Below are 132,322 nucleotides of genomic sequence, written 5' to 3' on the forward strand. Positions count from 1 at the left end.
TTCAAGAACGCTAGAATATGTACTGCCTATGCTAACGCTTTCAAGAGCACTGGTATAGGCATTTTTAATTATATTCATTGAAGACCTATTACCAACGCTTTCGAGAACGTTGGAATAGGCACTGCCTATGCTAGCGCTTTCAAAAGCGCTGGTATAGTATGCCATAATATGTTTGTTTGGCTTAGATTTAGAAGTCTCTCACTTTCTATCCCAAGTTTATTTATAGCAAAAGTAAAACATTACAACTCAATGTTAAAGCGTCCAACTAATTTTCATTTTATGAATAGAAGAATAAATTGGCATCTATTTAGGACGCACAAGACACTACACAAAAAATGTTTCTAAACCATAAAAACAAACTTACCACTAATTGACCTAAATGACTTGCCAATTGAAATAAGAAACCTGCTATACTTGATCCACACTTGATATCTTTAGGATTTGCTAGCTGTTCCTTTAGCTAGTAGCTACTAGGAACATATTTAAGTAGATACTGCCAAGCTAACAAATTATAAGTAGGATAAATGCTAGACATCTACATCAACAAAGAAAAAGTCTTGAAATAGATGGAAGCATACACGAAATTCCTGTGGATTTTCCAATTTATCAATGATTGCTCCAACCAATTTTCTTACATCAACTTCAGGACTATAGGCATATTCCTCTATAAAGTCTCCTGTGAACGCTATATAACTGAAATATTTACAAAATATTGTTAATTATATATTAGTGTATATAAGCAACAAGTTCATAATTAATCATAGTTATCTTTGAAAAAAAGAGAATAATGTTTTGCTATTAACCATCACTGGATCTTGGCTCATCAACCTCAAGTTTCGAAATCTAAATTGATTTTTTAGAAAATGTGATTCCAAGCCCTGCAATAGAAAAGAAGAAAATTAACACTCAACTAAGTTTATTTTTTGAGAAACACTCAACTAAGTTCAAATGGTAAAACATCACATTATTGATTTTGGCTCAAATCAAGACCCACATTTGAGTTTTAGACTTTCAGTAGTCAAATGAGATGAACGAACCTGAATTTTTTCTTTAAAATTGGTTAGAACGCTTGATAGGCCTTGACTCTGAGAAGCTTCAGGTATCATATAAGAACAGATCTGTAGTATCATATACCATGCAAATATTTTAATCAGTATCCAAAGAATTAATATTGAAAAAAAAAAAATTATGGATATTAATAGAGTCTACTTTTTCTTCTACTATCCATCAAATAATTTCAAACAACTAGTAAGGTGGAGATTACTCAAACAAATAATAACAAGTTTAGTCTTATTTGTTTTCTAAAAACCTTATATTTCTTTGCTCATCCTAATTTTACATTTTTCCCAATTCTAGGGGGCTATTTGGGAAAAACAAGGTTAGTATTTTTAACAGTTTTATATCTATACTAGCAATTGAAAAGAATTACAGCCATCATAATTCATAATTTTCAACAATGTTTAGGTAAATCCTTAGCATTTGATAGAATATGTTTATGAAACAATAGTTAGTAATGATTTACTTAAGCATATTTCTCACTTAAAAAAACGAAATTATGATAATTACACACTATGATAAAGAGGTGAATTTTACCAATTAAGGAGAGAATCGATCGACAAATCTCACAAAAACACTTTGTATCCCAATCGTCATTTTTGAGCTTGCTACGCTTTAGGATAAAGTGCAAACGGCTAAGGACGTCTTCTCCATATTTCTCACTAACATTTTTAAATAAAATTCTCAATTAGTAAGCACAACAATAAATGTTTTCTACTAAAGAATATTTCATTAATTTCCACTTAATTTTCTTTATGATAAACGTCGATCCCCTGATCCATCAAAAATGCACTAAGATCAAGGTTTTCTATAAAAAATTTCAAATATATATTCAAACTTACATACAAAATCAATAATAGAACATTTTAATTTCAATAAAAGAAATCATAATAGTAAAAAGAGACATGATAAGTATACAATAACTCTCTCAAAAAATTACAATAAGAAGTTCATATATTCAAGAAAGTCAGTTAAATAAGATAAATAAACGCTATGACGAACAAACATCTTTGTTGTACAAAATCGTCATGAATAAGTTAACTCATAGTAAATTTTGAAATCATTCATTGTCAATAAGATTTTCCTATCAATTTTTCAAATATCACAAGTCAAGATAAAACATCTTTAGAATTTGCAAATAATGCAATAAATCCATATAATCCATTCCCAAGAATTAAATCAAAGATGCCTGTCTTTTCCATGCTAAGAAATGCATTGACAAATATGATGCACTTTCAATTCTTCATGCGTTTTCTATAAATGATAGCTAACAATAATACACATAGTACATTTTAGGAAAATCATGAATAATGTTCCAAAATGGGTTTAACCATAAAATAATTGAGTGCAATAATGATTCTTTTTCAAAAATCCCATTAAGAAGCCACTTACCTCGAAAGGCCAACCAATTTTACCTTAACTAGGCACCACCAAATCAAGCAACCCAATCACTAGGCCCATCACCAAGAATATTAGAAGCTATAAATATTAGGATCAAGCCTATCAATAACAAGGTCTATCACAAAGTTTACCATCACACTTGTCTCCAAGATCGAAAAGGATCCCCTAAAATCAAACCAAGGGTACTAAAGCCTAACTTTACCATCCTAAGACAAGTACCCCTTCCCTAACAGGAACCAAACAAGCACACAAGAAATCCATTTGACCAAAATAAAATCTCAAAACAATTTTAATTGCTAGCTGTAAACAATGTAGATTTATAGCATAACATAAAACACATCTCTTTAATATAGAGGTAGCAAGGCATATGTATTTCATTTGATACTAAACAACAAAACCCAAGCGAGACAAAAGCAACTATCCAGAATTCCAAAAGATGTGCAAACTAGTTCATAACAAGCTTGTATAACAAAGGTGTCTATACAAAGACAAGACATTCAAAATGGAATTTAAAACCTTAAAACCTTAACATGACTAAGAATGATCTAGATTTTGGAGTAAAGCTTTCCTTATGAAAGGAGACAATTTTAGTGAAGGGTTCGTGCCCCAATTTTCAAAGAACAACAATATGTTCATTGGCGCATTTTATCAAACACATGGTATGCAAACACAATGCAAGCTCAAGGCACAATGAGTATTGAATACATCTAATGAGACATTCACATAATCTAAGTTCTTATAAGTTCAAATTTGATTATATGCCACTCAAAGGATTGTCATATAGATAGATTAAGAATTACCAATGTAACTTAGCACAACCAAAAACAAACGAACTAAATGCCCTCTTACTTAGACTTGTACAATGGAAGACTAAATCTTAGGAGGAGTAATAAGTAGAATTGTGAATAAGTTTCTTACCAAAATCCTTAATCCAAAAGCTTCCACCACAAAATGAAAAATGAAAGCACAATGGGAGCAATGGGCAACAGGTATTTGTGAGTAATGAGAGATGAGAGAGAGGGAGGTAGTTTGGCGAACCAGCAGAAAGAGAGAGACAGGGGCTGAGAAGGGGAGGGTGAGATAACGTGTGGTGGAGGTCTTGTTAGGAACAGATTTACAGAATTACCCTCACCTAAAATTCTATTGCCAAAACCCTTTTTTTTCCTTTTTTTTTTTTTTTTTTTTATTTGGGGTGTTACATCAAAACCCTTTTGGATATATACCACTATAAGTTTCTTTAAAAAACCTTCTCCCCTCTTCCCATGTGTGTGTGTGTTAAAATACTTAGTGTTCTCAAAAAAAAAATTGTAATATTTTGTTTTAAAATAGAGTAGAATTTCTATTTTGTATATTAAAAAAAAAAACATAAATGCAAAAAGTCATTGAAATTAAAATAAAATATTACAACATTAATTAACACATGATATGGTTTCTAATACAACATATTTCTAAAAGAAGTTAAGAGGACTTACACATTAATACTCATCATTTAAATGAGACCAGCTGAATTCCCGCACGGTGTGCGGTACAACTTGTTATTAGTTTTCTCCAATATTTCAATAATTTTCATAAAGAATATTGTAGCTTAACTGGTTGGCACTCAATTTCTAATAGAGACATTTATAATTCAAATCCCTCAACTATTGATGTGTAAAAAAAATTTCAATAAATTTCCTTGTTAAAATTATGATCTTTGGTTATTTTATAGACAAAATAGAAAGACACTAAGAGTAGTGTAGTGATTTGATCACACTATATATATGTGTTCACTAATTGAAAATTACATGATATAATGGTTAATATAGATAAGCATGATTCATGCTTGCTAAAAAAAATGCATATATACTTTTTTTTTGTAACATTTGTGATTGTGTGTTTCTCATTTTCCCCCTTTTTGTTGGGCATTGCATCAATTGTTGCATAATACAATGTTTCAATTGTTTCTCACATAAAAAAATAATAAATAATAAATAATAAAATTGTTTCTCATATGATTCTAAGAAAAAATGATACTTCCTTCATCCCAGTTTGTTTGTCCTCTATTCTATTTTGGAATGTCCCAAAATATGTCCAGTTTCTAAAAATAAAAGTAATTAATGTACTAAAGTTCCTATTATACCCCTACTTTATTTTCAATATTATTTGAAAAGAAAACTAACAAATATTTTAAAAAACCAATCTAATTGGGACACTTATTTAAGGATAGTTTTGGAAATACAAGACAATAAATGATATTTCCTTAAAAAATTTGACTTTTCAAATAGGACAAACAAATTGGAAGGAAGGAAGTATTAAAATTTCATTATGCTATAACAAAATAAATATATTTATTCTATTACACACACACACACACACACACACACACATATATATATATGAAAGGAGTTAGGAAGTTTAAAGGATTAGCAACTAAACATGAGTAAGAATGCCATATTCTAAATTTATTATTATTATTCCAATTAATAATTATCTATTTTTATAAAGTTTATAAAAAATAATCATATAAATTCATTTTTGCTGAAACTGAAAATTTAAAACTGAAAACTGAAAAGACTATAGTAAAATAATTTTTAAATGTGTGAATAGTACCTTGGGACCCATTTTTAATATTTTTTAATGCATGAACAGTGCTGCTACATTGCGTGAACAGTGCTGCTACAGTATGTGAACAGTGATAATTGTCTCTTGCACAGTAAATCCATGTGATTTTACTGTTTATGCGCTAAAAAAAAAAAAAAAAGGAAGGAAACGTGAAATAGAAAACGTAGACGCACAATAATCTCTATCCAAACTGGCACATAATTAATACACAACTATAGATAATTAATATATGCATTTAGATATTTTATGGAAGATGATTTTGGATAATGTTGTACATATATTATAAAAAAAAAAAAAAGTAAACTAAATTAGAGTAAATAAACATATACATTTTGAGATATTAAAAATTAATTTAGTAGTTTCACTGGATATTTGTAGCCTTCTCAAGGTAAGATTAATTTCTTTTTTTTTAATCATGAAACCAAAGACAAATGCAAAAAAGTAACGAGACCATGAAAATCAATTGATTTGTGTTGTGTTCACGTATTTCATACCATAAAATGAAAGTTTGCCCAACTCTGTCTCCGTCTTCTACTCATCGATAGTGTAACATTAAGACATGATGTGGGCAAGTGTATATGCATGTATCTTATAGATGATTTAAAATTAAATTATGGTTGAATATGACTTTACATAGCGCACCAAATATTTTCTCTCCTTATATACCCAAAGTAAAAATCATCCAACCAAATTACCCAAACCTAAATCATATTTAAGCCCCTAATTTTAAAAAGAAAAAAGAAAAAAATTATAACCATAGGGGTTTCATCGTCTTGATGGTAGTGGGTGGCCGGTATAATAGAGGTAGTGACCTTTTAGATTCCTCTTTCTCTTCCTTTCAAATATTTTGTCAGTCTCAGGTCTTTTATTTTGGTAATATATAGTGAAACAATGCATTTTATTTAACAATCCATAATATTTTTGTGTTTTGCTATCTCTTTTCAGGGCCTTATCTGGTTAGTTATTACTATTAGTCCTTAATTATTATTTTTTTTTTAAATACTAAAACAGTGGGTATGTTAAAAGACATGAAGAATAGAAAAATGTGTGGTGTAAGTTTAATCAATTAATTGATTCTCAAAAAAAAAGTTTAATCAATTAATGAGACATTAATGAGATAACAGTAAAATATGTTGATGTGGACTTTTGGATAACAGTAAAAAAAACTTAATGTAAGAGGTAAATAATAATAATAATAATAATTAAAAAAAAAAAAGCTAGATGAAAAATTAGAACTCCACTTGGCAAGACTTCATGCACTCTCGCATGAGGTCTCTGCTTATATATAAATAAATATATATATATATATATATATATATATTGATTTGAATGATGTGATAGCTTTTTGTAAATGTTTTTATTTTTTATTTTTTATTTTTGTTAATTTTGGAATAGTGCAGCAAAAAGAATTAATATATTATAAATATTTGAAGTAGTTTGCAATTGTGTGTGTGTGTATATATATATATATTGTAGTTATAGTGAGATAAATATATTATAAATATTTGGAGAGTACGTAGTTAATGTGAGTGCCTCTAACTTTGGGATAGAAAGATTTGTTTTTATTTCACATTTTGCACATCAAAATGATCCTACTTGTGGTTTGACATTCCTTTCACAAAGTACGCACAAAATATAATACCAACCCATTGTTGTATCAATGTTACTTATTGTTGCAATACCCTAGCAGTTCACATCTTGCAATGAACTTTGAAATTAATATGTATTATTTTTTTAATGTAAATAATATGATGTATTATTATTTTTTTACATAAATGATGATTATAATTTGAAATGATTAACAAATCTATCTCATAGGACCTCATTCAATACATTTTATCTTTACTATTATCTTCAAATTATTTAAAGATAAATCCTCCTGTGAAAATTGTTTTGCATGTATTTTTGGTATTTTTTTGTATAGGATCATGTTTTTTACCATTCCTATTATTGAATTTTTTAAGAAAATATTAAGTTAATAGCATTTTGTGAGATAGTATATGTTATTTATTAGACTTTTTGTTATTATAAATTTTAGAAATATGGACTTGTCAATTATTTCAACAACCTCAAGGATCTCAAGATTTATATATATTTTTGTTGCGTTGGTCAATGACAAAGAATTTATCTGCATAAATTGCATAGAACATTATTAATAGACAAAAACATATTGAATTGAAATTGGGGAAAAATGGAGACATGATTTCATGAGAATGATATTTTCTAGAAGTATCATCTATATGTGGGGGAGAAAGGAGAGATTGTAAGAGGGTAAGAGTTTTTGCTTTGATTTACTCGTGGGAAGGGTCAAACTTTGGTCATAATATGCAAGGTAATAATTGGGCTTGAGTTTTCATAAGGTTTGGTCTACTTTTAAAAGGTAGTCCATTTTGTAGTGACTAACTTTTGGTCTAATTAGTCTAATTGTGAAGAACAGCTCATATTTGATATAATAGTAAAAAGGAAGTTACTATGATCTATTGGGTAACAATAAAAAATACTCCATCCGTCCCACTTTTTTTGTCCTCTATTCCATTTTGAGATATCTCAAAATATTGTCCTGATGCTAAAAATAAAAGTCTTTAATTTACTAATGTTCCTTTTATACCCCTATTAATTTACTAATTCAATTTTTTGATAAATTTTTTGAAGGGTAGTTTTGGAAACTTATACATTTTTAAAAGGTAGACAAGACAATAAATAATATTCTCTTAAAAAGTTTGACTTTTCAAACTGTACAAAAAAAGTGAGACGAAGGGAGTACTTAATAAAAAGAAGTAAAAAAATACTAAATTTATGTAATAGTAAAAATAAGTTACTACGATCTATTGGGTAATAGTAAAAAAAATTTAATGAAAAGAGGTAAAAAATGCTAAATGCAACATTAGAGTGCTACGTGGCAAGATCTTATACACTCTCACATGAGATCTCTGCTTTTATATATATATTGATTGATTTTCTTTTGTTTTCTACTTTGTTACCGAATCTTTATTTCATATTCTTTATTTCTTTATTATTTATCTTTAAATTTAACTGATATTTACAAAATTTACATTGAACTATATACGTGTGGTTTGTTTTACAACTAGTGTGATTGACTCATTAAATCCAATAATTTTGTTTTTTAATCACATATGGGTAGTAAACTTATTTTGTTAAGAGATCAATAGCTACCTCGTATATAAAATATTTGAAAATTATTTTATTTTGTATCTTAAAATTATAAATAAAAAATGAGTTTATAGATTGAATAGTAAATAAGATTCAATTAGTATGAAACTTTAGAAAAATAAGAACTTATGATCTAATTGTGTAATTTTCAAAATATTAATCCAACAAAAATTTATTGACTAGTGTAATATGAACAAAGAGATCAACCACTGGTAGGGAGGAGATATAAGTATTTTAATAAATCTTTTTTTTTAGAGAGTTTCAACCTATGACGTTCACTTCTAATCATCACTCTTTATTATCAGACCAAAACACCAATCAGTTTTTAGTGTAGACGGGGATTGAACCTCAGATTTCTTATTCAACTATTAGAAACTTTACTAGTTAAGCTAACTGAAATCTACAAATATTTTAATAAATCTAAACATGTTAGATTGAAACAAAAGCTTGGTTTTTCAAAACAATAATGACTAATAATTCCATATCTTTTACTAAATAAATACTAAAATAGGTCCTTTCCCCTAGTTTTCATCATATCGATGGAGACATACGCTCTGTTTGTTTCAACGATAATATTTTTTAGAAAATGAGTCATTTTCCAAAAAAATATTTTCTATAAAATTATGGACACATTTGGTAGACTATAATAGACACTGTAATGTAATAGATATTCCTATAGCATAACTATTCAGTTGTTTGGTTATGTTTTTATTACAATAAATAGTTATTCCTTATAAATAGTTGTGGGGCCCGAAATCTGAGGTCCCAGCCCACTTTGTATTAAAAGCCCAAAACCCAGGCCGAGGAGCCCTATTGCTAAGAACGCGCAATGAAAGCTCCTTGAAGGTCCAAGGATGTGGCCGAGGACGACTTTACGCCCAACATCTCACAAAAAAGCCTGAAGAAAAGGACAAATTCAGTACAAGAGCAGCACAAAGGAGAAGGCTGCCAACGCCTTAATGTGGAGCCCATCGCCTGACAAACCCATACTCATACCATGCTGTCCAGCTTTTCCCAACCACTCTGACGTAAGGATTGATAAGACAAGTAACCACCCCGAATAAGGAGAAACGGACACGTAGATGAAGAATGGGAAGGAAATACTAGTCTAAAAGGGAGAGAGAGCTGAGAAAAGGGGGAGACCCATAAAAAAAGAAGAAGGACGGAGAGGAGACGCTCCTTGGACTAAGTCCGAGGAGATAAACCTTTCAAACCCCATCCGTGTAAGGCCTAGCCTTACAGGCCAAATCCACCTTCGAATGGGCTTCCATGAAAATCCTGACTAAACCGTTGCCCAACGACCAAGGTCCAGCCTTTCCAAACCCACTCTCTACAAATCATATTGTTCGGGCCCTTCATATACGAGCCCAATGTCATCCTTGGGTCGTTAAAAATTGTGTCCCTACAATTGGCGCCGTCTGTGGGAAGCTTGCACGTTGGTGCAGGTTGCGGTAGAGTCAACTCTATGGCAAGCAGAAGTTCGTGGGGTTTCCTCCATCTCCGGCGACATACAGTTGTTGCTCCGACATAAACTTCTGCTAGGGGCTATGCCTTGCAGTGCCAAGGGCGCGGGCATCTCTAGGGGCTTCTGGCCTCAAGCCAACTCTCTCTGCCCTGGTATAGGGGCTTACGGTCGAAAAATAAAAAAGTACATAAAAGAAATCTTACAAGTTTTGGACAAAACCAAGGCCTTGCATGGTCCTCGGACTCAAGCCTATGGGGAAACCAAGTACAAAAAAGAAAAATTACAAGTTTTAGACAGAACTAAGGCCTTGCATGGTCCTCGGACTCAAGCCTATGGGGAAACCAAGTACATAAAAGAAATCTTACAAGTTTTGGACAGAACCAAGGCCTTGCATGGTCCTCGGACTCAAGCCTATGGGGAAACCAAATACAAAAAAGAAAAATTACAAGTTTTGGACAGAACCAAGGCCTTGCATGGTCCTCGGACTCAAGCCTATGGGGAAACCAAGTACATAAAAGAATCTTACAAGTTTTGGATAGAACCAAGGCCTTGCATGGTCCTCGGACTCAAGCCTATGGGGAAACCAAGTACATAAAAGAAATCTTACAAGTTTTGGACAGAACCAAGGCCTTGCATGGTCCTCGGACTCAAGCCTATGGGGAACCAAGTAAAAAGAAATCTTACAAGTTTTGGACAGAACCAAGGCCTTGCATGGTCCTCGGACTCAAGCCTATGGGGAAACCAAGTACAAAAAGAAAAATTACAAGTTTTGGACAGAACCAAGGCCTTGCATGGTCCTCGGACTCAAGCCTATGGGGAAACCAAGTACAAAAAGAAAATTACAAGTTTTGGACAGAACCAAGGCCTTGCATGGTCCTCGGACTCAAGCCTATGGGAAACCAAGTACAAAAAAAAAAATTACAAGTTTTGGACAGAACCAAGGCCTTGCATGGTCCTCGGACTCAAGCCTATGGGGAAACCAAGTACATAAAAGAAATCTTACAAGTTTTGGACAAAACCAAGGCCTTGCATGGTCCTTGGACTCAAGCCTATGGGGAAACCAAGTACATAAAAGAAATCTTACAAGTTTTGGACAGAACCAAGGCCTTGCATGGTCTTCGGACTCAAGCCTATGGGGAAACCCAGTACTTAAAAGAAAAATTACGTTACATGAACCTTAGAATCTATCCGAGGAGAACTACCCATTAACAGTTGGGTTAATCCCTATACTGAATGGATTCTCCAGTCTACCCTCGGATCCTCAGTACCAAAGGGATTGATGCAACATAGAGCAATATGCTACCAAAAACACGATTGAGGTCCCTCACTGCTCGGCTACCCTCTCGGATGAATTATTTAGAAGTTTATCATTCTCGGACATTTGTCTAGCATGCATCGCACAGCGCTCAGCCATTATCCCGGTTAGTTCCAAGAGTTTAATTTATTGAGGATTACCATTGTTATACTTGATAATGTCAGTAAGTTTAAACCAGTAGGAATTTGTTTTAAGGCATTTTTCTACTCCAAGTATCATTAAAGGCAAATGTATATTTAATATTCATTCACAAAGTAATTGCTACCGAGAGGAAAAATATTTAGAAAGAAATAAACTCATCTTTTATTAAGACAAAGAAATAGTACAGTGTACAATGAAAAGCTGAAATAAGCTTATACTAAAGCTAACTACGTAAGTAAAAAGAAAAAATACAAGAGAATGAAGATAAAGTCGAAGAAGAAGCACAGAGGAGAGGTTGGCTACTGTTCCGAGGAGTTGTGTAAGAAAACCATTCCACAATACTTTTACATGCCCATAACTCAGGCAGCCAAAGAACCCAACGTGGGGTCTGCACCGTTGAAGAAAAGGTGCTGAGAGCACCTGGCTTCGGGCTAGCGCCGCTGAAGAAAAGGTGCAGGGAACCCAACTTGAGGCCTGCACCGTTGAAGAAAAGGTGCAGGGAGCCGGAAGTTGAGGAGCCCCCGCAAAAATTTGCCTACGACAAGGCAGACAGCGCTGATGACGAAAATTCCTTCTTCTGACATACCAAAAATCTAGCATGACCAGAACCTGCTTCAGATTTTGACTAAAAGAGGGAGGAATACCATCTTCCCCCTGTCAAAACGAGGGACTGGCTTGAATCTGTGCCATCCTTGTCCGTACCATATCACCTTGAGGATTCGGTGCCTCTGAAGCGTGCGGAGACCTTTCATCCCCATCCACGCCTCAAACATCTTGCTTTGAGGCAGAGTGGCACTAGAAATGGAGATCGTGAATATGAAAGAAGAAGTATGATTCTGAAGGGAACAGGAGAGTTCATATGCAGGTGGAGTGACCCCCTACCCTATTTATACACAGAAGCAAACCGGTGGCATTTAATTCATGCAAATTTCCAAGGAATGCTACGGACAAAGCAGACTCGGCTCAATTTCCAACCTCATCCTCAGCCATAGGATCTGAAGATCCTCGTGAAAGCGCGCCTCAAGTACCGAAATGTCAAAGGACCCCGCGTGAGTGAAAAATAAAGGAGTGGCCCTTATCTTGACACGCCTCCCATGTAAATGAAAAAATACAAATAATAATGGAGTACTGGATTTGAGTGAGCCATAATGTGGGCCTAACGTCACCAAAACTCTCCTCCCCAACTAAAAAGTCAGGCAGCAGGATTTTGAAGGGCTATTGTGGGAGCCCGAAATCTGAGGTCCCAGCCCACTTTGTATTAAAAGCCCAAAGCCCAGGCTGAGGAGCCCTACTACTAAGAACGCGTAATGAAAGCTCCTTGAAGGTCTAAGGATGTGGCCGAGGACGACTTTACGCCCAACATCTCACAAAAAAGCCTGAAGAAAATGACAAATTCAGTACAAGAGCAGCACAAGGGAGAAGGCTGCCAACGCCTTAATGTGGAGCCCATCGCGTGACAAACCCATACTCATACCATGCTGTCCAGCTTTTCCCAACCACTCTGACGTAAGGATTGATAAGACAAGTAACCACCCCGAACAAGGAGAAACGGACACGTAGATGAAGAATGAGAAGGAAATACTAGTATAAAAGGGAGAGAGAGCTGAGAAAAGGGGGAGACTCATAAAAAAAGAAGAAGGGCGGAGAGGAGACGCTCCTCGAACTAAGTCCGAGGAGATAAACCTTTCAAACCCCATCCGTGTAAGGCTTAGCCCTACAGGCCAAATCCACCTTCGAATGGGCTTCCATGAAAATCCTGACTAAACCGTTGCCCAACGACCAAGGTCCAGCCTTTCCAAACCCACTCTCTACAAATCATATTGTTCGGACCCTTCATATACGAGCCCAATGTCATCCTTGGGTCGTTAAAAATTGTGTCCCTACAATAGTTATTCTTCAAAATGAAGAATAACTATTCCTTATCAAAAGTACTAAATATCTATTCCTTCACCTTATGTAATAATTTTTTTTTAAAATTTCCTAAAAAGTCATTAGTTGCCATATCTTCAAAAGGAAAGAAAATAAATTTTCCTTATTTTTAATTATTAGCTCTATTTTGAACACCTTAAAATAAGTGTATTTTAGGAAATTTGACTTTAAAATGATTTAAGTACACCTTATTTTTATACTCTACTAAATTGTAGATGCATATTCAAAATTCTATTCTTAAATGGTCACCAAACTAATAAATAGTAATACTTATTACATTCCAACTTAATGTATCCTTGTAATACTTATTCCTATTCCCATGTAATAATCATTACAATGTACCATACGTGCCCTATATCATTTTCCTATATTTGGTAATAACCTTAAATGAGTTGAAAAACAATTTTCAAACTTCCCTTATTTAGCTTACTGTAAGATAGAATAGTTTTCAAAAAAAAAAATAGTGGAAAACAATCTCTAAAAATAAATCATACTTTTTATGTTGACCAAAGATAGTTTTCCATTTACTTTTTATTTTTTATGCTATTAAATACTAGAAAATACAGAAAACTATTTTTACACAAGATTTTCCATCAAAATAAATAGAGCAATAGATGCATAATTTCTTTCAAAAGTATATAGTCATTCTTGGGAAGCTTGTTATGATTCGAGCTAACGAAAGCACATTTACGTAAGCAAAAAATAAAACATTCTCATAAAACAACAATATTTAACATGGTTTGGCCAAAAAAAAACCTCAAACTACTCTTTGAAGAAACCTACCATCTTCTTCTAAGAGTGTTATCCTCTTCCTTGTGAGAAGATCCTTCAACAAAACTCACTAAACCTTCTTGCAACAGTGCTATTTCTAAGACTACAATTCTATTCCTTTATAGACAAAGAATACTCAATTACCTCTTTAATCATGAAAAAATTTTCTATAGCAAGGAAAAGTCATTTTTTTCATACTAAGGAAAATTTATTTCCTTCCACACAAAGGAAACCCAAAAACAAAACCAAATCTAAATATGAATCTGAGACAATTTCTAACAAATATTCACATTAACTCAAATTCCATTAAGCAATCTCCCTTCTCTATCATGATAACTTCACCTTAAACCAAGCAAACTTTCCTTGAAGAAGACAATTGTTGTTTCCATGATGAAAGCCAAATTTGCACATGAATCTTAAATCATTTTTGTACATGTGACAAATATTGTGTTCATACCAATATCAACCTTGAGTTTTGATACCAGTTGTTGTGATTTGGAGTTTATGGAAGCACATTAACACAAACATGAAATTAAAAATTCCATACAAAACAACAATATTTAGCGTTGCTTAGCCAACTTCAAATCTACGTCCATGGGCAATGTTGGAAAAAATCATTGTCAATGATATGAATTATAACTACACTTAATCATACCCCATAAACCAAACTCACAAACTCTCACAAACAATGTTCAAAAACCTTACAAATACCAACAAAACCTCTCACTAATACAAATCAACTCACAAGCCTCATGCACGTAGACTCATAATTCCAAAACTCCAATAGACCTAATAAGTCCCTCACACAAAAAATAAACACATGCACACTCAAACTACTCTTCAAAGAAGCTCACTCAATAATCTTCAAAGTCTTATCCCCTCTCCATGTGGGAGAACTTTTAGGAAATAGCCATTAAACTCTACAATAATGCCTATTTATAAGACACCAATTAAATTCCTCCATGGACATTGTATATCCTGTTACTTTTTTAATAAGAAACTTTCATTTCATACCAAAGAAAATTCAATTTCTTCCACATCCAAGGAAAAATTATTTCCTTTCACAACATTTGAAACTCAATAACACCAAATGCAAATAGTAATTTGAGAAAATTTCTAATAATTTTTAACAAAATAACTTGAGAAGGAAAATATCAATAGAACATTGTTAAACAAAAACACATTTATGAGTTTTTGGTCAGCATGTATGAAATAAATTAACACCTCTCGCAAATAAAAAAATCCCATAATACAACAAACAGGTAATGACAGACATTCACGCATCACAAATCCCATAAAAATAAAATCTGTGAGGGAAAAAGTATATATGGAATTTATACACATGAAGATTGTTAGGAATATAACCGAGACATTCTAATAGGATGTACGAGACCCACTGCATCTTCCAAAGAGAGCAGAAAAAGAACATCCTTGAGTCTTGTTTTCACGTCTAGAACGAGAAGCTGCTGATGATGAATCAATCTCTTTTCTCTTAAGGTCTTGGGTGTGTTTCTGTTCTCCTTTCTCGGTGTTGTACAGGACACCAGGCTTTCGCTGGAGCATCTTAAGCCGATCGTCCCAAATGAGACCGGACGAGCCTTGCCTCCGGAATGAGACATCTGATCTCTGCAATGTAATCATGGATTGATGTTAAAATCAATCCTTGTGTCTGCTGGTGTCCCCTTTTTCTTTTTCTTTTATGTCGCTCTCAGTTTCTTGATTATATTTTTTGTAAATACTCTTTTCCCTTCTAACTAACTTATTAACGGTTTCTTGTTTGAATTTTCTATGTTTTTCTTGTCTGTACGTGTGATTGGTTTAACATAGAAATTGGCTGAATTTGAGACATATTTGGTTAATTTGTCCAGCCTTCAAATGGTAAATGGTTGACAGATGGATATAAATTAGAATAACTTGTCGCTTTGAATGTTGTTAGGGCTATTATTAGGCGCTAACAACAATGGTCATGGTCGATTAATATTGTACGTTAAAACTGATGGTTATAAAAATCCTGTTGTTCAATCCCTGTAGGCCTATTTTCTAGCCATCAAATATCCCATTATAGCTAACAAAAAGAGGTTCTATTGCACTTAAAAAGTATCAGTTAATAAACTCAGTATGCAAAAGCATCATCTCAATTTGAAATTGATATTTGATATATTTCATAGTTCACATTATAAGTATTACAAATCTAAAGGTGTATTTAGTGTCACCAAATTTTAAATGATGACATGACACCATATACACTCCCATGATCTATATATCTAATGAAAACAAATTTGTAGGCTTTAGCAAAAATTTGACGTATGTAAATCTTCTTGGATGGCTCAGAAATATATTTGTGATTGCTGTTGATTGCTTAAAAAACAAAATTGCGCAGTCCAACTTGTAGAGAATTTAAAATTTTGTTCAACTAGTAATCTATTTTTTCAACAGTCAAAATAATTTTCATGAAGCTTGACTCTTCGGCTATAACACATTATTAGGATAGGAAGAAATTTAATAGTCAATGCTAATAATACTCATATCTCACAGATTGTCTATGTTTTGATACTTTCAGATAATTAAAACCTTATACTTTTTTTTTGAGAGAATTAAAACGTCATACTTATTATATAAAACTCTCACTTTTATGGGGTCCAGGAGGTGATTAATAGATACTTAAATTTTAATAGAAAATCATAAGAGCAGGTACTTAGTAATCAAAAGATTCATCTAAAATATCTGGAAATTCTGCCTGCATCTCACTATCCTTATCCAAGATAGAATTCACGAATGAACTCACAGATGATGAAACTTCCAACATATTATTGTTTGTATGGCCCCCAATGGTTGATCCAACGTCAAAATTCCCAATACCCTCCTCTTGTCCAACTTGATTTAAGCCATATTCATTGCCACTAGCAAAGTTTAATGGGGATGTTTGCGCGAAAGTTGACGGGTTAGTTGATGATGAGAAACCCGGGAAATGGCGATCTTGCTGTTGCTGAAAGCCTGGGAATGGGAGAGGGTCAGTGATGAGAAACTCGCTCCAATTGAAGGATGCATTTTGCACTTGAGACGGTTGGCAAGAATATGATTGCGGCAGTGGGCTTAATTGGGTGACATTGGAAGAAGATGATGATGAACAAGAAGAGGTAGCTTCATTAAAGAAATGTGGTTGGATGGTCTCCTGGTTAATATTGACTTGTTGAAACTGATGAGACATGAAATCCAATGAGGGAACTATGTTTTCATTATAGGGCCTATTTTGGAATTCCATAGGCATGTTGGTAATTGGGAATGATGTGAGGACTGAAGATGGTTCTGGTTTGGGTGTTGGTGCATAGTTTAAGTTTTTATTGATATTGAGAGGTCCAATCTGGTTTCCTATGTTTAGGATGCCACTAATGTTTCCATAATCAGAAAGGATCTGAGAATATGGCTTATGAGTGACTGGATCAATTCCCATTTTGGAAAGCTTTTTCCTCAGCTTGGTGTTCCAGTAGTTTTTGACATCATTGTCTGTTCTTCCAGGTAGTCGTTTTGCAATTAGAGACCACCTGCACCACATAACTAATAACTATAAGGGTTGTATGAGAGAGAGAGAGAGAGAGAGAGAGTCATTAGACTTGCACTGGTTACAGAATACAGGCTGTTTGACAGTTGTTATGATCTTCTAAGACTTAGGTGATGCATAATAGCTAGGTTTCACCTCTTATGTGCATGCACTAGTAGTTTCAGGGTTTGAGGGTGCACATTAGGGTTGTGGTTACCTCACCAATAAAATATATAAAAACTAAATTTTTTTCCTTATTTCATGGGGGATAGTTCAACGTATTATAACTTAAACCTTATATATAAAGCATTACATTTGCCGGTTAAAAAGAAAAGGAATAAAAAAGAAATGAAAAGAAAAGAAGGAATAGGGAGTAAGAAGTACTAATATCTCAAGATCTACCTGTGTTTGCATATAGTATAAGACCTAAGTCTTTCAGTTCCTGTTTTTTATAACTTATTTTCAGTTTATTCCAACTTATTTGACTTATTAAATTATTATGTACAACTTCTTAAAGTACTATGGTTTTAATTTGTTTAACAAAATTTTATCTATTTATTTATTATTTTATTTTGATAGTAGGATATAGAGAATTTAAACGGAAATATGAGAAAGTGCTAATTGAATTACAAAACTCTTTGTTTAGCTATTTTTTAAAGTCAAATAAACCAATGAAGATAAACTCTCCCTAAAAAAAAAAAAAAAAAAAATCTTCTAAGAGAAAATTCTAGTAACCCTACCCTGAAACCTGCCAAAGAAAACTTGTTATATTCAAGATATTCAACATTTGACAAAATAAACCTCTTTAGAGAGATGGGTTTCTCAAAACCATGAATTTCCTAGTGAAAAGAGATGTGAAAATCAACCATTCAAGTTTTTTCTTTTTTTTTTTGGTCAAAGTTTACAAATTAGCTCGGAGAGTTCACTAAGAACAAGTAAAAATATGAGTCACATATATACTTGAAGACCCACCTACTTCCTATAGCTTTGTGAAGGTTTATAATGAGCTCTTCTTCTTCGGGTGTGAAGCCGTCATGCTTGAGGTCAGATCTAAGGTAATTGGTCCACCTAAGCCTGCAGCTCTTCCCACATCTATTGAGTCCTGTACATAAGCTCATGCATACATATATTCAGCTTCACACAATGTAGATTAGTCTTACAAACGATGAAATATTAAAAGAAAAACCAAACGAAGAGTGCCAAATAAAACCTGCTTTCTTGGGAACCAAGGTCCAATTTCCAACCCCATGGTTGGATACGTATGCAAGTATTTTTGCATCCTCCTCGGCAGTCCAAAGGCCCCTCTTGACGTTTGATTTATCACAACAAGGTGGTCTTCCCATTGAAGGGTTAATGGTTTTGATAGAGAGAGAGAGAGAGAGATGAAGGTAACTATGTAATGGTGATGTAATTTCAAACCTTTGCAAGGTAGATTATAAATAAATAAAAGGAAAGGAAACGTTTATCAAATGAGGAGGCAAGAAAAGCATGCAATTTGGCTCCAATTAACCACATTTGCATGATTATTTTCATCTTCTTCAAAAAAAACGGTTTGAAATGACATCACAAAATAATGCAAGCTTCTCTCTCTTTCTCTAGCTCTTTCTGGCTTGGCTGCAAGAGCACTCTATTCAGGTTCAAATTGGGTGAATTATTTTGTTAAGTTTCAAGCAATTAAATATTAATTGCTTTCAATTGGTGATGTTTGACATGAAAACAAAATGGCTTCTTTAGGCAATTAGGCTAGTGAATGATGCAATTTCTATACCACTCAGTGGAAGGTAATATATTATGTAACTATTACATACAACGTTCTTCTTTTTATTTTGAAAGGAAATTATTAATATGGATATTATAAATTTTATGAAAAAATGTTACACATAGGACACTTTTAGTACACATGCAGAATCAATATCATCAAAATTGGAGCTTACTTTGTTTTTCTAGGCAGATATATAGTAGGGGATGGGAAAGGGGGTTCAAATGGTAGACATAAAATACTACAAAAGTTGATATTACCACTAAGTTATTACTTGAATTTCAAATTGAGCCTAACTTGTATTTATAATTAATAATTGAAATATTGGGTTTCAGTTAATTCAATTGGTAAAATCTTTAATGATTGAATAAGAGATCTAGGATTTAATCTCTATCTACACCAAAAACTGATTGTTGTCTTGGCCTAATTATAAAGAACTATTATCAGAAGCAGACACCATAGGTTGAAACTCTCTCAAAAAAAAAATTAATAACCGAAATTAGCCTCTCATAATATAGTACGTATTTTTAATTAAAAATGTATAAAAAATAATAGGATAAATGTTGTAAATACAAAAGAATGGTCAATAGTTTAAAAATTATTTGCTGTGAGGGCATAAAATATTTTTTTTATAAATGTAGAGCAATCAATACCATCAATTGGGTCTAGCTTGTCAATAGTGTATAACTTCTTTTTTCTAAAAGGATAATTGTTACGAGTGTGTGTAAGAGGTACATTGTAGTTAACATGCATTGTTAAATTATTGATTAATTTCAAGCTTAAGCTATTAGGATAATGGATCAAATTCAAGATCTCTTGTTCTAATACCATATTAAATTATTAATTGTGTCAAAAATTTAAACTATTAGAATATGGTAAATTTAACTGTTTAACTGTAAGTTTCTTTAAAAAACTTTATCCCCTCACCTTGTGTGTGTGTTAAAATACTTAGTATTATTAAAAAAATACTAATAAAAAAAAAAAAAAAAAAACACAATTCTAACACTCATGCACTATTCATATAAACAAATAGTTTTCCTCACATAGTCTCATATATAATTTATTATTACATGGCTTCTATCCATTGCATCAAAACACAATACAATACAATGCAAAGAGGTGCCACGAAATTTAACCCAATTTATTATTATACATTTTCAATTAAGAAAAGTCAAAAGAATAAGATAAAAGTTGTAAAGACCAAAGAATGGTCAATGGTTTGAATGATGTGACATGTACGCGGCAAAACTTAAGTCAGATAGTTAGTTGGTTTGTTTATTTTTTATTGTAGAAAGTTTTAAGCTCTATAGCTTTAGCGGTTGAGCGTTTATTATAGAGAGTTTTTTTTATAGTTAAAACTCTTTTATAATAAAAGCTCTTTAGCATTTAAAATGTTTGACAAATTATAATGATAAAAAAAAAATTATAATTGTTACACACATTTCATAACCCAATCAATAAAGAGTTTTTAGAGGTGAAAACAAAAAAACTGAAAGTGTTATATGTTTGACACTTGAATTCAATGAATTTAATTGATGATTAGTATTTATTTTATTTTTTATTATTAAGCTCTTTCTCTTTTTCAAAATGGATGAGTACTAAATATTATATTATATTAAAAAATAAGTATGTGTTCAGGCATTCCTATATGTAGTTTAACTTTAAACCTTTTTTCAACTTTAAGGGAAGGAGAAAAGCTCTTTAATAAAATTATCAATCAATGACATATTTTGCTTAAAACCTTTAAGGCGGCTATTATACTTATATGAAACTAGCCTAGGCTATTATATCTTATATAGTGAAATAGATTTTTCTTATGTACACAAGTGATATTTGTTCATACAATTGTTAAAAATAAAATACAATTAGTATTTAGTTATACCATCAAACTCCTAAAAAGAGTGAGCTTAGACACCAGGCAGTAGATACAAAGATAATCTACTAGGCATTGAACTTTTAGTGAGATTGAGATCAAGTGCAATATTTAAATATTCCACCCAATGCAATTGTTAAAAATAAAATAAAATCAGTATTTAGTTCTACTATCAAACTCTTAAAAAGAGTGAACTTAGACACCAGGTGATAGGTACAAAAATTATCTACTAGGTATTGAAATCCTAGTGGAATTGAGATCAGGTGCAATATCTAAGTATTGCACCATATGTAATTGCCTTCAATAGTTGAAATTGAGAGTTAAAAGAAACAACTTTCAATCTCAACGGTTGAATAAAATAAGTGAAAAAAAGTTAAAGTGAGAATGATAAAAATCTTTTATGAGAAAAGCATTGGATAATTGCACCCAATGGTATTGCACCAAATCCAAATCCTCCCTAATGTATTTTTCAAACAAAATTGGGTCAATTTCAGATTCTATTAAACAATTTATTCAATTAATTGTGAGCGACTAGAAATGCATGATTGAAAATCAGTGGTTAGAAAAGCATGATTGCTTCATGAAAAACCCATGATTTAATAAGTTGCACACATACCATTGAATTTTAATTACATCCTCACCCTCTATTCATTCTTGTAGGACAACAGAGCTCATTAGATACAACAGCGCTTGATAATTTTACGCAAAAATCGTTAAACAACACCCTCCCCTTCTCCATAGAATTATGCACCCAAGGTTAAAATATTTTCATGGTCAAAATTTTGTAATCAAGTACAAGTAGAATATATGAAAGTTCCTTTTTCTGGGTGCACTTATTTATAGTTTCATCTTTTTCTTTTTTTTAAGAGTACATTAAAAAGTAAAAACCAAGATGGAAAAAAAAAATTCATTCGAGGAAGAGAGGCAGGTTAGTCCAACCAACTCTGGTACAGATCCTACTAAGCCACAGCTCAATGTTATATACAACATTTAGAGGATTAAATCTCCCTCGCCCTGTATAGAACAAAGGAAAAACTAGAAATGTTCTTCCTAGGATGAGCAAACCTTGCAACTCTTCCTACATTTTCCATCATCACCAACCATGTAAAGAGGGTTCTTTTTACACTCACCAGCCTTAGCCCATACAGGGCAGTTCTCATTCTCATCCACACAATCCCCTTTGCCTCCCATGCCTTCTTGCTTGTTTGGTTTCTCGAAGGACCTTACGTGAATCCACTTGGTTGCAGACCACTTCTCTCCCTCAATAACAGGGCAACTTCCATGCAAGCTGCGTGTATCTGTAGTTGCATCGGGATTAAGACTGAAGAACAGCAAGGCATCACCCTTTTTGGGTTTCACTGCATGGTTACAAAGAGAAAATTTCAGATTGCATGATGATTATAGGGAGAAAACCTAGATTCTATACAACTGGATGACCAAAAACACTATAGAAAAAGGTTTGAACATATAAATGGATCAGCAGAACTGGTGATTACATTCACTCCTATATAGGTACCATCATATGGTGCAACTTGCAACACCAAGGAAAAAAAAAATTGGTGGGTTTTGCGCATGATAAGAATAAGTTTGCACTGGGATCTGATGATCATATATAAGTTGATTACATCTTCAAAATTTTATTGCCAACCAACAATTCAGATATGACCAGTGATCTGTTTACAAAAGCAATTAGCACACAACCTAGACCTAGTCTCCCATGCCCTAACTCAAGAAGAAAAAAAAGGGAAGACCACATATTTTCATGTACTAAATGTACTTAAGTAACTCATATCTAGTTAAGTATTTCACTGAGATTCTACTACGGAAATTTAAGGAGATACCACTCTGAATTTTTTTACCAATAAAAAGGCATATATGAGTTGAATTCATTTACCAATAAAAAGGCACAGGGATCTGACGACACATATGAGTTGATTAAATCTTCAACACTTTTATTGCCAAAAAACAATTCAGAGATGACTAGTGATCTGTTTACAAAAGCAATTAGCACACAACCTACACCTAATTTCCCATGCCCTAACTCAAGAAGAAAAAAATAAAAAAAGGAAAGACCACATATTTTCACGCACTAAATGTATTTAAGGTACTCATTTCTAGTTCGGTATTTCATTGAGATATTACCACAGAAATTTAAGGATAAACCACTCTGAATTCGCTTACCAATAAAAAGGCATGTATTAGTTGAATTCATTTACCAATAAAAAGGCATTGGCATCTGATAACATGTATGAGTTGATTCAATCTTCAACTATTTTATTGCCCAAAAAAAATTCAGAGATGACCAGTGATCTGTTTACAAAAGCAATTAGCAAACAACCAACACTTATGCTATGTTTGGAAGTTTTGAGAGAGAGGAGAGTAGAGGGGAGTAGAGGGAAGGAGAGTAGTGGAGAGGAGAGTAAAGGGGAATGATTATCCTCCACCTTGTTTGGATGTTTTTAAAATTAAGTAAGGGGAAAGGGAATAATTAGTCTTTTCATTTGTAATTTTGTTAATATAGTAAAGGTAAATTTGATAATTCATTTGGTCAAGCATATTTTTATGCTCCACTCTCCCTCCAAATCTCTCCAATTTGGGGGAACTAAAAATGAGGGGTTAGAAGTAGTTCAAACCCCTCCAAATCCCTCCCCCTCCTTCCTTAAAAAACATCCAAATAAGGTAATTAAATTACTCTCCCTCCTTGTACTCTACTCCTCCTCCTCCCCCCAACATCCAAACATAGCATTAATTTAAGGGAAGACCACGTATTTTCATTCACTAAATGTATTTAAGGTACTCATGTCTAGTTCAGTATTTTACTGAGATTCTACCACAGAAATTTAAGGAGATACCACTCTGAATTCTTTTTACCAATAAAAAGGCATATACTTAGGTGAAACAATAAAAGAGAAATTCAGGTTTGCTATAGATCAAAAACTTAATACCTGCATAGCCATTTTTAGCACAATCAGACACATCATCGTCTTTTGGTTGAGACACCTTTGACTGTAGGAGAAGATAAACAAATGCTGACTTACTTAAGTGGAAAGAGGGGAACAAAGGAAAAGTTACACGCAGAGACACGCAGCTGTGTTTGTGTAATTAGATAAAAGCTCTCCATGGAATTTATAACATATAGAAAACAGAAAAGGAAGACCATCAGATAATCAAAGTCAAAAGAAATTCTTTACCTCTGCATTGGGAAAGACTGTCTCCCCACCCTTCTCAACATTAGACAAATACATCAATACAGTGGCAACTCGGTGGCCACCCAATTTTTGATTCTCCTTGTCATGAAAATAATCAAAATGTGGTTCATATTTCTCCCCATGCAGGTAGTGCAGTACTTGCATGGCCTCCCCATTTTCTGGTTACGTGATCCAGTTAAGAAAGATGATATAAAATTTTTTATTGCAATATAAGTATAAATTATAAATCAACAAGGAGAATGTAATGATGTTACCTATTGGAAGGAACGTCCATGCAGCAACCCTGGCCTCAATATCAGCGACTACTTCATCCTTCAAGGTGAAACAAAGACACCGAGTAAGCATTCCAAGTTAAAATAATTGGAAAATGCATACTTAGCAGAATGGTTATGAACACAGATTAACTAAATAAACAAAACTTGTTTACGTGCATATCACATCCAACATAACTAACAGAGCTTCATGCCACTTCATCCAAGGCAGAAAGCAATTTTTTTGCTAAAAATGACAAACACTAAACTTAGATTGAATTAGATACAACAGAGATATCTGCATTATATTATGCATTGGGCTTGGTTCCCACCTATTAAATTATTTAAAAGAGTTGTCTATAGAATGCCATGGATGAACCTTGTTTCCTGAACCAAGGTGAACCAAGGCTATTTTATTTCCACAACTTGGAGTCACTGAAAAAGTCAGAGAGTTATGCTCTACAAAGACAAGGTGATGACTTGTTAGAAGAAATTTATGGGTGAGACAAAATAGAAGTGACCCATTGATAAACCTGAAATTGTGAGAATTCTCTAAAGGGAGTGTCCTACAAGAAGCATGCAAGGCTCAAGATATTATAGCAAAGTTGCAGAACTCATGTTTGTAGAATTATTAACAAGTTAGTTGATACATAGAAAGATTCAAATGATAATACAGCGATCCCAGCATGTTTCTAATGAGAGTGAAGTTTGGTCTTGGGGTGCCCCGTGCCCCTGTCCAAGTAGCAACAGCATGCTGCTGCAGGCTTTTATGGATTGAAGTAGGTCCTTATAACTAATGAATTTCAGACAGAAAATTCCCTATGACAAAGCAAAAGGCAGAAAAGAAATATTAAAACCAAAAATCCATCCTATATATCCCCATATTATGGCTGGTTATCAGTTAACTACTTGGCAAAGGTAACACAGATTCAAAATTATACCAATCAATGCTGAAGTGCTTGACTTAAAGCCATAAAATATTGATTCTACACAGACAAAAGGAAGCAGTTCAACCCACCATTTTCATTAAGATTTCAATACCTTACATGCGTCTTTCTAGGATACCAATTACCTATGGACTGTAAACCTTTGTTTATCTTTCACTCAATCATTAAATTGACTAGTTAAGCAAATAATGTATCTAATCACCTCTGAAACGAATTCAAAAATCATGCCAACTTACTACAAACTAAAATAGACCATACCTTCCCACCTCCAAATTAAAAATAAAACATCTGGTAATATCACTTTCTAAAAGCCCAAATTCTGCATACGATTCTCTCACAATCGGGTCACTATTCTTTTTTTCTTTTTCCTTTTTTTATAGGTACAATTAGATCGGATCTCTATTCAAGATCACCATAGATACAAGATTTCACACAGTAAGATTTACTACAACATGTTGCCAATGCATATGACTCTTTTAATTCTCAACACTAAAAAGCTATGGCAATAAGTTTCTGTCATACTGAACACAGAATTTAAAAACATAATCTCAAAAAAAAAAGAAACCATAAATATACCTGATATTTCCGCAGAAACATGCCAGAACTCGTTCGAACTTCACTCATAATACTCTTACCCGACTCATTATCTGCCACCATCGACTTCTCCAGCTTATCCCTTGCCTACTTCCACCAAAATTAACACAAACCCACATCGTATTAGGACAAGAACTACATTTTAATAAAATGAAATTCCTAATTAAGCTCATTTATTTCTATGTTTGGAAACCAAAAAAAAATAAAAATAAAAACAAAACAAAAAAAATACCAACTTGAATGAAGAATTTTAAGAATTTGTCTTACCACATTGATTAGGTGGTCACACTCTTCATCACTCAGAAATCCCTTATAAAGGAAAGCCCTTCAGATTTAAAATGCACCCAAGAAAAGTCAATACAGCCCACCAAAAAGAACTAAAATTTATTAAAATAGCAGAGAGAGAGAGACCTGGGATGCCATGAGAGCTGAGTGACACGAGAGGGATCAAAAGTAGCAGAGGAAACACCTTTCTTGAGTTTCAGCACCGATCCCTGCCTGTAAAGAAAAAAAAAAGCCGCATCAAATTCAAACAATTCTCAGTGGCATTTTGACAAACACATACACAACAAACAGAGAGAAAGAGAGAGAACCGCACATTTTGTTGTCCCCAAGCCATCCGGGCAATTGAATATTCGAATGGGACAGATCAGGAAAAAGGAATAGGAAACAGAGAGAAAGTGCGAGATATTTTCGAGAATCCATGAGAGAGATTTAACAATCTGAGAAAGACAAAAGTTTGCTTTGGTTTTGAGGTTTTATACAATTTTATTTTCTAGGGGTGAAATCAAAAACAAAAGCAGTGTTGCTGATTTAAGACAATTCTAATTGGGCGCACATTGGATTGTGACGTTATGTGGTGTTTGAGGAATTTGCAATGTGGTATGAATTGTAACTGCCGTGTTCTTCAGTTCTGGATTCTGGAAGGTTCTTATGGTAAACGCCAATGGTTTTGGTTTTTAGGACAATAATTAAAGTAACCAAGTCAAATACAATGTTCCCTCAAATAAAAACAGAGTCAAATATAATATTATAATGTCATCAGTCTTCACATGTTTCTAGTCAGAGGTTTCAATGTTTTGGAGTAATTTATTTACATGGTAAGTTGTGTGTGGTAGAGTAAAAATGATGGGTCCATAATTCACATAGGTCCATAACTTCACTACTCATGAATTACCATGGGAGCATGTTGTGGCATATATTGTGACAAAAGTTATAATCTTAATATTATTCATTATATATAGTCAATAGTCAAAATTTTGGAAACCCTATTCACACTCCATCTCATATCTTACTAATAAAAGGATAAGTTATTTTAGATAACAACCTTTCACAACATTCTTTCTCACAGCTATCTTCTTCTTTTTTTTTTTTTGACAAAACACAGCTATTTTATGTTATAAATTGTTGGTCATTTTTATCCTAATAAAAGTCGAATGTTTTGCTAGTACTTATCAAAATTATGGTTTGAAGTGTAAATTACCAAAAATATCAAAATATATATATAAATTTCTTTCATATTAATGGTTTCACCTTCTTAATAATAATTTACCATCACATTGAAAATGGCAGTTATAAAAAGTGCAATATGAAAAGAGAAATAATATATCTACAACATTTTTACAATAAACCTAAGTAGCAATTTGTTACTGATTATTATTGTTAAGGTAAAAAAATAATCTTAATGTTAGTTTTAAATTTGAACCAATAACAACTACCCACCTGTGATTTGTTGTAAAAATGTTGTAGACATAGCATCTCTCATATGAAAATTACGTTTTTGTATTTGCTAAAAATATTAAAAAGTGCTTAATTAATAAAAGTCGAGTGTTTCGCTAGTACTTATCAAAATTATGATTTGAGGTGTAAATTACCAAAAATGACAAAATATATATATTTCTCTCATATTAATGGTTTCACCTTCTTAATAATAATAATAATAATAATTTACCATCACACTGAAAATGGCAGTTATAAAAAGTGCAATATGAAAGTTACGTTTTTGTATTTGCTAAAAATATTAAAAAGTGCTTAATTAATAAAAGCTGAGTATTTTGCTAGCACTTATCAAAATTATGGTTTGAGGTGTAAATTACCAAAAATGTCAAAATATATATAGAAATTTCTTTCATATTAATGGTTTCACCTTCTTAATAATAATAATAGTTTACCATTGGACACCCTTGGTACGATGGTCACTTCACAAGTATAAATGTTTGTTAGGTATTGGAGGCCAAGGTCGGGGTTCAAGTCTCCAGAAGGGAGTTTCATACACATATACACATAGATTAAGTTATAATAAAATTTCTATCTTGTATAAAATAATAATAATAATAAAAATTATTATAATAATTGTTATTACTATTATTATTATTTTATTATTATTATTATTATAGTTTTTTACTTAATTACTTTTTCAAAGTGTCATAATTATTTATTATTACTTCTCACAATCAATTACACTAACCTCTTTAATATAAACATTCTATTGACAACATATATCTTTGATATTCTTGAAATTTTACAAACATGAAGGATAAAATAAAAACACGCAATCCAATGGTTAAATTTTTAAAATTTACATCCAATAAAAAGATATAAGAGGAATTTGAGAGGTTTCTCTCTAAATTAGTTTGGAAAGAAACATTTTCCCATGATATGGAGTTTAGGTGACCATCCCCAAGCTTTTGATTCTTGTAAGAACATTCTTTTTGTTTGATGTCACTTGAAGTCTCAATAGTCACTTATGTAATTATGCTTCTTCAACCTATAGGCAGTAGAGGGTTTTTGGACAATCAGTAATTTAACATAGCATCAGAGCAAAAGTGGAGGAAACAAGGGTGGAACAACCCAAGGTTTCTAGATAATCGATAATTTAATATGGTATCAAAGCAGGAGTGGGGAACTACCCAAGCTTTTTGCTTTCTAGACAATCGGTAATTTAACATGATATCAAAGCCGGAGTGGGGAACTACCCAAGCTTTTTGCTTTCTCGGCAGACGATACTTTTCCAAACGAAGTTCTTGACATTCTGCTATGTAATCTTTGTTAAGAGTTCAGCTTCCACCCATTTAGTGAAGTAATCGATCCCTACTACTAAAAACTTCATCTGCCTAGTTCCTATTGGAAAATGACCCAAAATATCCAATCCCCATTGTGCAAAGGGCCATAGGGCCATCATCGGGGTGAGGTACTCCGATGGTTGCCTATGGATATTGTTGAAGCGCTGACATTGATCACACACCTTAACATAAGCCTTAACATCTACTTGAATAGTCGGTCAATAATAACCTATGTACGGCCCTGTGATATCCGGACACATTCGAGCTTCAGGCTTTAACCTGACAATATGGCCTGTATTGCCCCTAGGCCCAGGCCTCAAGTCACCTTTAAGCCCATTGAACAAATGATCTTCATCAATTCGTACCACGCTACACCTCCAGGATCCCATCCGGTGATCTGCTTCCGTAACAAGAAAGTGATTGCTCGGTTGTTTTGTCTCTCGATTGCTCGGCAGTGCCGGGGATTACCACTACCGAGCATACCTACTGAAGTGGAAACCATTTCCAAAGTCACTCTCACCACATCCCACTCCCACCTAAATACCCACCTACAATCAACGATATTGGACCTCCTATTGCACTAACTCTGAAAGCAATCATAATCCCTCCACTAACGCTTGGTTATATATATGAGAAGCTAAAGGAAGAGTGGGGGGTTGTTGAAAGGTTCTGAGGGGTGCTTAGAACTGAGAGTGATAGAGCCATAAGAGTGTAGGGAAAAGAATACAAAGGTTTGAGAGTTGTTGTTGGGCCTCTAAGCAAGAATCACCCAGTGTAGGAAATCCAAAACTCACGTTACAAATAGATTGTGAGCCCAAGGTAGAGTCAGCCAGTTATTCTCATTTTGGGTGCGCACGACCTGCACGAATGACCTTATGGACGAGAGCTCTTGCTCTTGAATAGTTTCTGCATACTCCTTCATGAACCTCCCTCAATACATAGTTTGATTCGTTTGGAGCTAAACACCTTAGGTAAGGCTGAGAGAAGCTTCTTTTATACAGTACCTTGTCTATGAGAACATACTTAGCCGCTCTGATTCTTAACTTTCTGGCTTCATCCCTTTCTTCTAGAAGCCTTCCATCCTTGAGGTAAGCCACTATTAGGGTCATCCAGTTTTCTTCTCCTTCAATCTATTGCATCTCTGGAAGATCTATGCTTGGCATGTACCAGACTTCATCATACTCGTCCACTAACCCTTCTGCTGAGGCTGCCTTTTACTAAGGCATCTGTTTCCATGTTTTCCTCCCTTGGAACTTGAAGAAAACCGATTTCCTTAAACTTCTTAATAAGCTGCTTCACCTTACTAAGATACTTCTGCATCCGTTCTTCCTTAGTTTCACATGTTCCATTCACTTTACCCATGATCAACTGAGAGTCTCCTTGGACAACTATTGACTTTGCCCCTAAGGACTTGGCCAATTCCAGCCCTTTAAGGAGGGCTTCATATTCAACTTCATTGTTGGTTGTTTGGTACTATAAACGAGCCGCATATTTTAACTTATCCCTTTCCAGAGATTTCAGTATAACTCTTATACCTCCTGCACATTGTGTGGACGAACCATCTACATAGACAACCCACTTCTTAGCTTCATCCATCTTGTCTAAATCACCATGATTAAGAGTGAATTCTATAATGAAATCTGCCAAAGCTTGAGCCTTTACCGCACTTCTTGGTTGATACCTGATATCAAACTCACTAAGTTTTATAGCCCATTGGATGAGTCATCCTGTGGCTTCCAACTTGTTCATTACCTTCTTGAATAGATGATCTATTAAGACATTGATGACATAAGCCTGGAAGTAATGTCTTAACTTCCTAAAAGCTGTTATTAGTGCAAAGGCTAGCTTCTCAATCATAGGATATCGTCCTTTTGCTCCCCTTAGCGCTCGGCTTGTATAATAAACAGACTTCTATATCTTCTCTTCTTCTCTAATTAATGTCGAACTTACTAAATGTGGGGATACTGCTAAGTATAAATACAATTCCTAACCTCGTATAGACGTGCTTAGCAGAGGAGCCGTTGTAAGATAGGTCTTAAGGTCTTGGAAGGCCTTCTAACACTTGTTTGTCCATTCAAACGCCTTTTTGAGAACCTTGAAAAATGGCAAACATTTGTCAGTAGCTTTCGAAACAAACCTGTTAAGGGCTGCAACTCGTCCAGTGAGAGATTGGACTTCCTTGATGTTTCTTGGTGGCTCCATGTCTAGTATTGCTTGGATCTTATCAAGATTTGCTTTAATTCCCTCACGAGAAACCATAATCCTAGAAACTTCCTTGACAAAACCCCAAAGGCACACTTGCTTGAATTCAACTTCATGTTATATCGTCTAAGCGTATCAAAAGTCTCTTGAAAGTTGTCCAGTTGCTTCTTCTCGCCTAAACTTTTTACCAACATGTCATCCATGTACAATTCTACATTTCGTCCTATCTATGGACAAAACATATGATTGACCAACCTCTGATAGGTTGGCCCCGCGTTCTTCAAACCAAAATGCATCACTTTGTAGCAAAATAGGCCTTGACTAGTAATGAAGGATGTCTTCTTTTGATTTGCCTCGTTCATTCTTTTCTGGTTATAACCTGAGAAGGTGTCCATGAAACTTAGCAATTGATGACCCGCTGTTGAGTCTACTAGCTGGTCAATACGTGGCAATGGATAGCTCTCCTTGGGGCAAGCCTTGTTTAAATTGGTGAAATCTACACACATCCTCCATTTACCATTAGCCTTCTTGACCATCACTACATTAGCTAACTAATCTGGGTAATAAACTTCCCAAATAAACTATGTTGTGGTTAACTTTTGGACATTTTCCTTGATAGCATTATCTCGTTCAGGAGCAAAGACCTTCTTCTTCTAACGGACAAGCTTAGAGGAAGGATACATATTCAGACGATGGGTAATGACACTTAGGTCAATACCCAGCATGTCTTCATGACTACACGCGAAAACATCAATGCTCTTCCTTAAGAACTGGACGAGGTCTTGGTTCGTCTTCTCTTCCATGCTTGTTCCAATTCTAGTAAACCTTTCAGGGTTACTTTCATCCATAGGAACGTCTTCCAATACTTCAGTGGGCTCTGCAGCAACCCTTCTCTCTTCTATATTCGTTGTCTATACATGTTTGTCCATAGCCAACATGGCTAAGTGGCATTCTCTAGCTGCTAATTGATCTCCTTGCACTTATCATATTCCATAATTTGTTGGAAACTTGACAAATAGGTGGTAGGTGAATGTCACTGCCTTCCAATTATTTAGAGTTGGTCATCCAATGATGGAATTGTAAGAAGACAAACAATCTACGATGAGGAAATTCACTTCTTTATCTATTTGTTGTGGATACGCCCCTCCCACGATGGGTAAAGTAATAGTGCCCACTAGTTGTACCTTTGTTCTTCCAAATCCAACTAAAGGTGTGTTCACTAGACGAAGTTGATATCTTCCAAGCCTCATCTGCTGGAAGGCGGGATAATATAGGATATTTGCTGAACTCCCATTGTCTATCAGCACCCTTCTAGTCGTGTAGTCTACAATGAGTAAGATTATGACTATTGCATCATTATGTGGATGATGGACCCTTCCAGCATCCTCGTCCGTGAAGGTGACAACCTGCTCGTCTACCCCCTCAGTCCTTGGTGGTCGTCCAGAGAGTTGGACACTTTGCACCACCTTCAAGTAGGTCTTCCTTGACTTGGAAAATCGTCCTGTTGAAGTTCCTCCTACAATAACTCTTATTTCTCTAAGTGGGGGCTGCGATAGCTCTTCTATCTTCCCTTTCAGCTTCTTGTCCTTATGATCTCATCCAAGAAAATTCCTCAACTTTCCTTGCCTAATAAGATTCTCAATCTGCTACTTCAAATCATAGCATTCATCCGTGTCATGCCCGTGATCTCTATGGAAGTGGCAATATTTGTTCTTATAGTGCTTATTAGGACCCTTCATCTTCTCTGGCCACTTCAAGGATAGGTCATCCTTGATCTGCATCAGCACTTGATCAAGTGGAACATTCAAGGGTGTGTAATGCTGACTTCGTCCTGAAGACGAACCTGCCTTCCTGTTGTCTCTATCCTTCTTCTCTCCCGTCTAGGCATTCTTTGGACGAGGGCCTTATTCAGAATGATATGGGAGCTCCGCTTTCATTCACTCTGCTCTCTTCCTCTTCTTAGCAATGATCGCATCTTCTGCATTCATGAAATTTTGGGCTGAATGGACGAGTTCAACCATGGTCTGTGGTTCTTGATCATAGAGCTTGTGGATAAATAAATATGAACTAACTCCATTGTGGAAGGCTGCTAACAGCAACTTATCATCCATCTCATCCACCATCAAGGCTTCCTTGTTGAAGTGGGTGATCAAAGACCGCAAACTTTCATTATTTCGTTGCTCTATAGTCAGCAGGCTGGACGAGAAGCACTTATGCCTTTGACCTCCAATGAAGTTATTGATGAACAACTTACTCAACTTCTCAAAAGAATTAACGGTGTTTGGAGGTACCTTACTAAACCACACTCGTGCTGGTCCCTTAAGGGTAGTTGGGAAAACCCTACACATTATCTCATCCGGAACCTCTTGAAGGTACTGGTCGTGAAGGTAGCAATGTGATCACATGGGTCACATGTTCCATCATACGAGTCCAACGCAGGCATCTTGAACTTAGAAGCCAGGGGATGACTATTTATGGACGTTATGAAAGGAGAATCAGTCCGATGAACTAAATCATCTACATGATTCGTCCTTCTCATATTTTCCTTCATCTCGTTCATGGCTCTCCTCATTTGATCCATCTCATTTTCCAAGTGTGACACCCTACGTGAAGCGATACCCCTTAAGTGATTCTCGCGCTCAACATTTTCTCTTTCTCTAATTTCTTGTCTTTGAGCTTGCCCTTCCACACATCGTTCATGATGTTGCCTTCTTTGATTGATCTCCCGAGTTAACTCCTGATTTTGACGGGTTAGCTCTGTCATGGCGGCTGCCATAGACTGCATATATTGGACAAAAGGCAGTTGCACAATAAGTGCAAACTGGTGAGCACGATTGGGGTGGCTAGAAGTGTTTCCACTCTCCTAGTGGCTTGGACTAGTGGTCATTGACCTTGTTCGAACCATACAACCTTTTGTCAAAGAAAGATAAATTACAAAACACAAATTTAACCTTCCCACAAATGGCGCCAATTGATGATGCATAGAAAATCAGTAGGCTGAATGCTCCAGGCTTTAATAGGCTTGTGGTCGTTTGGAATGCCTGAAAAGAAAGAAGCACAAGATCAAAGGTGACCGGGGTGAATCGGTCAAGAATCCTTCAATGCTTAAGTTAGTTTTCTCTTTAGAACTCAAGAATTGGAACTTTAGGAGTGGTGAAAACTTAACTTAATTTGATAGGGCTAAGTCCTTTTACAATGAGCTTTGGAGTGGTTACTTGTTTAGTAACTTCCTCAATGTGGATGGAAGTTAGAAGGTTTAAACTTAACTTCCACAGCTACTATCAGAAGTTAAGAACTTAGTGGGAAGTTAGAGCGATAATTAAGGATTTTGCTCATACTTCAAAATAGTAGAATGTGGTCCAAATCGTAAGCTTTTGGATAGTGATTTTCTCTAAGAATTTCTAAGTGTTGGGAGGTCGTCTAGGTGATTCCATGCTGGACGACCTTCTTGTACTTGAACGACCTTCTTGTATTGGAACAACCTTTCTGATCTTGGATGATACTATAGACAAACTGGAGATAGTTCAATTTTTGGTTCACCATCAATATATATATATATATATATATATATATATATAACTGAAGCTTTTGACTTTTGGTTGCTAGCTTCACAATTTTACACATCAACACCAATTTTTTAATGCTTATTTTAAGTTGTCGATTACTTGATAATTAATTTTTCATGTTCTTTCTTCTCATCTTTGAACTTCGGTCTACTAACCTTCTTTCTCTAAGTCCTCCTCTTCTCTCACTCTCTATTTATTCCCTTCTTTTGTCGACGATGACAAAGATAATGATTCTTCCCTTAAAAAAGAAAAAATAAATTACTGCACAGTTTAACTTATCATTATTAAACTCAAATTTGGATTCGAAGTTTGATTACTTTGGGTTGCTTTGGGGGGGACTGTAGTTTTTGGCTTGCTATTTTTCATATTCAACTCTATCCATCTATAAAGATCATATCTTTTGAGTTTTGTCATTGTTTCTATTCTTCAATTTGCAATATTCTCACCAAACATGGACAATTTTCTCTGCATCACATCCACTAGGATCAAAACCCAAGACCGGCCTTCAAATCTATGCCCAATCCTTTCAATTACTCTTCTCAAAATGTAAATATAGTATGCACAAATGGTGGTAGACAGAGAACTTACAGCAAATTTAGCACTAAACAAGGGATGTAGAAAACATGAATGGTAGAAAATCTTTTTCAAAAGTTAGGAAGAATGAAAGGAAATTAGTATTTTTTGGTAGTTCTTCATTGCATGTAAAGAGCGGCCAATTTCATCACCCTCAAAATGTTTGACAAAATGCCTAAGCCAAACTGAAAAGAAGGCTTGGACTAAGACTTGAGGATTTGAGGCAAGTGTATATCACATACCATTAAATTTAAGAAACTGTTTGTTTGTTTGTTTTTTTTTTTTTTTTTTTTTTTTTAATTTTATTATTATTATAAATTTTTAAGTAATGATATTCATGAAAATAAAACATCTTTTTCAAGTGGCATTGCTCTAAGAGGCGTCCTCCAAAGTTCTACTAGGCATGATCTTAATTCTTTTGTACCTTTCTAAATAAGACATGTATCAGCACTCAAAGTTCAAAGACGACAAGAAGGACTATTTGTGGATTTTAGTGCAATGGCTGAAAGTGAATATTATAATTAAGCAAAGTCAACACACTCCACTTGAAGCACAAACATCTAGTAGGGCAATTAATGTGAAAGAATTCCAATAATTGGGTAGGGAAGTCCTTCCAAAAAAAGCATTATGATTTTTATGCTGGTGGAGCTTAGGGCAAATACAAATTTAAAGAGAATATGGAAGCATTTCATAGGATAATGTACTAGACCTTCGAATCTCAATAATAGAGCAAACTATGTGTGGCATTTTACCTATAAGTTTTTATGGCTTTCACAAGATTCAACCTAGATTTCTTATGGGTGCAACCAGAATAGAGATGTAGATCTCATCATCGATTATGATTGCTCCAAACACCTTGCATAAGTTGGCAAATCTTCTAGGAAGAGTTGTCATTTAGGATTTCCTTCCCTTTGTTAAATGCTTATGTTAGTTGCTATTTTTTAAGGAAATGTTGCCATATCCAGAGCAGCTGCTGCATGTAAAACCATAATGGTATTGAAAGTTTGAAATAATGAATTTGAGTTCATAATTACAGAGAGTGCTAAGCACTGAATTATATCATATTGTAGGTTCTATCATTAGGCATAATACAACTTCTCATATTTAATAGATTATGACATGGGTTAGTGATTAGTATCATATCATATGGAAGTCTTTCCTTACAATTAAGGTCGAGTTGCCGTATAGAAAAAAAGACTACTTTAAAAACTGACACGTATACAGCTTTAAATTAAAACACCCGCAAGATAATCTTAAAATTTTAACTTTTACTACTACAACATCGTTTGAAAGCCTCCCACTATAAATAAATAAAAAATAAACCGCTTAATTAAATTACAATCAAAAGACTAGCCTGCTGTGCGGAGAAAGAGATCAACAGAACTAAACAGAGACCAGCGAAAAGCAATTTCCTTCACTCCATGGTTTCAATTTCATCTTAGTTGCTGCACTAATCATTCTCAACCCCATCCCTTCTCTGCTCTGTTAGTTGTCTGCCCCCATCCCTTCTCTTCAACGGTGTATTCCGAAGGTACGCACTGATTTTCTTGGAACTTCTCACTAGTGCTCTTTCGTATTCGAATTTGAATTAAAACCTGGCTGTTTATTCTCTTTCTTTGGATGCTTTGGTCTCCAATTATAATCTCTATTTTACCTGTTTTAATGGTTACTAATCCTTTAAACTTAATCATTTCACTTTAATTGTTGAGTTTTGTTTTCCCTCTTACCTGTTTTGTTATTTGTAAGGGGGATTGAAATTATTGGATTTTGAAATCTGAAAGTATAATGTTCTTTAAAGAAAACGTTTTTGGATGAAGTACAATTTTTCTTCTTTTCTTGGTTTGGATGGAATTAGATTTTTGTAGTCTAAGTCTAAGATTACCTAGATTTTTTTTTTTTTTTGGTGTGGAATTACAAACTTTTTTAGGCAAAGATACATATATTTAGGGAAGTTAGCATTGTCTCCAGTTATGGCTATAACTCCTACGTTGTTGGTAGTAAACTTTGGACTGTTTTCAATTGACAAGTAGAACATTAACAAATACATTATTTGTGCTTGATGAGATGTATACGTATTGATTGTGATTTTCATGTTGCAGAACGATTAATAGATTTGAAAAGACAAAAAAAAAAAAAAAAAAAAAAAAAAAAAAAAAAAAAAAGATGAATGGGAGCCACTGAGAGGAGGAAAAAATCCTTAAAATTGCTTCAAATATTGCTGCATTTGGATGATTAAAAAGTTATATAGGCATGGATTTATGCATAAATTTGTGGTGTTTCTTTTGTTGCTTTTAAGTGTTTGACATTTGAGTTTTTTTGAGTAAATGATCTATTGGTTTTTTCTCCTGTGTATGTGTGTTTTTTATTGTGCCATGTGTGTGCCAATCTTAGGTATTATTCAATTCTTAGATGCGGACGTTGCATTCTGTTAATCTTATAGAAGTCTAACACTAATCATCTTGAATGCCATTTGATTTTCTTGCACATGTTAGTCTTTTGGTTAAATATTTTCATATTTAAGCTTCTATTGAGAGAGGATGTCTTTAGGAAATGTCTTTGAAATTCCTATCCACAATCCATCTTTTCTGAGTGAGTTATTTTCTTAAAACAATGCTTACTAGTTACTCCTAAATCAGTTTTATATATGTTCATGATTATTGTTATGCAGATTATTTACAGCTTTAAGTTAAAAGACCCGCATGATACATCGTTTCAGTAATCTTAAAATTTTAACTTTTACTGCTACAACGTTTGAAAGCCTCTCACTAAAAAATAAAAAAAAATAAAAAAAAAACTGCTTAAATTACAATCAAATGCTTGCTAAACATGGAATTTACATTTTAAACCTGTTTAGTCTTGGTCCTATGAGCATTCGACATGACAAGCTTTTTTTTTTTTTACTTCTACCCAAATTCTGCACATGCATGTTTTTGCTGCATATTTCAAAATTTTTAAAAGTGAAAGATATAGAGTTGTAGATATAAAGGGAAGGAACCAAATTATTTCAATAATGCCCCCCTGTTATAATACTAACAATTAAGTTGATGGTTTATTAAAATGTCTCATGTTATGCCACATAGGATAAATACCCACTTAAACTTATACCACATGTGAAAAAACACGTTATTCCACTTAATGTAACAGCAAGTTAGCAGGTATTTCCTATTAGCATAGGAAGCAGAGAGTATTTTCGGGAATGGTTCTTTTGAATTCGTGTCTTTTGGAAATCCAAATTCTGATCTGTGATTATTATTATTAAATCTTTTTTTTTTTTTTTTGTCAACGGGTATCTTTGATCATTTGGTTTTTGTTAAATTTCTGATTCAAAATCTTGGTTTCTTTGTTTATGCTTACCTTTTGGTAGGGCTTCCAAATTTCCATCGACATTGATTTCACATCTAACATTGAAAATTTCATTGCAATTTGGCAACTGTGGAATGACAATGGTTAAACACAAATGCAAAGGTGGATTTAGACGTTTAGATTTTTTTCTTTTTAAATGCTTGATGCAGTTATTTCCCACCCCCTTCTTTATGATGCTTTGATATTGAGTATTTTTTCCTGTTATCTATTATTAATTTTTCAATATGCCTAGATACCAAAGAGTAGATGAGGGAATCAAAACATGTCCAACAAAGGTTACTAGAAGATCTAGGAAGCAAAAAACTCATTCCAAGTTCGCTGTATTGGACAAGGGAACTAAAATCTGTTCTAATTTGAAAGAGATTGGTGACTCAAATATGTTGGCGCCACACTAGATCCGAGATAAGGTTCTAAAGGATGGCTAGAAGAAGAACGAGAAGACTATACCTAGGTAATACTAATCGTTATGCTCGCATCTGAATTGGTTATAAATAAATAGTTTAGAAGAAGCTATAATTTTCTAATATATTAATTTTTTTTTTTTTATAAACCTGAGTGGTTCCATCATCTGTTTCTTTGATTTGGAAACTTGATCCTATTGATACACTGAATACATTTGACTACATTTGTTTCTCCTAAGTGGTTCTGTTTGAAAAATCTGAAGGATTTGTCGCTTTGTTAAAACTGTGAAATTTGAAAGTATAATGTTATTTACTTTTACGTTTTGATAGAGATTTATTTCTTAAGATATTTTTAACTATTGATTTGATTGTTTACGTGCTCGGTTTTATAGTTTTTTAAAATTTATTCCATTCTTAAAATTAGATTGGCAATCTGTTTCGTGCTAAACCTGTGAAACAATTTCCTTTCATTTCACCCCCTTGTTATTTACTTTATTTTTTGTTTTCTTTTAGATTATGAGAGATTTAATATTCTATATTTAGGTTATGGTTTTATAATTGTTGGAGGATTTTTGTTTTAGTTTATTTATACCATATTTTTCATTAAATTTTCGGTTTTGTCAGAGGATATTCCGAATATCCTAAGATTTATATCAACATGAAATTCAAATGACGTAATATTTGTGATTCTAGTTTTGAACTCAGTTGTAATTTTAACCTAAATTTTTTGCTTAATTGTAGTTATGGTTAGGGGTTTTTTAGGTAGATCCTGCTTACATCTCAATATGTTAATGTCATTCTTTCCATCTTATCATTTTCTTTGCGTCTTTGTCCAATCGAAGAAAATTGGAGTGCAAAATGGTATTAGACAAATAACAACCGACTGCCATGAACAAGGAAAACATTTGAAGTTCAGATTTTTTGTGGAATGGGATTGGTGGTGAACCTAAAATTCATTTAGTTAATTGGGCCAAGGTTTGTAGGCCTTTTTAGGTTGGGGGGTTGGGTATAAGACGGTTGGGAAACTTTAATTCTACCTTGTTAGGTAAATGGTTGTGGAGGTATGGCACGGTGATTGAAGCTTTATGGAGGATGGTTATAGAGGCAAAATATGGGAACATTTGGGGTGGTTGGTGTACGAAAAAGGTGACAACTCTTTATGGGGTTAGCTTGTGGAGATACATTAGAAGTGGCTGGTTGAATTTCTCTAAACTCCTTGTTTATGATGTGGGGGATGGTACTAGAGTGAAATTTTGGAAGCATGTGTGGTGTGGGGATTGTACTCTCCAAGAGGCCTTTTCGGAGCTTTACTGTCTTAGTAGGTCAAAGGATTCCTCGGTGGCTAAAGTTATGGGTTGGTCTGTTGGGAGGTTTCACTAGAATGTGCAATTTCGTCATCCACCACAAGATTGGGAAGAAGAAGCCTTTGACTGGTTTATGGGGTTGGTCTATTCTTCATCAGTGCGGGGGTTTGGCCCAAATAAGGTTTGTTAGAAACCTGCAAGGAGTAGAGGTTTTGAGGTTAGAGGTTATTATAGCTCCTTTTACCCTCCTAATCTTGTTTGCTTTCCATGGAAAATGATATGGCAATTGAAGGTTCCTCCAAGGATAGCTTTCTTTTTTTGGTCTGCTTCCTTAGGTAAGATCTTAACAACAGACAACCTTCATAAAAAACGAGTGATAGTGCTTGACTGCTGCTATATGTGTAAGAGGTGTGGGGAGTCGGTGGATCATCTTCTACTTCATTGCTCCATAGCTTGGGAGTTGTGGTCTTTGGTTTTCTACTTGTTTGGTATTCAATGGGTTATGCCTCATACTGTTATTGAGTTGTTTGAGGCTTGGCAAGGAAAGTTTGCGCGATATCGTCACATTGATGTTTGGAAATTAGTGCCTCACTGCTTGATTTAGTGCATTTGGCGTGAAAGGAATGCTAGAAGCTTTGAGGGTTGTGAGCGCTCGTTGCTGGAGATTAAGTCTTTTTTCTTAAACACTCTCTTTGAATGGAGTGAGGTTTTTTCTCATTTATCTTGTTCTTCCTTTTCTATTTTTCTTGATCATTGTTCTTTTGTTTCTTGATTTGTGCCCCCATAGTACATCCCCAATGTACTCGGCTTGGCAATCTTTTTATTATTAATAATATTCTTACATTATTTATCAAAAAAAAAAAGAAATTCAAAATGAAAACATTTGTAAGAGATGACCAACTTTTCAAAAACTAAGGACAGCTGATAATCTGTTGTGGTTGGTCCTCACTTTTTTTCTTTTTAAAAGTCTAAGTTGTTCAAGTATTAGGAAAGTCGTTAATCTTTGAAATAAATAAAAAGGAATAGCATAATCTCAACATATATTCTTCCTTCTAATTTTATCACAGACAAATCAAATCAGTTGGTGTTTGCTTGAATTGCATCTATTATTTTGTAAATTTTACAGACTCAAAGGAGGAGGGGACCAGACCTGCAATTAGAATTCGTCTCCATCCAAATTGAACAAATATGATTACCACACAAACATTCATTTTAAACTCTCTTTTTTTCTTCTTTTCTTTTTTCTCTTTTGGTGTTTGTGTAGGTGATTTTGCAGATTTGCCTGAACCTAAGTATATCTTACATGCCCACATTACCTATCATAAACCAAGAACCCATGCTACAAATAAATAAACGCTATGAACAAAATGTTAATGTTGTTCTAGATGTAAGTAGAGCATTGTATAGATGTAAATACTTCATTCTATTTTTATTACAAATAGATCAAATTAATCGGTTGATGTTTGTTTTGTATTGTGCACATTAATGATTTTGTAATTTTTATAGACTTGAAGTAGGTGGTTAACTGCATTTAAAATTCTTCTCCATCTAAACAGAATAGTTATGATTACTACATAATGATTCATTTTAAACTCTCTCCTTTTCTGTTTTTGTGGAGGTGATTTTGTAGATTTGCATGCCAATATTGCCTATCATGGACCAAGAACCCACAATATACACTGTAGATTAGGTTTGAATCAAATACCCCTTTTCCACAAGTCTGCAGACCATACTAAGATCATTGCTTACGTTTTTTTATACGATTGTTTTTAATTTTTAATTTTAAAATTTAAAATTAATTTACTTTTAATCTTTTTTTTTTCCTTATACTGTCCATTGTTATATTGTAAATAAATAAATTAATGTTGTAAATATTATTGTTCTTTAGATGGTATAGCTATAATTGAGATACAAAATTTAATTGTTCTATAAAATGAATGGATGTACTACATTACCCCGATTAATTTTAATGCATTTTACTGTATTGCTATGTCAAGTTGATGGTATTTTAAATATGTATAATGTTTCCGTGCATTGCGCGAGTTAAATGCTAGTATATATAAAATCAAAACATTTGACTTTTAATTGATCTCTGCACAATTTACATGTTAGCATTTTTTAAAAAAAAATTTTAAATCTAATTTATTTTTTTCTATTAAATATACTAGTTTGTAACCTCATACATATGCATGAATATACTTAAAGATATACAATAAAATGCATAATATAATTTATATATATAATTTAATATTATTGGTAGTCATTTTTATATTTTGTTAACTCTTTAAAATATTTTGTAAAAATATTATTAGGTATAAAATGTAAATTGTCTATTTTTTAAAATTATTGTGAAGCATTTTTTTTTTTATGATTCATTTATTCTAGTTTCTTTGGTTTTTGAACTTATGGCATGTTTGGATGTTTAAAAGAGGAGGGGGAGTAAAGTAAAGGGAAGGAGAGTAATTCAATTACTTGTTTGGAAGTTTTTTAAGGAAGGAGGGGGAGGGTTTAGAGGGGTTTCAACTATCTCTAACCCCTCATTTTTAATTCTCCCAAATTGGAAAGATTTGGAGGGAGAGTAGGATAAATAAATTATTGACCAAATGAATTCCCAATTTATCCTTTCTAAATTAACAAAATTACAAACTATTATATAAATAACCTTTGTTTGTTTCCTGAGAAAATTTAAGGTGAATGAAAAAAAAAAAATTTGAATCTCATTTTTGTTTAGCTTTCTCAGCTTCAACTCCTCCAAACCCTTCGGTGCCGGCGGCTTCATCTCTTTGGACAACGGAGGTAGAAGAGAACACATCCACTATGAGCTCTACCACAAATTCTCCTCGCCACAACGTCGGAGGCTAGGATCGCTGGTGTTCATCACTCTCCCCATCAACTCCGTTTTATTTTGTTTTATTTTTTTTTTAATTTTATTTATGCTTCTCCCAAAAAAAAAAATTCACTAACATATTCTAAGATTTGGACGAATGATAATCAGGTTCAAGACTTTACAAAACTGATAAATTAATTATAGACCAATGTTGCAAGTTTGTTTTCAAATAGGAGTAAATTTGTCTATTTAAATCATTTCCTCACCTCTTTATCTTCATTCTAATTTTTAAAACATCCAAACAAGAGAAAGGGCTAATTACTCTCTTCCCCTTACTAATTTTAAAAACATCTCCACTACTCTTCTCCCCACTAATTTCCTTTCTTTTTAAACTTCTAAACAGGCTATTAATAACTCATTTGAATGAATATTTATGACATAGTCACACGTTTAATTCTAAAATTAAAAAATTAAACTCTTTAAAAATAAATAATTTAATACGCAAAATTGGAATTCTATTTCAATGATGTAACTCTTCCCCTCTTCGCTCTCAGTTCTCTCCACAACCCAGACCATCTTCTCCCACAACTCAACGCCTCCACCTCCTCCAGCACCACCCATCTCTCACTCACGACTGTTTATCCCCTTCTCTCACCATCAGTTCTTCTCTCTCACAACCTGTGGTTCTTCTCAGATTCTACTCTCAGTTCGCATTGCCAATGGAGTCGGCCGATCTATTTTCTTTTTTTCTCCCCGATATGGGTTTTGGTCTTAATAGCCCCCATCACCAGTCCTTTATTACCGGTCACAACTAACGTCCTTCGCCGGCACCGCTAGAAAGATTTCACCGACCGTCATCAGCTGCCATCACCACCGCCGGTAGTAACCGAAAATAAATATTTTAAAAAACCCCAACAGACCCCACTAGCCATCACCTCGTGGGTACCATGGCTGAATTCATCTTCAAAATCGATTGCAATGGTGCGGCATTGATGGATTTGTGAAACCACAAAGTGTATTTCCTTTTTTTTTTTTTTTTTTTTTTTTCTTTAATGTTGTGGTTTCTGTATATTCGTTATCAGATTTGTTTTTGGACTTTATATGCCTTTATATTCTGTTTGGTCACTGAGAAAATGTGGAAAAGAAAGAAAATTTAGTTTTATTGATGGTAAAGTTTTCGTCTTTTTTTGGGTGGTTGGGGGTGGGGGATATTGTTTAACTTAGTTGAGGAAACCAGAATACAATTGAATATGATATTAAAAGAATTTAAAATATCAATTTTTGTCTGGTTTCTTGGCATCCAAACTGTGCCTAATTAATTTCAAGTGGGTTCTGTTTGTTCTGGTTCTGGATTATGTTTGTTTGTTGTATCAGTTGTTTGTCTTTTCTATTTATATTTATATCTACTGCTGGATTGGATTTTTTGTACTCAGAGCTGTGTTTGGCTAAGAAGACAACTAGGTGTCCTCTTTAAGGCACTGTCTCAGTTTCCATTAACGGGCAACTCATGAATTGTACGGTTGACTTTGCATTAAATTCTTGCAGAAAGGACCCAATATTGCTTTGAAATAGTCTCCATCTTTGTTTTGTTTGAAGCATACTCAACAAAATGTCTCTTTTTGTTTCAATTTTTAGCTGTCATGAATTATTTTATTGTGGGAAGGTGCTGTTCTAATATGATGTAGATCTTGCTTTTGTTTGCAACTCATTGCTTGGTTGTCCTTATATGGGATCTCCATGGAAATGGCTATGTTTTTAGTTTCAGAAAGCATTTTAAGCTTAATAGTTTATCATTGGAGAGCAGGCTACTATCCCTTTGCAGAATCCTTAAAAATCATTAGGATTAGTTGTGGTGGCGGCTTCTCAAAATTTAGCACTAGATGTCAAACTTTAGTGTCAAATTTGCCAGTGTTTTCAGTTTCAAAAAGCATTTTAAGCTTAATAGTTTATGATTGGAGAGAAGGCTTCAATCCCTTTGCAGACTTAAAGCTCATTATATATTTATTTTGATCTTTCCTCTCTATTATTTTTTCTTGAACTCAGGGGGAGAACCATAGAAGATCAAATTCTACTTGAGCTTTGTCTCTTTAAAGAATGGTTAGTGATATTTTTACTTTAATTTTAGGAATTTTCCCTTACCAATATAGAATTTTCTAATGTTCTTTCACTATCAGATTTTTATTACTGCAAGGACCAGTTTCGAGTGTATGATTTTTTTGAAATTGTGTTCTAGCCCATGCATGACAGGAATTTTGATGGGTTTATAAATCTTTGATCTCAGAAATATGAATAAGAAACATTTAATATTTTTCTTTGTTTGGTTTGTTGGTGCTGAGATGTAAACATTTAAGATTTTTTGTTTGGCTGAGGAGGGTCACTTTGTCAAGAGTGTAGTAAATATGTGGTTCTAGACTTCAGCTCTGTGTTCATTGCTTTTAATTCAGACTTATAATAGTTTGAATTTGTTGGCTTTCTTTTATTTTAGATTTAGGATTGAGGTTGGAAAGTGTATTTAATTGAGTTACTGCCAATGATGGGCTATATTTTCCAGTTGCAGAAACCTAACAAAAATTGATGTTATTTGTAAATTACAATTAAATACCTAAATCTGTTAAAATAGTTGTTTTTTTTAAACCCATTACAAAAATCGTTTTTATTGAAGTTTTAGAATGGTGGATAAACTAGCTTTTGCTTTTTTAAAATCATTACAAATAACAATATGGGACTCAAATTGTTCATAGCTAAACCTGCGAATTTCATAAGATTTGTTATTGTTTCTGACCTCAACTCAAATAAACTTCAATTCTAAATATTCTGAAGTAATATGTTTGCATATGTAGATGTGGGTCATGGGTTTGCATATTAGGTCGTTCTTTCTGTTGGGTTTGTGTTTGAACAACTTTCAGTGAGTTCATTTGGGTGTTATGAACACATATTCCTAACTTTCTTTTTCATCCTTTTCTATTAATATAATATCAGTTTGTGTTTAATATATTGTAGATTAAATAGTATTCACTGATGTATCTTAGTCATTGGCAGCTTGGGGGAGGTTTGATATTGTGGGTCTTCTAAGATAGAAGTTCAATAGCAGTTTTGGGTATATGGGGACAACCAAAGATGCAATGGACATAGATTATGAATCAATCTTTTGCTATGTTGTTAACAACCACACCATTGTTCAAATGAACTCACAAAACACCGGGTATGAACTAAAGATTTTGAGCTAAATGATATGGTCTCCTTGTATCTTTTAGTTTTGTTTTTAATTTTTTCATTCCACTTATCTTTCAACCTTGCAGTGCCACGAGTACACAATTGAAGAGCTCATCACAAAGAGCTTCAACAACGTCGACATTGTCCTCTTTAGCAATCAGATTGGCCAGATGAATATGGAGAAAGGTACATCATGGACAACAGTACCTAATCTTTCTCCCTCTCTCTTTGGTATTGGAACACCAATGTTTCACTTTTTTTAAATTTTTTTTCCTTTTGGGTTTTCAATTCTGGCAGATTATTATTGGAACACCAATGTTTGAAGAAATGCTTAAACTGAACTTTGGATTGGATGTGTGGCACCCAATTGTTTATGCACGTACTATGCTATTTACAGATTTCTTTTAAATTTTGTTGTGAATTGTGATATCAATATTTGGTTAAGATTAATACTTTGAGCTAGATTCTCATGTTGTTGTTGCTTTATGGTTAGATACATAATTTGGATCTATGTAACTTTCTTCCTACCAGATAGATAGGTACTCTTTTTTTTTTTTTTTGGTAAAAATTTCCACACCCTGCTGTTGTTGATTAGTTATAAAGTTAATTAAGCTATTTGTGTCTTAGTGAGAAGAACATGTATTTTCATGTTCTATGGTTCTATCTACCAAATTACTCTCAGTTCTTGGTTTGCAAAAGTCTGATTGCAAAATTGATTAGAGCTCTTATGGAGAAGACAGTGACAATGTGCCATTTTTTCCAGGGCTTTCTGCCATGGAAGCTTATGCTGCTATGCAAAGGGTTCACCCAATGAAATTTGGATTTCATTAGCATATCAAATTTCAGTTTGAGTCCGACAAAATCTTTATTCAAAATTTCCACATTTTCCCTCCTTTCAATGAGTTCATCCTTCAATTGATTGATCTCACTTTGCAAAGCCATCTCATGGGCAACATGCAAACCTTTCAGTTCTACTTTCTCAGCCTTAGATTGCCTTATTTCTTTTTCTAATGATCCACTTCTCAATTCCCATTCTTTGAGCGTAGCATCAAACAAGGTCTGCTTTTCTGACAAACTTGAAATATCAGATTGCAATTGTGCCTTCTCCCTAGAGAATTGTTCTTGGGCATCACGCAATGAGGTGGTCAGAGTAACCTAAGAGTTTCGACAAAAATCTCTTCTTTCTAATCATTTTAGTGTCTAAAGAGAAGTTATATTTAGGATTTTGTAGAATTTTATTGTTATTTCTATAATCCTATTTGATAACAAGCCATTGATGAATTTGGGATCTAGAGTAACCTAAGAGTTTCAACTAAGGGCTAAAACTTATTGACTATTGGTCCATTAAAAAATATAATGGAGTGTTTCTTTTATTTGGTTTTAGGATTATTTGGTTTATTTTTTAATATAATTGAGATTTCGACCTAAGATTCCTAGGTTGGAGTTATCATTTGTTATACAATATGGAAAATCACTTGATGATGACCTTTTTAAGCTGGTAACAACATAGTACAATGTTGTTTTCTTCTACTTCTAACGGAGAGTAACTAGCTTAAAAATTATTATTAGTCATTGTAGAAAGGGAGTTATTAAGACCTGAAATTTCAAGGACGAAACTGAAAAACACAAGGAACTAATTTTCTATAAAATTTGGGGGAAATTACACTTTATCACTCTAAACTATGCACTAGATTACACTTTGTACCCTAAACTATCCAACTGCACACTTTGCACCCTAAACTATCACACTTATCACACTTTGCACCCCGGTGTTATTTTTGCTGTTATATTTAACAAAATCTTGTTGGATGTGACAAACACATGTTTCTTGCTCAGGTGGAACAAAGTTAAAAGACTAAAAACACCCTTCTTCAAAATCAATTAAACAAAACCCATCCTCTTCCCCAAATTCAGTTTCAAAATGTTTAAAATCAATCTTGTTGCTTGCGTTTGAAAAGGACCTTGGCGCAAAGGAATCCTTAATATTTCTTATTTTTGAAGGCTCATATCAGTGGAAAGGCTCTTTTCTTATTTTTGAAGCCACACAGACCATAATATTTCTCTTTCTTTTTATATTAATATAGCTCATTCTTCCATTTGAGGTGGGTTAAGGTCAATCTTTGAAGATTTTTTCCGTATAGTTTTTCAATATATCAATAATACATTCTGTGGCTCAGTTTTCCAATTTGGGCTTAGTTTTGAGGGTCAAAAGGAAGCATTTGTAATGTCTGTCCAATGATGAAAACAAAACAAACAATGATTCGGGGAAGGTGGATGGGGTACTGTGAATAAATTCTGCCATGGAATCAGAGAGGTAACTTTAAATATTTTGAAACTGAATCTGGGGAAGAGGATAGGTTTTGTTTTAATTGATTTTGAAGAAGGGTGTTTTTAGTGTTTTAACTTTGTTCCACCTAAGCAAGAAGCATGTGTTTATCACATGCAACAAGATTTTGTTAAATATAATAGAAAAAATAACACCGGGGTGCAAAGTGTGATAAGTGTGATAGTTTAGGGTGCAAAGTGTGCAGTTGGATAATTTAGGATGCACAGTGTAATCTAGTGCATAGTTTAGGGTGGTAAAGTGTAATTTTCCCTAAAATTTGATGTGATTCAAAGATTGTTTGTTTGGTTAAAGAATTGAAGTTTAGCACTGAACTTTGAGTGAGTTGAAATATGATGCAAGAATGAGCTTTTGGTGTGACAACATCTCTCATACTGAATCTAAACATGTAAAAAGGGTTTAAGTATTTTGTATTGTAACATAATCTATTTATGCTTTTCAATTCATGTTTACTATTTGAAGTCATGATATTCAGTCACCTGGCATAAAGGGAAAAAAAAATCAGAGGTTGAAATCCATTTTTCATTCCCTGTATTTGAAGTGTTTATGATAATAAGTAAGATATATAATTTGTTGCAGTGGGTATTTTGGCTTTGGAAATTTTTTTTCCATATTAATAAAGCATAGTCACACTCATTATGGCTTTGGGAAGCTGTAAGTGAGGGGTACCCGTACCAATGCTGAGTAGCTCCTGTTCCTGTTGCGGTTAGAATTATATTGTGCCATTGTGTGTGTGGTGCATTTGCTTTATGGGTTGTAAATTTTTTTGTTGTTTTGGCTACTTTTGTTTCAGGTGAATTTCATGTAAGATGTGGTTGAGATTTATAATAGAAATGAAATGGTATGTTTAGCTAATTTCGGGCAAACCTTGCACATCTTTCTCTTCCGCAATTGTGTTGTTTCAGATCATCACTTTCATGATCCTTTCTATTTGAGATATTTACATGATAAATAGTCTTCAAGTATGTTCTTTTAGGTTAACACTATAATAATTGAAAGCAAGAAACTCCTAATCTATAGCATCTCCCTTCTTTGATTACAAGGACTGCACTGCTCATATTGTCATTTTCCTGTGGTGCTAATGGCTAACATGAATATATTCTTTTCTTAAGTTATCAATTTGTATTTTACCATATAATTAAATATTATCAGTGTAGTTTCTTCATTTATATGGTTGGGAAAATTACAAAGAGGTAAACTGTGGTTAGAAGTGATTGGATTCATATGAGCATAAAATGTTTGGGTTGGAAGATCAAATCAAAACATTGAGAAAACAAATCAAGGAGTTGAAGAAGAGGCTGTTCGAATCAAAATAGAACTTTATCCGATGACTGTTGTAATAAACTTTTTTTTTTTTTTTTTTGCCATTTCATTCCATGCCGTGCATTTCTTTGTTGTAGAATGCTTATTATTATTTTTATGCTAAGCACATCATGGTAAGCAAAAGTGAAGAAAATTTTGCATTAAAAATGTCTAGACATGGATTCGTACGTGCTATGGAGACATGGAGTGTTTAACAGCAAAATTAGTTAGAGAACTTTATCTTATGTCTTTTATAATACTCTGCTTTTTCCTTCACCTTTTTAGTCTATACAATGTATTTCTCTGTAGTGGAATGATGCTGATTCTTCTCTCTCTCTCTCTCTCTCTCCCCCCCCCCCCTTTTTTTTTCAACCTTAATTAGGGTATGCAAAATTGGAGAACAATTTTTCACTAAAAATGTTCATCCAAAATATCAATGTCCTCACAAAAAAAAGGGGGAATAGTTCAAATATAATATAAACCTGTGCATAGTTAGCAACTAGTTATATAAAAATTACATATCTTTTATTAAAAGAATTAAAGTTCGAGGCTCTCCTCACCTTTTGTTATAACTATCAAATTATATAATTAAAAAAAAATAAAAATAAGACAATTAAGAGTTAACTTTTGTCCAAAATTTTGGGATCAGCCAAGCCACAAAGAAATCCATGACAATGTTTCAGAAAAAAGAAAAATCCATGATATATTTCAATAGAAAATTGTAGTAGTGAATGTTTCAAGCCTGACTTTTGACTGAAGGGGGTTTCACGATATTTAATACAAGACCAAATTACTTCAATTAAAGATTCAAATGGTCGGATTTCAGGTAAATCTCAATTAAATATGGTTGATCCATTCAAAATTTATTGAAATCAACAAAAAATTTGGGTGGATAAAATTTGGTTAATCTCTTTATACAAGACTTAAATTCCATTAAAATTTAAAAGCCAATAAAATATGGTATCAAGGGCACTGATATTTTGGCAACAACGGGTAAAGATCAAAGCAGTAGAACTATTGATTTTTCCCAGTGTCCTTTTGTTTTTCAATGCTATGTTAAGGATGTAATATAATTGGGTTCAGTCAGAGAGTGCCACTGTAGTAAATCTAAATGTCTATATCTTAAATAATACCTTCCGTTTAATATTAAAAAACATTAACATTAACAAAAACAACAAACATTAACATTAACAGAAACAACAAAGGGCAAACCTCATAAACAAGAAAAAACAAGAAAATATAAAAAAATAACTTTAAAAAAGGAAGATCAAATTGAGAGAGTCTAAAGACAAGCGATATAATAGATCCTAAGCTTAAGGAAAGTAGTAGGGTACATTAGCCTTTTGATAAAAGCACTTCACTCACTAAATTTTTTAAGTTAATGGATGAGGAACCAAGTGGACATGTGGCCTCTTCGGCCAATTTTTTCCACTCCATGGCCTTTTTCTTCATTTTCTTTCCCTTATCTCCTTCCAACAATTCTCTTACCATCTTCTCTACTTCTTCTCTTTTGACATCAAAGTCAATTTCCATGCCGATGGCCCATTCATTGCAAGTATACTTGCAATTCGTTTGCTGATCTGAAAAGAATGGTAAGCAAAGCATTGGCACTCCTGCACATACACTTTCAATGGTTGAATTCCAGCCGCTATGTGTCAAGAACCCTCCAATTGAAGGGTGGTTTAGCACTTCCTCTTGAGGGCACCAACTAGTTATTAGACCTCTCTCTTTAATTTCCTCTTGAAACTCAGGTGACAAAATCGTTGATCCACCTTCAACTAAGTCAGGCCTAATTATCCACAAAAATGGGTGCTTACTATTTGCAAGTCCCCAACCAATTTCAACCAATTGCGATGGTGTCATGACAGCTACGCTACCAAAACTCACATATATCACTGAGTTTGGTGCCTTTGAATTAAGCCAATTAAGGCACTCGGTTTCTTCCTTCCATAAACCATACCCAATTGATTCCAAATGATCATTGGATAAGTGATTAAGTAGTGGTTCTAGAGGGCCAATAGCATATACATGAGGAAACATGGTAGAGAGACCATGCAAAACTTCTTGCTCTAACTCATCGAATGTGTGAACAATAATTCCTGAAGCACTAGGAGCTCTCTCTGCTCCATAAATCACAAATCTAAAAATAATATCATTTGGATCAATGATTCGTACAAGGCTTGGAAGATCCCTCAAACGTACGTCTCTCATTCCAGGAATCCAGTCTATAATTGTGTCAAGATACCCATTTGTCAAATAGCTCTCATCTGCAAAGACAAAAAGTTTTCAGCATACAATGATTAATTACAATAAAATAATGCAAGATTTCAATTGGATTTTACACTTTTTGTTATACCTTTAAGAGGTATGATGCCTTTGTCCTTAAGAGAAGGAATCTGCTGAAGACCCATTACGCTGCAAGCAGAGAGAGTGAAGAACAACACAACAGGGATTTTGAATTCTTGAGCAGCAGTAATTGTAAATAGCATAGTAGCATCTGAAACAATACAAGTAACTGGAGGATTATCTGAAGTTGCATTGTTGAGTTTTACAAGGAGGTCAGAAAATGGAGCCAAGAAGTAGTTGTTCATAATGGATTCACAAAGAGAAGGGAGGTCTTGGGTGGCATTGATATCTGATGGAGGAAGGCCATCGGGGATGGTTTCGAATCGAAAGTCAGGCAAGCCATCTAAGGAATTGGGACCTCTGGATTTCATAAAACGTTGGTGGTTGAACTCAGTGTTCACAAAGGTTATGTGAAACCCTTCATGGAGGAGAAGCTTTGAAAGCTTTAGCATTGCCTTCATGTGACTTTGAATTGGGAATGGAATACAAACTGCATGAGGCTTATCAGCTACTTGTGTCTTTGAATCCATTTCTTTCGTTCTGTAGTGTGTGTGTGTGAGTGCAAAATGCATATGCCTAGTCTTATAATATATACATTATCTTCCTTGGACGCCAAACATATGAGAAATATCCAGCCGCTGCTCTTTGACTCTTCTCTTCCTTGAACGCCAAACACATGAGACTGCTCTTTTGACTCTTTCTCTTCCTTCCTTGACTCTTTCTCTTCCTTCCTTGAACGCCAAACATATGAGACTCTTTCAAATAATGGACAACTTTTTCTCTTTTTGCTTAATAAAGAATGACTACCGACAATCACATAATAAGCGTATATGTCCATTCATTATATCTTATAATATCGTTTCTCTTCCTTTTGTGTGCTTGACAAGTGACAAGTCACTGACAAGCCACGTGAACATCATTCAAACATACAAACTCTACTTCTTTTGTTTTTTTAATATAACATTATAAATAGAAACCGTGGATCTAATCTAACGCTTATAAATTTGACACCTCGTATAAGACACCCTGGCGATCCGCGTGATTCACTTTTGCCTTTCCCTTCTCTATTCTTTTGTCTTCAGTTTGTCCAAATTTCAGAAAGAAACAGTCTCTCTCTCTTACCGTCTTACCCTTGATCTTTATCTGGCACACCCATTGCCGAATCTCCATCACTGCTGCTAGCCACCGAGAGTCCCACATCACCACCACCGGCGGTGCTCTCCGATGTGACCCTCTCCTCTCTTAAGGTTCTCTCATCTCACTATCTAGCTCTCTGCTCTTTCTTTCTTTGTTTTCTGGCCAAGCTTCTCCTTGCACTGACACTACATGTGACCTTTATCATTATATATGACCTTTTGATGCATATCGATTTTTCTTTCCAGTTAGTTTTTTTTTTTTTTTTTTTTTTTTTTTTATTTTTTATAATTTTTATATAAGAATCATTCTTACCCTAAGTTATCTTTGCAAATGGACCTTACTTTTATTGCTACCTTGTTGTTGGTGAGGGCAAAATTTTATAGATTTCTAGCTACATATGACTTGATCGTCCCTTTTACTACTCAGAAATGCTTAGGTACTTTTTATTTATTTATTTTCCATTTTCCTTGATTTCTTTGTCAAAGATCATACCTTCTAATTGTAATTTAACCATTTGGTTTGGGTTTAAAATTTTATAAAACCTTTGGTCAGGAAGCTTAGAAACAATGAATTTAACCTTTGGTTTTGTTTTTTAAGCTTCAACTATTATCCATTCCTAAATCAATCACGTAGGGAAACAAATAAATTAAAAATCAGAATTTAAAATGCTTCATTGAAATCAATCTGGGCCTGCACAGGGATGAGAAGTTGTTACTATTGTGGTTTGGGTTTGGCAATTGGCAGTAGGTCATTGTCATGTTTTATTTTAAAGTTGATTTTGAAAATGCACGGAAGATGTTTGTGAAAATATGTGTTAGAAAAATTGAAATGATGTTAAGCTATTTCTATCTATGCATGTTGTGCAGTCTTGAGGAAGATTCATCAAATTGAGAAATACATCAGGCTACTCTCCAAATTGGCTGATTTCCTTCACTTCCTACTTACAGAAGAAAAGGAAGCTGATATTGGGGAACAAAGTGCAGAAGCTCTCCCAAGTTTATCCCGCCATCAAGGAGGTCCTTGGAATGACAAGTCAGAGAGGTCTTTCAAAGGATTTTGCGCCACTGTCCATGGAGTCTATCTTTTTTTCTTTCTTTTTTTCTCTAGTTGTTGCTATTGTATAATTGAATTGTTGAACAAGTTGTTGAATTTTTCATGTTGTAGCTGATTTTGTTTTCATGAGTAATGAGTATATGCAATGTATACAGACACATTCATACAACTCATGGTACACACTATTTTGTTGTATTTTTTTTTTACTTTACATTGGAAAGTCATTTTACATGATTAGTTGTATTTCTCTTATCATTAGGGATTGCTTCTTCTATGGCATCTCATTACAGTTTCCACTCACGTTCACCTCTTATTTATTTTGGCTAACTCATGTTCTCTTATTGAATGCTTCACACTAGTCTTTTGTTGCTCATTCTTCTGTAAGATTTCAAATGCGTCCACTGGAGAAAAGGAAACTCTGCATGCAATTTCTTAAGTTTTATCTACATGGTCAAGCTTCTACTTGTCCTAAATGAAGTTTGCTTGATGCCTATTTCTATTCTTTTTCTGTTTATCAAAAAATTCTTTCTCTAGGCTTTATGTGTTCTAATCCTTGGTAAATTTAAGATAAATTACTTTGAAATTTATATTCAAGCTATATATTACTTTGAAATTTATATTCAAGCTCCGACTAGCAATAAAGGAGGTTTGATTCTAACTTGGTCATTTGTGAAGTTTGAAAAGATAATTGTATTGTATTTGAAACCTTGATAATAGTTCTTGCAACATAATATTAGTGCTTTACTTCTTGGTCAGTTTACAACTTCTTGATCAAGTTCAATATATGCCCCTGAGAACTTGAAAACAAGGATTACATATCAAATTTATCCAAAAAAAAAGAAAGAAAAGATTACATATCAAATATCACAAGTCTTCCAAGAATGCTTGGCCTGTCTTACAATCAATTGATGCAAGAGAGAAGTAGACAAGAAAATAATTTAATTCAAAATAAACAAAACTTTATTAAAATGTACGCTTTGATCTTAATAACAAGAGTTCCATTGAGATATTCTCTTTGATTACAAGGTCATAATAACATCATTAAATGATAGTTACAATAAATAATTTTCCACCATCATAATTCATAATTCTCACATAATAAGGAGAGAAAAAGTCTTGCATGCTTCAAGTCTCCAACCTCAGTTGCAATTTCTAATACAAATCGTGCAATTTTTGCTATGAATTTTGACTTGGTCATTTATAACTCTTCATTGCTAAGATCCAATGCTTTTGCTACCAACCAAGAGCACTTAAAATCTTCAATGTATGATCCTATCTAAAAGCATAAAGAACAAAAGTAAAGACACACTTATTAGATATTTGCTAAAACAATAGCAAAGTGCAACCAGCATATCACTTTCTGCAGTTCACAAGTAAATGTTTTTTCATTTTTGTGCTATTCTAGATACTAAATCATAGCTTTTGACAATAATCAAGGTGTTACAAAAACTATCCAAAAAGCAGTTACAAGCATCAGTATCAACAAAATTGTTTCAAACCAAATGGAGAGCAAAATCCAAATGTGGAACAAAAATCAGTCCAAGAAAATCCCATATTCTTTAATAAACTAACCAAAAAGATGTCATCGTGTAAATAATTATTCAGCTTGAATACACAACCAAAAGCATCTTCCCACATCATTTTTTTTACAACAAATGAAAGAAATTATCAAATTATACATAAACTAACTACAAAAAATGGTATTGCATCAACAAAATTATCTTTATTTGACAATAAGCAACTGTAAAGAACAAAACATAATAACTAGACAAAGAAGAAATGAAAGAGCAGAATCCCACCTCAATTAAAGCAAACCAAACCCAAATAGCAAAATTTAGAATCTTAATCCCACAAGAATCTAGAGACTTAGTAATATAAACAATAAAAAGAATAATCAGTAAACACACAATAAGATAGAGGCAAGAAATTAGAGTTAGAACCGAGTCTTTAGGAGGGGTCCGCAAAACCAAAACAACCTGTTAAATTGTCAGCACTTCTCATTCAATCAATGCACATTAGGCCATGCCAAAAACCCCCAATTTTCAAACCCAAGCAAAATTATCAAGCTTTAGACTCAACAAGAAAACTTAGCCATCAAACTAACAAAATTGAAACAAAATGAGACCCAAATTTCTGTCAGCTCTAAAAAGCATATAAAAAGAGAAACAAAAAAATATATATAAGAGAAAAGACAATAGAGAGAAAGAAAGGGGGCTAGCGATGATAGCACCACCAACAGCGGTGGTGTGGGTGCAATGAGAAGCTCCATCACGGCTGGGCTTTAGAGAACAAGAAAACAGAGAGAGAAAGTGCTAGAGAGTGAGATGAGAGAATCTTAAGAGAGGAGAGGGTCACATCGGAATGCACCGCCGGTGGTGGTGATGTGGGACTCTCGGTGGCTAGCAGCAGTGATGGAGATTCGGCAATGGGTGTGAGAGAGACTGTTTCTTTCTGAAATTTGGACAAACTGAAGACAAAAGAATAGAGAAGGGAAAGGCAAAAGTGAATCACGCGGATCGCCAGGGTGTCTTATACGAGGTGTCAAATTTATAAGCATTAGATTAAATCGACGGTTTATATTAATAGAATTACACACCGTGCAATACCTAACTATTTAATACTTATTCAATTTGTGTGCTCTGTCCACATATCAGAACACTACAAGTACAATGACTAAGACTATATATTTTAGACCTATTTTAGTATTATTATTTAATACGTACATTAATATCAATTTATTTATTTATAAGCATCAATATTGATAACGTTGAAAATTGTCACCAATAGGTCACACCGTACTCGCGACTCAAAGCGAACCTGCACAATAAGAACGATCGAAAGAAAACCTTTAGAGAGCACCGGTGTGGTGCCGGCCAAACACTCTCCGAAGGTCAAGTCAGAATTCGTCTCTTCACTTCTAGAGCGCTAGAGAGGGTCAATTAATCGTACCTCGATTTGCGAAAATGTTAGTCCTTTTATAGTGGTGGAGAGTTGGCTTTTCTTCTTGATCTCCAAATCTTTTCCATGTGGGACTCTAATACAAACTCTCCAAAGCGTGGTGAGCAAGGATTTCCCTTTTTTGATCTTAGGGCTTTTCTAGGCGATGGAGATTTCGGATCATGGGCCCTCACTATGTCTGTCAGCGATGGGCCTTCAAAGCGCGTGAGACTATCTTTACATAGGCCCAACAGTTCCAATCCGTCAGGCCCATTAAGGTAGGCCCATCAGGCTCTATATTTTATCATCTTCAGTTGCCCCCTTCACCCCAATGGTCCGTCCGCTTTTAGGTCAAAGGATCAATGGGGTGACGATCCTAACGTAGGGGTATGACGGGTATTTTTATGATGGAATGAGATTCGTCGGCCAAAAAGAAGGTTTAAACTAATTGACGGATTCATGCAAGATAGGATGACGGTTCCAGATGGATCAACCCGTCAGAAGAAGATTCATCAAGTTGACAGTTACATGAAGGGTACAATCTGTTGATGCGTATTGACAGGTTGTCAACATTTATTGAGCATGCCACGTGTCAATCTCTGAATGGCCGTTGTATAGGATCGAAGCGTCGCTTCGTCTTCCGTGCATCTCCTATATATATATATAAGGCGCCTCACTCTCCCATTTTCACAATTTTCAACCAGAAATCGTCTGTCAGAGCGAAGCCGTTAACCTTGTCAGAGCACTCCATCGAGGACGAGTATCTACCGATTACAACAACCGTCACCCATCCTCCGCCAAGTGTGGTAAGTATTTACTTTAATACCATAATCAAGTTACATTTCCGTCCTTGCATTGTTGTTAGGCTTACTATACCCGTCAATGCTTTCAAACCCGTCAGTCTTAGGTTTCATCATCAATTGTAGGAAATGTCTAGTGCGTCAAGTAACCAGTCGGTGGTTCGTGACAGGACGGAATACGAAGATGTATACCCGTCCGGTCATAAAGACCAAGAGAGCCCCGGCGAAGATAGGAGTCCGTCTGCCTCCTCTTCGTCCTCAACAAATGAGGATGTGGAGATAGTTGAAATAGAGGGTTCTGATGACGACGAGAATCAAGCACTGGAGTCCGTTGTAGGTGCTGATGGACTAAGGCAGTTCATCATGTTGCCAGAGTGGACAGTGCATAGGTTCACATCCGTCATCAGGGAGAGACATTTCAGCACTCTTAGAACCAACTTCCAAATCCCGAACTACGTTTCCATCCGTCTACCCTATGTGTTGGAGAAGTGTTACTATGAAGGTGTAGAAGGTGTCGGAGTATACGAGCAGGCGTTGAAGGCAGGACTTCAGTTCCCGCTCTCTACACTTCATAGGGAACTTTTGCACTATCTAGGGTTGTCCGTCACACAGATATCTCCTAACGCCTGGAGGGTCTTCATAGCCATGGAGATTCTTTATGGTGCAATGTCGAATGGAGAAAGGAGACTGACGGTCCGTGAATTTCTTCACTGTTACCGTCCAGACGAGATTTCTGGGTCAAGGGGGATGTATAGTTTTGCTAGTCGGAGCCCCTTGTTGAAGGTGATCTTTGAGACCCCAGACTCAAATAGAGACTGGAAGAGTCGTTACTTCTTCCTGGAGGGTGACAGATGGATGAACCGTCCAGGGGAGACGGAGTACCTGCCCGTTGACACAACCTGGGCAGTGATAAATCAATCGTGTATGCACCCGTCTTAATTTTGCAATGCTTTTCATATCCATCCCTTTTTATGTGTATATCTTAATCGTCTTTCTCTGCAGGTAGACAGCGCCCGCAAGTTAGCCTCGAGGAATTTAGTTTCCTTGAAAAGGTTTGCAGAAAAACTAAGCCGGAGGAAAGGACCTGGGCTAAATTGGTGAATCCGAAGACCATTCATTGGTACTGTGACGGTCCTGAGCCCACCCAAGAGGCTATTAGATACGACGAAAGAATACACAAACGTTAGTCTGTCAACTTTTACTCTTGAAATTAGCCTTCAATTTGAGAAAACATCGTCATCCGTCTTGTATTGCAGAAATGGACGACGCAAAGAGAAGGGCAATGATAAAATCGCTAGCCGTCGAGCAAAAGAAGACGGGTGAGATTGTGGTTCCCAAGGTGCCGGGGTCGTCGGCTAAGAGGAAGCAGCCGCCAAAGTCTGACCGTCCATACAAGCAGCCGAAGGTTCCATTGGAACCCGTTGTGGGCTTGATGGCTGAGGGTGCTAAGACCGTCACCCCAGCTAAACATGGATCCGGTAAGGGCTTAATGCAGGCCCCACTCGTCAGCGAGGAGAAGCCCCCTCCCCTTCTCCGTGACGACTCGAAGTTTGCTTTGGAGAAGCTTTCGTCGATAATTTCCGCAGAGGATTACGAGGATCTGGGGAATCATTCGACGGAGGCAATGGGGGAGACGGGGTTATTTGCCGTTGCACAAGTAACCTTTTTTATCCGTCATTGTATGTCCGTCCACTCTTCTTAGTTTTCTATTTAACACCCTTTTAATTTTTTTTATTTCAGTCCTTGGTTATGATGAAGGGCTTGATGGACCGCTGCCTCAACCGTGAAGCGGCTCTGGAACGTGTACGGTCAAAGGCTGAGCAGAAGGAGGAGGAGCTTAGCCAACTGCATAAGTGGAAATCCATAATGGAGAACAAGTTCGACCTGTCTGAGAAGACCAGGAAAGAGTTTGAACAGAGGACGGAGGAAGCTGGGAAGGCCTTGAAGGGTAAAGAAGATGAGGTAAAGGATTTGAAGAAGAAACTCCGTCAGGCCAGGGAGGATGCCGTCAATGAGTATCGCGACTCTGAGGCTTTGTTGAAGGAGCTGGGGGGATCGTTCCTTCAAGGTTTTGACGATGCACTCTGTCAGATAAAAAAGGCCTACCCAGATCTGGACGTGTCCATGATAACCGTTAGTGATCAAGATCAGACATCTGCTCTGCCCGTCGCTTCAGAAAATACGGACGACCTTTTTGGGGAAGATGTTGTTCAGGGCGACGGAGAGTTTGCTCCGTCGAAGGATGTCCAAGTTGCTGGGCCGAAGAAAGTAGATTAATTTTCATGTAACTTACATTTAGGACGATCCGTCCCCTTTTGGCTTATATATTTATTTTGAGAACAGTCCATCCTCTTTTTATTGTATTAAACGTTTGCCTTCTCGGCTTTTTGTTAGCTTATTAATGCTATGCTTTCTATTGTCGTATGGAACCCGTCCACATTGCAGATTTATTATTTTTAGTGTTTGATTGATCTGTTCAATTGGATGATATATTATCCGACCACGTGGATGGTCCGTCAACATTTAAACATCCCGTTATCTGCCCATTTTTTGGACTTATGATCTTTGTTTGCCATTTTAGGAGATCCGTCCATTTTGGATTTCAAATTGTCATCCGTGTGGGATGGCTCGTCTGATCGGACTATATTCGTCACCCCTGGGGGGCGATTCGTCCAACCTTCGAACTTATTTCATCCGTCCGTTTTGGACTGCATTCGTCACCTTTGTAGGGCGAGCCGTCCACTTTGTGGACTTACTTTTGTTTGTCCCGTGGGACTTCGAGTGGTCAGCCTTGTAGGATAACCGTCCACCTAGTGGACTTTAAGCCGTCACCCTTTGGGTGATCCGTCCACCTTATGGACTCCACTTTGTATCCGTCCACCTTGTGGACTTAAAGATGATCGTCCACCTCGTGGACTTTAAGCCGTCACCCTTTGTGGGTGATCCGTCCATTTTGTGGACTTTATTTTGTATTCGCCCATCTTGTGGACTTTAAAGTGAACATCCTTGTATGATAACCGTCCACCTCGAGGACTTTAAGCCGTCACCCTTTGGGTGATCCGTCCACCTTGTGGACTCCACTTTGTATCCGTCCACCTTGTGGACTTAAAGATGATCGTCTACCTCGTGGACTTTAAGCCGTCACCCTTTGTGGGTGATCCGTCCATTTTTTGGACTTTATTTTGTATTCGTCCATCTTGTGGACTTTAAAGTGGACATCCTTGTAGGATAACCGTCCACCTCGAGGACTTTAAGCCGTCACCCTTTGGGTGATCCGTCCACCTTGTGGACTCCACTTTGTATCCGTCCACTTTGTGGACTTAAAGTGAACATCCTTGTAGGAGGTTGTCATCCCTGTGGGATGCTCCGTCCATCTTGTGGACTTCATTTTGTATTCGTCCGTCTCGTGGACTTTTATCTAGCTTTCGTTAACTTTGTGGACAATTGTAATGACATCCAAGTAGAAGATCATAATTGTATCTGATTATAGAGATGCGTAAAGGAAAAGTGCCTGCCCCCTTGGGCTTAAAAAAGGCACGACAAGATTGTAGCAAAAGAAAAACAGTTAAAAGAAAAACTTATAAAAAACTTAAGAAGCCAAAAAGAAAATTGGTTGCCGTTCGCCGTGTTACTATCACTGGTAGTATTTTCTCAAATGCTCGGCATTCCATGAATGCGGTATCTTCTCTCCATCTGTTGTCTCCAGGTGGTATGTTCCTTTTCTTTTTCATGCCGTGACTCTATAAGGTCCTTCCCAGTTGGGGCCGAGTTTTCCCTGTGTAGGGTCTCTAGTTGCACCTATGACCCTCCTGAGTACGAGGTCTCCTACTTGGAAGTTTCTGTGTCGGACCCGGGAGTTGTAATGTCTGGCCATGCCATCCTGGTATCTAGCGATCCTTTGCTCCGCCACCGACCTTACCTTATCTATCAGGTCCAGCTGTAGCCTCATAGATTCGTCGTTCCTGCTTTCGTCATGGTTGTGAACCCTGTAACTTGTGAGCCCAACTTCTGCTGGGATAACCGCCTCGCTCCCGTATGTCAGTCGGAATGGCGTCTCTCCTGTTGGAGTCCTCGCCGTTGTCCTGTATGCCCACAGTATGCTCGGCAATTCTTCGGGCCATATGCTCTTTGCCCCCTCGAGCCGAGTCTTGATAATCTTTAACAGGGATCGGTTCGTGACTTCAACCTGGCCATTAGCCTGAGGATAGGCGGGTAATGAGTAATGGTTTTTTATTCCTAGCTGTGTGCAGAAATCCCGGAAGTGGCCGTTGTCGAACTACCTCCCGTTATCTGAGACAAGGACTCTAGGAATACCAAACCTACATACGATGCACCGCCAGACAAAACTTCTAATGTTATTTTCTGTAATGGTGGCCAAGGCTTCCGCTTCTACCCATTTTGTGAAGTAGTCAATACCCACTACCAAGAACTTTAGCTGCCTTACCGCCGTTGGGAAAGGTCCCATGATATCTAGTCCCCACTGAGCGAACGACCATGAAGTCGTTATAGGGGTCAGCTCCTCAGCTGGCTGTCCGATAAAATTGCTGAACCTCTGGCATTTGTCGCAGCTTTTAACGTAAGACTCGGCATCCTTCTGCATGGTTGGCCAGTAATACCCAGCTCGTACCAGTTTGTGCACCAACGACCGCGATCCAGAATGGTTCCCGCATATCCCTTCGTGTACTTCCCTCATTACGTAGTCTGCCTCTTCAACCCCGAGGCATCTTAGATAAGGGCGGGAGAAACCTCTCTTGTAAAGAATGTCTTTTATCAAGACGAACCTTGCCGCTTGGACTTTTAGCTTTCTCGCTGCCTCCTTCTCTTCTGGCAGTAACCCGTCCTTCAAGTATGAAGTTATTTGTGTAGTCCAGTTTCTTTCGGAGCGTATCTCCTGCATGTTGTCGGGGTCTATTAGTGGAAAGAGTTGAACAAAGGAAAGTACATTACCCGGTGTCATCATATGTTCTGCTGAAGCGGCTTTGGCTAGCCGATCGGCGAGCTCATTTTCTCCCCTGGGGATTTGGACGACCATCGCTTTTAGCCCGTTGACTCTCGCCCTTACTTGATCAAGATATCTCTTCAACCTTTCCCCCTTGCATTCATAATCTCCGTTTACTTGATTGGTCATGACTTGAGAGTCGCAATAAACGACCACACTTTCAGCTTCGGCGGCTTTGGCTAGGTCGAGTCCTGCCGCCACCGCTTCGTATTCTGCTTCATTGTTGGTGATGGGGAAGTCGAGACGGACCATACATTCGATCTTGTCTCCTTCAGGTGACAGCAATACTATGCCGGCCCCTCCAATTAGCCTATTGGATGATTCGTCGGTGTAGATGCTCCACTGGGGGGGTTCTTCTGCCCCCTTGTCCTCGTCACGCGTAAACTCTGCTATGAAGTCGGCTACAGCTTGTCCTTTAATGGCCACACATGGACGGTACTTGATATCAAACTCACTCAATTCTATTGCCCACAGCGTCAGTCGACCTGCGGCTTCAGGATTACTCAGTGCCCTTCGCAAGGGCTTGTCGGTCATTACGTTCACGGTATGGGCTTGAAAGTAGGGTTTGAGCTTGCGAGCCGCCGTGACCAATGCAAAAGCGAGTTTCTCCATAGGTTGGTATCTTTCTTCGGCACCGCGGAGCGCCCGGCTGGCGTAGTATACAGGCTTCTGTGCATTATCCTCTTCTCTAATTAAGGCCGCGCTGATGGCGACAGAGGAGACAGCCAAGTAGAGGAAAAGTTCTTCACTAGGTTGCGAGGGACTCAATAGGGGTGGTGAAGATAGGTATGCCTTTAATTCCTCGAACGCTCGCTGACACTCGTCCTTCCACTCGAAGGATTTCTTTAATGTGCGAAAGAAGGGCAAGCACTTGTCCGTGGCTCTCGACACGAATCTATTTAATGCCGCTATCTTGCCGTTAAGGCTTTGTATCTCCTTCACATTTCGCGAGGGGGCCATCTCTACTATGGCTCGGATTTTGTCCGAGTTAGCCTCAATCCCCCTCTGGGATACCATGAACCCTAGGAATTTGCCTGCCGTTACGCCGAATGCGCACTTTCCCGGATTGAGTTTCATGTTGTAGGATCGAAGCGTACCGAATGTTTCCTTAAGATCTTCCAGGTGGTCTTCCTCCTTCCGACTCTTCACCAGCATGTCGTCGACATAGACTTGGACATTCCTCCCGATTTGCTGCGCGAACATCTTGTTCATTAGCCTTTGGTATGTTGCCCCCGCATTCTTCAGGCCGAATGGCATTACTTTGTAACAGAATAGTCCTTGGCTGGTTACGAACGAAGTCTTCTCCTGATCAGCCTCGTGCATGCGGATCTGGTTGTAACCTGAGAAAGCGTCCATGAAGCTTAGTAATTGGTGTTGAGCCGTCGAGTCTACTAGGACGTCGACTCTTGGAAGGGGATAGCTATCTTTAGGGCACGCTTTGTTAAGATCGGTGAAATCCACGCACATCCGCCACTTGCCGCTCGCTTTCTTCACCATTACCACATTCGCCTGTCAATCGGGATAGTAGACTTCCCTGATGAAGCTTGCCTCTTGGAGTTTGCGGACCTCTTCCGCTATTGCTTGGTCTCGTTCCGGTGCGAACACTCTCTTCTTTTGTCGGACGGGTGGAAATGAGGGCAATACATTCAATTTGTGTACCATGACCGAGGGATCGATTCCCGGCATATCGTCATGGCTCCAAGCGAACACATCCTTATTGCTCCTCAAGAAAGCTACGAGCTCTTGACGGATTGCGGGTTTGGCAAGCGTTCCGATCTTGGTTGTTCTGTCCGGATTGGAACTGTCAAGAGTTATTTCCTCCAGCTTCTCTGTGGGTTCTGCCATCGTTCGGTGCTCTTCTATGTTCAAGGCCTGGATTTGGTCTTGCATCTCCATCATAGCTACGTAGCATTCTCGTGCGGCAACTTGACTTCCGCGTAGCTCTCCTACCTCATACTCCGTTGGGAACTTGATCATTAGGTGGTAAGTTGATGTTACCGCCTTCCACGAGTTGAGCGTAGGTCGTCCAAGAATAGCATTGTAGGCGGACGAGCAATCGACCACCAAGAATGTCACGTTCCTGGTGATTTGTTGGGGGTAATCTCCTACTGTCACCGGTAACGTTACCGAGCCCAAAGGGAATACCCTACTCCCTCCGAAACCAACGAGCGGGGCGTTCGTCGGTATTAGTTGCTCCCTATCAATTCTCATTTGCTGGAATGCCGGATAGTACAAGATATCGGCCGAGCTGCCGTTGTCGATCAACACTCGGTGCACGTTGTAGTCTCCTGTCCGCATGCTGACGACGAGGGCATCGTCGTGTGGATGGTGTAGGCGCCGTGCATCCTCTTCCGAGAACCCAACAACAGGGCTTTCTCTTTTTGCTATCTTTGGCACTGTGCCCGCCAACTGGACATTCTGTACCATCCGAAGGTATGTTTTGCGAGCCTTTTTTGACGATCCGGCCGCAGCAGTTCCTCCGATTATCATTCTTATGTCCCTCAATGGGGGTCTTGATCGCTCGTCTTCTCGGCGGGGGTGTTGTTCTTGTGGGGGTTGATCCGTTCTCCCCTTGTTGACGAACTTCTGCAGCTTCCCTTGTCGGATAAGGGCTTCGATTTGTTGCTTCAAGTCGTAGCAATCGGCCGTGTCGTGGCCGTGGTCACGATGGAAGCGGCAATATTTGTCTCTGGACCTTTTGCTGGGATCACTCTTCAGCTTTCTTGGGAACGTCAGGGACCCTTCGTCCTTAATCTGCATTAGGACTTGGTCTATCGGCGCGGTTAACGGGGTGAAACTTGTGAACCTTCCGCCCGTGGGTTTTGGACGTCTGTCCTCCCTTCGGTCTCCCATCCTTCCTTTCTTCCGCCCCTGGTCCTGTCGGGGATCCTCTTGTCTGTCTCTTTTCTTGGGTCTATCTTCTCGGGCTAATAGCGCGTCTTCAGCGTTCATATATTTGGTGGCCCTGTAAAGCACCTCCGACATGGTCTTGGGGTCGTTTTTGTATAGGGAGAACAAAAATTTACCCCCCTTCAGCCCATTCGTGAATGCTGCTACCAATATCTTGTCGTCGGCTTCGTCGATCGAGAGCGCTTCCTTATTGAAGCATGATATGTAGGCCCGCAACGTCTCCTCCTCTCGCTGCTTGATATTCATTAAACAAGCCGTGGATTTTCTATACCGATGTCCTCCGATGAAGTGCGTAGTAAATTGAGCACTTAGTTCCTTGAAGGTGCTGATGGAGTTGGGTGCTAGCCGGCTGAACCAAATCCTTGCTGCGCCTTTTAGGGTTGTAGAAAAGGCCCTGCACATAATCGCGTCTGCCACTCCCTGAAGGTGCATCAAGGTCTTGAAGGTCTCTAGGTGATCTAGAAGGTCCTTAGGTGATCTAGAAGGTCCTTGACTCCGTCATAACTATCCATATTTGGCATGCGGAACTTATTCGATACGGGGAAGGAGTTGACGGTTGTCGTGAATGGCGAGTCAGTCCGGTTGACAAGGTCGTCAAGATCACTTGACACTCGCCCCTTGAGAGCGTTCATCATTACATCCATCTGTTCCTTAATCGCCTGCATCTCCGCGATGATGGATTGTGGAGCCGTATCCGTCAAGGAAGGGATGCTAATGTCCCGTCGCACTGGTCTGCTTGGGGCGTTACTCTCCTGTGGTCCGTCCTGATTTTTCCTTTCAGCGCTGGTCCCTTCTTGATCCGCTCCTTGGTTATTGAACGCCGCATTCTTTTGGTTCAACTGCTCTTCTAGGTCGTGGTTTTGTTTAGTGAGGCGCTCCACGGCTGTGGCGAGCGTCTTGACCTGTTTCTCAAGGGCAGTCGTAGGGGCTTCTTCTTGAACGTCATTCGTGGTTGCCATTGAGCGAGTGAGTACCATGTAACTCTTTTGTCTAGGAAGCGATGAAGTGCTACACGTTTCCCACAGACGGCGCCAACTGATGACGTTGAAAATTGTCACCAATAGGTCACACCGTACTCGCGACTCAAAGCGAACCTGCACAACAAGAACGATCGAAAGAAAACCTTTAGAGAGTACCGGTGTGGTGCCGGCCAAACACTCTCCGAAGGTCAAGTCAGAATTCGTCTCTTCACTTCTAGAGCGCTAGAGAGGGTCAATTAATCGTACCTCGATTTGCGAAAATGTTAGTCCTTTTATAGTGGTGGAGAGTTGGCTTTTCTTCTTGATCTCCAAATCTTTTCCATGTGGGACTCTAATACAAATTCTCCAAAGTGTGGTGAGCAAGGATTTCCCTTTTTTGATCTTAGGGTTTTTCTAGGCGATGGAGATTTCGGATCATGGGCCCTCACTATGTCTGTCAGCGATGGGCCTTCAAAGCGCGTGGGACTATCTTTACACAGGCCCAACAGTTCCAATCCGTCAGGCCCATTAAGGTAGGCCCATCAGGCTCTATATTTTATCATCTTCAAATATGAATTCTATTACCTTCTCAAAACAAAAAACATATCAATTCTATTATATATATATATATTTTCTGAGAATATTAAATAGTTAAACATACACTTTTTGTCTTTATATTTTGAACCGATTTCTATTTTGATTTTTAAAATAATTTTGCTTCTAATGTAGTTCCTACAAAAATAATTCTAATTTGGTCCTTATTGTCAATCCACTAACAAAAAAGTCATACGGGCAAATGAAATGCACTGTTAATGTTAGATGCTGATGTGTCCATTAAAATAATATTTTATAATTATTTGACATATTTAAAAAAAAAGTTATTTCAGTTCTATTTTGGGCTTTAAAATTATTTGAACTGATTTCTATTTTGATCTTTAAAATAATTTTGCTGCTAATGTAGTCCCTAAAAAAAAATTTTATTTTGGTTCTTACCGTCACTCCACTAACAAAAAAGGTCATACATTACAAATGAAATGCACTGTTAGTGTCAGATGCTAATGTGTTCATTAAAATAATATTTAAAAATTTATTTGGCACAACAAGGTTTTAATTTTAAAAAAAAAGTCATGTCAAAAAATTTAAACAAAGAAAATAAAATTAAAAAAAAAACATTTAATTAAAAACATTTTTTACTTTTCATTATTATTATTATTATTTTTTGGTAAGAAACTTGTTCTTAATGATCTTCCCCAGATCAAAACATACACTTGTTGCGTTCTTCTTTTCTATTGTTGCTCTTTTCCTTTTCTTTTATATTTTGACATTTAAATAACATTCCAGATAATGTCAGATTAATTTCACATATTAATATGAATTTCGAGTAAAGTAAGTTGTCCATGTTTCGTGAATTTTTGAAGCACTTAAGGCGATAGAAGTGAGAAATCAGAGTTGTGACTCAAACTGAATTAGTTCTAGTTTTCCATTTGGTGGGAAATTTTTAAAGCAACCAAAGAAACTCCAAAAAAAAAAAAAAAACTGTCATTTTCTACTCACCCAAAACCCCATCACAACAAACAAAAATATTCACAATAAACTTCAACAAATAAGAACACCCAGCAACAAAGAATACCATTGGTAGAAAGAAAATAACCTTAATCTGTACCAAATTCCCAAAACCCACATACATAGCCGAAGCCCACATCCAAGTTGTTTTTGAGATTAACCCAAATCTGAACCATTTTGAAGCCAATCAACCATTATTCCCTTGAAACCCCAAAAATCAAAATAAAGATAATTTGTAGACCAAAGAGCTTCAGCCTTCAGCTCTACACCCTCCACCGCCGCATCATCTTCCTCATCCATCTGGCCAGTCCTCCACCTCCGTCACGAGGCAGATCAGCCTTTTATTGATTTGGATCTTGACTCTTGACTTGCAGATCGGCCTTGTACTGATTCGGTTGCTGCCACGGCATGGCTGGCGGCAGCCCAATGCGAAACCAGTGAAGTTGAAATGGGTTCAAAGTGGCGCTTTGGTTGAAGATTAACGGAATGAGGGTGGTGATTTGAGAAGTGTGGTGGTCGGGTTATGGGTTTCAAAGTGAGTTTGGTGATTGACAAAGTGTGGGTTGTGGCTTCTGGGATTTGATGATTTTCTAGTTTTGAACTTTCTGGGCTTGTGGCTTTGGGATTTGATGATTTTGCTGGGGTTTGAGAAAATGAGGACTTTGAGATTTATGATTTTGTTTTTGAGCTGAATTTTTTGGGTTTTTTGTGTTTGTTTCTCAATAAACAGATAATATAGTTAAGGGTAAATTCCACAAACCTACCCTGAGGTTTGTGGAAATACCAATGAGGTCCATGACATTCTAAAACTTACCAATTTAGTCCTTAAAAGACAATTTTGTCCTAGCTTTCTTTCTTTTTCTCTAATCTGTCTCTGCTCCTCTCGCCTTCTCTCTTCTCTTTCTCTATCTCTCAGATCTCTCTCTCAAAAATCACTGTTTGGCTCCTTTCCAATACTTGTCCCGCCATTCCTTTCTTTTCTTATAAATTCTTTTTTTACTCTTTTAAAACCAACACAAAATTATTCAACACCAAAACCCCATCTCTAATCTAACCCAGAAACATACCCTATAAAACCAACAAAATTCAACACATTTACACAAACCATTCACCACCAAAAACTCATTTTTAATCAAACCCAGAAACCTACTCTACAAACCAACAGAAATCAACACATTTAAACAAAACATTCACCACCAAGAACCCATTTTTAAATCAAACCCAGAAACATCCACTAACTTTTCAAGAAACCAATACATATACACATGATAAAATTACTGAACAATCATCCATAAAATTGTAAGATTTATTTATGTCAGCTCAGACAAAAAAAAAAAAAAAATTCTCTTTCTATTCGGTGAGGTCCGATTCGGAGATTGTGGATCGAGCATATTCGGCGATTCAGCATGCGATGTCTCGGCTTGAGGATAAGTTTCAGCATGTTTTGATTCAGAACACCGTTCCTCTTGACGCTGAGAGACTGTACGGCTCGATTCGCTGGAGTAGCCTTTCGTTCCCGGTCAACGATGCCAAAATTATTGCCGGAGAAGATGGTATGAGTGTGGTGGTCAGTGACTTTTCTAGTGGCTGTGGGTGATATGGGTTTGTTGGGCGGTGGGTTTTGAGAGAGATTTGAGAAAGAAAGAGAGAAGAGAGAAGGGGAGAGGAACGGAGAGAGAGAGAAGCAAGATGAGGAAGATTGGTATTATCACTGAAGGGTAGGGATAAAATTGTCTTTTAAGGACTAAATTGGTAGGTTTTAAAATATTGTGGACCTCATTGGTATTTCCACAAACCTCAGGGTAGGTTTGTGGAATTTACCCTATAGTTAAAGTTGTTATGACTTTAACTAATGTATGCATAGTACCGAAATTATATGTAATATAGTTTAAGTTGTTATGAATGTAAAGTGGTAGACACTTTTTTGGCATGCAGTGTAACCTCTAAAACTCAATCAAGATTGCCACCTCCTCTTGCCAATCAAGTTTGTCATCGTCTTATGCCAATTAAATAGTTTGGCACTATCAAGAATGCTTCAAATAACATATATAAATGTGTGTGTTCAATTATGATAGGGAGAGATAGAGATATCCAAAAACTATAATGTAATGTAGATGACCACTTGAATAAAGAAGTTTTATCTATATTATATTATCTCTAGATTTCTTTATTTTGTCTTGATATTTCTTTTACAAGTATAAGGATATTTCGAGTGTAATACGTTATAAGTTTATATAAAATTTGTAAAGTTGTGATTTTTAACTATGTTTTATTGGCTTTAATTCCATGTCAAATTTGATTGTATTCTGCATTTAAAATTCTTCTCCATCTAAACAGAATAGTTATGATTACTACATAATCATTCATTTTGAACTCTTTCCTTTTCTGTTTTTTTGGAGGTGATTTTGTAGATTTGCGTGCCAATATTGCCTATCATGGACCAAGAACCCACAATATACACTGTGGATTAGGTTTGGATCAAATACCCCTTTTCCACAAGTCTGCAGACCATGCTAAGATTATTGCTTACATTTTTTTATACGATTATTTTTAATTTCTAATTTTGAAATTTAAAATTAATTTACTTTTAAACTAAATTCTTTTTCTTTATACTATCCATTGTTATATTGTAAATAAATAAATTAATGTTGTAAACATTATTGTTCTTTGCTATAATTGAGATACAAAATTTAATTGTTCTATAAAATGAATGGATGTACTACATTACCCAGATTAATTTTAATGTATTCTACTTCATTGCTATGTCAAGTTGATGGTATTTTAAATATGTATAATGTTCCCACGCATTATACAGGTTAAATGCTAGTATATATAAAATCAAAACCTTTGACTTTTAATAGATTTTTTCACAATTTTACACGTCAGCATTTTTTAAAAAAAAATTTGAATCCAATTTATTTATTTTTTTTCTATTGAATATACTAGCTTGTAACCTCATACATATGAATGGATACACTTAAATATATACAATAAGATACGTAATATAATTCTTATATATATAATTTAAATACTATTGATAATCATTTTTATATTTTATTAACTCTTTAAAAAATTTTATAAAGACATTATTAGGTATAAAATGTAAATTATTCATTTTTTTAATTATTGGTAAGCATTTTTTTTTTTTTTTACCATTCATTTATTCTAAACTCTTTGATTTTTGAACTTAATAACTCACTTGGATAAATATTTATTATCTAGTCCCATATTTAATTCTAAAATTAAAAAATAAAACACTTTAAGAATGAATAATTTAGGAGACATATCCTAAAATTGGAGAAATTATAAGGTTTTCATAGTGGACAAGTGATGTGATCCATCATTCCATTAAAAGACTTCCACTTATATTTTGGTAACAACGGGTAGAGATCAAAGCAGTAGGGCTATTGATTTTTCTTAGTGTCCTTTTGTTTTTCAATGCTATGTTTAGGATGTAATATAATTGGGTTCAGTCAGAGAGTTCTAGTGCAGTAAATCTAAATGTTTATATCTTAAATAATACCTTCAGTTTATTATTAAAAAACATTAACATTAACAATACAACAAAGGGAAAACCTCGGAAACAAGAAAAAACAAGAAAATATTAAAAGTAACTTTAAAAAAAGAAGACCAAATTGAGAGAGAGTCTAAAGACAAGCGAAGTAACAGATCCTAAGCTTAAGGAGAATAGCAGGGTACATTAGCCTTTTGATAAAAGCACTTCACTCACCAAATTTTTTAAGTTAATGGATGAGGAACCAAGTGGACCTGTGGCCTCTTCAGCCAATTTTTTCCACTCCATGGCCTTTTTCTTCATTTTCTTTCCCTTATCTCCTTCCAACAATTCTCTTACCATCTTTTCTACTTCCTCTCTTTTGACATCAAAGTCAATTTCCATGCCGATGGCCCATTCATTGCAAGTATACTTGCAATTTGTTTGCTGATCTGAAAAGAATGGTAAGCAAAGCATTGGCACTCCTGCGCATACACTTTCAATGGTTGAATTCCAGCCGCTATGTGTCAAGAACCCTCCAATTGAGGGGTGGTTTAGCACTTCCTCTTGAGGGCACCAACTAGTTATTAGACCTCTTTCTTTAATTTCCTCCTGAAATTCAGGTGACAAAATCGTTGATCCGCCTTCAACTAAGTCAGGCCTAATTATCCACAAAAATGAGTGGTTACTATTTACAAGTCCCCAACCAATCTCAACTAATTGTGATGGTGTCATGACAACCATGCTACCAAAACTCACATATATCACAGAGTTGGGTGTCTTTGAATTAAGCCAATTGAGGCACTCGGTTTCTTCCTTCCATAAACCATACCCAATTGATTCCAAATGATCATTGGATAAGTGATTGAGTAGTGGTTCTAGAGGGCCAATAGCATATACATGAGGAAACATGGTAGAGAGAGCATGCAAAACTTCTTGTTCTAACTCATCAAATGTGTGAACAATAATCCCTGAAGCACTAGGAGCTCTCTCTGCTACATCAACCACATATCTAAAAACAATTTCATTTGGATCAATGGTTCGTACAAAGCTTGGAAGATCCCTCAAACGTATATCTCTCATACCAGGAATCCAGTCTATAATTGTGTCAAGATACCCATTTGTTAGATCACTCTCATCTGCAAAGACAAAAAAGTTTTCAGCATACAATGATTAATTACAATAAAATAATGCAAGATTTAAATTGGATTTTGCACTTTTTGTTACACCTTTAAGAGGTATGATGCCTTTGTCCTTGAGAGAAGGAAGCTGCAGAGCACCCATTACGCTGCAAGCAGAGATAGGGAAGAAGAACACAACAGGGATTTTGAATTCTTGAGCAGCAATAATTGTAAACACCATGCCAGCATCTGAAACAATACAAGTAACTGGAGGATTATCTGAAGTTGAGCTGTTGAGTTTTACAAGGAGGTTAGAAAATGGAGCAAAGAAGTTGTTCATAATGGATTCACAAAGAGAAGGGATATCTTGGGAGGCGTTGATATCTGACGGAGGAAGGCCATCGGGGATGGTTTCGAATCGAAAGTCAGACAAGCCATCTAAGGAGCTGAGACCTCTGGATTTCATAAAACGTTGGTGGATGAACTCAGTGTTCACAAAGGTTATGTGAAACCCTTCATGGTGGAGAAGCTTTGAAAGCTTTAGCATTGCCTTCATGTGACTTTGAGCTGGGCATGGAATACAAACTGCATGAGGCTTATATGCTACTTGTGTCTTTGAATCCATTTCCTTCGTTCTGTAGTGTGGATGTGAATGCAAAATACATATGCCTAGTCTTGTAATATATACATTCTCTTCCTTGGACGCCAAACATATGAGAAATATCCAGCTGTTGCTCTTTGACTCTTCTCTTCCTTCCTTGGACGCCAAACATGTGAGACTCTTTGACTCTTTCAAATAATGGACATCTTTTTCTCTTTTTGCTTAATAAAGAATGACTCCTAACAATAGTTTGTCACATAAGCGTATATGCCCATTCATTATATCTTATAATATACTCTCTCTTCCTTTGGTTTGCTTGACAAGTGACAAGTCACTGACAACCCACGTGAGCATCATTCAAAAATTCAAACTCTACCTCTTTTGTTTTTTTAATATAACATTATAACTATTTAATATTGTTTGTCACATAAGAGCATCCGCACCTGGGCATGGATATGCCAAATGTAAGATGGGTTTAGCATAAAAACCCCAAAAACACCCAGCATTTGGACTTGTAAACATTCAGAATTGTAAAAATTTTTACAATTGTGCTACAGTAGAATCTTATTAGTAAGATGCTACTGTAGCACAATCTTATTTCTAAAAATTATTTTTTAATTGTCTCTCTCCTCTCTCTCTCTCTCATTATTTCCTTTTCTTTTCTCTATCTTCCTTCTCTCTCATTCAGCTTTCCTCTCTTCAGACTCAATCCCATAGCCACCACACCATGGCCTGACCCACTGTCACCGGCCATGGCAAGCCACCACCTAGTCATTATTTCTCTTCTCCCTCTCATTGCGGATCAGTGTGGTGGTGTGGAGATCGGCGTTTGGGGTTTGGCGCAGTGATCGGTGTTTGGGTGTGGTGTGGAGATCGGCGTTGGGCGTAGAGATGGGCATTGGGCGTGGGATGTGGACATCGTCGTTGGGCATGGAGATCGCCGTTGGGCATGGAGGTCGTGGGATGTGGAGATTGGCGTTGGGTGTGGAGATCGGCGCAGAGATCGGTTTATGGGTTTGTTCATTTGTGGTGCGAGTTGTTCATTTATGGGTCTGATTTTGCTGGGTTTTTGTTGGTCATTTGTGGGTTTTGTTTTGGCGGTGGTGGGATGATGGCCAGTGAAGCAGGGGCATTTTGTTTGAGTTTTGTAGCCTTTTTGGACGGTGGAGGTGCTGGTGGTTTCAATGGAAGAGAGACAGAGGCCTTTTTGGACGGTGAAGGTGCTAGTGGTTTCAATGGAAGAGAGACAGAGGCCTTTTTGGACGGTGGAGGTGGTGGTTTCAGTGGAAGAGAGACGGAGGAAGAGAATTAAAAATCAAAGAGAGGAGAGAGAAGGGAGAGAATAGATATGGATTTGGGATATATTATTTTATTGGGTAGATATATTATTTTAAAGTGTAGAATAGAAAAATAAAAGTTGGAATGTTGGGTATGTTGTAAAATTGTATGGTATAATTAATAAAGTTGCTTTTTAGAATGGTAAAATAGGATAGGATGGGATTTTCGGCTGCGCGTATATGCCCATTCATTATATCTTATAATATACTCTCTCTTCCTTTTGTGTGCTTGACAAATGACAAGTCACTGACAACCCACGTGAGCATCATTCAAAAATTCAAACTCTACCTCTTTTGTTTTTTTAATATAACATTATAACTATTTAATACTTATTCAATTTGTGTGCTCTGCCCATGTATCAGAACACCACAAGTATAACGATTAAGATTATTTATTTTAGTCAAAGGTCTTGTAATTGAATTGGCACCTCCTCATGCACAAAGTGCTTGGGGGTCTAGGACGAAAAGTGTCGAGTTGCGCGGGATTAGCAACATGATGTAATTATTTCTAAAAAAAAAAAAAACTTTATTTTAGACATATTTTAGTATTATTATTTTAATACGTACATCAATATCAATTTTTTTATTTATTTATTTATAAGCATCAATATCAGTTCTATTATAAATATATATATATATATATATTTTTTTTAGATGGGTTTAAGTTACACCTGGTGTAACTCCACAAGAGTTACACATTTTTTAAGCCATAGATTTATGACAAATCCAACGGATAAAAACAAAACACCATTATCCATTACAACATTAAATACTTACCTAATTAATAGTCTCCTCATTATCTCTCTCCTCATTAAATATTTCTTGTCTCTTTTTTCTCTCCTTATTAAGTCTTTCTTTCCATTTTTTTTACAATTTCTCCAACAAATCATCCATGAATATCACTTCATTGTAGATTTATGTCTCTTTTCTCTCTCCTTGATAGTATGTTCAGAAAATTACTGAAAAAAACGAAATAAAATTTTCAAGGAGTAAGTACTATTGTATCTAAATTCCTAACAAATATTTAAAAAAAAAATGAATTACGTTCAAGGATGCCAGAAAGTGCAGAAATAAGGAGAAATAAAAAAACATTAGTAGAGAAAAATGGATGAAGACAATAAACCAAATTTTATCAGATTGTATAGATTACAATAAGATAGAAAGTAACTATCCAAATTTGATCCAATTAGAATTTGTTTGTAATTCAAATTCATCCTAATGTTTACCCTCATCGTATGACAATAGTATGGCTAGAGGCCTATAAGTTCTTACAATCTTAAATACCTTTCTCTTTATTAAACGTCTCCAGATGTAGAAGAGAGAGAAACTCAAGATAGGCCCAATTGTTTAACTCTACTACCGCTGACTTTCCATTTTATTCAGAAGAAGTTTTTTTTTTTTTTTTTTGAGAGTCTATTCAGAAGAAGTTAAATTATTCATATTTTTACAAATATTGAAATTAGTAGAATGACACTCATACAAACAAAACTTGTGTTTGGCTTCTCAAAAAAAAAAAAAAAAACAAAACAAAACTTGTGTTTACAAATTTATTATCATACCAACAGAAAGAAAAAAAAAAAAAAAAAAAAAAACCAAGCTGTTTCACAAATTTATTACTAAGAGCATAACAGGATGATATAATTGGAATACATTCAATAAAACATGGAAGCTTTTGACTTCCTTTATTTTAGTTCAAGGCAGAAGCTAAAAGAAGAAACTGCTAAACAATTTTGCAGTGTGGCCATTCAGTTCACGGCAGAAGCTTTTGACTAAGAAAGTAGAAACGTAGGAGAAATTATAAAGAAAATGGAAAGAAAGACTCAATAAGGAGAGAGAAAAAGAGACATAAGAAATATTTAAAGAGGAGAGAGATAATGAGGAGAGTATTAATTAGGTAAGTATTTAATGTCGTAATAGATATTGGTGTTTTGTTTGTATCCGTTGGATCTCTCATAAATCTACGGCTTAAAAAATGTGTAATTCTTGTGGAGTTACACCGGATGTAACTTGAACCTAACTTTTTTTTTTTTTTTCCTGAGAATATTATATAGACAAAAATACACTTTTTATTTCTATATTTTGAACTTATTTCTATTATGTTCTCTAAATGATTTTACTACTAATGTAGTCCTTAAAAAAAGAAAAAAACAATTTTATTTTAGTGTTTGTCATCAATTCACTAACAGAAAAATCATACGTGGCAAATGAAATGCACTGTTAATGTTCCTTAAAAAAGAAAATCAATTTTATTTTAGTCTTTGTCGTCAATCCACTAAAAGCATCAGCATTGGAAAATTCCAATGCTACTCTATTTTACAATTCTAAAAAGTCACTTTATTATTATATCATACCATTTTACAATACTTCCACATCCCAAACTTCTATTTTCCTCTTTTACTCATAAAAATAATATATCTACGTAATAAAATATTATATCTCAAAATTATATTTTCTCTCCCATCTCTCTCCTCTCTCTCATTTTCAGGTCTCTTTCATCTGTAACTTTTGCCGGAGCCTTCATTTCCGGCGAGGTGGTGAAATAGTCCAACAATAACCCATCAACTCAAACACCCAAAACTTCATAGATCAACCAAAAACACATCAATCAACAAAACTTACAAACAAAAAATCCTAAATTTCACAACTCGGGTTCAATAAAACCCAAAACTTCATTTGCTCCATGACGAGCTCGTACTTGCACTGCTCCGGTTGTGGATCGTGGGTCGTGGATCGCGAATTCGTGGGTCGTGGATCGCCATGTTGGTTTCGCCGTGCGGATGACGTGATATATCAGATATTGTTGTGCATATCAATATTTGGTTAAGATTAATAATTTGAAATAGATTCTCATGTTGTTGTTGCTCTATGGTTGGATACATAATTTGGATCTATGTAACTTTCTTCCTACCAGATAGTTAGATACTCTTTTATTTTTTGGTAAAAATGTCCACACCCTGCTGTTGTTGATTAGTCATAAAGTTAATTAAGCTATTTGTGTCATAGTGAGAAGAATATGTATTTTCATGTTCTATGGTTCTATCTACCAAATTACTCTCAGTTCTTGGTTTGCAAAAGTCTGATTGCAAAATTGATTAGAGCTCTTATGGAGAAGACAGTGACAATGTGCCATTTTTCCAGGGCTTTCTGCCATGGAAGCTTATGCTGCTATGCAAAGGGTTCACCCAATGAAATTTGGATTTCATTAGCATATCAAATTTTAGTTTGAGTCCGACAAAATCTTTATTCAAAATTTCCACATTTTCCCTCCTTTCAATGAGTTCATCCTTCAATTGATTGATCTCACTTTGCAAAGCCATCTCATGGGCAACATGCAAACCTTTCAGTTAAGGGTCATCAAATAGCCTATGACCCATGGGCTGGCCCAGTAGCCCGCTAGCTCACCAGGCTAATGGGCAGCCCAGCCTGGTAATATTGAAGCCCGTGGCAGCCCAGTAGCCCAATGGGACAAGCTATGGGTTGGTTTCTTTACCCATGGGCGCCCGGTGGGCCGGCCCGTTAGCCCAGCCCAGTAGCCCGACCCGTTAGCCTGACTCATTACCCAAAATTTATAACAAAATAATTTGGGGGTTGGGTGGGTGAGGGATTGTACTTTAGACATTATAAAAACTTTAAGACCACACACCTAACCACTAAATACTTGGAATGATTGTGATACAATATGCATAATAAATATATATTTTGGTATTAGTCTAGTAGTTTTGATTTTTAAAACAAAATTACTAAGATGACTGTTGCCCTACCTCTGTGCCTCTAGAAAGAAAGTCATTCTTTCCTTTGATAAATTCCAATTCTTTCCTTACAAGTTACAATTATAGAAGAAATTCCTTAAAAAAAAAAAAAAAAAGCTTACCGTTGGTTGGAAGAAATTCTTTCCTTAATGAGTTGTTATTTGATTCTTCATATATTTCCTTTAAGAATTGATATTTTATTCTTCAAATATTTCCTTTAAGAGTTGATAATTAATTCAATGTACTTATTTATTCTTATCAATAAAAGTTAATTAATATTATTTTAGTACCTTTTTAAGAGGTATGTCTTAGTATTTTTTTTTAATAGAATCTTTTTAGTAGATTTAATTGTTCAATTTGATAGTTTGTAATAATATATAATTATAATTTTTTTGGTTAAATTTTTATAACCCCATTGAAGACCTGTTAAAAATGCCCATGGGTAGCCCATTAAACCCACCTCACTAGCCCAGCCCATTAAAGCCCAAATGGGCATTGCCCATGGGTAGGGCCATGGGCTAGGATTTTTCCATCCAGCCCGGCCCGACCCAGCCCATTGACTAGTCAACAGCCCGTTAAGCCCAGCCCATTAGACCCATGGGCCAAGTAAAAACGGGTCGGACCGGCCCGGCCCGGCCCATTGACGAGGCCTACTTTCAGTTCTACTTTCTCAGCCTTAGATTGCCTTATTTCTTTTTCTAATGATCCACTTCTCAATTCCCATTCTTTGAGCATAGCATCAAACAAGGTCTGCTTTTCTGACAAACTTGAAATATCAGATTGCATTTGTACCTTCTCCCTAGAGAATTGTTCTTGGACATCACGCAATGAGATGGTCAGAGTAACCTAAGAGTTTTGACAAAAATTTCTTCTTTCTAATAATTTTAGTGTCTAAAGAGAAGTTATATTTAGGATTTTGTAGAATTTTTTTGTTATTTCTATAATCCTATTTGATAACAAGCCATTGATGAATTTGGGATCTAGAGTCTAGATGATTCTAGAGTAACCTAAGAGTTTCAACTAGGGGCTAAAACTTATTGACTATTGGTCCATTAAAAAATGTAATGGAGTGTTTCTGTAATTTTGTTTTAGGATAATTTGGTTTACTGTTTAATATAATTGAGATTTTGAGGTAAGATTCCTAGGTTGGAGTTATCATTTTTTATACAATATGGAAAATCACTTGATGATGACCTTTTTAAGCTGGCAACAACATGGTACAATGTTATTTTCATCTACTTCCAACAGAGAGTAACCAGCTTAAAATTTTTTTATTTTTTATTTTATTTTTTATAAGTAATAAGAATATATTAAAAAGAAGAGGGGTGTCACTTGAGTATACAGGAAGTATACATCAAGGACAAATACAAATCAAGTGCATAAAGTACAAAAGTCCATGAAACCATGGACTGAAGAAAAAGAACGAAAGCCAATCACTGTAACCCAATCCAGAAGAGTTTTAAGGTAGAAGAGTTTAAGATTTGCAACTGATCTCTCTAAATCCTCAAAATGCCGGTTATTCCTCTCCCTCCAAATGCACCACATCAAACAATGGGGCACATCCATCCAAATAGTTGAATTCCGATGCCTCCCCAACTTTCCTTGCCAACAAGCCAATAGATCCACCACTGTTTTCGGCATAACCCAATGAATGCCAAACAGAGTAAACACCATAGACCATAAATGAAAAGCAATAGAGCAATGGACAAAGAGGTGGTCAACAGATTCCCCATTTGTTTTACACATACAACACCAATCCAAAATCAAAATCTGTCATTTCCTAAGATTATCAATAGTCAAAATATTCCCTAAAACTGCAGTCCAAACAAAAAAGGGAGCTATTAACACTTGAAATTTCAAGGAAGAAACTGAAAAACACAAGGAACTAATTTTCTATAAAATTTGATGTGATTCAAAGATTGTTTGTTTGGTTAAAGAATTGAAGTTTAGCACTAAACTTTGAGTGAGTTGAAATATGATGCAAGAATGAGCTTTTGGTATGAAATTTGGTGTGACAACATCTCTCATACTAAATCTAAACATGTAAAAAGGGTTTAAGTATTTTGTAGTGTAACATAATCTATTTATGCTTTTCGATTCTTGTTTACTATTTTAAGTCATGATATTCAGTCACCTGGCATAAAGGAAAAAAAAAAAAATTCAGAGGTTGAAATCCATTTTTCATTCCCTGTATTTGAAGAGTGTTTATGATAATAAGTGAGATATATGATTTGTTGCAGTGGGTATTTTGGCTTTCGAAAAAGTTTTTCCATATTAATAAAGCGTAGTCACACTCATTATGGGTTTGGGAAGCTGTAAGTGAAGGGTACCCATACCAATGCTGAGTAGCTCCTGTTCCTGTTGCGGTTAGAATTAAATTGTACCATTGTGTGTGTGGTGCATTTGCTTTATGGGTTGTAAATATTTTTGGTGTTTCGGCTAGTTTTGTTTCAGGTGAATTTCATATAAGATGTGGTTGAGATTTATAATAGAAATGGTATGTTTAGCTAATTTCAAGCAAACCTTGCACATCTTTCTCTTCTGCAATTCTGTTATTTCAGGTCATCACCTTCATGATCCTTTGTATTTGAGATATTTACATGATAAATAGTCTTCAAGTATGTTCTTTTAGGTTAACACTATAATAATTGAAAGCAAGAAACTCCTAATCTGTAGCATCTCCCTTCTTTGATTACAAGGACTGCACTGCTCATGTTGTCATTTTCCTGTGGTGCTAATGACTAACATGAATATATTCTTTTCTTAAGTTATCAATTTGTATTTTACCATATAATTAAATGTTATCAGTGTAGTTTCTTCATTTATATGGTTGGGAAAATTACAAAGAGGTAAACTGTGGTTAGAAGTGATTGGATTCATATGAGCATAAAATGTTTGGGTTGGAAGATCAAATCAAAACATTGAGAAAACAAATGAAGGAGTTGAAGAAGAGGCTGTTCGAATCAAAATAGAACTTTATCCGATGACTGTTGTAATAAGCTTTTTTTTTTTTTTTTTGCCATTTCATTCCATACCGTGTATTTCTTTGTTGTAGAATGCTTATTATTTTTTTTATGCTAAGCACCTCATGGTAAGCAAAAGTGAAGAAAATTTTGCATTAAAAATGTCTAGACATGGAATCGTACGTGCTATGGAGACATGGAGTGTTTAACAGCAAAATTAGTTAGAGAACTTTATCCTATGTCTTTTATAATAAACTGCTTTTTCCTTCACCTTTTTAGTCTATACAATACAATGTATTTCTTGGTAGTGGAATGATGCTGATTCTTCTCTCTCTCTCTCTTCCCCCCCCCCCCCCCCTTTTTTTTTTTCAACCTTAATTAGGGTATGCAAAATTGAAGAACAATTTTTCACTAAATATGTTTATCCAAAATATCAATGCCCTCACAAAAAATATGGGGAATAATTCAAATATAATATAAACTTGCGCATCGCACGAGTTAGCAATTAGTTATATAAAAATTACAAATCCTTTATTAAAAGAATCAAAGTTCGAGGCTCTCCTCACCTATTGTTATAACTATTAAATTATATAAAATATAAAAAAAAAATTTAAGACAATTAAGAGTTAATTTTTGTCCAAAATTTTGGTATCAGTCAAGCCACAAAGAAACGCATAACAATGTTTCAGAAAAAAGAAAAATCCAAGATGTATTTCAATAGAAAATTGTAGTAGTGAATGTTTCAAGCTAGACTTTTGACTGAAGGGAGTTTCATGATATTTAATACAGAACCAAATTACTTCAATTAAAGATTCAAATGATTGGATTTCAGGTAAATCTTAGTTAAATTTGGTTAATCCAATCAAAATTGATTGAAATCAACAAAAAAATTGAGCAGATAAAATTTGGTTAATCTCTTTATACAAGACTTAAATTCCATTAAAATATAAAAGCTAATAAAATATGGTATCAACAGCACTGATATTTTGGCAACGAGTAGAAATCAAAGCAGTAGAGCTATTGAATTTTTCCGGTGTCCTTTTGTTTTTCAATGCTATGTTTAGGATGTAATATAATTGTGTTCAGTTAGAGAGTGCTAGTGCAGTAAATCTAAATGTTTATATCTTAAATAATACATTTAGTTTATTATTAAAAAACATTAACATTAAAAATAACAACAAAGGGCAAACCTTAAAAACAAGAAAAAACAAGCAAATATTAAAAGTAACTTTAAAAAAGGAAGACCAAATTGAGAGAGAGTCTAAAGACAAGCGAAGTAACAGATCCTAAGCTTAAGGGGAGTAACAGGGTACATTAGCCTTTTGATAAAAGCACTTCACTCACCAAATTTTTTAAGTTAATGGATGAGGAACCAAGTGGACCTGTGGCCTCTTCAGCCAATTTTTTCCACTCCATGGCCTTTTTCTTCATTTTCTTTCCCTTATCTCCTTCCAACAATTCTCTTACCATCTTCTCTACTTCCTCCCTTTTGACATCAAAGTCAATTTCCGTGCCGATGGCCCATTCATTGCACGTATACTTGCAATTTGTTTGCTGATCTGCAAAGAATGGTAAGCAAAGCATTGGCACTCCTGCGCATACACTTTCAATGGTTGAATTCCAGCCGCTATGTGTCAAGAACCCTCCAATTGAGGGGTGGTTTAGCACTTCCTCTTGAGGGCACCAACTAGTTATTAGACCTCTCTCTTTAATTTCCTCCTGAAACTCAGGTGACAAAATCGTTGGTCCACCTTCAACTAAGTCAGGCCTAATTATCCACAAAAATGGGTGCTTACTATTTACAAGTCCCCAACCAATTTCTACCAATTGCGATGGTGTCATGACAGCTACGCTACCAAAACTCACATATATCACTGAGTTTGGTGCCTTTGAATTAAGCCAATTAAGGCACTCGGTTTCTTCCTTCCATAAACCATACCCAATTGATTCCAAATGATCATTGGATAAGTGATTGAGTAGTTGTTCTAGAGGGCAAATAGCATATACATGAGGAAACATGGTAGAGAGACCATGCAAAACTTCTTGCTCTAACTCATCGAATGTGTGAACAATAATTCCTGAAGCACTAGGAGCTCTCTCTGCTCCATAAATCACAAATCTAAAAAATATATCATTTGGATCAATGGTTCGTACATGGCTTGGAAGATCCCTCAAACGTACGTCTCTCATTCCAGGAATCCAGTCTATAATTGTGTCAAGATACCCATTTGTCAAATAGCTCTCATCTGCAAAGACAAAAAGTTTTCAGCATACAATGATTAATTACAATAAAATAATGCAAGATTTCAATTGGATTTTGCACTTTTTGTTATACCTTTAAGAGGTATGATGCCTTTGTCCTTAAGAGAAGGAATTTGCTGAATACCCATTACGGTGCAAGCAGAGAGAGTGAAGAACAACACAATAGGGATTTTGAGTTCTTGAGCAGCAGTAATTGTAAACACCATGCCAGCATCTGAAACAATACAAGTAACTGGAGGATTATCTGAAGTTGCATTGTTGAGTTTTACAAGGAGGTCAGAAAATGGAGCCAAGAAGTAGTTGTTCATAATGGATTCACAAAGAGAAGGGATGTCTTGGGTGGCATTGAAATCTGATGGAGGAAGGCCATCGGGGATGGTTTTGAATCGAAAGTTAGGCAAGCCATCTAAGGAGTTAGGACCTCTGGATTTCATAAAACGTTGGTGGTTGAACTCAGTGTTCACAAAGGTTATGTGAAACCCTTCATGGAGGAGAAGCTTTGAAAGCTTTAGCATTGCCTTCATGTGACTTTGAATTGGGAATGGAATACAAACTGCATGAGGCTTATCAGCTACTTGTGTCTTTGAATCCATTTCTTTCGTTCTGTAGTGTGTGTGAGCATAAAATGCATATGCCTAGTCTTATAATGTATACATTCTCTTCCTTGGACGCCAAACATATGAGAAATATCCAACCGCTGCTCTTTGACTCTTCTCTTCCTTGAACGCCAAACACATGAGACTGCTCTTTTGACTCTTTCTCTTCCTTCCTTGAACGCCAAACATATGAGACTCATTCAAATAATGGACAACTTTTTCTCTTTTTGCTTAATAAAGAATGACTACCGACAATCGCATAATGAGTGTATATGCCCATTCATTATATCTTATAATATAGTTTCTCTTCCTTTTGTGTGCTTGACAAGTGACAAGTCACTGTCAACCCACATGAACATCATTCAAAAATACACTCTACCTCTTTTGTTTTTTTAATATAACATTATAACTACTTAATACTTATGCTTTTTTTTTTTGAGAAACTATTTAATACTTATTCGATTTGTGTGCTCTGCCCACATATCAGAACACTACGAGTGCAATGACTAAGACTATATATTTTAGACCTATTTTAGTATTATTATTTAATACGTACATCAATATCAATTTATTTATTTATTTATAAGCATCAATATCAATTCTATTACCTTCTCAAAACAAAAAATATATCAATTCTATTATAAATATTATATATATATATATATTCTGAGAATATTATATAGGTAAAAATACACTTTTTGTTTTTATATTTTGAACCGATTTTTATTTTGATTTTTAAAATAATTTTGCTTCTAATGTAGTCCCTAAAAAAAATAATTATATTTTGGTCCTTATTGTCAATCCACTAACAAAAAAGTCATTAGTGGCAAATGAAATGCACTGTTAATGTTAGATGCTGATGTGTCCATTAAAATAATATTTTAAAAATTATTTGGCATATTTTTAAAAAAAGTTATGTTAGTTCTATTTTGGTCTTTAAAATTATTTGAACCGATTTCTATTTGGATCTTTAAAATAATTTTGCTGCTAATATAGTCCCTAAAAAAAAAACAATTCTATTTTGGTCCTTACCGTTACTCCACTAACAGAAAAGTCATACGTGACAAATGAAATGCACTATTAGTGTCAGAGGCTAACGTGTCCATTAAAATAATATTTAAAAATTTATTTGGCACATCAAGGTTTTAATTTTTAAAAAAAGTCATGTCAAAAAATTTAATCAAAGAAAATAAAATTAAAAAAAAACATTTAATTAAAAACATTTTTTACTTTTCATTATTATTATTATTATTATTATTTTTGGTAAGAAACTTGTTCTTAATGATCTTCCCCAGATCAAAACATACACTTGTTGCCTTCTTCTTTTCTATTGTTGCTCTTTTCCTTTTCTTTTATATTTTGACATTTAAATAACATTCCAGATAATGTCAGATTAATTTCACATATTAATATGAATTTCGAGTAAAGTAAGTTGTCCATGTTTCGTGAATTTTTGAAGCACTTAAGGTGATAGAAGTGAGAAATCAGAGTTGTGACTCAAACTGAATTAGTTCTAGTTTTCCATTTGGTGGGAAATTTTTAAAGCAACCAAAGAAACTCCAAAAAAAAAAAAAACTGTCATTTTCTACTCACCCAAAACCCCATCACAGCAAACAACAATATTCACAATAAACTTCAACAAATAAGAACACCCAGCAACAAAGAATACCATTGGTAGAAAGAAAATAACCTTAATCTGTACCAAATTCCCAAAACCCACATACATAGCCGAAGCCCACATGCAAGTTGTTTTTGAGATCAACCCAAATCTGAACCATTTTGAAGCCAATCAACCATTATTCCCTTGAAACCCCAAAAATCAAAATAAAAATAATTTGTAGACCAAAGAGCTTCAGCCTTCAGCTCTACGCCCTCCACCGCCGCGTCATCTTCCTCATCCTTCTGGCTAGTCCTCCACCTTCGTCACGAGGCAGATCAACCTTTTATTGATTTGGATCTTGACTCTTGACTTGCAGATCGGCCTTGTATTGATTCGGTTGCTGTCACGACATGGCTGGCGGCAGCCCAATGCGAAACCAGTGAAGTTGAAATGGGTTCAAAGTGGCGCTTTGGTTGAAGATTAACCGACTGAGGGTGGTGATTTAAGAAGTGTGGTGGTCGGGTTCTGGGTTTCAAAGTGAGTTTGGTGATTGACGAAGTGTGGGTTGTGGCTTCTGGGATTTCATGATTTTCTGGTTTTAAACTTTCTGGGCTTGTGGCTTTGGGATTTGATGATTTTGCTGGGGCTTGAGAAAATGAGGGCTGTGAGATTTATGATTTTGTTTTTGAGCTGAATTTTTTGGGTTTTTTGTGTCTGTTTCTCAAGAAAATTTCTGGGTTCGCTGGTTTGTTTGAGGGGAAGAACATGAAGTTCATGTTTTGGGGAAAGAAGAAATGAATTTTCTTACAGAAAAAAAAAAATGAGAAGTAAAAAAAAAGAAAAGAAAAGAAAAAAAAAAGTAAAACAAAAAATGAATTTAATTAGATTAATGTTTATTTTTAATTTTTGTTTTAATTGTCTGACTGGCTTTTTTTTATTAATTTAAATACTGAACTGGCATTTAAAAAATGTCAAATAATTTTTTTTAATATTATTTAAGAGAGGTGTTACGTCTACAATATTTTTACAACAAATCATAGGTGATTAGTTGTTATTGGTTCAAATTTAAACTTAACATTAAAATTACTTTTTTGACCTAATAATAACAACCTGTCACTTAAGATTTGTTGTAAAAATATTGTGGATATATCATTACTCTTATTTTAATGGACATGCATTTAAAATGTCAACCGTGTATTCTATTTGCCACGCAGACTTTTCTATAAAAGGGTTGACGACAATAATCAAAATAGAATTAGTTTTATATTTTTAGGGACTACATTAGTAGCAAAATCAATTTAGAGACCAAAATGTTAATCAATCCAAAATGTATGGACCAAAAGTGTATTTTCGTCTATTATATATTATATATTACTAGTATAATGAATTAACATTTTAGCTAGAGTTTAAATTATTAAATAAGATATGAGTTGATAATTTTAAATATTGTAAACAAATTATATGGACTTTTTTTTTGGTAAACAGACAATTCATTACGAAACTAAAACATTACAACAGGATCAGGGCACTGCCTATTAAAGTGCATGCCAGAAAAATCATCCATAAACACATTTAGAATGTCCTCAAGCGGACTAAGAAAAGAAAGAAAATCAATGTCTTGCTTAGTGCCCCTCCTAGTAAGCACATCCGCACACCGGTTAGCTTCGCTATTGCAATGCTTGAATTGAATCCGATGGAATTGAGTCACCAACTGCCTACAGTCTTCCAATATAGGAGATATGACATTGTTCTTATAATTTAAATTAAGCAAAGCATCCACAATAGCTTTGGCATCAATTTCTATAATCAAAGAAGGTAGATGTAAGTTGCTGCAGAGAATTAAGCCATCTCTTAGCCCCCATAACTCAGCCATAAAGCTGTTTGTTGCACCGATACGCCTGGAGAATCCAGCCATCCATTCACCCCTGTCATCTCTAACAACTCCTCCACACCCAGCTGAACCCGAGTGAGTACAGAGGGCTCCATCAGTGTTCAATTTTGCCACTCCCTCAGGTGGTCTTTCCCAACGGATTATCTTGATGACTTTACGGATTGGACTTCTAGGAGAGTGTACACAATACAAAAATTCTTTAGTTTGCCTGATTATCTCAGCAGCCAGCCCTGGGTTTTGGGTCTTCCTTTTAAACACAAAGTTGTTTCTACTTTTCCAAACGTTCCAAATCGCAAAAGGAAAGATCATACTCCAAGGAGGCTTTCCAACAATGAGACTCTTAAACATCCTTCCATTTGCATTCAGCCACTCCTGCAGGTTTGCATTCCAAAATTCGCGGTTTGTAGCTTGAATTCCCAGGTAGCACTACAACCTCTTACTGCCACAATCTTTCCACACAGTGGGGACCACCCTAAACGCCTCTCTATGCTAACACGGGCTGACCAAACACTAAACAAGAAAGATACCGGGTATATATATATATATATATATATATTTAATACTTACCTATAAGCCTGAAATGGTGCACCAGTATTAACTAGTATCGAAATATTTCGTTTCCTTAATCAAACAGGTACGGTATTGACTTTCTTGCGCCAAGCACATGAGAAATTACCATAATGGGCAATCTTTTCTCTTTTTGCTGAATAAAGAATGACTACTAGCAATAGTTTGTCACATAATAAGATTTGTTGTAAAAATGTTGTAGACGTAGTATCTATATATATAATAATAGGTAAAACTGAGAGAAAATTCAATTAACGTCTAATTTTGCTTCACTTGTCTCATCTAATCTAAATTTTAGAATTTTGTGCCAAGTAAGTTAATTTAGTGTAAAAATTGAATTTCAATTAGAACTTAATTTTGCGTCACGTATCTTATCTAATCTAAATTTTTAAAATTTTGTGCCAAATTAGTTAATTTAGTGTAGAAAACGAGGAGTCCAATATAATAAACCATAAAAAACATAATCATATAACTAAAAAAAAATTCAAATTTATAAATCATCTATATATATAATAGGTAAAACTTAGAGAAAGTTGAATTAGAATTTGAAATTATAATCCAATTATGCACATGTCTAAATTTATGTGGGGACTACACCATAATTATTCACTTAAGCATATGCCATGTGTCTACTTAAGTTTTTAAATCTTTGTATCAAGTGAGTTAATGAGTACAAAATACTAAGAATCTAATATTAATAAACTATAAAAATTTTAAAAAATATAATTACATATACTCAATAAAAATCACCACATGTTTCTCAAAAAATTAATAAAATAAAAATCACTACACGTTCTATCTTATTAAAAATTAGAAAAAAAAATGATTATAAATAGTATTAAATTTAGGTAAGAATTTTAATATGTGACTAATTATATTTACTTTAAAAAAATAATTTGACTAATTATCTATATTTTATAATAAAAATTTGTGTTTAATTTTAAATGTATCTATATGTATGCATGTGTTACATATTTTTTTTAAAAATAATAATTTGACTAATTATTTATATTTTTATAATAAAATTTTGTTTAATTTTAAATGCATCCATGCGTTTGCATGGAGTTACATGCTAGTTACTTATAAAGGACGGATCATTTGGCCTAAGAAAAAAAAAATCATATTGTAACTGGCAGCTGCCCTTTAATTTTATATCAACTTTAGCCAACGTATGCATACCACCGATATTATATGTAATATGGGTTTTAAATAGCTCAATTAGAAAAGCTTCTAGACATAAAATAAGAGATTTGTAGTATCAATCTCATCTACACAAAAAATTTAATGATGTCTTAGTCTGATAATAAAAAATAATCGTTATCGAGTGGATGTCATAAAGTAGACGATAAATAACAATTGTTATATATAATAAACTAATAATATAGTTAAAGTTGTTATGACTTTAACTAATGTATGCATAGCACCGAAATTATATGTAATATAGTTTAAGTTGTTATGAATGTAAAGTGGTGACACTTTTTTGGCATGCAGTGTAACCTCTAAAACTCAATTGAGATTGCCACCTCCTCTTCCCAATCAAGTTTGACATCGTCTTATGCCAATTAAATAGTTTGGCACTATCAAGAATGCTTCAAATAACATATATAAATGTGTGTGTTCAATTATGATATGGAGAGATAGAGATATCCAAAAACTATAATGTAATGTAGATGAGCACTCGAATAAAGAAGTTTTATCTATATTATATTATCTTTAGATTTCTTTATTTTGTCTTAATTTTTTGTAGGTAGTCAAGAATTCTTGCCTTTGGCTTTGACTTTGGCTTTTTTGGCTTGATTGCCTTGCCTTGACTTCTTTTGTCCCACATTGGAAAGATAGCTTTCCTCTTTCTACCTTATAAGGGATGAACCAATGAGAAAGAGTACCAAAAAAGCCAAAGCCAAATGCAAGAATTCTTGAGTACCTACAATTTCTTTTACAAGTATATGGATATTTCGAGTGTAATACGTTATAAGTTCATATAAAATTTGTAAAGTTGTGATTTTCAACTATGTTTTGTTAGCTTTAATTCTATGTCAAATTTGATTGTATTCTGCATTTAAAATTGTTTTCCATCTAAATAGAATAGTTATGATTACTACATAATCATTCATTTTGAACTCTCTCATTTTCTGTTTTTGTGGAGGTGATTTTGTAGATTTGCATGCCAATATTGCCTATCATGGACCAAGAACCCACAATATACACTAGGGATTAGGTTTGGATCAAATACCCCTTTTCCACAAGTCTGTAGACCATGCTAAGATCATTGCTTACGTTTTTTTTTTTATATTATTATTTTTAATTTTTAATTTTGAAATTTAAAATTAATTTACTTTTAAACTAAATTCTTTTTCTTTATACCATCCATTGTTATATTGTAAATAAATAAATTAATGTTGTAAATATTATTGTTCTTTGCTATAATTGAGATACAAAATTTAATTGTTCTATAAAATGAATGGATGTACTACATTACCCAGATTAATTTTAATGTATTTTAATTCATTGCTATGTCAAGTTGATGGTATTTTAAATATGTTTAATGTTCCCACGTATTATATGGGTTAAATGCTAGTATATATAAAATCAAAACCTTTGACTTTTAATAGATTTTTCCACAATTTTACACGACAGCATTTTTTTTTAATTTTTAAATTCAATTTATTTTTTCCTCTATTAAATATACTAACTTGTAACCTCATACATATAAATAAATACATTTAAATATATACAATAAAATATATAATATAATGTCCATATATATAATTTAAATACTATTGATAATCATTTCTATATTTTATTAACTCTTTAAAAAACCCCCCACAAGCCATCACCTCGTGGGTACCATGGCTGAATTCATCTTCAAAATCGATTGCAACGGTGCGGCATTGGTGGATTCGTGAAACCACAAAGTGTATTTCCTTTTCTTTTTTTTTCTTTAATGTTGTGGTTTCTGTATATTCGTTATCAGATTCGTTTTTGGACTTCATACTCCTTTATATTCCTGTTTGGTCACTGGGAAAATGTGGAAAAGAAAGAAAATTTAGTTTTATTGATGGTAAAGTTTTCATCTTTTTTTGGGTGGTTGGGGTTGGGGGATATTGTTTAACTTAGTTGAGGAAACCAGAATATAATAGAATATGATAGAGGAAACCAGAATACAATAGAATATGATATTAAAAGAATTTAAAATATCAATTTTTGTCTGGTTTTCTGGGCATCCAAACTGAGCCTAATTAATTTCAGGTGGGTTCTGTTTGTTCTGGTTCTGGATTATGTTTGTTTGTTCAGTTGTTTGTCTTTTCTATTTATATTTATATCTACTGCTGGATTGGATTTTTTGTACTCAGAGCTGTGTTTGGCTAAGAAGACAACTAGGTGTCCTCTTTAAGGCACTGTCTCAGTTTCCATTAACGGGCAACTCATGAATTGTACGGTTGACTTTGCATTAAATTCTTGCAGAAAGGACCCAATATTGCTTTGAAATAGTCTCCATCTTTGTTTTGTTTGAAGCATACTCAACAAAATGTCTTTTTCTTTTTTGTTTCAATTTTTAGCTGTCATGAATTATTTTATTGTGGGAAGGTGCTGTTCTAATATGATGTCGATCTTGCTTTTGTTTGCAACTCATTGCTTGGTTGTCCTTATATGGGATCTCCATGGAAATTGCTATGTTTTTAGTTTCAGAAAGCATTTTAAGCTTAATAGTTTAGCATTGGAGAGCAGGCTACCATCCCTTTGCAGAATCCTTAAAAATCATTAGGATTAGTTGTGGTGGCGGCTTCTCAAAATTTAGCACTAGATGTCAAACTTTAGTGTCAAATTTGCCAGTGTTTTCAGTTTCAAAAAGCATTTTATGCCTAATAGTTTATGATTGGAGAGAAGGCTTCAATCCCTTTGCAGACTTAAAACTCATTATATATTTATTTTGATCTTTCCTCTCTATTATTTTTTCTTGAACTCAGGGGGAGAACCATAGAAGATCAATTCTACTTGGGCTTTGTCTCTTTAAAGAATGGTTAGTGATATTTTTACTTTAATTTTATGATTTTTCCTTTACCAATATAGAATTTTCTAATGTTCTTTCACTATCAGATTTTTATTACTGCAAGGACCAGTTTCGAGGGTATGATTTTTTTGAAATTGTGTTCTAGCCCATGCATGACAGGAAATTTGATGGGTTTGTAAATCTTTGATCTCAGAAATATGAATAAAAAACATTTAATATTTTTCTTTGTTTGGTTTGTTGGTGTTGAGATGTAAACATTTAAGATTTTTTGTTTGGCTGAGGAGGGTCACTTTGTCAAGAGTGTAGTAAATATGTGGTTCTAGACTTCAGCTCTGTTTTCATTGCTTTTAATTCAGACTTAGAATAGTTTGAATTTGTTGGCTTTCTTTTATTTTAGATTTAGGATTGAGGTTGGAAAGTATATTTAATTGAGTTACTGCCAATGATGGGCTATATTTTCCAGTTGCAGAAACCTAACAAAAATTGATGTTATTTGTAAATTACAACGGAATACCTGTTAAAATAGTTGTTTTTTTAAACCCATTACAAAAATTGTTTTTATTGAAGTTTTAGAATGGTGGATAAAGTAGCTTTTGCTTTTTTAAAATCAATACAAATAACAATATGGGACTCAAATTGTTCATAGCTAAACTTGTGAATTTCATAAGATTTGTTATTGTTTCTGACCTCAACTCAAATAAACTTCAATTCTAAATATTCTGAAGTAATATGCTTGCATATGTAGATGTGGGTCATGGGTTTGTATATTAGGTCATTCTTTCCGTTGGGTTTGTGTTTGAACAACTTTCAGTGAGTTCATTTGGGTGTTATGAACACATATTCCTATCTCTCTTTTTCATCCTTTTCTATTAATATAATATCAGTTTGTTTTTAATATATTGTAGATTAAATAGTATTTACTGATGTAACTTTGTCATTGGCAGCTTGGGGGAGGTTTGATATTGTGGGTCTTCTAAGATAGAAGTTCAATAGCAGTTTTGGGTATATGGGGACAACCAAAGATGCAATGGGCATAGATTATGAATCAATCTTTTGCTGTGATGTTAACAACCACACCATTGTTCAAATGAACTCACAATACACCGGGTATGAACTAAAGATTTTGAGCTAAATGATATGGTCTCCATGTATCTTTTAGTTTTTTTTTTTTAATTTTTTCATTCCACTTATCTTTCAACCTTGCAGTGCCACGAGTACACAATTGAAGAGCTCATCACAAAGAGCTTCAACAACGTTGACACTGTCCTCTTTAGCAATCAGATTGGCCAGATGAATATGGAGAAAGGTACATCATGGACAACAGTACTTAATCTTTCTCCCTCTCTCTTTGGTATTGGAACACCAATGTTTCATTTTTTTTTTTTTTTTTTCCTTTTGGGTTTTCAATTCTGGCAGATTATTATTGGAACACCCGTGTTTGAAGAAATGCTTAAACTGAACTTTGGATCAGATGTGTGGCACCCAATTGTTTATGCACGCACTATGCTATTTACAGATTTCTTTTAAATTTTGTTGTGCATTGTGATATCAATATTTGGTTAAGATTAATACTTTGAAATAGATTCTCATGTTGTTGTTGCTTTATGGTTAGATACATAATTTGGATCTATGTAACTTTCTTCCTACCAGATAGTTAGATACTCTTTTTTTTTTTGGGTAAAAATGTCCACACCCTGCTGTTGTTAATTAGTCATAAAGTTAATTAAGCTATTTGTGTCTTAGTGAGAAGAACATGTATTTTCATGTTCTATGGTTCTATCTACCAAATTACTCTCAGTTCTTGGTTTGCAAAAGTCTGATTGCAAAATTAAGATTAGGGCTCCTATAGAAAAGACAGTAACAATGTGCCATTTTTCCAGGGCTTTCTGCCATGGAAGCTTATGCTGCTATGCAAAGGGTTCACCCAATGAAATTTGGATTTCATTAGCATATCAATTTCAGTTTGAGTCCGACAAAATCTTTATTCAAAATTTCCACATTTTCCCTCCTTTCAATGAGTTCATCCTTCAATTGATTGATCTCACTTTGCAAAGCCATCTCATGGGCAACATGCAAACCTTTCAGTTCTACTTTCTCAGCCTTAGATTGCCTTATTTCTTTTTCTAATGATCCACTTCTCAATTCCCATTCTTTGGGCATAGCATCAAACAAGGTCTTCTTTTCTGACAAACTTGAAATATCAGATTGCATTTGTACCTTCTCCCTAGAGAATTGTTCTTGGACATCACGCAATGAGGTGGTCAGAGTAACCTAAGAGTTTTGACAAAAATTTCTTCTTTCTAATAATTTTAGTGTCTAAAGAGAAGTTATATTTAGGATTTTGTAGAATTTTTTTGTTATTTCTATAATCCTATTTGATAACAAGCCATTGATGAATTTGGGATCTAGAGTAACCTAAGAGTTTCAACTAGGGGCTAAAACTTATTGACTATTGGTCCATTAAAAAATATAATGGAGTGTTTCTGTAATTTGGTTTTAGGATTATTTGGTTTACTGTTTAATATAATTGAGATTTTGACGTAAGATTCCTAGGTTGGAGTTATCATTTTTTGTACAATATGGAAAATCACTTGATGATGACCTTTTTAAGCTGGCAACAACATGGTACAATGTTATTTTCTTCTACTTCCAACAGAGAGTAACTAGCTTAAATTTTTTTTTTTTTTTAAGTAATAAGAATTTTTTAAAAAGAAGAGGGGTGTCACCTGAGTATACAGGAAGTATACATCAAGGACAAATACAAATCAAGTGCATAAAGTACAAAAGTCCATGAAACCATGGACTGAAGAAAAAGAACGAAAGCCAAACACTGTAACCCAATCTAGAAGAGTTTTAAGGTAGAAGAGTTTAAGATCTGCAACTGATCTCTCTAAATCCTCAAAATGCCGGTTATTCCTCTCCCTCCAAATGCACCACATCAAACAATGGGCACAGCCATCCAAATGGTTGAATTCTGATGCCTCCCCAACTTTCCTTGCCAACAAGCCAACAGATCCACCACTGTTTTCGGCATAACCCAATGAATGCCAAACAGAGTAAACACCATAGACCATAAATGAAAAGCAATAGAGCAATGGATAAAGAGGTGGTCAACAGATTCCTCATTTCTTTTACACATACAACACCAATCCAAAATCAAAATCTGCCGTTTCCTAAGATTATCAATAGACAAAATATTCCTTAAAGCTGCAGTCCACACAAAAAAGGGAGTTATTAAGACCTGAAATTTCAAGGAAGAAACTGAAAAACACAAGGAACTAATTTTCTATAAAATTTGATGTGATTCAAAGATTGTTTGTTTGGTTAAAGAATTGAAGTTTAGCACTGAACTTTGAGTGAGTTGAAATATGAGGCAAGAATGAGCTTTTGGTATGAAATTTGGTGTGACAACATCTCTCATACTGAATCTAAACATGTAAAAGGGGTTTAAGTATTTTGTAGTGTAACATAATCTATTTATGCTTTTCAATTCATGTTTACTATTTTAAGTCATGATATTCGGTCACCTGGCATAAAGGAAAAAAAAAAAAATTCAGAGGTTGAAATCCATTTTTCATTCCCTGTATTTGAAGAGTGTTTATGATAATAAGTGAGATATATGATTTGTTGCAGTGGGTATTTTGGCTTTGGAAAAGTTTTTCCATATTAATAAAGCATAGTCACACTCATTATGGCTTTGGGAAGCTGTAAGTGAAGGGTACCCATACCAATGCTGAGTAGCTCCTGTTCCTGTTGCGGTTAGAATTAAATTGTACCATTGTGTGTGTGGTGCATTTGCTTTATGGGTTGTAAATTTTTTTGGTGTTTTGGCTAGTTTTGTTTCAGGTGAATTTCATGTAAGATGTGGTTGAGATTTATAATAGAAATGGTATGTTTAGCTAATTTCAAGCAAACCTTGCACATCTTTCTCTTCTGCAATTCTGTTATTTCAGGTCATCACCTTCATGATCCTTTGTATTTGAGATATTTACATGATAAATAGTCTTCAAGTATGTTCTTTTAGGTTAACACTATAATAATTGAAAGCAAGAAACTCCTAATCTGTAGCATCTCCCTTCTTTGATTACAAGGACTGCACTGCTCATATTGTCATTTTCCTGTGGTGCTAATGACTAACATGAATATATTCTTTTCTTTAAGTTATCAATTTGTATTTTACCATATAATTAAATGTTATCAGTGTAGTTTCTTCATTTATATGGTTGGGAAAATTACAAAGAGGTAAACTGTGGTTAGAAGTGATTGGATTCATATGAGCATAAAATGTTTGGGTTGGAAGATCAAATCAAAACATTGAAAAAACAAATCAAGGAGTTGAAGAAGAGGCTGTTCGAATCAAAATAGAACTTTATCTGATGACTGTTGTAATAAGTTTTTTTTTTTCTTTTTTTGCCATTTCATTCCATATCGTGTATTTCTTTGTTGTAGAATGCTTATTATTATTTTTATGCTAAGCACCTCGTGGTAAGCAAAAAGTGAAGAAAATTTTGCATTAAAAATGTCTAGACATGGATTCGTACGTGCTATGGAGACATGGAGTGTTTAACAGCAAAATTAGTTAGAGAACTTTATCCTATGTCTTTTATAATACACTGCTTTTTCCTTCACCTTTTTAGTCTATACAATACAATGTATTTCTCTGTAGTGGAATGATGCTGATTCTTCTCTCTCTCTCTCTCTTCCCCCCCCCCCCCCTTTTTTTTTCAACCTTAATTAGGGTATGCAAAATTGAAGAACAATTTTTCACTAAATATGTTCATACAAAATATCAATGCCCTCACGAAAAATATGGGGAATAGTTTAAATATAATATAAACTTGTGCATTGCATGAGTTAGCAACTAGTTATATAAAAATTACAAATCCTTTATTAAAAGAATTAGAGTTCGAGGCTCTCCTCACCTATTGTTATAACTACTAAATTATATATAAAAAAAAAATTAAGACAGTTAAGAGTTCATTTTTGTCCAAAATTTTGGGATTAGCCAAGCCACAAATAAACACATGACAATGTTTCATAAATAGAAAAATCCATGATGTATTTCAATAGAAAATTGTAGTAGTGAATGTTTCAAGCTTGACTTTTGACTGAAGGGAGTTTCATGATATTTAATACAGAACCAAATTACTTCAATTAAAGATTCAAATTATTAGATTTCAGGTAAATCTTAGTTAATTTGGTTAATCCAATCAAAATTGATTGAAATCAACAAAAAATTTGGGCGTATGAAATTTGGTTAATCTCTTTATACAAGACTTAAATTCCATTAAAATTTAAAATCCAATAAAATATGGTAACAACAACATTGATATTTTGGCAACGAGTAGAGATCAAAGCAGTAGAGCTATTGATTTTTTCCAATGTCCTTTTGTTTTTCAATGCTATGTTTAGGATGTAATATAATTGAGTTCAGTTAGAGAGTGCTAATGCAGTAAATCTAAATGTTTATATCTTATATAATACCTTAAGTTTATTATTAAATAACATTAACATTAACAATAACAACAAAGGGCAAACCTTGAAAAAAAAAAAAAAAAACAAGAAAATATTAAAAGTAACTTTAAAAAAAGAAGACCAAATTGAGAGAGAGTCTAAAGACAAGCGAAGTAACAGATCCTAAGCTTAAGGAGAGTAACATGGTACATTAGCCTTTTGATAAAAGCACTTCACTCACCAAATTTTTTAAGTTAATGGATGAGGAACCAAGTGGACCTGTGGCCTCTTCAGCCAATTTTTTCCACTCCATGGCCTTTTTCTTCATTTTCTTTCCCTTATCTCCTTCCAACAATTCTCTTACCATCTTCTCTACTTCCTCTCTTTTGACATCAAAGTCAATTTCCATGCCGATGGCCCATTCATTGCAAGTATACTTGCAATTTGTTTGTTGATCTGCAAAGAATGGTAAGCAAAGCATTGGCACTCCTGCGCATACACTTTCAATGGTTGAATTCCAGCCGCTATGTGTCAAGAACCCTCCAATTGAGGGGTGGTTTAGCACTTCCTCTTGAGAGCACCAACTAGTTATTAGACCTCTTTCTTTAATTTGCTCCTGAAATTCAGGTGACAAAATTGTTGATCCACCTTCAACTAAATCAGGCCTAATTATCCACAAAAATGAGTGCTTACTATTTGCAAGTCCCCAACCAATCTCAACTAATTGCGATGGTGTCATGACAGCCATGCTACCAAAACTCACATATATCACTGAGTTGGGTGCCTTTGAATTAAGCCAATTGAGGCACTCGGTTTCTTCCTTCCATAAACCATACCCAATTGATTTCAAATGATCATTGGATAAGTGATTGAGTAGTGGTTCTAGAGGGCCAATAGCATATACATGAGGAAACATGTTAGAGAGAGCATGCAAAACTTCTTGCTCTAACTCATCAAATGTGTGAACAATAATCCCTGAAGCACTAGGAGCTCTCTCTGCTGCATCAACCACAGATCTATAAACAATTTCATTTGGATCAATGGTTCGTACAAAGCTTGGAAGATCCCTCAATCGTATGTCTCTCATACCAGGAATCCAGTCTATAATTGTGTCAAGATACCCATTTGTCAGATAGCTCTCATCTGTAAAGACAAAAAAGTTTTCAGCATACAATGATTAATTACAATAAAATAATGCAAGATTTCAATTGGATTTTGCACTTTTTGTTACACCTTTGAGAGGTATGATGCCTTTGTCCTTGAGAGAAGGAAGCTGCAGAGTACCCATTACGCCGCAAGCAGAGAAAGGGTAGAACAACACAACAGGGATTTTGAATTCTTGAGCAGCAGTAATTGTAAACACCATAGCATCTGAAACAATACAAGTAACTTGAGGATTATCTGAAGTTGCACTGTTGAGTTTTACAAGGAGGTCAGAAAATGGAGCCAAGAAGTTGTTCATAATGGATTCACAAAGAGAAGGGATGTCTTGGGAGGCGTTGATATTTGACGGAGGAAGGCCATCAGGAATGGTTTCGAATCGAAAGTCAGGCAAGCCATCTAAGGAGCTGAGATCTCTGGATTTCATAAGACGTTGGTGGATGAACTCAGTGTTCACAAAGGTTATATGAAACCCTTCATGGTGGAGAAGCTTTGAAAGCTTTAGCATTGCCTTCATGTGACTTTGAGCTGGGTATGGAATACAAACTGCATGAGGCTTGTGAGCTACTTGTGTCTTTGAATCCATTTCCTTTGTTCTGTAGTGTGTGTGAATGCAAAATGCATATGCCTAGTCTTATAATATATACATTCGCTTCCTTGGACGCCAAACATATGAGAAATATCCAGCCGCTGCTCTTTGACTCTTCTCTTCCTTGGATGCCGACGCCAAACATATGAGAAATATCCAGTTGCTGCTCTTTGACTCTTCTCTTCCTTGGACACCAAACATATGAGACTCTTTGACTCTTTCTAATAATGGACAACTTTTTCTCTTTTTGCTTAATAAAGAATGACTACCGACAATAGTTTGTCACATAATAAGCATATATGCCCATTCATTTTATCTTATAATATACTTTCTCTTCCTTTTGTGTGCTTGACAAGTGACAAGTCACTGACAACCCACGTGAACATCACTCCAAAATTCAAACTCTACATCTTTTGTTTTTTTAATATAACATTATAACTATTTAATACTTATTCCATTTGTGTGCTTTGCCCACGTATCCTAACACTATAAGTACAATGACTAAGACTATCTATTTTAGACCTATTTTAGTATTATTATTTAATACGTACATCAATATCAAATTTTTTTTTATAAGCATCAATATCAGTTCTATTATAAATATTATATATATATAATATTTTTTCTGAGAATATTATATAGGTTTGTCTCTATATTTTGAACCGATTTCTATTCTAATCTCTAAAATAATTTTGCTACTAATGTAGTTCCTAAAAAAAAAAAATCAATTTTATTTTGGTCATTACCGTCAATCCACTAACAGAAAAATCATATGTAGCAAATGAAATGCATTGCTAGTGTTAGATCCTTATGTGCCCATTAAAATAATATTTAAAAAATTATTTGGTGTTTTTTAAATGCCACATTAGGATTTTAATTTTAAAAAAAAGTCATGTAAAAAATTAAAAAAAAAAGAAATTATAAAAACAATAAATTAAAAACATTTTTTACTTTTCATTATTATCTTTTTTGGGTAAGAAACTTGTTCTTAATGATCTTCCCCAAATCAAAACATACACTTGTTGCCGTCTTCTTTTCCATTGTTGCTCTTTCGGTCTTTTCCTTTTCTGTTATATTTTGACATTTAAATAACATTCTAGAACATGTCAGATTAATTTCACATGTTAATAACTTAATATGAATTTCGACTAAAGTAAGTTGTCCATGTTTCGTGAATTTTTGAAGCACTTAGTTCTAGTTCTAGTTTTCCATTTGGTGGGAAATTTTTAAAGCAACCAAAGAAACTCCCAAAAAAAAAAAAAAAAAAACTAAAATCCAGAAAACCATACCGTAACAAAGCCAAAACCCGAAAAAAAAAAAGAAAAAAAAAAAAAAAAAAAAAAAAAAAAAAAAAAAAAAAAACCTCGTTTTCTACTCACCCAAAACCCCATCACAGCAAACAACAATATTCACAAGAAACTTCAACAAATAAGAACACCCAGCAACAAAGAATACCATTGGTAGAAAGAAAATAACCTTAATCTGTACCAAATTCCCAAAACCCACATACATAGCCGAAGCCCACATCCAAGTTGTTTTTGAGATGAACCCAAATCTGAATCATTTTGAAGCCAATCAACCATTATTCCCTTGAAATCCCAAAAATCAAAATAAAAATAATTTGTAGACCAAAGAGCTTCAGCCTTCAGCTCTACGCCTTCCACCGCCGCATCATCTTCCTCATCCATCTGGCCAGTCCTCCACCTCCGTCACGAGGCAGATCAGCCTTTCATTGATTTGGATCTTGACTCTTGACTTGCAGATCGGCCTTGTATTGATTCGGTTGCTGTCACGGCATGGCTGGCGGCAGCCCAATGCGAAACCAGTGAAGTTGAAATGGGTTCAAGGTGGCGTTTTGGTTGAAGATTAACTGAATGAGGGTGGTGATTTAAGAAGTGTGGTGGTCGGGCTCTGGGTTTCAAAGCGAGTTTGGTGATTGAAGAAGTGTGGGTTGTGGCTTCTGGGATTTGATGATTTTCTGGTTTTGAACTTTCTGGGCTTGTGGCTTTGGGATTTGATGATTTTGCTGGGGTTTGAGAAAATGAGGGCTTTGAGATTTATGATTTTGTTTTTGAGCTGAATTTTTTGGGTTTTCTGTGTGTTAGTTTCCCAAGAAAATTTTTGGGTTCGCTGGTTCGTTTGAGGGGAATAACATGAAGTTCATGTACTGGGGAAAGAAGAAATGAATTTTCTTACGGGAAAAAAAAAATGAAAAGAAAAAAAAATAGATTAATGTTTATTTTTAATTTTTGTTTAAATTTTCTGCCTGACTTTTTTTTATTATTAACTTAAATACTGACACGGCATTTTAAAATGCCAAATAATTTTTTTAATATTATTTTAATGGACATGTTAGTATTTAAAATGCCAACAATGTATTCTGTTTACTATGAAAGACTTTTCTGTTAGAATAGATTTTTTATTTTTAGGGATTACATTAGTAGTAAAATCAATTTAGAAACCAAATAGGAATTAACCCAAAATGTGGGGACCAAAAATGTATTTTCACCTATTATATAATATATATTACTAGTATAATGAATTCACGTTTTAGCTAGAGTTTAAATTATTAAATAAGATAAGATTTGATAATTTTAAATATTGTAAACAAATTATATGGGCTTTGACTGATGGATATACAAAAAATATATATATATATATATATATATACACACACATATATTTAATACTTAACGATAAACTCGAAGCAGTACATCAGTATTAACCTAATTAAACTGAAACGATTTTCGGTATAGTATTGATTTCCTTACGCTAAGCACATGAGAAATAACCATAATAGGCAACCTTTTCTCTTTTTTCTTAATAAAGAATGACTATCAGCAATAGTTTGTCACATAATAAGATTTTTTGTAAAAATACTGTGGACTTAGCATTACTTATATATGACAGATCACTTGGCCTAAGAAAAAAAACATCATATTATAACCGGCAGCTGCTCTTTAATTTTGTATCAACTTTAGCCAATGTATGCATACCACCAATATTATATGTAATATAGTGGGTTTTAAATAGCTCAAGTAGAAAAGTTTCTAGACATAAAATAAGAGGTCTACAGTATCAAACTCATCTACACCAAATATCTACACCAAATATCTATTGATGTTTTGCTCTGATAATAAAAAACAATGGTTACCGAGCGGAGGCCATAAAGTAGATGATAAAGAACCATTGTTATATGTAATAAACTAATAATATAGTTAAAGTTGTTATGACTTTAGATAATGAATGCATCGTACCGAAATTATATGTAATATAGTTTCAGTTGTTATGAATGTAAAGTGGCCGACACTTTTTTGGCAAGCAGTGTAACCTCTAAAACTCAATCAAGATTGCCACTTCCTCTTGCCAATCAAGTTTGTCATCCTCCTATGCCAATTAAATAGTTTGGCACTATCGAGAATGATTCAAATAACATATATAAATCTGTGTTTAATTATGATATGGAGAGATACAGATATCCAAAAATCTATAATGTAATGTAGATGACCACTTGAATAAAGAAGTTTTATCTATATTATATTATCTATAGATTTCTTTATTTTGTCTTGATATTTCTTTTACTAGTATATGGATATTTTGTGTAATATATTATAAGTTCATATAAAATTTGTAAAATTGTGATTTTCAATTATGTTTTGTTGGTTTTAATTCTATGTCAAATTTGATTGTATTCTGTCAATCTTTTATCGGTATGTTTTTGGGATTTAATGTAAGGGTTGAGTGTGAGAGTTTGGTGAAGAATTGTGAAGACAGTGAAGTTTGAGACTTGCTCACAACTGACTCGCAAGTGGACAACCTATAAAAAGTCAAGTGAGAAGCACATGCTAGAAACTAAACAGTTTCTTTCTAGGTTGTATTTCGCGAGTCACTTCGCGACTTGGCCAACCCGCGAGTGACCCGCGAAACTCTCTGTCTGAATGATTTTAAAGAGTGCTTTCCTCATTTCTTTACCCACACTATATAATCTCACATTACTCACGAAATTATAAGGAGGCTTTCAGAGCAAAAACCCTAGCAATATACTTGAGAGTTAGAGATTGTAAACCCATAATTATCTACACAATTTCTCTTAGTTTTTCTCTACTCCTATCTCTCCAATTACAAATCCTTGAGTGGTTCTTAACCCAAACACTTACCTCACCCAATCTGAGTGTTGAGAAAAGTTTTGATGCATGTGGGAAGCATTTGAAGAAGTCATCGATTGGTGGATGCAATTTGGAGCTCATTGTGGGATACTAATAACTAGTGAAGAAATGACTCAGTGAAGTCCGTTGGTAGTTGGAACTTAGAGGGTTCAATTATAGTAGGTAAATTAGGCTTGGAGGGTCCTTTTGATATCCTTGTACTCCAACTTTATTCACTAGTGGATCATTTCGGCTTGGAGGGCCGTGGAGAGGTTTTTCGTTGAATATTTCAGTTTCCTCTTCGATAACACGTCTCGGTGTTATCTTGTTGTTTGCATCTCTCTTCCATTTCTCTTTAAGCTTTACATTTATTGTTTATTGTATATGCTTATGCTTTAGGGAGTTGATCCGATTTTATTACGTTACACTTACTCTTATTCTGCATTTAGTTAAGTAGGATAAAAGCAATCTAGCTGTAAGTTTTAATTTGGGAGTCTAAACAAGCAATAATAGTTTTACTATTGAGCTTTCAAAAATATTTTGTTAAAAAATTATTTTTATACATTATGTATAAATATCATATTCATTAGGTAGTATTATATTTGATAATTGGTTATATTCCAAGTCATTAAAAAGTGAGTAAATATGAATTATTATGATTAATATAATTCAAGTATGAACATACTATTTGAATGAGCTTACAAATATTTAGTATCATTTGATTAACTTAATCACATAATTATTTTTGATATTTTTTTATAGCGTGTATAATTAAAAGGATTAAATTTTGTAAGGATGTGGTGTAAAACCCATGTTTTATCCCTTTTATCGCAATATGTCACATCATCTTATCATATATTCAAAAATAAGCACAATTACACCCAATCAATTCTAACACTCATATATAAATCCATACAAATTGGGAGTTTATTGAGATATTATTAGGTATGGTAGGATGTATTAAATTTTATGTAAAATGTTGATGTGACAATCACTTATTGAATGGTGTAAAATATGAGTTTTACACCCCATCCTTACCAAATTCGGACTCATAATTAAATTTGCTTTTGTGATTTGCTAGTTTTTTCTTCAATTGTTGTTGGGTAATTAACATGAGCAAGAATGTCATATTCCCAAAAAAATAATTTTTAAAATATAAATCTTAGAAAAAGAATAGGTTTTCCAATTAAATTCAAACACCTTGTTGCATTGAGCAATAAAATACTAACTGTATTATTTTTTCCAATGACAATTAAATTCAATGTAGCTAAAAGTTTATATTTCATTAGAGAATCTAATTTATTCCTCTTAAGTGTTTACTTAGAATAAATGCATGTGCCTCTATAAATACATGACAACAAATTAATATTTTATCATAAAAGAAAACACTATTATGTTTTACTGAATAGAAAAGAATAGAAAAAAAAATACAATTTATATCTTATAACTTTGATCAATTTGTCATTTTAGTCCACTAAATTTAAAAATTGTCATTTCATTCCATTAACTTTGAATAATTTGTCATTTTAGTCTGCTAAGTTTAAACATATTTATTTTTTTCATTTAAATAAATTAAAAAATAACCTCTCAAATTGTTTTTTTAATATTAAAAATGTCAAACAACTTTGTCTTAAGGGAGTTAACGGAAATTTTCTAATGGCAATGAACATAAGGACTAAAGTGATCATGTTATCAAAGTTAATAGAATTTAATGGCGATTTTAAATCTAATGGACTAAAATGATAATCGATTAAAGTTATAGGGTGTAAAGTGTATTTTTTGCCATTCTTTCCATTTCATTTCCTTTATAAAGTCTCAAACATATGAAAATTATTGGACTTTTTGTCCATGTCCACACTCCGTCAGAGCCTATTGTGAAAACCAAGGAGAAACTATAATAAAAATTATGAAAATCAAAATTCATGAAAGATTTGTGAACCTATTGATGAAATTGACTTAGATGATGAAGAAGGTGATTTGGTTGAACTTCAACATGAAACTTGGAGTCTTGGACAACTATGAATCAAATCTCTTTTGGAGTTTGTAAATCATTTTTAAGAAAGACAATTATTTCCTTTTTTTTATTTTTTATTTTATTTTATAGATTTATGGTTTTAATCATATTTTAGTTTTTTTTTTTTGAAAGCAATCATATTTTAATGGTTAATTTGAGTGGAATTTAGATTTATTGCATACATTCGATGAAATATGAGAATATTGCTGACAAATTATTTGTCACAAAAACATGTTTAGCTGGTTACATGACTTATTAATCTAATGGGTCGTGTTAATCCATATTTACCATAATACATCCTATTTATCAAACAAGTTATGCAAGTCGTGTCGTGTTACTTGTTTAATAAATAGGTTGTATTAGGGTCAAGGGTTCTTAACATGATTAATAAGCATGTTGTGTTTGTGTTGACCTATTAGTTTGTTGAGTTATTTAGGGCTTGTTTGTTAATGTTGTTTGAACAATAGTTTTCATTGTTTAAACAACATAACATGTATTTCCACAAGAGTTAAACAACGTTACTAGAACAATATTACCAAAAGGGCCTTTAGATTCCGGTTTTTGATTTCACAATAAATTAACAAAGTTATTCAAATTTATCTGGTTAGGCCAAATTATCAATTATGCATGTGACTGTTAGAACATATATTATATGGCATACCAAATATGGTGACACTAATAGCATAAAATCAATCACAATGGAGGCATTAATATGGTGATGAAGTGGAAAACCCAAGGAAAATTATATAAGGAAAAACCCATTATGGGGGAACCCTTCCCCAAAAAGACAATGCACTATATTAAGAGAAGTTTTACAATTTAGTATAAAACCTTTATACTTAGACTCTACAAACCATAGATGAGCTTACAGTAGAAACCTTCTACTACAAAAACTTTGAACTCTTCAATACATGGATGCCTTCATGGATGACACACTTGTGTTTATGACCGAAACTTCTAATTGACTCCAAAAACCTCTTGAAATTTTATTTTACATCAGGAAGTTTGTGGTAACACTTTAGCCCTGATCACCAATCTTCAAGTATACTGTCTTTAGATTTTCTTCTTGCACTTAAATTTGATAGTGAAAATAGAGAGAAATAGGTTTGAAACTTTATTTGTGTGGCAAAGTGCTCTTTCTCTCTTGTTTTGATCATCCATAATGTGTCCTTATATAGTCTAGCATGTTGGGCATGAATTAGAGTTGAAACAGACGAATTACTAGGCCATATTAGAATTAGGATACGTGATTCTCGATTGATTGAAAGGTGTTGAGAGGTGTTGAAAATCTATAAAATGTTCTTTCCTCAAATCGTTCTTGGGTCTTTTTCATGGATTCAACAATCCACATCATAAACTCCACAAGGCTTAACAATGCACATTACATTGAACCTTACATAATTGAATACTCATGAGTCAACACGATACGTGAACACAAATTCTGACCCCTTGTAGATACCTTATTTTGTACCCATTAATAAATTTTGATCTCTGGCTCGAATGATGAGCTTAACATATGTCAACCAAGGGTATTTAAATAGTTCACAATAGTTTTGAAGTAATCACAACTCAAAAGTGCTCAAATCGCGTTGAAAATAATTTTGAAAAATGACATTTGCTCACTGTTTTGATCTTACCTTTTGATCTACAAATAATTTTTGAGTAAGGTTTATTTCATTGAAAAGTAGAAATCCTAGCTTCAATTTTAACATAAATTTTGCCTAATTTAGATTTATATTGAGTAAATTATGACTGTTTGAAGTTGGACCATCAAAATTGTCAAGAATTAGGGCATGCTTATGCATGAATTAAGGGTTCGTGTGCACCCTCAAAAGATGCGTATGCAGGTTGATTTTTTGGGTAGAGGAACTTCATTTTTAAGAGCCCAAAATATCATTCTTTAATCTGGGCCAGCCCCTAGACCCTTGGGTACGTCTAAAGACCATTAAAAAGCCCTGAAAACCCTAATTTTAACTTATAAATACTCATCTTATGTTTCCAATCAAGACCCTAGCTAGAGTTAGTGATTTTTTGGCCTCCATCTTCTCTAAAACCCTATTTTCTCTTTTCAAAACCCTAGGGCAGCACCTTAGCACGTTTTTTTTACAAAATTAAAACCTCTCTTTAGCTAGTTTTAAGGCATAAAACTTGTTTTCCAAGTTTTTTTCTAAAACCTTTTCAAAACCTTTTGTTCTTGAGTTGTGATTACTAACTATTGTTGTGTTCTTTAATTATTCTTATTACCTCAATCTAATCTTTGTGTTGTAGACACTGAGGGATCAGTTAAACAATCTCAAATTTGTGATTCTAAAGCAAGGTGGGTCTCTTTCCTATGATTTGTCACTTTGCTACATAGGATTCACATGATTCTTTGTTTGATGCTATCTTAAGTGTTCTTACCATATTTGATTGATGTTATGATCTTTTTATCCATGTTTTAGTTGTTCTTGTTATATTATTTTAGTTCTATGTAAAGTTTAACATGTTATTTATTTTATGTGTGTTTAGGATATTTATTTGGTTTGCTTGTGGTTATTTATTTATGTTGATACTTTGTTTTGTTTCCTTTATGTTAGTTTAGCATTTAGGGTTCTAACATGCTTATTTGATTTCTATGTTTATATCTTTAAATAATTAAATCTGTAAAAATATAATTTTTCGAATCTAAGTTAAAGGATGCGTATGCATCTTTGAGTATGCATGCGCATGGTTTAACCATGCGTATGCATAGTTGAGTATACGTACGCACCCTGAACCCATATTAGGCAAAATCTTGTTTTTATTTGTTTTAATCATTTTTCACATGTTATTTGATTATGTTTGACTCTGTTTTAGGTTAATTATTTATGTTTAATTATTTTTCATGTTTGTTTGAATCTTTTTGCCATGTTTGTGATTTAATTGTTATCTTTTCCTTTTTAGTATATCTTTGATTGTGTTTTATTTGTTTCCTTTTATATTGTGATGTGATCTTTAATATGTTGTGTGTGTTATTTCCTTAAGTGCATGATTTATTATGTTCAGGTTAAGGATTATGACTCTCTTAATAAACTCTTCAATTAAATATGGTCTAGTAACACATAATGGAGGCCAGCCCACAAGTCGGATAGTCTTGGGTGTCTAACACCTTCTCAAGCTGTACCCATAAAATTGGTATGAAGACCTATGCATGTAAGTGATTGGCCCAAAAGTCCCAATATGGTTCCTAGACCTAATTTAGGTGGCGACTCTATTTTTCTCCGCCATGGTCTACTCGGCCAAGGTGTACTCCCTTACGCCCACACCCCTATTAATATATATTTATGAATTTATACCTTGTTGAAGAAACTTTGAACTTTCAGGTTTAATGCGGAAAACAAATTTAGACTTATATATAAATTTTAGTAGTTCTCAAGTAAAATATAAAAGCCTTTTTTTTTTTGGGGGGGGGGGGTGCTAAAATGAAAATATCTCATAAAACATAAGGAATTATTACAAAATTTTTTGACAAGCAGCAAACTTGGCTAGTGCATGCAACCGAGCTTGCTTTCCTTTCCACAATTGCTAATAACTGTTGTGGTTGATTTATAATAAAAATGGTGTTATAGTAAACTCATGTTAAAGTAATGCTGCTAGAATCACAACATTCCACCTTTACAGATATGAAAAAAGTTGTGATTGGGAGTAATTTAACCTTCCATTCTTCCAGAGATTTTTTTATTTTTTATTTTTACGGTTTATGAATATACGTCGGTCTAGACTAGATTTCTAGAGCTGACTGACTAAAGAATCTGCATAAAGTAGTTGGAAAAGAATTGTTAAGTTGAGATCAACTAGGCCTGGTTTGTCTCAGTGCTGTCAAGAATTAAAACTGATTGACAGTGAAAATATGTATGAAGGGAACATGTACGCATAAGAATATTGGCAAATGCATCATTTCCTTCATATAATTTTACATGCAATTTCTTTGTCATATTAGTAGTCAAGCCTCAATCATTCCTCACTAATCACCATCATACTAATTTCGATACCCCTGACCAGGAAAGAACACTATGATTAAAGTATCATTTTGATAAAAAGCCTGTAATTGCAGAGGAATAATGCACTTTCTTGGAAGAATTCAAGGAAGCAGAATCCCTCATTGTTAAAGACCTATGCGACAGGGATACCACATTTTCTCATGGTCGGGTGCATTCAAAGTCCCACAACACAGTATAACTTTTTTTTATGTGTTGTCTAAATCAAATTTGCCTTTTTACAAAAGTTCATTTGGACAAAGCTTAAAAATTTTGAGGGCCTCATTTCAGACAAATTGTGATCATGCAAAAGGGAGAATCACAAAAAGGGCTTGAGACCCACCATTAAAGGACTACCTTTGGAACCCTTCTTCTAAAAGATTCACAAAAGCTAGGGGATGAAAATCATACTCAACAAATGTCAGCTTCATTTTCAGGTCCCTTTATTTCTTTTCTCCCCTTTTTTTAAAGTATTTGGAAAGGATTCATGTGAGTTCAAATTCATCATCCATGTGCCATACAATAGAGACTAGAAAGCAAGAAAAAGAACCACAAATATCTAATTTTATGAGGAAAAAGGGTATAATCATGTAAAGGAATAACATTTCATTGACAAGATGAAAAAAAATCTTCCTCAGGGATAACCATTACCTCTTTTTTGCTTTGGCTACTAGTAGTCATTAAAAAAATTCAAAATCTAAGTAAGGACCAGATGAGCTATCTGAATCAGTAGCACCCTTGTCATTGGGAGGCACTGATGACTTGAATGCGTTGTTCAAAAATGCAAGATCAATTGGTTTTGGAATTTCTGGAGGGTGAGTACTACGAATGAGAGCCCAATTAACACTTTCAAAGAAGGGATGCTGTTTGATCTCAGTGGCACCTCTTTTGAATCCTAGTCTCTTTTGTGGGTCCTTTACAAGCAGGCCCCGGATCAAATCCTTAGCTGCAAAGCTGATACTTGATCCGTCCGGAAATTTTAGTGGTTGACCAACAACATTGAATAATGTCTCGCGGTTTCCATTGCCTTTAAAGGGTGTCCTCCCATGTAGTAACTCATACAAGAAAATACCAAATGTCCACCAATCGACAGCACTCCCATGACCATCCCCTCTAATTATCTCAGGGGCTAAATATTCATGTGTTCCAACAAATGACATAGAGCGAGCGCTAGTTGGCTCTGCAATTAGTACAGGAAGTGAATCTGCATTTGTCATTCTCTCACTCCTTGCCTTTGTCATTTTGGAATTGAAAAATCTAGGCTTAAAGCAAGAAGGTTGTAAGCAAGAAGGCCCCACACAAACGGGTAATTTGCAAGCTGGATCAATGCATGATGGCTGAATACAGTAAGAAGATATCCGGCATGATGGATCTACACTGGATTGAACAAGGGTGGGATTCACATAGCATCTTAAGGATAAGTCAAAATCAGAGAGCATGATGTGCCCATCCTCCCTTACCAATACATTTTCAGGCTTTAAGTCCCTGTACACCACTCCCATCATGTGTAAATACTCAAGCGCAAGAAGCACTTCAGAAGCATAAAATCTGCAAGGGCAAAAGAGAATATCAGACAAATTTTTCTTGATTAGTGACATGGTAAATATTTGCATCCTCTTAACTCAAGTTGGAAAACTCACAAATAACCCAGGGAAACCATTTACTTTAATTTATTGAACAGTCTCTTACCATACACCTTTTGTCTTTTATAATCAGAAATTTTGAACATAAACAAGCCTAGAGTGCATGAGGATGGTGCTAAGGATGCTTGGGCAAACTAAAATGACATTATTAGCAAAGCATAGTTCATTAATCTGAGTTTAGTTGATAACTATACCCTACAAATCACCAACTTTCTTAATGTCCACTAGAGTTCCATAATGAGATGCTAAATAGGAGTATAAACAATATCATCAAAGGATATTCCAGCATTGAAGTACCCGTGGTTATTCAAGAATTCACATTCTAATACTGAATGTGGAACTCATAACTAAGGTCAGGAGAAGTTAGATTTAATGCGTACAATAAACAAGGCCCATCACTATCACAAGTACACCCATGATTTCTGCTACCTCTCAGCAATCATTCAAGATTCATTGTCACAGCTCATACAGTCATGCATTTGTACCCCCTCTCACATATGTATGACTGTATGAGACTGAGACCCATCTGCACAAGCATATGAGAACAGTGTTGCATACAGCTGTAACACGTAATACCACCGGCATTCTTTTCCCTAATTATCGAAAACTAATGCATACAATAGACAAGTACTTGTTTCCCTCTCTCTTTCTAGTTCCACAAAGTCACAAACTAGTATTTTTCAGTAGCATCTATCCTAATTAACACTGTTTCATCACAACTTAACACAAACAAAAACAATATTCATCAGATAAACAAAAAGAAACAAATGGGAATTTCAAAGTTTACGACTAACCTTGCTACCTGCTCCGCAAAATGCTTGCCCGGCTGGCGTTGCCGGAGAGTGTGAAGATCACCACCGCTGCAAAACTCCATTAACAAGCAAGAAAACTTGTCAGTCTCAAAATGAGAATAAAGGGTTGGAAGGAATGGATGGTCCAACAAACCCAATATATCCCTCTCAGTCTGAGCTCTCACAAGCTTCTTCCTTCCAGCCAACATTGCCTTATCCATAACTTTCATTGCAAACAAGCAACCCATCCCTCTTAACTCAGCCAAATACACACTCCCAATATCTCCACATCCAAGCTTCTTCAAAAGCCTGAAATTCCCTATACCCAAGTCCCCATCTTTAGCTTTTAAACACTGAATGGCATCCCATCTAATATCATTGCCTTTGTGAGGCTTTGAAGGGTGAAAACTCCTAAAGCTTGATTCATTTCCATCAAAGCTGTTAGATTTACTTGCATAACTCAAACTGCTTATCTCACTTTCCTCACAGTCCACGACAGGTTCAGCATTCTTGTGAGCCTCAACAGTGCTGGCATTGCTCATGTTGCTGCTACTCACGCTGATATCAGACCCAGAAACTGTACTGCTACAAAGACTGGTGCTAACACTGGCATTGAAACTAAGGTCTTGAAGGTTGCTAGTGATGGATTGGGTGCCATTATTTTCACTATTATGGACTGGTTTATCCATGCCTGAGGGAAAGAGATATAAGGGATTTTTAAGTTTTTTAAAAAGTGTTTGATGAAAGGTCTAAGAGAAGGGATTTTGTTGTGTTTAAAATGTGAGAGGATGATGAGGTCAAGGTGGGTGGGGGTGAGACCGAGGTGGTCAAAGAAGGGCGAGAGAGACGCGGGCGTGAAGAGAGCTGAGCGTAGAGACCCAAAAGGAAAGGGTGAAAAAGGGTATTCAAATTTGAAATGAGGGGATGAGAGAGTGAGAGTGAGTGAGAGAACCAATGAGTAATGAGTTGGGTTTTGAGTCCATTTCTCTCTTGCACTGTCCTAGAAAATGTTACAGCTTAGAGACAAAACGCAGAAAGAGAATCAGAGAGAGAGAGAGAGACAGAGAGAGTCCCTGTTTACGAGGATGACAAAAGCCTTTCAGTTTTTCTAAACGAACATGTTCAAAAGTTAAAACCCCTCCCCAGCCAATACCGTTACTTTGGGGTTTTGGATTTGTAGCTAGAAAGAGGTACATCATGGTATGAGTTGTTGCCTTGTTGGGGGATAAACTATGAATATTGGCTGAAATTCCATTAAAATTTTTACAACGCTATGAGTTATTATTAGTAGGCAAAAGTTTGCCAACCCAAATAAAAATTAGTAAAAATTTATTAATTATTACAAAAATTATTGTATACATTATAGATTTGATGTTAATTGAACTGTTGTGAAAATTATTGTTAATGTACTCGTCATTGATATGAAAGCTCATATGTCAGATCAACAGTAAGTTTAGAATGCAAAAGTTATTACTTTTTTTTTGAGAAGGAAAGGTTGATGGTTTTTAAGGAGAGGGTGTTTTGTATGGTAGGCAGTAAGTTGTGGATTGTGGACTCCATTGGATATTCCCAAGAACCAAAATTTTAGAGCATTGGTTAAATTATTATTATTTTAGTTAAATTTGTTAAATAGAGAAATTTGGAATATTTATTGTCATTGGTTAAAGTTTACATTTTATGCCCAGAGAAATATAAGATAATATTTTTACAACAAATTTTAGGTGGTAAGTTGTTGTAAGGACCCGATTTTGCGACGAACCTAAACAGTATTGGGTTCGTACGTACAAAGGCCCAAACAATATCATTTGTAGAGCGTGGGTTTAAAAGGTTAGGCCTTGGTCACCAGACGGTGGGTTTTTCGTGATGTTCCCACATGGTTAAGTTTTCTTCACCCCTGGAGTCTTTCTCCTGGAGGTGGGCTGGGAGGCTCCGGTTTCTGGCCATTTTTCTCAGCCCCTTCCCTAGGTCACTTATTTTCCCTTTTATACTGGCCTGTGTTCGCTGTCCTTCGTCCACGTGTAGGGTCAAACTTTCCAAGACTGATACTTGTCCCATCAGCCCATACTCAAAGTCGTTGGGGGTGGTTGTAAAAGCCAAAGAATGCGGCTCTGTTAGGTGCAGAGCATTGAATGGCCGTAAGGGCAGCTTTCCCCGGATATTTTAGATGTTTCTTCCTAGTTTTAATCCTATACCGTTTTTACCCCTATTTCTGGTGGGACTTTGGGTCTGCCGAGGACTGAACTGTCCTCGGCTGAATCCCAAGGCTATCCTGCCGAGCTTGGGTCATAGCCTTCCTCGGCTTGGGCCTCTGGCCTCCTCACGGGTAAATGGGCCCGGCCCATAAATTATTTGGGCCCCACAGTTGTTATTAACTTTTATTAGTGGGCAAAATAATAATTTCAATAATGAACCTATATTAGAACCAATAATAATTGAGTCATTTAAAATTTGTTGTGAAATTATTGTAAAAATATTGTAAATGCCGCACTACATTTAATACCGACTAAGCATAAGTATGACCCTTTTCCCTGCAATCCATCAATTTCCAAATAAAATAAAAAATAAATAAAAACTATCATATGTTTTTATTTTTTATTTTTTAAAAGAACTATCATATGTTAATAGCATAAACAATGTAAGGAATAGTGGGTTTCAGTTAACTCAACTGAGTTGAATAAGAGAGCTGGAGTACAATCCTCACTTACACAAAAAATCGATTGGTGTAAAAAGTATAATTATCAGAAATAAACGTCATAGGTTGAAACTCTATAAAAAAAATAAGGGAAATACTAACGAGTGCCCTTAGGGTACTGGTTAAAAATCTAGTTAAAGAAAGTTTTTATGGGAAAAGAAAAAAAAATTAATGTTTTGACAGTTTTTTTTTTTCATTTCCCATAAAAATGATGTTAAAACTTTCTTAAAATGGATTATTAACTCAATTGAGTTGAATAAGAGAGCTGGAGTACAATCCTCACTTACACAAAAAATCGATTGGTGTAAAAAGTATAATTATCAGAAATAAACGTTATAGGTTGAAACTCTATAAAAAAAAAAAAAGGGAAATGCTAACGAGTGCCCTTAAGGCACTGGTTAAAAATCTAGTTAAAGAAAGTTTTTATGGGAAAAGAAAAAAAAATTAATGTTTTGACAGTTTTTTTCATTTTCCATAAAAATGATGTTAAAACTTTCCTAAAATGGATTATTAACAAGTGCCCTAAGGGCACTCGTTAGCATGATCCAAAAAATAATGCAAGGAATAATTAATATGATGCAAACGACTGACACCAAAAATGAGTTGAACATTGCTGGATGCACATTAATTTGTACGATTTTTACCAACTCCTTTGAACTAATGAGTTTGGCTTACTTCTAGTATTTTTTAAAAAGGAATCTCTTTTTATTTTAATGAAAAATTACCACATCACCCACTAATTAAATAAAATGTAGAGATATTTCACTTATTTAATTGAATGAATATCCACCTTTCAAAAAATAAAATAAAATGTAGAGATTGAAACTCACTATCACTTGCCATTATATATGACATGTTCAGTTAAAAAAAAGTATGAGATAAGCCATACCCTGAACGAAACCAATGGAATAAAGAGGGGATTAAAAAAGGTAACATAAATCTTTTAGAGCTAATAATGTTCCTAGAGTTATGTATAATCTAAATATCGTAAGGATAAATGATGCTTTGATGGAAATTAGATTATGCAGATTCCCTACGGCTAAACATAGCAAAAAGGCTGAGATGTCACACCAGCTTTGTTTATTACTTTATTTAGTTTCCATTGGTGAGAATCATCGATAATCTTATTATAATATTATTTACATAGGCTTTTTTGTTTGTGATTTGTACTGTATTTGTATGCTAAGTGGAAGTCGTGGGTTTATCCGTTTATGGATTCCATTGGATATTCCCAAGAGCGAAAATTTTAGAGGGAAGAGTTAAGAGGCCCACCTTTGGTCAATCATGGTTTTTGATGCACATTAGCTATATGGAGAAAGTTCTGAACATTTGCATTCACTCGTTAGACTGAGTAGCCAACTCTGATGACCGGAAATATGCCTTCCATTATTACCACCACCACCACCACCACCACCACCACCACCCAAAAAAACAAAAGTCATGTGTTATAATATAAGGATTTTATGGCACACATTAACCCATCCATTTTTAGAAACATTTTTTTGAAAATTGAAAAAATATTGACAATTTTTTCAATTTTCGAGAAAATATTTTAAAAAATAGATGGTTTAATGTGTTCCATACACATTAACCAGACCCATAAATAATATAGGATCATGCTAACGAATGCTCTAAGGGCTCTCATTAAAAATCTATTTTAGGAAAGTTTTGACATCACTTTTATGAGAAATGAAAAAAACTGTCAAAACATTAATTGTTTTTTTTTTTTCCCATAAAAATTTTCTTTAACTGGATTCTTAACTAGTGCCCTAACCAGACCCATAAATAATATAGGGTCATGCTAACGAGTGCTCTAAGGGCACTCATTAACAATCTATTTTAGGAAAGTTTTGACATCACTTTTATGAGAAATGAAAAAAGCTGTCAAAACATTAATTATTTTTTTTTCTTTTCCTATAAAAACTTTCTTTAACTGAATTCTTAACTAGTGCCTTAAAGACACTCGTTAGTATTTCCCAATAATATAATGCAAAAGTCTGACACATCTCAGTTAGCCATAAAACCAATGGTCTGGCACACCAAAAATGGGTCAGATGGGTTAGACTTTTACTGTATCCGTAAGACCATGACATTAATTTTGTACAATTTTTACCTAACCCTTAAAATAAAAATGTAGGAAAAAACGTTGACATGAATGTTAGAGCTAATAATGTTGCTAGACTTGCCTATTATCTAAAAATTTTAGTAATAATAAATGATGTTTTGATGGAAAATAAGCGTATGCATATTCAGGTAAATATGGCCAAAAAGCTGAGGAAGTAAAGTAGGTCTCTAATTTAGAGGGCTGATATGCAACTTAGTTTAAGTCTGCCACTGCGATACAGTAAGGATGTGTTGAGAGTTTCAAATGTACCAGGTTAAGGTTTTTAGTGGGGAAGCATAGATATGTTACAAAACCTACCTATTCTTTTTTCTGACAGAGTGAAAAACATTACCTACTGCTTTGTATTGTAGACACATTGTTTAACCACTTGAAAAATTCTCTTTTGTTGATTTTTTTTTTCTTTCTTTTCTCTTTATTTCACTAAATTACATAGATAAAAAAAAAATCTTCAACAAGTGTCGCCCCAAATGTATTTATCTTCATTCCTTTGATGATAATCACCTGTTATCTTGCTTTTTGTTGGCGGTTTTTTCCCTCATGAAGCAACTAGATATTGTATCATATTAACAGTTGTTTGCAGGTGTCAAATTTCAAATCGCACCTCATGTTGGTGTTTCTTTTTTAAGAGATTACAGTGACAATGCTTAGAGGTGGATCTTTCTTGTCTACGAAGATCCCAAATCAAACCTTGAAGTACAATCAAAGAACTGAAGAAGAAACATCACCTAATCTTCAGCAATATAAATGTGATATCCAAATCATTTCCTTCACCTAATCGCATTCAACATGAAGCTGCCAGAGCTAGTTGCTGCATTCTTTCTCTTCCTAGCATTGCATTTAATGCTCACTGGTAATTCCATAACCCAAAAATTTGCTTGTTCATTGATTCATTGAATTCACCACATTGAGGTAATATGCTAATGTTAATGACTCAATCCAAGAATCAGTCTGCCAATATTGTATGAATGAATTTCTATCAAGTTTAAAAGGGTGTGCTTTTGTTTCCATGTGCCATGTAATTTCAATGAGTCATTGTTCCTAAACATTTTTTTTGTGTACTAGAACCATGTTAATGTAATTGAAAACCATATTGCAGGGAGTGCAGCAGCAACTCAAGTTACACTTTATGTGCATAACAAATGCCCCTTTCCTATATGGCCTGCAACAGCCCCTAATGCTGGCAATCCTGTAATAGCTAATGGTGGATTCTATCTTCCCTCAGGCCAGACACAATGTATTTACGCCCCATTGACATGGAGTGGCCGGATTTGGGCCAGAACAGGCTGCAAATTCAATTCCAATTGGAATCCCGCCTGTGAAACTGGTGACTGTGATGGAAGACTAGCATGCAATGGACTTATAGGCACACCCCCAGTCACACTAGTGCAAGTTGCACTTCAAGAAGATCAAAGCAAGCCAAGTTTTTATGATGTGAGCTTGGTTGATGGCTATAACATCCCCGTTGCAGTCACAACAAGGCAAACATCACAAAAATGTACCATAAGAGGGTGCTTGAAAAATGTGAACAAGTTGTGCCCACAAGAGCTTGAGGTCTTAAATAAAAAGGGGGAAGTGGTGGCGTGCAAAAGTGCATGCTTGGCTTTTGGTGTTGACAAGTTTTGTTGTACGAATGAGTTTGGGACCCCAGAAAAGTGCAAGCCTACTGTCTACTCAAAAATCTTTAAGGATGCTTGTCCTTGTTACTACAGCTATGCTTTTGACACACCCCCACCATTGGTAAACTGTGCCTCGAGAGAGTATGTGATAACATTCTGTCCTTCAGGTTGGGGTGATGCATACACATCCATATAGAGTTTTTACATAACTTATATCTCTATGATTGTCTAATTTCAAATTTGATTAGAAGCTGATGCTTGTTATGCAAGGCCTTGCTATTTAATACAATAAATTGTACCGAGGCTTGGCTGATGTATCATGAGCTCAAGGCCAAAAACTCAAACTATATATATGTTTTGAAACCTTACTTGCTCTATTGAAAATTAATGTCAAGAAAGTAATTATACCCATTGTCTGAAATTTATTTATATCATGATAGCTTTGGCAATGACTATAAAAAATTTGCACTTTTACTCAAATTTTATATATAATATAAATATACATGTATTTGAATTTGAAAAGGTAAAAATAATAAATAAATAAATAAAAGACATAATGCCCATTTGTAAACTTATGCATTGATTGAGGCTTTTTTTTTTCAGATTAAAAAATTGATTGAGGCCAATTAAAGCTTTTCAAAATTTTTTTTTGATAATGAAAACTTTTCAAATTTAGTGCCACTCAAGAATCGGTACTTCAAAAAAAGAAAATCTAAACAAGAGACAAAAAGCTCGTGTGCACAACCTGTATGAGTTTATGAAAGATAAATACCAAAACATTTAGTGACCACAAATAGCCTGTGTGCACAAAACATTTCATGACCAAAATATTTACTATGTATCGATTGCAAAGTAGCAAAAGATGTTCCAAATGTGACGTCAAACTAAATTTGCGCAAGATGGCAAGCAACCTTGTTTGATTTATGATGAACAGTTTTTTTTTTTTTTTTTTTTTAATTTCGAAATAGAACACAATAAAGGAAAGTTAAATTCAATTTATGGTGTCCTAGGTTTTTGAATGTTTGTAGGGCACATAATCATGCCCCCAAGCCAAGTTCTTATGAAACCCAAATTAAAGAGTGATCAATAAGAGTAAACCCATAGGTTGAAACTATCTCTAAAAAAAAAAAAAAAAAAAAAAACCTAAAGAAGACTATTCATATATGGCTAAACCATACCTTGCATCTTTAAAGTTTAGTCCAAGTCTGTGGGTCGTAATTAGTTCAATTGGTAAAATTTTTTGTTGTCAAATAAGAGATCTAGAAATCAAATCTAGTATATATAAAAAATCAGTTGATGTCTTGACTTGATGAAGTGAATGCTATATGTTGAAAAATAATAATACTAATAATTCTTCAATAATTATAATAACTCATCGCAGTCCCACGCGATGCGTGTGAATATATAATTATTTTGTAATATGATATAATTCATAATTTATTGAAGATAGTTTTCTCCTAAAAAATTGAACTATTTCTAAAAGTATTTTCCAACTCTCTATCTCTACAAATATATCATTATATATATATATATATATTTTTTTTTTTTCCTTTTTCTTTATAGATATGATATTTGTAACCCAATAATGGAGGGACATGCCAACACAACATTAGATTTCCTATTTTTCTTCCCATGATGAGATTGTATCATATTTTAATTCTTCTAAATTTTGAGGTGCAACCTTCATACTAGTTGCTAAATCCTTAATTCCTAAAAGTGATGTCTAATTAGTTGCCAACAGAAAAGAATAAGACCACAAAAAAAAGAAAGTAAAGTGAAGTTTTATAGGTTAGAATCATAATGTAAAAAAACTTATTTACAATAAGGTAAATAAATAAAATACATATTAAACAAACCTTATTTCAGCAAAATGATCAAATTTAATAGACCCTCACTTAAATCAATTTCTATCAAAAACCTTGTCAAATTGTAATATGCCATTGATTCCACCCATGTCCACTATAGACATTTATCAATGTGTCCATGTACAAATCACTCAATTGTCATTGTTCTGAATTCCCACAAAAAATCAAAATAGTGCGTATACGAATTGTAAGTAAGTGAGTAACTTGTATTGCCATAACATGGTCAAAGTTGATGGAAAACTTGCTAAACTCGGCCAATTGTTCTTGCCTCGGAGAAGATGTTTATCAACATTCTAGGTTATAAATTTCAAATGGCCATGGGAAGTTATCAGATTGTATCAGTTGCTATCCCCCAAAAATAGCAATTGCTTCTACTTTCATTAGAACACATTAGCTTTATCATATTGTGTTTAATAAGGAAAGAAATAGTAAAATCCAAAAGAAATAGTATTGTTAAGTTTTGTCTAAAACTCATGTACATAGTATTCTACATATTCAAGAAGAGAAAATTCTAAAAAGAAAATCAAGTTGTTGAAAAAATAGCATAATTCAAAATCTAAAACTAAAAACCCAATTATTGTTCATGTACACAATATCAAAGGTAGGTATTCAAAAATCAAGAACCAATTAGTTTTTCTATCCACACAAGAATTAGCATAAAGCTAGGTACTAATGGAATTTAAAAATAATTCAGTTCTTTGAATTTCCTCACTTCTAAAATACCAAAAAATTTCTCATAAGCTAAACAATCCCCAAAATTATTCGTCAACCAAACAGGCCAACTAAGGTCCCAAACACAAAAATCCTAGCCACAACACAACAGTCTACTTAAGCTGATGTACTTTGAAGAATTAGAATTTCCTTTAAAAATTTAAGATAAAAAAATTTAAACTGTTACATCCCATGTGGCATACACAAAAAAAATTTAAGATTCAAACTCTACTCTCTTTTCTCTTCCATTTTCTCACAATTTTTGGGACACCAAACAGTCAAATTAAACAATAAAACAAATTATTATTATAAGGAAATGAAAATCTATTATAGCTGATGTGTATTGAACCATAAAAAGCAAATTATCAAGCACCACCCAAGAAAAGCAACAAATTCATTCCTCTTTCCTTCAAAAGGTTTTAAGAAAAAAATGGTTACCAATTGATTAGTATGACCTTCAATAGATTAAAAAGTCTCTAGTGTCAGCGAGCCTTGATCATTGACATCTATCAAAGAATTGACAAACGAAACAAAGATAAAAATGAAATTTAGTTCAGCATATAAGACGACTAGAAAAAGAGAAAAATAGCAATTTCTCTTTGATGAAAATGAATAACACTCTTACTATAAAACAAAGACCAAAATAAAAACATCACATTGAAGTTAATTATCATACCTTATAGCAAACATATTGAGAGTAACATTCCTACAATCTAAAGAAGGGCAACCATAAATAAAAAAAGAAAAAAAAATAGCATAACTAATTTTGAGAAAGAAAAAAAAACATTTTAGTGAGATAGGAATAAATAAAAAAAGAATAAGAATAATACAAATAGCAAAACTCATTTTGAGTTTATACCCTTTGGACTTGGGCTATTAATGTTCACATCTCATTTACTTTAGTTTCGTTTGTAAGCTCTAGAGTCACTATCTGTCTCTTGCACTCATTTGATTGGGCTTTGGTAGACAGACTTGAACCATGACCGAAAGAACAAAAAAAACACTCAAAAAACTATCACATTGAAGGCCATACCAATCAATTTATAAAGAGAGAACAATTGAAAATTTATAGAAAAAAAAAGAGAGGTGAGGAGGTTGCAATCTAGTGGTGACTATAAGAATTTCATATAATAACGGCATCTCAAGTGTCTAGGTTAATAGAGAGACACATGATAGGTTTGGAGATAAAGTATCAGTGACTTTAAGAATTCCATATAATAGTGGTGTCTCAAGAGTCTGGGTTAATGGAGAGACACACGATAGATTTGGAGATAAAGTAACATCTAAATTTATGAAGAGACTCAATAAATGGCAATCAATAAAACAAAAAATAAAAAAGAAAGAAAGAAAATAAATGATGACATGGCACTGATGTCGCTTAACTGGAACGTAACAATAATAATATATATAAATATAGATGGGGTAGGGAGATTTACCTCTATGGAACCATGTCCACCAAAATAAACTCATCTTTCTTAGTAAAGAATTCTTGGAGAAATTACAACATAAAATAAATGGATTATAGGTGAATTCCGATTTTTTTTTCTTTCTTCTTCTTCTTTTTTTCCAAACCATTCTCTTTGAATTTTTATTTATTTATTTATTTATTTTATTTATATCTTGTTTTCTTGATTTTGGCCAATCTATGTCCCCTTATTGTGGAAGAGAGGGAGGTGAGTCAAGCCATATGTTGTTGGGGAACTCTACATGGGTCTTACCACGTGATCCATCCATAAACCTAGACCCTAAGCCTAAGGTCCTTGTCAACCTTCCTATGTAATCAAAGGGCTTCAAAGCAACAAACAAGGGATTGAGCTTTAGCCTTTAGTCTCATGAAAAAGAGTAGACAATACCATTAAGTTACAAATCTTTTAGCGTATTGATATTGATTTTAATATGGCAATGACATGGATTAAATTTAACATTAGAATAATAGAATGACAATAAGTTAAACAAATATAGAGAAAAAGTTGTAACTTTGTAAATTTGAAAGAAAAAAAAAAAATTTAGAACAGATTTCGGGAATAAGAAGTAAATGATTTTGTAGCTATATGCTTATATTTTATGCATAATTTTGTGTCAATAAGATATTATTTATTATATGATCTATAAATTTATATTTTATGCATAATTTTAAACTATAAAAACTTACAATTTAAACAATTTATTGATGATATAGCTATTGATCTTTAATTTTCTAGAAATTTTGCAAACATGAAGAATATAAGAAGAAAATGTAATTCAATGGTGGATTTATCAAAATTTACTTCCAATAAAAAGACATTGAGTAAGGTTAGGCTACAACTAATTTTGTAGCTAAATTTTGTTTTGTTTTTTTTTTTTTTACTCCTACATAGATCACAAGAGAATGGCATAGCCATAATTTAATGATTTTTTTTAAATTTTTTTTATGGAATTTTAAATTGGCCGAACGGCCAAAAATAGGACTCAATATATGTCCACTACATTGGACGAGACACGGTCATGTTGGGCCCATCTCCAGTCCAGTACATACAAAGCATTAAAATTTGAAGCTTAGCCCCATAAAAAATTGGACTCAAAAAGTCAGATTGGGCTTGTGTCGATCTAGCCCAAACTGTAGCCCTTAACATTTTGAAACCTGAACTGTACGATGAAACCAAAATCTTCAGTCTTCAGCTCCTAAATCCAAGCATCTCTTTTCTCCTGTATTCACACACAGGCACATATGAACATGTTTGTGTACTTTTTTAGCTTTTAAGGTTGAATTTTTATTGTTTTAGATTTGAAGTGGGTTACAATCAACTATCAAGTGATGAGAGAAAAATCACTGAAACAATATGATTGGATACATGTGCATTAGCTAACTGGAGAAAGTTTTGAATATCTTCATTCACTCGTTGGACAAAGTAGTCAACTTATTCATCACCTTCAATGTGCAATCCATTATTGCCAAAAAAAAAAAAAAAAAAATACCATGCATTGTAAATTATAATATAAGAGCACTCATATTAGTTGGCGTATAATAATATAAGAGCACTCATATTAGCTGGCGTATAATAGAAAAATGTGTAACATTTACACTGCACTATTCATTTTATATTTCATTTTTTTTTATTTCTTAATGTTGTGTGCGAAGAAAGAGAAATAATTAAAAAATTAATATTTTAATGAAATTTATATAGTATAAAATAGATAATTTAAGGTGTGGTGTTTTGAAAAGTAAATATGTAAAATAAAAAAATTAGATTCTTAGAACTGATGAATATTCTAACACAAATTCTGACGTACTTCAGTTAGCCCCAAAAAAAAAAAAATTCAAAGATCTGGCCGGCTCATCAAAAATGGGTTTAACTTTACTGTATGATGACATTAATTTTACTGTAGGATGACATTAATTTTGTATGCCTAACCCTTAAAGAAAAAGGAAGTAAAGACGATGACATGAATGTTAGAGCTAATAATGTTGATAGACTAATTAGTAATAATAATATTAGCTGATGCTTTGGTAAAAAAAAAAAAAGCTTTTGCATATTCAGGTAAATATATGGCAAAAAAAAAAAAAAAAAAAAAAAAAAAACTGAGAAGTTCTGTTAGCGATATTGAGAATGAGAAAGTAGAGTCGGTCTCAAATATTATTCAGAATTTCATTTTTTTTGATAGTGAAAACCATTACCTGCTGCTTTGTAAAGTTGATAAACTGTTGAACTTGAACCACGTAAAAGATTCTCTTTTTTTGATTTCCCTCTCTATTTTACTAAATTACATAGATCAAAAATCTTCAACAAGTGTTGCGCGAAATGTATTTATTTTCATTCTATTCATAATAATCACCTATGCTATTGCTTTTTGTTAGTGCTTTTCAGAATCATATTAACAGTAGTTTGCAGGTGTCAAACTCTAAATGGCACCCTCTGTTGGTGGTTCAGTTCTAAGAGATGACAATACTTAAAAGAGGCCAACATAATCATGGCTCTTTCTTGTCTACAAGGATCCCACGTCAAACCTTAAAGTATAATCAAAGAAGAAACTTCACCTAATCTTCAACTACATAAATGCGATATCCAAACCATGTTTTTCACACAATCGCATCCAACATGAAGCTGCTTGATCAACTAGTTACTGCGTTCTTTCTCTTCCTAGCATCGCATTTGTTGCTGACTGGTAATTTCATATCACAAACTTTTGCCTATTCATTGAATTCATCACATTGAGGTAATATGCCAATGTTAATGACTCAATCCAAGTATCAATCTGCCAATTTTGTGTGGTTGAATTTCTATGAAGTTTAAAAGGGTGTGCATTTTGTTTCTATTTGCCTTGTAATTTCAATGACTTATGGTTCTTAACTAGAAATGACTATGTTGACGTAATTGAAAACCATATTGCAGGGAGTGTAGCCACAAATCAAGTTACACTTTATGTGCACAACAAATGTCTCTTTCCTATATGGCCTGCAACAGCACCAAATACTGGCTATCCAGTGATAGCTGATGGTGGCTTCTATCTTCCCTCAGGCCAAACACAACGTATTTACGTCCAATTGACATGGAGTGGCCGGATTTGGGCCAGAACGGGCTGCAAATTCAATTCCAATCGGATCCCTGCATGTGAAACTGGTGACTGTGATAGAAAATTAGCATGCTATGGACTTATAGGCAAACCCCCAGTCACGCTAGTGCAAATTGCACTACAGGAAGATCAAAGCAAGTCAAGTTTTTATGATGTGAGCTTGGTTGATGGCTACAACATCCCTGTTTCAGTCACAATAAGGCAAACACCAGAACTATGTATCATTAGAGGGTGCTTGCAAAATGTGAATGACTTCTGCCCACAAGAGCTTGAGGTTTTAAATGAAAATGGGGAAGTGGTAGCGTGCAAAAGTGCTTGCGCTTGGCTTTTGATGTTGACAATTTTTGTTGTAGGAATGAGTTTGGGACCCCAGAAAAGTGCAAGCCTACCGTCTACTCAAAAATCTTTAAGGATGCTTGTCCTTCTTACTATAGCTATGTTTTTGACACACCCCCACCATTGGTAAACTGTGCCTCTAGAGAGTATGTGATAACATTCTGTCCTTCAGGGTGGGGCAATGCATACACATCCATATAGGGTGACAGGGTGTTACATAACGTACATCTCTATGATTGTCTAATTTCAAATTTGATTAGAAGCTGATGCTTGTTATGCAAGGCTTTGTTATTTAATACAATAAATTGTATTGAGGTTTGGCTGCAGAACTTCTTTATGCATCATGAGCTCAAGAACAAAAACTCAATCTATATATATATGTTTTGATCATCCCATTTTATAATAATTGGAAATAGCTAGGGTCATTTATCTTGAGTTTATGTGATAGAGGTTTTTTTTTTTTTTTTTTTTTTTTTTGGAGAGAGAGAGAGAGAGAGAGAGAGAGAGAGAGAGAGAGAGAGAGAGTGTTTCAATCTATGGCGTCCATTCTCTTAATAATAACTCTTTATTATCAAACCAAAACATCAATCAGATTTTTGGTATATGCGAGGATTGAACCCTAGATCTCTTATTCAATCATCAGAGACTTTATCAATTGAACTAGCTGGAACCCACTATGTGATAGAGGTTTGCTTAGTACATTGATTCAAATATTCCATTTTATCTCAGTAGCCTTATTCGTTCTTATGAAAAATAATGTCAAGAAAATAATTATACACATTGTCTGACATTTATTTATATCATGATAGCTTTGACAATGTTGTGCTTTATTGTTGACTTATAGTAGACTTGTAGCACAAAATATTGTCTACCTTGATACCCACTTCAATTCAAAGAAAAATCAATGGGCACACACTACTTATTGCGAAAATACATATATACGTATATTAGTACATGCCTTGAGTTTGCAAAACTAGAATATATGTATTTCTATTCTATATATGTTTGCAAAACTAGAACATATGTATTTCTATTCTAATTGATGGTTTCTATTATTTGAAATGACAGTAAGAGATGTTGAGAGTACAAGATGAGCATTGTAGCACTCTTGATGCAGAGCCTTTGACTGAAGATGAGATATCTATGAAGGTTCTTAAGCCAAGATTTGGCTACATAAAGGGACTTGGCATGAGGCTTTTCTCATCTCTTGGGACTTCTACCTCATCTTCCTTAACTCAGTATATTTAATTGAAAGCTCAAATTAGTTTGAAAACACTAAAACTTGTTCAAACTCAAATTTTAAAATTACGGTTAGATTTTTTTTACTCTAACTTAACAAAGTGTGGAACAAGAGTAAATATGCACAATAAACTTGTAACACTACTCTAAGCCATATCCAACCACATTGAACAATAAATGAAAACTTTAAAGAGTAGGGAAGAGAGATGCAAATACAAGATAATATTAAGACTTATTATCGAAGAGGAAACCGAAGAACTCGACGAAAAACCTCTCCGCAATCCTCCAAGTCGAAATCGATCCACTAGTGAGTAAAGTTGGAGTACACGAATAACAAAAGACCCTCCAAGCCTAGTCTATTCCATGTACTCGAGCCCTCTAAGCTCCTACTACCAACGAACTTCTCGGAATCATATCTTTACTAGCTTTCCGAATTTCGCAATTTAGCCCAATTGCATCCGCCACTTAATGACTCCTTCCAATGCTTCCCCAAGGCGCAAAAACTTCACTCAACACTCAGATTGAGTGTGGTAAGTATTTGAGCTAAGAACCTCTCAAGGATGTAGAGATGGAGATGTAAGGGTAGAGGAAAATCAAGAGAAAATGTGTAGATAATTGTGGGTATAACGATCTCTAACTCTCAAGTGTTTTTGCTAGGGTTTTCTTTTTGAAAAGCACTTCTTACATTTCGTGGGTAATGAGGGAATTTATAGTGTGGGTAAAGAATTTGATAAAACATATTTTCTTTTTGCCAAACAGAGAGTTTCACAGGTACCTCGTGAGATGGCCTTTATTGCAAAGTACTTGCGAATTTGACAACCTGGCATAACTCTTTAGCTTCTAGTCATATGCTTCACACATGGCCTTTCGCGGGTTACTCTTCTTGCTAGCTTCTTGCAAGTTAGTCGCGAACTTCACTGATATTTTTTTGACGCTTGATTCTTCACTAGTCTCTCATACTCATTACTTACAATTAAACCCACATAAGTACAGAAAAATGATTGAAGAAAATACAATCAAATTTGACATGAAATTAAAGCCAACAAAGGCTAGTTGGAAATCACAACTTTATATCAACAACTCAAGGGTTAAATAGATGAGCTCAAGGATGCAAACTCAAGACAGGAGGAGAAGATAAATGAGCTCGAGGAAGCAAAGTTAAGGCAAGAGGAGAAGATAGATGAGCTTGAGGATGTAAACTTAAGGCAGGGGGAGAAGATAGATGAGCTCTTGGATGCAAACGTGTGGTAGGAGGAGAAGATAGACTAACAAAATACTTTGATGGCTGGCATTATACAATTTTTGAGGAGTAAGGGTTTTAATGACATTTGTGGCAGTAGGGAGAGCTCATCTACTAACTTAGGTACTCTTGGATATTCTTTTGATTTTCTTTATTTGTATTGTTGAGGTACTATATTTCTTTGTCTCTATCTCTATTTGATTCTAGTTGTTTGGGTCATGTTTGAGTAGTATAGTTAGTTCTTGTTTTATTCGGCTATGTGATTTGGATAGCATGCCTAGTTACATTATGTAATAATCTAGCATGTGCATGATGCTAGAGATGAATGAATAAATGAATTAATGATAATGGGAACTTGATGATTATGCTCTTAGATGATGTAAATGTACTTCAAGATAAATTGCATTGGTTGAGACTGAATATCTTGGCAATATGGTTGTAGTTGGTGTGATTTGTTGTACATTTTCTGAAAGTAAGGGCATTTGTTAATCTGGGTCAGTGTTAATTTGGGCTTTTGTGAATTGTAGGTCCCTATATAAAAATTATTGTGTCTTTGACTTAAAAATCTTTTATAGCAAGAGTTATGGTGCTTTTTAGTTTTATAGTTTGGCTTCATATGATGTTGCATTATGATTATTTTGTCCAGTCTGTTATTGGGTTTTCTGTGGACATTTTCGGCATTGTCTAACTAATTGTTATGGCTTTTTTTGTTGTTGTACATTTTATCACGGATATAGATTTGTAATCTAAATGGACTAGACTATAAATCTTTTGTTGTTATCGGTAATTCCTCTACTCACCTTTGTGTTGTTGAGAGTTTTAAGTTTCTAATTTGGTGCTTCATTTTTTGTTGATAATGCATCACTGTAAAGTCTTATTCTCTAACTTGTGTATATGAGGCCCTATTCGATTTAGTTTTGTTTTATGCCATGGTAGTAGTACATTATCATTGTGTTTTTGAGCATATCAATATAACCAACACAGCACTGGGCAGGTGCAAAAGATGGGGAAACATTTATTGAAATCTTGCATTGTGGTGGCATGCATGCAATCTATTATCTTTGTCATGCGTTCTTTATGTATAATGTAGCATTTCCTTAATTATACTCTCACAGTGCATTGACACTTGTTTAAGTGACTTGATAAGTGCAATTTGTTTCTATTGTATATAAATTTTCTTCAATGAATTTAAGATTGGTGACATATTAGCTTAATTTTTCCAGGATTTTATCTCATGTGAAGTTACATTAGTTAAATCAATTACTTGTATCAAACTTTATTTTTAAACTGGATCCATGATAGTAATATCAATGTATCAAATTTAGCTGAACTTTGGGCAATCTTGTGATTAGTTGTACAAGTAGTTACGTCTTCCAGTAGATATGGTATTGATGTATTTTTCTTTATACTTGTGCAGATATGGGATTGGTGGCAAAAAGACAGTTTTTGTGGCAGTACTTTAACTCAAATCACTTTTTGTAAAGTATAGAAGACATCATTTATATATAAATGGTTGTAATTACTTTGTGAACAACTTGGTTCAATGGTTTTAAAAGTATAATGGTTCTTTATTTCATTTTTAGATTGTATGGATGAATTTTTATTTTATTTTATTATTATTTTTTTATGGATGTGGTTGGAAATGAATGGATGATTTGTTTATGGATGTGGTTGGAATTATATGGATGATTTGTTTATGGAAGTGGTTGGAAAGGAACAGGTTAATGTAACGGTAAAGAACATTAATAAATAAAAATAAATTGACAACAAAAATTATCGTCACCAATATTTGACTATAAGCAGAAATTGGTGACGCAAAACTTCGTCACCTAATCCATTGAAATTGGAAAAAAAAAAACATTTGGTGTAGAAATATTTCGTCACCTAATTTATTGAAATTGAAATAAATAAATAAATAAATAAATACAATTGATGACGAAATATTTCGTCACCTTATATGGTCAAATAAAAAAAATTACAAATAAAAAATTGTGGGGACTGGCCTAAAATAACAGGTTGGGCCTTGGACTCGTCCAAGGACCCCAGCCCATCCGAGGAGTCAACATGACTCAAGCAATCCATGTTTAGGCGTCACAAGGAACAAAGACGACATGTCCGAGGAGTAATTTCTCCTCGGATACTGAAAATTCGGAGCAAATGTACATCCCAGCCACTGAGACCCCTATCCTGGATACATGAACAGGAGGGAAAAACGAAATATCTAAGCTAAAGCTACCACCGCCACATTGAATGCACTACAACTACTCTCCTGGCCGCATTAATGTGGAGAAGACCCCTGAACAGTGCTACCTTGGCTTCGCAACTCATAAAGAACTGAGAGGGGTGTCTGATGGGACAGGTGCTCAAGTAAGGGTTTGGATGATCGACAAGTGTAAAGCCAAGATGATAAGAAGAGGCCTATATAATATGTATAAGTTCCTGTAAAAAGGGGCAGAAGAAAAAAGGGGGAGAGAAAAAGAAAAAAGAAAAAGAGAGAGAAAAGACTATTGCATGAAAAGAGGTCCTGCTGCATCACTTTGTATCCGGAAATTAGTTTTTATCCTGATCCTTCTGGGAGATTTTGAAACGTAATGACTTTGTTTTTTGTTCATACATTCTCTCAACCCATGCAGTAATCTGTTTAACTTACTTAAACCTAGTTCTTAAACCCATACTCTACAAGAATTCATTGTGTTGGACTTTTTGGACCAAGACTTGAACGACAAGAACTGGGCCACCGAATTGTTCCCCTACAAAAAGCATTGGTGAAAAATTTATTTCGTCACTAAAAGTAAGGTTTAGTGACGAAAATATTAGGTGATGAAAAAATTTCATCACCTATCATTTTTTATTGGTGATGAAAATATTTCTTCTCCTATCATATTTTTATTGGTGACGAAAAATTTTTGTCATTAGGATATTTGGTGACGGGGCTTAGGTGATGAATGCGATTTTGTCACCATATGTCTTCAATGATGAAATAAGGACATATGGTGACAAAATGTTTCGTCACCATAGCCCACTTTTTGTTGCAGTGACTTGTACTTGTATTTTAAAAGGAAAAAATGAAAAAAAAAGAAA

At 34.5% G+C, this 132,322-nt stretch overlaps 8 protein-coding genes, 4 long non-coding RNA genes and 1 pseudogene across 21 annotated transcripts; 5 read left to right on the forward strand and 8 right to left on the reverse strand.

Moving 5' to 3' along the window:
• Positions 1 to 304: 304 nt before the first annotated feature.
• Positions 305 to 3,971, reverse strand: LOC115975051. The gene is made up of 5 exons (XR_004088055.1): positions 3,930 to 3,971; positions 1,594 to 1,718; positions 1,038 to 1,118; positions 804 to 878; positions 305 to 693 (listed from the first exon to the last, which is right to left on the reverse strand). It is a non-coding gene; the product is annotated as an uncharacterized LOC115975051 (long non-coding RNA).
• Positions 3,972 to 16,377: 12,406 nt separating this feature from the next.
• LOC115978325 (transcription factor MYB35) lies at positions 16,378 to 18,798 on the reverse strand. Its single transcript, XM_031100346.1, has 3 exons — positions 18,599 to 18,798; positions 18,361 to 18,490; positions 16,378 to 17,392 (listed from the first exon to the last, which is right to left on the reverse strand). Exons 1-3 carry the CDS (start codon positions 18,729 to 18,731, stop codon positions 16,546 to 16,548), a joined length of 1,110 nt encoding a protein of 369 aa, XP_030956206.1. The 5' UTR covers positions 18,732 to 18,798; the 3' UTR covers positions 16,378 to 16,545.
• A 3,008-nt stretch (positions 18,799 to 21,806) lies between these two features.
• Positions 21,807 to 27,025, reverse strand: LOC115976774 (probable prolyl 4-hydroxylase 7). The gene is made up of 8 exons (XM_031098265.1): positions 26,620 to 27,025; positions 26,433 to 26,519; positions 26,289 to 26,346; positions 26,004 to 26,108; positions 24,484 to 24,541; positions 24,212 to 24,387; positions 23,966 to 24,026; positions 21,807 to 22,378 (listed from the first exon to the last, which is right to left on the reverse strand). The coding sequence occupies exons 1-8, from the start codon at positions 26,724 to 26,726 to the stop codon at positions 22,071 to 22,073; spliced, it is 960 nt and encodes a 319-aa protein (XP_030954125.1). The 5' UTR covers positions 26,727 to 27,025; the 3' UTR covers positions 21,807 to 22,070.
• A 9,749-nt stretch (positions 27,026 to 36,774) lies between these two features.
• LOC115976780 lies at positions 36,775 to 46,992 on the forward strand. Of its 8 annotated transcripts, XR_004088380.1 has the most exons (6): positions 36,775 to 36,955; positions 38,789 to 38,889; positions 39,020 to 39,238; positions 45,363 to 45,416; positions 46,359 to 46,521; positions 46,619 to 46,992. It is a non-coding gene; the product is annotated as an uncharacterized LOC115976780 (long non-coding RNA). The 8 variants fall into 8 exon arrangements; XR_004088379.1 differs by lacking the exon at positions 38,789 to 38,889; XR_004088381.1 differs by lacking the exon at positions 38,789 to 38,889 and having other exon boundaries at positions 39,029 to 39,238.
• A 4,426-nt stretch (positions 46,993 to 51,418) lies between these two features.
• LOC115976775 (7-deoxyloganetin glucosyltransferase-like) lies at positions 51,419 to 53,244 on the reverse strand. Its single transcript, XM_031098267.1, has 2 exons — positions 52,535 to 53,244; positions 51,419 to 52,445 (listed from the first exon to the last, which is right to left on the reverse strand). The coding sequence occupies exons 1-2, from the start codon at positions 53,094 to 53,096 to the stop codon at positions 51,514 to 51,516; spliced, it is 1,494 nt and encodes a 497-aa protein (XP_030954127.1). The 5' UTR covers positions 53,097 to 53,244; the 3' UTR covers positions 51,419 to 51,513.
• A 290-nt stretch (positions 53,245 to 53,534) lies between these two features.
• Positions 53,535 to 55,008, forward strand: LOC115976778. The gene is made up of 2 exons (XR_004088373.1): positions 53,535 to 53,771; positions 54,528 to 55,008. It is a non-coding gene; the product is annotated as an uncharacterized LOC115976778 (long non-coding RNA).
• A 17,384-nt stretch (positions 55,009 to 72,392) lies between these two features.
• Positions 72,393 to 74,121, reverse strand: LOC115976777 (7-deoxyloganetin glucosyltransferase-like). Its single transcript, XM_031098269.1, has 2 exons — positions 73,605 to 74,121; positions 72,393 to 73,514 (listed from the first exon to the last, which is right to left on the reverse strand). The coding sequence occupies exons 1-2, from the start codon at positions 74,119 to 74,121 to the stop codon at positions 72,583 to 72,585; spliced, it is 1,449 nt and encodes a 482-aa protein (XP_030954129.1). The 3' UTR covers positions 72,393 to 72,582.
• A 9,213-nt stretch (positions 74,122 to 83,334) lies between these two features.
• Positions 83,335 to 85,015, reverse strand: LOC115976776 (7-deoxyloganetin glucosyltransferase-like). Its single transcript, XM_031098268.1, has 2 exons — positions 84,482 to 85,015; positions 83,335 to 84,392 (listed from the first exon to the last, which is right to left on the reverse strand). The coding sequence occupies exons 1-2, from the start codon at positions 84,999 to 85,001 to the stop codon at positions 83,461 to 83,463; spliced, it is 1,452 nt and encodes a 483-aa protein (XP_030954128.1). The 5' UTR covers positions 85,002 to 85,015; the 3' UTR covers positions 83,335 to 83,460.
• Positions 85,016 to 91,861: 6,846 nt separating this feature from the next.
• Positions 91,862 to 97,676, forward strand: LOC115976779. 3 transcript variants are annotated; one of them, XR_004088376.1, is made up of 5 exons: positions 91,862 to 91,979; positions 93,031 to 93,083; positions 94,019 to 94,181; positions 94,281 to 94,380; positions 96,708 to 97,676. It is a non-coding gene; the product is annotated as an uncharacterized LOC115976779 (long non-coding RNA). The 3 variants fall into 3 exon arrangements; XR_004088375.1 differs by lacking the exon at positions 96,708 to 97,676 and adding an exon at positions 94,491 to 96,626; XR_004088374.1 differs by lacking the exon at positions 96,708 to 97,676 and having other exon boundaries at positions 91,863 to 91,979; positions 94,281 to 96,626.
• A 938-nt stretch (positions 97,677 to 98,614) lies between these two features.
• LOC115976781 (7-deoxyloganetin glucosyltransferase-like) lies at positions 98,615 to 100,537 on the reverse strand. Its single transcript, XM_031098271.1, has 2 exons — positions 99,762 to 100,537; positions 98,615 to 99,671 (listed from the first exon to the last, which is right to left on the reverse strand). Exons 1-2 carry the CDS (start codon positions 100,273 to 100,275, stop codon positions 98,740 to 98,742), a joined length of 1,446 nt encoding a protein of 481 aa, XP_030954131.1. The 5' UTR covers positions 100,276 to 100,537; the 3' UTR covers positions 98,615 to 98,739.
• A 10,458-nt stretch (positions 100,538 to 110,995) lies between these two features.
• On the reverse strand, positions 110,996 to 114,044 carry LOC115976782 (serine/threonine-protein kinase D6PK). Its single transcript, XM_031098272.1, has 2 exons — positions 112,870 to 114,044; positions 110,996 to 111,980 (listed from the first exon to the last, which is right to left on the reverse strand). The coding sequence occupies exons 1-2, from the start codon at positions 113,553 to 113,555 to the stop codon at positions 111,113 to 111,115; spliced, it is 1,554 nt and encodes a 517-aa protein (XP_030954132.1). The 5' UTR covers positions 113,556 to 114,044; the 3' UTR covers positions 110,996 to 111,112.
• A 4,415-nt stretch (positions 114,045 to 118,459) lies between these two features.
• On the forward strand, positions 118,460 to 119,683 carry LOC115978326 (thaumatin-like protein). The gene is made up of 2 exons (XM_031100348.1): positions 118,460 to 118,533; positions 118,780 to 119,683. Exons 1-2 carry the CDS (start codon positions 118,470 to 118,472, stop codon positions 119,493 to 119,495), a joined length of 780 nt encoding a protein of 259 aa, XP_030956208.1. The 5' UTR covers positions 118,460 to 118,469; the 3' UTR covers positions 119,496 to 119,683.
• Positions 119,684 to 125,951: 6,268 nt separating this feature from the next.
• Positions 125,952 to 126,963, forward strand: LOC115975420 (annotated as a pseudogene).
• The last annotated feature ends 5,359 nt before the right edge of the window (positions 126,964 to 132,322 follow it).

Source organism: Quercus lobata, chromosome 2 (assembly GCF_001633185.2).
Source record: "Quercus lobata isolate SW786 chromosome 2, ValleyOak3.0 Primary Assembly, whole genome shotgun sequence".
Lineage (NCBI taxonomy): Eukaryota > Viridiplantae > Streptophyta > Magnoliopsida > Fagales > Fagaceae > Quercus > Quercus lobata.

Bases quoted from the DNA above. Each gene is read 5' to 3' on its own strand.
- LOC115978325 (XM_031100346.1), bottom strand. From the start codon at position 18,731: ATGGGAAGACCACCTTGTTGTGATAAATCAAACGTCAAGAGGGGCCTT. The intron at 18,491-18,598 runs GTTTTATTTGGC...GCTTATGTACAG, and splicing joins CTTGGTTCCCAAGAAAGCAG to GACTCAATAGATGTGGGAAG. The intron at 17,393-18,360 runs GTGGGTCTTCAA...TATGTGGTGCAG, and splicing joins CACAAAGCTATAGGAAGTAG to GTGGTCTCTAATTGCAAAAC.
- LOC115976774 (XM_031098265.1), bottom strand. From the start codon at position 26,726: ATGGATTCTCGAAAATATCTCGCACTTTCTCTCTGTTTCCTATTCCTT. The intron at 26,347-26,432 runs GTCTCTCTCTCT...TTAAATCTGAAG, and splicing joins CAGCTCTCATGGCATCCCAG to GGCTTTCCTTTATAAGGGAT. The intron at 22,379-23,965 runs GTATTAAGTTTT...GTAACCATGCAG, and splicing joins TGCTAAAAATGGCTATGCAG to TGAAACCCAAAAAGGGTGAT.
- LOC115976775 (XM_031098267.1), bottom strand. From the start codon at position 53,096: ATGCATTTTGCACTCACACACACACACTACAGAACGAAAGAAATGGAT. The intron at 52,446-52,534 runs GTATAACAAAAA...TTGTCTTTGCAG, and splicing joins AGGCATCATACCTCTTAAAG to ATGAGAGCTATTTGACAAAT.
- LOC115976777 (XM_031098269.1), bottom strand. From the start codon at position 74,121: ATGGATTCAAAGACACAAGTAGCATATAAGCCTCATGCAGTTTGTATT. The intron at 73,515-73,604 runs GTGTAACAAAAA...TTGTCTTTGCAG, and splicing joins AGGCATCATACCTCTTAAAG to ATGAGAGTGATCTAACAAAT.
- LOC115976776 (XM_031098268.1), bottom strand. From the start codon at position 85,001: ATGGATTCAAAGACACAAGTAGCTGATAAGCCTCATGCAGTTTGTATT. The intron at 84,393-84,481 runs GTATAACAAAAA...TTGTCTTTGCAG, and splicing joins AGGCATCATACCTCTTAAAG to ATGAGAGCTATTTGACAAAT.
- LOC115976781 (XM_031098271.1), bottom strand. From the start codon at position 100,275: ATGGATTCAAAGACACAAGTAGCTCACAAGCCTCATGCAGTTTGTATT. The intron at 99,672-99,761 runs GTGTAACAAAAA...TTGTCTTTACAG, and splicing joins AGGCATCATACCTCTCAAAG to ATGAGAGCTATCTGACAAAT.
- LOC115976782 (XM_031098272.1), bottom strand. From the start codon at position 113,555: ATGGATAAACCAGTCCATAATAGTGAAAATAATGGCACCCAATCCATC. The intron at 111,981-112,869 runs GTTAGTCGTAAA...TTGCCCTTGCAG, and splicing joins TTTGCGGAGCAGGTAGCAAG to ATTTTATGCTTCTGAAGTGC.
- LOC115978326 (XM_031100348.1), top strand. From the start codon at position 118,470: ATGAAGCTGCCAGAGCTAGTTGCTGCATTCTTTCTCTTCCTAGCATTG. The intron at 118,534-118,779 runs GTAATTCCATAA...ACCATATTGCAG, and splicing joins ATTGCATTTAATGCTCACTG to GGAGTGCAGCAGCAACTCAA.